Source organism: Grus americana, chromosome 2 (assembly GCF_028858705.1).
Source record: "Grus americana isolate bGruAme1 chromosome 2, bGruAme1.mat, whole genome shotgun sequence".
NCBI lineage: Eukaryota > Metazoa > Chordata > Aves > Gruiformes > Gruidae > Grus > Grus americana.
The window spans coordinates 31,250,080-31,394,258 of record NC_072853.1 but is presented as its reverse complement, the minus strand read 5'-3'; positions in this window follow the sequence as shown (position 1 = coordinate 31,394,258).

The following is a 144,179-nucleotide window of genomic DNA, read 5'->3' as shown; positions in this document are numbered from 1 at the left end:
AAAATTCTGATTTTTGGATGAAAAATTAATGCTCAAGTAGTAGGCTGTAAGGGTTTTTTTAAAAATTTTTGTTTCAGAGGTGATGTCCTTCTACTGTCAACTGGTCAAAATGCAGCATTTATTCCAAGTGCAAGAGAGCTCTTGAGCAAAGGCATAATCTTAGCTGGACTTGATATTTTGCTCTAACCACGATAGTCTATGGCCAGAGCCAGAATGTAGATGGAAATTTAGTTTATTACTAGGTCATATAGCTGGTAAGATTTAAAAAGCTTTGGGCACACAAACGATTCCTCAGATATTAAAAGGAAAGCAGAGGGAGGATGCATGAGTAAGGGAGGTTTATGGCATAAAAGAAGGTGTTGGCAACAATGAAGTTTGTGATGGACTATTTTGAAAGACAGAAGCAGGTAAAACTCAAACCTTGTCAAGGTGCTGATAAGTAGGCTCGTTGCCCCTCCTATGGCTGCTGTGCATGGGTAGCAGGAGAAGGCTTTTGTGCTCACTTTTTCTGCAAAGACCAGTGAAATTTTGAATTCTCAGCCTCTTTCTGTACTGCTAAATAAAAGAGAGATGGGGAGTTATCTCCAACACCGGTCTACTAATCATTCAGACTGTTTATGCCCCCTGCATGCCCCCCTAAATGTTTTGTTCTGTGCTGGCTGGCACCTCCTGAGATGTTTTTTGGGTACGGCTCAGACAGGAGACACGATGCCCAACCGCAGTGTCGGGTTTGGCTCCCACCACATACGCCTCCAGCGCCCTCTCAGAAGGCTTTGCCTTCCCAAACCACTCACATGTCTTCGCGGCGCGCTGCCAGGCATGCCGCATAGTTTCATGCAAAGCACCTCTTCGATGGGCTGTAACACAGGCTATATTTCAGACCCTACCCCCACATTTGGTGCATCTTAGGGCCACAAGAGTGCTACATAGAGCTGTGATCCTGTGTCACGGAGTAGCACATTGTGTGGCTTTAATGCCAACTCAGATGTGTCCACAGAGGAGCGGCAGGAGTAACAAACATGCTGTAGATTCAGTGAAACTATTTATATAGCAGCATTCACACTTGGGGCTACAAGTGACTCCTAAACTTTCCCAACATAATTTGTCTTTGGAAACAAATACATTTGCTTAAGTGAATAATTTTTAGTCTGTGAGCTGTTTAGGAATTGTTTGCTTAACTATTCTTTCTCAGTGTTTTGTGCTCCCTGCTGAAGTCATCTTTTAGTTGCCTTCTCCTTTCTTGAATGACAGGAAAATCTAAAATAGTTACTTCTACAATCAAGTTCTGAAGAACAGTCTTCTAGGAAGTAATGAATTCTTTTCTTGTGTGTGTTATTGTCTGCAAATATGACTACAGGTAACCTTATCTTGCAGATTTCAACTGTGAAAATATTTGGAAGTCAGGTCTTCACCATTTAACAAGCTTTAATGAGTGCTATTTAAGTCAGGTAGCCTTCACATCACATGTTAGATATGCAATGAAATACAAGCTTGTAAGTCTGAAAGATCACAATAAACGTCTGACTCTTATTAACAAAAATCAATTTACTTGGCTTTAGTTTAAACCTGGTCTAAAATGCAAACGGTATTTATCTCCTTCAAGGGCTGGAGAAACTAGCTTTTTCTAGGCAGATGCACAGCTTTGAAAGACATACAATACACGGCTAGTCTGTCAAAGGTACAGAGAATTTTAAGCAGTTTGGCATTATCATAACTGTATTAAGCTATGTTTGGTTTTATCATGTCGCGTTCTTTGACATTCTGCTTGGCGTGTGTGCGCTGCCCGTCAATCAGAGAGTCAGCATGTCATGAGGGAACTTCACTGCAGAAATGGTGCTACTTGGAGAATTCAGATGAGCTTAAGGAAAAGGAGCAAGAAATGCTTGACAGCTGCAAGGAGAATTTTTGAGGTGAATCGCAGTCTCATTAGGTGTATGTTTAAAATCATGAATAGAGATAGGATGGCAGAGGGAAAGGCTCTGACATACTTCCAAGACTCCTTGTACTGGAAATGCTTTTTAAAAAATTCTCTACAGTTTTTCACTGGTGAGAAGCTTAGTGAAATGAGTGAGCAGCAAAGCATAACAATTTCTTTTTAAAGTTAAAAAGGTAATTCCTGAATTATTTAAAGGATGCGTGTATATCTATGTAACGTACACTGAACATGGGGAAAAAATAAAACAGGATGAATTCAGCTAAACTTCCTTTTGTGGACAACTGATGAAAAATTTGTCCTATGCCATGACTTGGCTGTGGGCCACAACAGCCTAATGGTTCCAGAGCTTGCTTGCTATTGCATTTTGCTTAACATTTTATCCAAACGTGTGCCTGGCTGCCCGCTTCCCTGTTGTTTGAAGCTGTCCCTGCCTTGTTGGATGCTGCTATTGCTATACCCATACAAGAAAGTCAAGTGGTGGCAGGAAATGTTTCTGGGGCCTGGAACCTGACCAGCTACAGCGGTGACTTGTCACAGTGGTCCCTGGGGTGGTTTTGCCCTCGCCAGCCATCTCTCAGCCCGTGCGGGGACCTTGCTCAGGTGTTAGCAAAAGGGAGGGACCAGTCCTAACAGGAAACCTGGGTGCGGCCATCCTGTTTGGGAGGGCAAAGGAACTCAGTAGTACAGACATGGGCTGGTCCACGGCATTTAGTTTTGGTGTCATAGAATGGTATTGCCATGTTTAATTTTCTTTTCTGTAGATACCAAGTTTTTCTATACCCACTGGTAAGCTGCTGCTCTGACTCCTTCAATTTCTCCTCCACAGCTTTGGGGATCAAAGTGTGACTCTCGTTCACATTCAGAGGAAGGGAGAAGAGAAATGCAAGATATAGGCCCTATTTGAGAATTATATAGAGTGCAAGTGATGGTAGGTTCTGCTGCACAGTTACTCTCCAAATCTGGTAGATTAGGAGCAGCTAAAACGGACTGAGGATCGGAGCAGACCTTTGGCTCGGTGCTTCCTCTAACTTCACAGTTATCACGGCAGTATGGACACTGGTCTGCCCTGGTGTAAGTGGTTACTGTAAGTAAGCTACTTCTTCTCCAGGACTTTGAAAAGGAGAGAGCTGGAAATTGGAATGTGACTGTAAAAGCTGCACAGAAGTATTTGCAAGGTTAATGCTAGAGGCAAGTAAAAATCCCGATGTGCTTTATTCGGTCATAGAAAAATTACAGTTTAGTTCCACCATGATGCTAAAGCTGGGTGGTAAATACTTTGATTGAACCTTCTTTGTGGAAAAACAAAGCTCTGGAAAATTAAAAAGGTCTGTGGAACACACTAAAATACTCACCAGATTTTTGGTTCTGAAGAATTTGAACAAACTAAAATATTCATGTAGTGTTGTAACATTCACTACTCACTGTTTTCGGAATTAATGTTTTGATTTTTTTTCATTATTGTTATTGCAACTTCTTTCTATGTTATATTATTACGTACTTAAATAGAGTATTTAAAAAAAGTCAGTTTGAAACCTCTAAATCCCCCAAATCACAAAACTTCTATCTTCAGCGGGGCTTTATTAAATTCCAGACAAATAAAGACTGAAAGAAAGATTTGTCTCCTAGATGTGGCCAGTTCTTTCATTTCCCTCTTCTTACAGAGACCAAGAGTAGTGAAGCTTTGGAGGTGAAAAACCCCATTCTTTCTTTTCTGTTAGGACTGTAGACGTACTGCAAAGACTATTCCAGTTCCAGTTCACTTCCAGATGGAAACAGACAGGATTGAACTCCCAGCTTGGAGCAGGCTCAGCTCTTTTCTTGTAAAGACAAGTTGGGTGATATACCTGGGAGCTTTCAGAAAAAGGAAGGGATTTTATTGGTAGTGAGAGATAACTGGCTCCAGCAGAGTTACTTCAGAAAAGTGAACTGAGCTCAAGAACTATTCATTTTAATCAGACTAGTGTTGCTTTAACAAAGCCTACTGAGTCTTTGCTGGTTTTGTGATATTTAATTAAATTTGGAAGGTTAGATAGAAAAGGTATGTTTTCCAATTAACCTTTACCTCATTAAAATTTCATTCTAAGTTGTAAGCAGTTCTTTAGAGTACATGCTGTTAAGCACTATCTGGCCATATTATTTCCTGTTATACCTGCTACTTATCTGAACCTAAACCAGGATATCTATATTTTAAATTCTTACCCTGGGAACACTTATTGCTCTACATAGATCACCACTGATTTACGTCATATTTTATATTTAACACCTGCAGAATATAATCTGATTGAATGTGATTTTTGTATGATGTAAGGCAGGATTTTTCTTTGTATCTAAACAGAAGTTGCAACAGGGATTAATATGACTCATAAAGAGCTAGCATTTCAGAAAAGAAAGCTTTTGAAGAACACAGCCACAAAGCTAAAACACTGGCACTGCTTTTCTTCCACCTGGGAGAAATGTGGCCCAGAACACTGTATTTACTTCTGAATTCTCTGATATGGTCTGTATGGTGTTTTCTTGAACATCTACGATATGTTGAAGTTGCTAAAATTGAAGAGACAATAGGAACCTCTTCTAATGTAGTTTGAAACTTTTATGATTTGTGGAGATTTTGCCAATAAGAAGTTGATTTGAAAAAATCCCAAACTATTGGCAGAAGTAATTATGAGAAAGGCAAATGTAATTTAAACAGAATGAAAGAGGTAGGTGTCATCAGCATGACTATGAACTCTGAATAACTGTTGTTTTCACAACTGTGGTAAATCTGCCTAGATTTCTTTCTGTGTGACCTGATAACAGAGAGATAAGAACTCAGGCCAAGATACTGAAAATCTGTTAATGAAGAACAGAGGCTTATTGAATCTAGACCTGGAGGTGATGCAAAATGTGAAATGCAAAATACTGCTTCGGACCAATCTCAAAAGATCAGTGGGGTTGGTCTTCCCAAAATGATGGTATATTACCTTCTAAAATAGTTTTCTTCATTCGAATCTTGTTTTGTTTCAGACCAAAATCTTTTGCAGAATTGGAAGCTTACTACCTTCTTCTTATTTATACCCAAATCTGTACTGTACTGTACTATTCTATTCTGTACTACACTATACTATGCCATGCTATTCTGAGTATGATGCTGGAACAAGGAGTAGCCATACACAAGTATTTGACTTGGCAGTGAGCTAACACAGGAAAGGGAATCAATGAGTTTTGCACAAGGACAAGGTAGTCATCTTCATCCTAAGACATATTTTAGCAATCTTCATCCTTCATTTCGTAAAATCATCTTCCTGGATTGAGAAGGATAAAATTAACTTGTTTAAATTTACTCATACTGTAAGCAGGTATTAACTCCTATTAATGAGAAATGTACTGAACTTACTGGGGCTGAAGTTACTTTAATTCTCCAAAGCAGCTTATATTTCTTTTTCATGGCTGTGATCATTCCCTTCCTCTACCATAATTGTATTCCATGCTATACAGGTCTCAGCATTTTATGTTGGAGTTACCCTCCAGAATAATTTCTTCAAGGATTTCTGTGTTCACCTCAGAAAATTTCCATTGATTTGGCATATGAGAAAGAAAGAAAAAATAATTTTAATGAAAAAATTTAACAATTCTATTTTCTGTCCTCCCTGTTAGCGTTGTTTATCTGTGCTAAAAACTCAAAAAGTACAATTTAATATTCATAATTACTCTGTTGTGCTCTCAGTTGAACATCATACTTAATTTTAACATTTTTAGATTTTGGATAGCATTTCTCAGACAGAAGTTTAACAATAAAATGTTTTAAGCAAAACAGTACTAAAAACACAGGCAATTGCAAAAGATAAACCACACATTTATGTTCACTTGAGCCCAAGGTACTTAAAGTCAACCTACTACTGAGTTTCTTGTAATGCAATAAAAATTTTAGTATTACACATGCCTGATTTTTTCCTTACTGTTTTTACGTCTAAGAACCTTTACAATTTTAATGTGTTTAAACTTATCCAAAAGCCCATAACAACATTTCTTTATTTTATGGCCCTTGTGATACCTAGGCAATCTTTAGGCATTTTTTCAGGACCTGGGAATTTATGGAATATAATACTGTGTCCCAGCCCTTGTGAGAGACATATCGCTCCAGTTGCAGAGGGCCGGTTGTGGTCCTTGGCACCAGGTGACCTGCTGGCACCAGCTCATACTGTGAATTCCACGGTGAGAAAAGAAGAAAATGTTAGTTTTCCTTTAGGTTACAGCTTGAAGAGCAGATTCACATTTAGGTGGAATATCTGGTCTTGATTTTATTTCCTTGTGTAACTGCACTGCAGACTCGGTGCCTGCGCACAGCTGCCTGCTCCTCTGAAAGCCTTTGGACTTAAAAAATGTCTTCACCACATCAGTTCAAAGTATCCCAGAAACCTGGAAGCACCCATTAGCTCGAAAACCCCTGCTTGTGAGTCTCTCTTCTCTAGAACTGTAAAGGGAGAGAGAATACAGCATGGTTTTGGAATGGGAGCTTGTCACAGGAGCTGCCTGGGAGGTTCTCAGCTCCCAATAGCTGCACTGGCAGCAAAGTGGTGCAGCCTCCTCTAGTACCCCAACTGCTCTCTGGATAGAAAACATCACAGGAAAAATTATTTCATGCCAGGGAGGGTGGGTGTTTAGCCAGCTTGCTTTTCTTCCTTGCAGTTCAGTCTGCCACATTGGTAATCTCCATGACTACTACCGCACTTTAAAGTATCTGGCATTTTTACCTGGAAATGCACCTCAGGGTATTCTGTGGTATGGAAGAAATCAAGCTTCTACTAAAGAACCCCAGAAAACAGAAAAAAAAGACATCAAAACTTCCTATACGTTTGGCCTTTTGAGCTAGGCACACACGTAAAGATACCAATTCCATAGGTTAAAAATCCAGTGGGTAAATAAACTGAGGCTCAATATGCAATTTTAAGACTCAGTCATTTTTAAGCCAAGCCATGAATTTTTTAGAGCTGACTTGTCACCTCTGAAAGATCACTGTTGGCAGGTAGTCAAATGACAGGACCATGATAACAGTATGCAAACTAAGGGCTTACTAAAGCGTGTTCAGGTCACTGTGGGTATTTTCTTGATGACCCCCTGCGCCTGACCCAACATGCTGGGTGCTGCTGAAGGATCCAGCAGGATGTGAGAAGTCTATAGACAGCCTTGGTTCCTAATAAGCTTTTGTTAAATAAAACCAGGTAAAGTCTGAGTAACAAAGCAATGACACAGGCCCATACCTAGATTCTTAGGACCAACCGCAGCGCTCTGGACAAACTGTGTAATGTGCGTCCCTGCAGCAGACATCAGCATGTGTGGTACCAGGCTGATGGTGGCGTGCCTGCCCAACGCATCCCAAGTGAAAATGCAGCTCACCTGTCAGCAGGACACGTGCATTGCCAATAGGCAAGGTATTTTATAGCTAGGGGTGGACGATACCTTCTCTGTTTCAGAGAAGGTTGCTCCTCTCAAGACATGGTTACTGGACTATCCACAAGTATTGTTGCTACTTTCACTAGCTGGTCATCAGATCAACAAGAAAAGCTGTCTGGAGATTTCTACCTCATAAATCCTCTTTGCTTGTTTGTTTCCTTTCTACATAAATCCAGCAAGGACCTTTTTGGTTTTGCTTTTCTTTAACTGCTGATACATTGTGGTGGGCTGACCCTGGCTGGGGGTCAGGTGCCCACCAGAGCCGCTCTATCACTCCCCTCATTCACTAAACAGGGGAGAAAAAGTACAACGAAAAGCTTGTGGGTCGAGATAAGGACAGGGAGAGATCACTCACTAATTATTGTCACGAGCAAAACAGATTGAACTTAGAGAGGAAATTAATCTCATTTATTACCAAGCAAAACAGAGTACAGGAATGAGAAATAAAATCAACTCTTAAAACACCTCCCCCCACCCCTCCCATCTTCCCAGGCTCAACTTCACTCCCAGCTTCAACCTCCTCCCCCCTCAGCAGCACAGGGGGATGGGGAACGGGGGTTACGGTCAGTTCATCACACGTTGTTTCTGCCACTTCTTCATCCTCAGGGGGAGGACTCCTCTCATCGTTCCCCTGCTCCAGCATGGAGTCCCTCTCATGGGAGACAGTCCTTCACGAACTGCTCCAACGTGAGTCTCTCCCACAGGGTGCAGACCTTCAGGAGCAAACTGCTCCAGCGTGGGATCCCCCACGGGGTCACAAGTCCTGCCAGCAAACCTGCCCTGGCGTGGGCTCCTCTCTCCATGGGGCCACAGGTCGTGCCAGGAGCTTGCTCCAGTGTGGGCTTCCCACGGGCCGCAGCCTCCTTCAGGTGCCTCCACCTGCTCCGGCATGGGGTCCTCCACGGGCTGCAGGTGGAATCGCTACACCCCCTCATCCTTCCCCCATGAGCTGCAGGGGGACAGCCTGCTTCACCATGGTCTTCACCACGGGCTGCAGGGGGATCTCTGCTCCGGCACCTGGAGCGCCTCCTCCCCCTCCTTCTGCACTGACCTTGGTGTCTGCAGAGTTTCTTACATCTTCTCACTCCTCTCTCCGGCTGCAAAAGCTCTCTGTTTTTTTTTCTTCTTCTTAAATATGTTATCACAGAGGTGCTGATTGGCTTGGCCTTGGCCAGGCGCGGGTCCATCTTGGAGCCAGCTGGCATTGGCTCTATCAGACACAGGGGAAGCTTCTAGCAGCTTCTCACAGAAGCCACCCCTGTAGCCCCCCCCGCTACCAAAACCTTGCCATGCAAACCCAACACATACATTTACATCATATGGGGCTCTGATCCTGCCTCAAGTCACTGGAAGCTGCAATAATGTAAATGTGGGTGTTTTTAGCAGTATTTCTATTCACTAGAGACTAAAACATATCTGCAAATCCACATAATGTATTGTTTTAAATCAGAATTATGCTAGAGGACTCTGATGTTTATTCTAAAGCTTCTAGAAAGCAGAGAATTCTCTATTTTATTATATTTAGTAGTCTAATGGGATTCCTTGAGTGTTTGAAGTTAAATGGGTCTGGGATGATTTCTTAAGTAAACACAGACTGGGATTGAAATGAGTTTTTTGGAAACTATAATATTAGGACTATGGTATTGACACTGACAATTAAGCAACATCCTTTGCACAGAAATTTAATGAAAAGAATTGCTATGATGTATTTCAAAATTACAGTATGATCACTTCTTTTCATTCTTTATAACCATTACATGGCATATTTTTCCAGAGGTGCTACCTAATTATGTTGTAATTAAATGTGATTCATCAAATAGAACTGAAGACAAAACCGGTAATCAGCGAGTCTTTTCCATTCACAGAATCTGTAAAAAAGGTGTATCTTGTAATTAGTTTACAGATGTTTACTTTAGAACAAGTAAATCAAAATTATAATAATTTTTCTTCTCATCATCTGGTAGAATATTTTAGCATATATTTGCAGTGCATAACAAAGGCTTTGATGGGTGGAACAACAGGCCACTACCAGAAATTATCAGCGTAGCCAAAATAATAATTACTATTCAGAGGGTGAAAAAACATAGCCTCTTACTAAAGGTGATGAATAAGACCAGATTTTAAGTTGAGAGGCAGTATCAGAAGCTTATTTCTGTTTGTACACACTATGTATAACTGAAACATCAACTATTTATTGATTGCGTTGATTGAGTTTACTTTCCTGTGTAAAGTTGAGTACATACTACTGAAAAACCAAATACTGCTGTAGACAGCATATTGATAAAAAATGCACCTTCTTGAGAATAGTCACAGGCTTCAATTGTCTTTCTGCTAGAAGGGTTTGACCATACTTCTAATTTCACTGGCCATAATCACTTGACTTTTGGGTAACTGAGACAAATGGGTTCGTTTCTCCCCTGAGGTGCTCAGTTGCAAAAATCTGAATAGACGTAACTTCTGCGTGCTGTGTACACCGAGCTGTGGTTTCATCCCATTGCTCTGCTCATGTAGCACAGAAGAAAGGGGGGCTGTCTGGCACTGCTGTTTTGGGGATGCCCCCGGCACATGAGAGCCCTCATGCACACACATGCACACACATGTACACAGAGCTGGTGGGCTATGGGTCTGCCTGCTCCTCCTGCTGGGACCAGTAAAAGGCGCACACTGGGATATCTGATCACATACCACGGCTGTAGCATGGAGCCTTCTGGCACATCCTGGTGGCAGAATAACCCTGGGGATTAGAGCACCTGTGGAAATAACCGCCACGTTTCTCCCCCCTACACCCTGGACCAAAGACAGACTGAACATCAGGGAGTGGTAACTGCCCCCCCCTGCCCCCCGTCCTCGTGCCTGACACCAATGAGTGCAGCACAGCCATTCAAAGGAAAACTTAACCGAGATCTCTTTTTTGTTTTGACTGCTGGAAGTATATTTAGCCTAATCATGCTTAAAGCAGGTAATGATGAGCCATCCTATTTATTTATGGAAATTGCTTTCTGCTAGAAAATAAATCTGTTTTCCTTCTGAGTACAGACCCAAGCCCATCCTATTTCCATCACTCACTGTGCTCCCCTATATTTATCCACCCACACAATCTATTTGAAGCTACAACCATTCGTAGGACTCTTCTTATCTTCCCAGACTTTGCAAAGTCTGTCTGGAGAAACAAAACAGCTTAAGTAAGTTTTCTTCAGGGTCTCCTTTTTACCTATTCATTAGTTTAAAGAACATTTGGCTGAAAGCTAACTTTTGCTCTTTTACAGCTGTTTCTGCTCTTTCAGTAGCAACAAATCTTTCATTTTGTGACAAGCTATTTCCAGGACAACCTGTTATGATATGACAGAAAATTACAGCTTAAGAGAGGAGGAAAGAGAAGTAGCAGATGATATCTCATAACCTCGCAAACAAATCCTATTGTCATGAAAAGTGTGCCTGTTAATAGCTAAAATGATGAAGGAAAACAGGTATGATTTACAGTTTTAAAAGGATGGTTGCTAAGCTGAAGATTTTCCTAAGGACTTTGAGCTGCTTTTTGTTAGTGATAAGCCACTATCAGTTCTGAAAAATGCCTGGCAATAGGCACTGAAGAAAGAGATACAGCATAGGCAGACTGGGAACGCTCTTGAAGCTTAATCACACGCAAATTGGATATTAATAGATTACAATTGACTTCGGTGCATGTGAGGAATTTGGTGTAAAGCCGTCACGTATCTTCAATTTTAATTCCACATTAATCTCTTGGTGTAAATAATTCTTATAAAGAAGACCTCATAATTGGGAAGATAGACCAAAGAATCCTCAACTTCTCTGCTAATGAAATCAATAGAACCATTTACAAAGTTAGGGGCTTTGTTACATACACCTCTTTCCTTTAGAAGAGGTTAAAAAGTCTTCCCAAAGACTACTTGCCCAGGAGGGTCTAGAAGAGATTGTGGGATTTGGGAGGCCATGACTGCAGTGGCACGTACTGTGCATCCAGCTGCCCAGGCCATGGTGGTCTGAAACTCTGGCGCACTTGCTCTGTCTGCGGCTGGGTGGTCATATCAAGCACCACAACTTCTGAGTGACGAGCTGTGCATCCCTGTCCAGATATCTATTTAGGGACAGAAGTCAAAGTAACATATTGTATTTGCAAGGCATCAGCTTCCTTTATTTTATTAGTAAGATATATGGAAGACAGTTGCAGATTGTTAGACAAAGTGTGGGCTGCAGGTGTGTGCCAGCACCACAAGAACCCATATTATCTCTGCCATGGATTCACAGGAGTACAGACCTTAAGCCAAAAAGGACCATGCCGATAAATGATCTGTTGTACAATTTTGAAAAAAACCCTTCACTTCTTTGTGCCCCCTCTGCCATCTGTGACATGATGGTAATCAGAGGATAAGTTCAATTTATCCTTATTTTTCAAGGAAACATTTTTCATATCCCCAAATATGGTGGGACAGATTTCTTTCTCTTTTAGTTGTGCATACTGGATAATTAGTAGGTACTTACTCGCAGTACTAAGATGTTAGTCCTTGGTGCCTAATCCAAGTTCAACCTACTTCGAAAATTTGAATACAGTGACTTTGGCAGGGGCCAAGTTGTTGTAGAGACAGGCAAACTGTGCAGACATCTTTGACCTGGATACATACTTTTTGTGAAACCTTGGCCATACTACTTTAACATCCTTTTTCCCTCCATTATTTTAGTTTATAAAATGAGTACAAATATTGCTTCTTCCTTGTATCAGGATGAAAACCATTTTTATGTCATAGTAGAGCATAGGGACTAGATCCACAGCTCAGGAAAATAAGGGATGTGCCACTGCTGATTTATCCTAGCTGAACATCTCTTTCCTGAAACAGAAAATATTTATCCATAGAACACTTTCTCCATCACTGGTAAAGGTATTCATGGACTTTTCTGCTCCAGTTTTGTCTTAGTCTTCAACCATGATATATAATTAACACTCTTAAGTCCATTTTTAGAAGTTTTTAAAAATAATTTTTGCTAGTTCTAGAAATTCAGATTTTCTGAATTCAGAAACAGATATATTGTCATAAATAATAAGAAAGGATGAATATAGGCCAAGTGATCATCATTCAGTGGTCAAAAAGAAAGATCCTTATTTATACAATAGCATTTCACACATGATTATCAGTAAATTGTTTTTATATTATATGACTAGAACTATGTCAGTTGTGTGATCACAAATAAAAGAATTGTTATTGTTCTGTCTTTTATACAAAAATGAATGCAATATAGAGATCATGTACATATTCTTTCATAGCAAGAATAGCTAATAAATTACCAACTGCAGGAGTCTGTCAGCTGGATACAGGATGCAGCTTTCATTTTCATAAATAGTTCACCAATATGTCAGCTGCTAGTCTGATGTGGAGAGAATTGAACAGTATTTTCCTCAGAAAACTTTATTCCCTTGAATGAAATCCTGTGCAAAATGTTCTGTGGGAGCTGTGTCGGCAGGGAAGGAAGATAACCCCTCAAATGGACTACTCACAGGCATTGTTTACAACCAGAAGCTACTGTAGGAGAAAATTTCTATTGAAAGCTAAAATGGTACTGTGGTTATTACAATAGCCATTTCCTTCAAAGATAGCTTAAAAGGCATCTTTTAAAATACTCTTCCTTGACAAAGAAATGAGTGTGTAGAGTTAAACAGACCTGCATTTTCCTCCATGTTGTAGACAGAAATGGTAAATATATGCAATTATCTTTGTACTGCAAGCACAGGTTCAGCATATGTGAGGAGCTACAGAGTTGAAAAATGATATAGCACTTACATCTGTTCAGGAATGACAGGAACGTTAAGAGGGAGACTGATAGGACCCAGTCCTCAGCTGATGTAACCTGACAGAGCTCCATTGAAATAAATGGAGCTATTATGACTCACACCAGCAGAGGATTTGGTCAATAAGTGTATTGCTTTGAGACTGGAGCTTTTCTAAAATTACGGTAATTGTTAAGTGCTGTGGATATTTTACTTTTTCTTCAGGACTACATATATATTTATATCTTCTGTTCCCCACTTGGCATCTTATAATATATATTAAAAAAAAAAAAAAAAAGAAAAAAGCCTTAAAACTTTCTAATCTGTCAGTCCTTGAGTCCTTTTTCAGGCAAAGCTCTCAGCACTCAGGCTTTGGTGAGCTTTCAGCCTCATTACAAACTCAGACTCCATGTGGAAACAAGCAATTTGCTGTGCATGCAAATGTGTGCTGAAGCTGGTCGCTCCTTCTAGTGGGCTGCCCTGGATTCACAATTTCACTTTCATGACCCAAAAGTGAAATAGCACACTGAAGTCCGCCTAACAGCCTATCGCACGCTGACCTGGTAGGTGTGCTTTTAGCAACCTGCTCTACGTTAACAGCACTGGTTCTCCAAGAAGGTGTCTAACTGTATGTAATTTTTAAGTATTGTGCCTTATTTGGAAGTATCTGAAATTCTTTTGATCTCGCCTCTTCTTTTTTCAACAAAAAGACTGTGAAAATGTTCCCGGGGGCCAAAAGGTTTCACGCAGAGACTTATCAATGACAGGTCATAATGGCCCTGTATGCCAGTACCCCAGTATTGTCTCAGTCAACCATATTCCAACAAATGTTGACCAATGTAAGGCTGTGTGGGGACAGATTTAAAATAAAAAGTTTACATATGTTCCTTACATACTACGCATGCTTTTAAAATTCATAGAGTTGCAAAGAATCAAAGTTATTGAAATGCTGAGTAGCTCAAATTTTGACCACATCATCATGGATAATGAATACTCCTGATTAGGCTTTTGTGCCTCTGGATGTCACTGTTGTTTTGCAATAATATAAACAATGTTATATGACAAAGCAACAAATGAAAATGGTATAGTCGTCACCATCTTATGTTTGTTAAAAAGTACAAGGCAATCTAAGAGATACCATTGTTTCGGTGTAAGGGATGAACAGCTGAATATGTAAAATAATGCTTCAGTTTAATATTAGGTAAAAAGGAAAAAAAAAAAAACAAACTTATGCAGTTCTTCCTAGATGAAAATCAACTTCTCTGGTGTCCCAAAATGTGTTCCTTTGCAAGGACTTAAAATGGAATATGAGCCCTCATCGCCCTGATGTGGCCATGCCAGATTGTGCCAAGGATAAATATCAGTTTAGTTGGTGAAATGTGTGACAAGGAGGTGGGTAAGTGTCGAGAACCATGCACTACCATTGCTGCTCATGGCTTCTTTTCCCAAGTAAATCTATTATGCATTTGTTAAAAAATTAGGAGCAAAAAGAAGGAAGGGAAAATTCATACCTTTCTTCTTTTACAGACTCTTGCACAGAAAACAGTTCTACCTTATGGGAATATATATAAAATTAATGGAGATTTAGTGATTAGGGAGGGTATTTTCAGAATCATAAATTGCTGTAATTGCCCCAGTTATTAACAATGAAATGGGATGTCTCTCTGCACTTAGTGCAGAGACTCTTCCTTGGAACAAGGAAGATTTGTTAGAAACTTGTGGTGCTAGTGGGGTGTGACAGAGAAATAAATAAGAGAGTGTACAATTTTCTAAATGTCTCTGAACTTTAATTCAGTTTAATTCAATGGATTAGAGTGGCTAATCTTTGTTGGAAGTATCAAATGATAAAGAAAGATGGAAATAGACCATTTCCATGAAAAAAACAGAACATATTTTATTTTTTAGACTCCTTGAATTTCATTTGATTTCAGTCTGAATAGGAAATTTTGCCCGAAGAAGGTCTAGGACTTAGTGATCAGGAATCACACTGGCATCCTGTGTTTTTGAAGTCAGTAGCCATTGACTTCAGTTTGGATAGGATTTCTTCTTTAAAAATGGATCTCATAGGATCCCTACACTCAGTCAGAGTCCCACTGGCTTCCATGAGAAATGAGTTAAGATAGTCAAACTACTTCAGAAGTACATTAATGTCTTTGGGTATGTCCAAAGTACTTTTTATTATTATTCCTCAGCTAGACCAGAGCAAATATATTAAATCATTCATATACTGTAAAGAAGATGCTGCTCTTAGATTGTATCTTCCTTTTCACAATAGCAGGATGCTAATGTCACATCATGCTGTGTGGGTGGGTTTTCATTCTTTTCTCTATTTTAAGCCTGCAGACAAATATCTTACGCATTTATGGTTTCAGACTGCTACCATTACAAGCCTGATTAATAAGGCTTTATGAGCTAATTAATATGCCTTTATCTATATGAGCTTTTATCTTTATGTGCCTGATTGCTACAGTAATTCTATAACATTACAGGAAGCTATTCATTTTCAAATTAGCGATGTCATCACGACCTTTTACCACATGGATAAGTCAAGTCAAGGTTCTGGCCTGCCAGGTACACAGAGGGTAGCTTAAACTGTTCAGTGCTGGTTGTAAATCACAGGCTGATGAGAGGGCGTGATGGTCTCTGTTCCTTGATGTGTATGCAGCAGTTCGTTCTCCCAAACATAACTGATGATGGAAATCTCAAAACAGTGGAAAGACGAATGAAACAGGCAGTTTTTAAAGTAGTAATAGCAGTAGGAGCATCAATGGATGCGCTTACTGGGGAGTGAGTGTCTGTGTGTCTGGGCCAGTCCCTGATGGTGCCTGTGGCTGGACCTCCTGGCCACCAAGGGACATCTTTAGTACTGCCAGTTACTCTGCCTCAGATCCTCTGTAGGGCGTGTTTTGAGAGGTCACATCACCAGGCTGGTGTAGATCTCCATTTTGGATCTGTGGTTCCCCCAAGCCTGGTAACTGCACCGTCTCACTGGGCAAGCCACTGAAAACTCCAAGCGCAAAGGAACGAGACACAGATATTTATGTTACTGTAGTGTATGAGGACTCAGTAGAATATGGGTTAAGCTTGGCTCTTGGTAGTGAACTAACCTATAATGGGAACCTCTCCCTTCAAAAAGCTTAAAATCTCAGCAGTAACAAAAAGAGAGGGGTTAGAGTAGAGCCACTGAAGAACAATAGTTCTGTTTTGTCATGACCGTGACTTCGGCATTTGTTCGCATTCAAATGTATTCGAAGACACTTACAGGGGGAATTATTTAGAAGTGTTTATTTTCTGATATTGAAACCATCTGGCTTCTCAGGTCTGTCTTTCCTTTGAAATGACTGGACCTCATCAATAGCAAGATGCCACTGCAAATATTTAGACGTTAAGAAAGTGCATTATTTTGATGAAAAAATAATCTTTAGGAAAGAAACTTAAAGGACGTGCAGTGATTTTTGAAGGCTATTGGAAAAACTGGGAAAATGGAACTACGATCTCCTGTTTCAGTCCGAAGTCTTATTTTCTGACAAAGATGCTTTCCATTAAAACATTTTTCTTCCCCTCTCAGTTCAATAGTTCAGCCTTGCATGGCTGATTTTTTTCATGAGTTTTTGCTTCTTCCACACAAATTTGAAAGACTCTGTTGCTTTCCAGGCTGCAGTTCAGATAGTAATTCTCTGGAAAATTTTTAGCTTGTATCGGTAACTCAGATAATTTGAAACACAACAATAATATTAATTGTAAATAATAAATATTACAATTATACTACTCATAAGAAAAACTTTTTTTGCTCTACTGTAGTTTCAAAGTTATGGATAAATAACAAGAAAAAATCATTAGATTTGTTTGACACACAGTTTTGATTTGGATTCTTCAAAAGTACATAGAGTCTGTTTTTTTTAGAGTTAGAACCGATCAGACTTCCATTAATGTTAAAATATCAAGTTCTGGACTATTACACATAGGGATTTAAAACTGTAGTGTGTCTAGGGGAAAACATTCACAAAAGGATGGAAATGAATTTATGTGGTATTTGTGTGACTATCATACATGCTTTCAAAGGATTTCTATTGTAATTCAAGATTAGTTGAGCATAAGTTAATGGACTCTTAAAGTATTACCCAAAGCTTATTATGATAGACTATAGGAGCCTCTTTTTAAAATGTTTTTTAATAATATCAGCTACAAGGTCCCTGAAGACATGATATTTCTAGGCTTAGTATTTCTTCATCAAATATTAAAATAGGTCAAGCAATTTTGAGTTCCTTTTCTGCTCATTCTACTGCTGTAGCATGCATACCAAGTACAGCGTATTATATAGATTTACCAACTGTTGAGTTCCCTGCTTTGTTTCATTATGTTTATTTTGTAATCTATACTGAGAATGGAAGAACTACAATTATCTGCTGAGGAAACCTGATATTTACTAATTCCATAAAGTTAAGGTCATCTTCCATAGCAACGGGAGAAGAAATGATCAGAATTCCATCTTGCAGACGCAGGTAAGCTGTAATGAAAACACTGACATGAGAACAGATGACTCAACAAGGTTCATAGTTGCATGATTAAACCACTAATAACTTATAGTATGAATAACAGTATAACTCTGTGGATCAAATTGAGTGTTTCCCAGGGAATATTTGCACTTGTCAATCAGAATTTGGTTCAATTAAGGGCCTCAAAATTTTGTTCTTAGGGCCTAGTAGTCAAAGACAACCCTAAAATGCAAGTCTTCCTGCCTTACTTTTCAGATGAACAATTTTCCACACCCCTTGTTTTGTTTCTGAGCAGGAGCAGGTACGTAAGCATGTTTAAAGCTTAGTCCCATCGACCTGGTATTAAGTTCTGTACAAAGTTGCACAAACGCTAGGCAGGAATCAGACAGAACACAGCCCTGTAAGCACAGTGAACTGTCAATTATAAACTGAGTTTTGGCGAAGTATAAAGGAATGTGGCCCTTCAGACCTCTTTTATTTAAAAACTGAAAGTACAAAGTAGTGCACAAAACCGATACATTTAAAGTGGACATTTAGAATAGGATTAAAATCTTTTGATGTTTCAAAAATGAAGATGCACTCGTTTTTTACATAATAGCTGGCATGGAAAACAGATTCTTAGAGCATAAATTGCAGTGAAGACATGAAAGTGAATGACTTTATAAGCTTATAGTTCATCAATAACATTGTTAAATGAGTTTCCATACCTTTTGTTATACAGTAGCAAAACACTACTGTCACTGATTTCATCAAAAGCAAGATCTGGCAGCAGAGTGGTTGGTGGACAATACATAAGGTTAAACAAGCATTTGGCATGTTCGGTTTTGATATTAAGCAATCTAGTATTCAGCACCTCAACAACTTAGAAGGCTGACTTTTTTGGCTTGAAAAATACTGCGGGGCTTGTATAGAGCAATGTCCTTGATCCAGGAGCAGGATCCATGAAAAAAGCATGTCAAGTACAGTTTGGAGTCTGCAGACTAAAATTACCCATGAGTCTTTAGTTTGATTTTGATGCCAGAGACAACCTTTGCTCTGATATCCATGCCAAACACTGTCAAGTCCTTGTCAAGTAAAAGTAAAATTGTGTATTTCAGCATGCCCCTTTTGACAATACTGGTGTATCATTACCCTGGTTTACCTTTCTTCTGTGTATGTGATTCTGTTTCTAGCAATTTAAAATACTTATCATTATGGTTTCAAAGATGTCTTATTGTTAATGATATATTTCAAGATGAGCTTCTAGCTATCCTGATTGAATTTCTCAGGGTATCACTTTGAACAAACTTAGGTTTATTGTTTTTAGTCGCTTGCTGAGGAATAAACTTCATGATTATTCTCTTGTCATTCAAATCAGTCTCGGATTTATTTCCACTCCAGGCACTGCAATATATGAGACAAAATAAGACTCGTTTTTTGAATGGTGACTGTGAGTAGCAAAATAAAGCAGTCATTTCTTAGAAAAGGACTTGATCCAACATCCCTGTAAGTTACTACAATGCATCTTTTGACTTGCAGAATTTTGGATCATGGTGTAAGCGTGCAGACTCCAGGAGCTAACAATTTCTAGAACACCCTGTCTTTTTACTACCTGCCTTGTTACCTCTTGGTTGCAAATTGTGGCCAAGGTTACATATCAAGAGCTTTTGTGAAAGGATTATAGTTTCTCATATATGTGAAGTATTTTGCAAATTTCTGGTGGCTCTAAAATAATTAATGATCGTAAGATAGAAAAGTGAATAACCTGAATGCTAATAACTGCAACTTCATTTTTAATCAAATTTTAAATATCAGAAATTTGCAAAACTACTTATGCAAATGAAATTGCCCCATCTCACTGGCTATAATAATCCTGCTCAATTATGGTACTGCTAAGACATACACATTTATCAAGTTTAAATAAATGTGCTTAATTCTTCAAAGGCTTTGTGTAATTGCTTCTAGATTTGCCATCAGCTGTACTTGTCTTTGTGATTGTATCTGTGCTTGGTACAGTTTCATGTTGTAATTGTATGGTAATTGTTTGTGATTGTATCTATGAGTTTTTTATGCAGTAATTTTGAATGGCAATTGTCTGATTGTACCTTTGCTGGAAATTTTAGTACTACTTTTTCCCAGAATGTGCTTGCTAACAAGCAATTCACTTAGGACAAAATGTACTGGACTGAAAATTATATAAATAAAATAAGAGGGTATTTCCACAAAGATAGCACATTGTGAATTATAAAAGTGAGTACTTTAGGTTTTTATGTAATGGTCAGTATAATCTGCCCATAAAAAGTACTTCAACATGAGGTTTACATTGTGATTAAACTCAAAGAAAGGATACTGTGAATATGATAGCATTTTATATCACATTTATTCTCCATTAATTAATTCTGTTTCACTATGTCATGTTTCACTGTATTAATAGCCTCATAACTGGCATATGCAAGGCTGAGCCCTCTTGCCAAGACGCAGCATAGGCAGGTGGCCTAGGAGAGGGAAGACCTGCAAGACTTTTCAGAGTGTTATCTTTTCCTTTGCCTTATTAGACAGGTTCTACAAATGCATATGATGCAGCCTCACTGCTGAATAAAAAAGTGGAGTACCTACATAGTGAAGTACCCAAGTCACATCTTCTTATCATCCTGAGCTCCTTCTGGTACCATCGGTTTCCCTATATCTGTAAAGCCAGACATTGATTTTTCTCTGTAAGAAAGAAAAAAATTGTTGTAGATTCTGCCTTTGTTAGCAAAAATGATACAGCCTAAGCATAACCTTTAGGTATTGCTGGTGAGGATTAGGTACATCTCCCAGAAAATGGAGGTGATCAATTTGGGAGTAAAGGACTGAAAACTTCTGGTCCACAGAGTTTGTCTCTAAACTATGAGGTTTATCCTGGAAAGCTGTCCTGCTGTCCCTCTTTGGGAGAGATTGGGAATGTCTTCTATGTTTGGATACATTGCTCAGGGAAAATATGTTGCATAGATTTTGGTGTTAATACACTGATTTTGACTTTTTGGTTTCAGACTATCTAGCTGCAGTGATCCCCAAGAATCTGGGTAAGGATCAACAGCAACGGGCTGTGCAGGAAGGAAGGGTCGATCCCAGCACTGCCACAGACGTAAATGACTCCTGTATCCTCCAAAACTGTCAAGGCAAGCTGCCTGTCCTCCCTGTCCATGTTCCAGTACAGATAATTGCTTACATTGCCTGGACATAACATCTGTGCAGGCTATAGTAAATAAAAAGTTTTCATTTGGGGGCTGATAAAAAAAAAAAAAGACTGTTGGCAATACTGAGAAAATGGATTTTCAATGGATTTTTATTTTTGGAACTCAAACTAGAAAATTATCCCCTTAAAAAAAATAATTGTTTTTGTAAAGCCAAATATAACTTTTTGGAAACATGAAAAAACCTTTAAAAATCCTATAACAGTCCTACAATTATTTTACATTAAAGTCACGCTTTGCTTGAAATGACTTTATCATACTCAGTTGTTTTATTTTCAGATTTTTAACCCTTTTACATGAACATTTTTCTTTAGCTTGAGTAAATTATGTAATAATTAATTCTAGTTCCAAATAAAGAATTGAAAACTGTTGACACCATAAAGTACTGCTAGGTATATTTCTGAAAAAAGCTGTTTTCTTTCAGAGATGATGGAATGGTAATGTTTTGATGCTTTTGATCTCTCTCCCACTTTTTAAATTCCCAAACATCGTCTATACTCGTTTTACCGTAAAAATAGTTTTGGTCTTCCTGAAACTCTGTTTCATGGAACACAGACCGTGAATTAAAAAAAAAAAAGAAAAAAAGCTGAGTTCTATCCAAGATCTTTTCATTCACTGGATATCTCTAATTTATTGTATTCAATCAACATCATAATTTTTCTTGTAAGGTATTAAGACCATGTAGAGCACAGTGATAAGAGCCATAAATCACAGAGACAGTTCCCAAATGAAGAGTGCTTACCTTAATCATCCAGTACTGACCAGAGTAAATGTCACTAGCTGATAGGAGAAAAGGTTCATCTTATTTGCTCAGTCATTAGCATGTATAAGAGCAATGAAGATTTCTCATTGTGAAATTGCTGAACAATTTTCTGGAATTTTTGGCTAACTTTTCTTTGTTATGCATTTGTAAAATAAATCATGGCTAAACTTTAGCTTTTGTAAGTTCACAGATGCTAAGCTCAGAAAATATCTCTGCAATAACCCAGATTGCGCTGCCACATAACACTCTATTCTCTGCTCTATGACTTCAGCATGTCTTTGAGAATAATTCTCAGTCTTTATTTAATGACTTCAAGTGACAAGGAATCCACCACAGGTAACTTTTATTTCACTGGTAAATGATAGATGTTTACACCTACTTACCACTTGTTTTGGATAGGAGTATTTTTAATGGAAGGAAGCTAGCAACCTTCATATTTACAGAGAACATTCTTCTTTAAATAATATATTTGAGGATTGCTTTCCACTTCTATTAAATCTTATGAACCCAGTGACATAGAAAAGACTTAGGTGCTGTATCTGTTCTTCACCTGAAGACTTAATGTAAGTATTGAATGTTGGAGACAATTAGTTTGATTTGACTGTACTCAAGTAGGCATCACCTGATTAAGAAATTCATGTTCATGAAATAAGATTCAGATAATCACTAGTACCTTGTTTGCAGTCATTATGTGATGTATCAATACGATGTGATAAAGAGCTTTAATGATTTGTAACTTTTCACTTCAATTTTTTCTGCCAAAGAAATACTGTTTGAGAAAGACTGGTAAATCTATTATGCCTCAGTAGCTTTGGGGGTTTTCACATTCTTTCTGCTCATTCCTGTGTGCAATTTCTCATGAGCACTCTAACTAATGACATAATCTTTTACAAGGTAATCAGATTCCATTGACATTTGTTTCCAAGGCAGAAACACAGCTGAAAAGCAGAGCCAGGACCAGACGCAGTGGGTAGTTGGCTTTTTCCTGGGTACCATCCAGCAGCAGGGACTTTGGCGTGGGGTGGACATCAGCCACCCCTCTGCTCCTGTTAACTGTTCCCAGGAGAGCCTTGCTATAAACCTGTTCCACCTAGGCAATTTCAGCAGTGAGCATTCTGAATGATTTGTGTTGCCAGAGCGTCTAGGAGCTTTCAATACAGCCCTGGAGCCCCTAGGAGTTTTCAAGACCATATGTAAGTATGGCTTGGCTGCACAGAATGACATAAATGCTAGGCTCATTCCATAAATTCTGGTGTATGAAATATAATTTCACCCAAGCACTCACATATGGGTGACAAAAACTAATTTATTGTCACCAGTGCTAATTTTAGAATTAGCTTTTTTTGTTTGCATATTTAGGAACTGGTTTGCCTCATTTTCATGACTGGTAGAAGTAGAAAAACAAGTATATTTTGACAAACTCTCTGAAACCAACACTCCAAAATAAGTTTCGAGCTTATGGATTTTTAAATTTTTTTTCCTCTCAATGTTTCATTTATTTTTTATTTTATTAACTTTGAGACATTATGGACTGTCTTTTCTGTTTTATCATTCAAGGTCAGTGGTAGGGAATTCTCATGTTCATTTTTTGGATAGATTACAATATTTAGATAGTTGATTTTTGATGCTTTCTTACATGTCTTGATTTCAGATATGTGATGTTGAATAAACTTACTACGGTCAGCACATTTTCTTAATTGGTTGATGCAACTTCATTCATATAATGTGATGAAAAATTCTCCTTCCCCTTGGAGACTATTTGGTCAGTTCTGACATTGCTTGTATTTCTTGAAAAAAATTATTTGCTATAATTTTTTACAGCTAGTGGTTTTTTTCTTCCTCCACTTTTTTTTTTTTTTCCCTTAAGCTGTCTAACAATAAATGACCAAGGCAGAGGCAGGAAAATATTAAAAGAAGTCACCAGCCCAAGTTAGATCTACTCATTCAGTGGCCAGAATTCAGCGATAAACCAGCAAAAAGAGATTTCACTGCAGGCCGTTTATGTTAGCAAACGCTGTACGAGTGAACCATGAATAGGCGAACAGGCAGGACCAGATGTGCTATTTAAATGGATTAGGTGGGCCAGTTAACTATTATTAGGAGTCATTGCAATTCATTTAATTGAATCTGTTCTTTTGGCAGTGATCCCAATAAGCAGACACTTAATTGCCCAGAATGCCTGTTGTAGATAAACGATTTCAGACTAAATATAATCTACTTCTAATCTATTCTGTGGTTCCCTTAAGCATAAACCATCCTTACTCTTTCTGTAAAGATATGATTAACTTGAAAGCGCTGGTTTTACTGCTCTTGTCCAACCCGTGGAGTGCTCTGGGGTTGCCTCAAGAGAGAATGTGAAGAGTAAGACAGCATGTAAGGAAAGGTGTGCCACCGTGCCAGAGAAGACCAGTACTTAGTTAAAATAATAAGGCAGACTCTTCTACAGTAAGTATTGCCTGAATATAAATGTTTCAAAAGACTTAATCAAAGATGTCAGGATTTATAGTTTCTCCACAGTCTAGAATTTCCTCAAACCACTGGATCTTATGAAAGTTTACCGTCATGATGAATTGGAAAGATATGTCCTTCCTACATTTCTGTGTATGTCTACAGTCCAGTAAAAAGGAAAGAATTAAACATCCGTGGCAGAGACTTGAAATAGAGAAAGCAATGCACAGTTTAAAACTGTGCTTTCTGAATTGTTAATACATTTAACACTGAAGAAGTTAAAAACCACCAACAGCTCAAAACACCTCAAGCCTGGAACTGTTTCTGGAGTTTCCTGCAGACTTCATGAGATCATTAACCAGTGTCTGTGTTGGGGCTGTGTCCTTTCCTCGATGCTTGTAGCGATGTCATTGGGCTGTGGGAGCTATAAGGGGTCAAATGGGACTCAGAAGAATAAGCACAAGGAGGGACACATCAGCGGAGCATGCAGGTTCATGTGCTGTTGTGCTGCTTTCTAGGAAAAGAGGATTCTGAGTTTCAGTGTCTATTTTCAGGAACATACCTGTGTTTTACATTCAGCTAGCATTACCTGCAAACCAAAAAGCCTTCTATAGAAGCAAACTGCATCTGTCCTCTCTGAGCAAGATGGACTAATTACTTGTTACTCCTACATGCTAATTGCAGGGGTTATCTAGCCTGTTGTCTAGCACAGTATTCTCCATTACAGGTTTTCAATCTTATGTGGATGACAAAGGAACAAAATCAGTGTCTCCATTCATGTAAGGCATCTCTAATCACCTGACTGCTATGCAAAAGAGACATGAGGCTTTTAAAAAAAATTATTAAAAATATTATTTTTGCTTCCTTTCAGATCACTAAATCTTTAAGTAATTTTTTGCTTGAATGAGCAAAAAAGGGGGTAAGTATTTTCCATCTGAACTGTTTCTGAAGATTTTAGCCCTTCTCGACCTAATTGAAAGAGTCCTGAAAATGAACTGACATACCACTTACAGTGTTCCTGTCACAAAAGTAGCTCAGGTCCACTGGTTTGAAGGCCTGGGACTCCACAGAAATTGGTACCATGTGAAGTAAAATTCGCTCTTTTTCAGGAGATCAGCAAAAGGACTTCTCAAGCTTTGTGGTGTACAGATGTGCAAGCCTCCTGCTGTGTTCAGTATTCACAGATCTCAATGCGCTCCTTGGAAAGTGGGCAATTTCCAACCTGAGTGAAACAGCTTCTCCTTTAAACTTCACAGCTGGCTGTGCTAAGAAGCCCATGTTCAAAGCAAAAATAAGCATCTGCTTGAAGAGTCTATATGTGGCTGGTAACAGAAAAAAAGGAAAGAAAGATGTAGGTTGAGAGCTAAGCTAAGTTGAGACTCAACGTGGACATTGGCGTCCTAAATATTGGATTGTTTGCCGGCAATTGTTTGTACACATTTACTGAGAATATAAAAGAATTTGGCCACTTTGAGTGGCATCAGTAAGTTATATATGTTCACTGACACTTGATTACTTTATACTAATTGGTTTAGGAAGTACCAATTATATCCCTAAATGGTTTTCTGAATGTTAATGTATCAGCTACATTCCTCATTTTCCTATGTATTTTGTAGATAGAAAATGAAGCAGTAAGATTTCTCTTTCATACCTATTAGTTGCCATTACATTCTCTAGTAAATTGATATTTCAGATATAATGATATTTGGAAACATATTTAGATAGAAGCTCTCAACATTCATACTACATGTTAACCTATTATATTACTCTAGGTAGAAGCATGTGGGGAAAAACCATGAAGGAGAAAAACCATCAGATGAAGTTATGAACAGAATGGGTTTTATACATTATTCTAGCATCCATATATAACATTGGCTGACTAATTAACAGAAGTATAAAAGCTTTATAATGACCTAAGCTATTGATAGAGCCTAATTCAACTCTGGAGCCGTTTACTAATGCACCACATTAGTGGTTCCTCAGAATAGAAGTGGTCCCATTGCTATTACTATAGGTGTTCGAGTTTGTGTGCTGAGAAACAATATTTTGTTGAAACTAAAAGTCTTGCAGGAATATGTCAAATCCAATGAAAATACAGATTGTTTCAACAAGAAATGTAAAAACAAATAGTTTGGTTTTGAACTGACATTCGGAAATGAAATGACAATCTTCATTTAATTTCACATGGATCTTTGCTTCATTTTAGATAAAAATGAAACAAAACAAAAGCAATATTTTATGTCAGAATGTTGATATGAAATGACAATGATCAAGTCTAGACTTCTTATGCCCATCTTCTGTTTAACTTTGAGTACTAAAATACCCAATGTCCCCTTTGACTGCTTTGGAAAACACTATACATGTTTAACATCTACAAACAGCTGAAAAGGAACAGTATTTTTCTTGTGCAAGTAAGTAATAAAAACATATATATCTGGAAACAATATGTACCTATTCTGCATATGATGAGGCAGATGAGGCTAGCTGCAAGTGAACTTGTTTGCACTCCCACAGGAGTCTTGCTGCACTAGAACATTGAACACCACGTGAATTAATTTACCCTGCTTTCAGGCTGCGTGGCTGCTTTTGGCACTCACACTCGTGTATTTATGGCTGGCCTGAGGATGTACATGCAGCATGACAGTATGCAGCACAGGCATATATCCTTATTCAGTGTTTAAGCACGGGAGCAGTTGTTACTCTGAGATGTCAGCTGGTTATCTCTTAGAGAAGATGTCATAGGGATTGCATGCTGTGGAATTTACTTTACTATCTTAAAATACTGTATGATTTCTTTAGATTAAAGGACACTGTCGGGTTAAATCAACATCACATTTTGAATTTTATGTCTTCCCTCTATTCTTAATATGTTTTGAATCGAAAAATTTGAATTTGTTTTCCATTTGAGCTACTCTCTCTGCTACCACACTATGATTTTATGCTAAGCTCTGGTCCCTTGCCTGTAAACATGTGACTTCTCTTTGCTTTTAAATCACTGCGTTTTAAATTTCTGAATAAACAGTTAACATAAAACCATACACTGAGTATTTGACAGGAAGAATGCCATTTCACTTCAAAAACCTCACTTCAGACAGTCCCATTGCATTTTCTTTTTTTGAAGAAAACCTGACATTACAGCTCACTATAACTGTAGAGTCTTGTGGTCTATTGTTGTTATTTTTTTGCACGGTGAGAGCACCCGAGTTACCAATCAAACTGACACCCCCATCACACTAGATGTAAGGACTCCAACAGACTTATTTGCAGCCCATAAAGAATGCATGAAATAAGTTACGTACTAACCACCAGATACATATTAAAGAGCATGATTATTCAGATGGACTGGGTATGCCTGTAAGCGATATAAAGCTGTGAAGAGAGGAAACAGTAACCTTCCTTATGTACGTGCACACACTCAGGAGATTATATGATGCTAAAAGCAAATTTAAATTTTGAGGTTCTATTGCCTGAGCCAGGGAACTCATAGAGTATGTATATATAAAACACAGTGCCGTGAAAAGGTACCTGAGAGAGTGTTTAATGTGCCATAATATCTCCTTGCACCACGTAACTTGGTTCTAGAGGTGATATAGCCACATTAGTACTGCACCATGGCCAGCCTAATTTGCTGTCCAAACTCTTGGAATTAGCTTGGATAGACCTACATGGAGCTGCACTGCAGAGTAGACCTAACCTAGGCTGCTGTTGTATTTAGTAAAAATTTAAGAAAAGATTAATGGGGAAAAATTCCATTCTGTACTTGCAGAAGAATGGAAAGAGCCTTTAAACTGCTTTATGTCCCTTCTGTGTTGAATAACTCCAAGATTTGGAGCTGTAACTAAGTTGAAATACAACGACAATTAAGAACAAATACCCTCTGCCTTTCCCTTTTAAAAAATCAGTGGTGTTTCTTGGGTGTGTGATAACTTAAAAATCATTGTTTGTCATAATACTTCCTGCACTACTTAGAAGTCCTCCCCTGATTTTTCTTTGGTTTTGGTCTTTGAAGCTTCTAAAGCATGTATCAGTGGAGGGATAATCTCTCTTCCATTGTTTCCAAAAAGATGGTGTAACTGAAAATTACTGGAACTAAAGGGGAGAAAAATTAATATCCTCAAAAACCCCCAGAACAACAAAGTCTAAGATTAAAATGTACTGAAGCAGATTTGACATAGCACATAGCAAACTTGAGCTAAATGGACTGTTGCCAAAGCTGCATATTACCTTAGAACAAGGAGAATCTACTTTGATTGAATCTATGATCAAGCTGGCAAAAGCAGAACTCATCATAATGTTAAAAATAATAACAGGCTTAGTACAAGACAGCAGTGCGGCAACTGGTGATGCCTACTAACGTGTTCTGACCAGAGAGATGGTCTGTTTGGTAAACTGGGCATTGAATAAGTACTTGCAAAACCTAAGGTCTGTGCCGAACCCTGCTATTCATTTTATTGGTGATCTTGAGCGAATTACTCCTTGGCTGCTCTTTCTACTGGTTTTTATGTCTAAGTTATATAGGTAGTAAACTCTTCGGAACAGTGTCTATCTCTTATTTTCCAGCAAGCTAAGTGAGACCCTTGGTTTGTTCTCTGTCTCTGTCAATCCGAATTTCAAAATTGCAGCCTGATTTGCCCCTCTGCAACCCTTTTCACGCCTTCCCAACTCTTTGGGATCCTGCCTGTTCCTCCCATCCGCTCTCCTCTGCTTCAAGAGATGCAGTGATCGTAGAGCCAGCAATGTCAGGACCATGGTTCTGATCTCCTGGGAAGCTACGGTGCTGCACTAGTCTGGATTGTGCCATTGTCAATGTACTTTGGTGTTTCATCACGCATTTTGATGACTCTCTTGAGCACATATTTGTTTCCAGAACTGAATAAGTCAGAGCCTTTCTCAGTCACATAAATCAACAAGAAATCAATAAAAAGAAAGTCTGTAAAGAGAACACTCAGGTCTGGCCAGGCTGCTCCTAGTTTTCCCAAAGTGAATGTTTTATGCTTAAACTGTAAAGCTGAACAGATTTATGACAGCTCTGAAAGACAGACAACCAATTTCAAAGGAATTTTGTAATTAAGCGATGTTTAATGAAGTGTGGAGTTTTCAAATATTTTTAAAATCAGTAAGATTCTAACATTTCTATAGCATCGCACTGTTACAGAAAGGCTAACCAGTTCTGCTACATTCTGTAGGATTTTTCCATGAAGGGAAGAGTACATTTCCCTTTCTGACTAAATACCATTTGAAAAAAAGATGATTTGTAAGAAATTCTTGGTTTTCTAATTGAGAAAAATAAATCAATCTAATAATAAACTTCTATCAAAGGACTTTATTAGCTAAGCTTTTGTTTTCCAATTAGTGTCAATAAAATATTCTTTAAAAAAACCCACAGAGATTAGCTCTGTCTTTGAAAAATACTTTTTTAGAAAGAATTTGAGGATTTTAATGAGGCCTGTCAAATCCCTACCATATCCATATCTCCCCCAAAATTCTGTTTAAGCAGAATATAAACTAGGGGGTTTTGTTTGTTTATTTGTTTGGGGGAAAAAATGTAATTTTCTGCTGGGATTAATGGTAGATTAATGGTAAGAGTCAGAGAAGGGAAAAAGAAATGATTTACATAAGACCTCTTTATAAATGCTGGTACTAGAGACCTTATTCTAAAGGATTTATATTAATGGGAAGTCATATGCAGTAGGGAATAAAACATATACTTAATGTAGGTAAAAACACTGAAATGAAATAGGAGGAGGATTAGATCAAGCTTGCAATTATTTTTTTTTCTGATAATAGCTAAGTTTGCAAAGTACTTGAGGAAAACAAGATTGGATTATAAGGATTTAGACTAGCTACAGTTAAATGCTTGCAAATGAACCTTTTCAGTTTCAGTAATTTTTAAAAGATTAATTTATATTTAATTGACATATGTATACATATGCATAAATGTACAGATGCATGCATGATTAAAACCTGAAAATATAGCAAAGAGAAAATGACAGGCCAGTTTAGTTAAATTTTATAAACTAAATTCCTTTGAAAAAGGACCCAAAATCTTATTTTTTGCTTTTAAAAAATTCTCCTAAAATAACTGGGTTAAATGGATTTATTTTCCCCAAGAAAATGTAGCCAAGTATTTCTCAGCAAAGCTAACTGAGAGGCAAAAAAAGCTTTAGCGAATAATGTCACCCACTGCAGAGAGATCTTGAATTCTAGATGTGGTTTTAAAACTAAGGTCCGGAAGCTGATTAAGGACCAGAATCCCTGACTGAGTTTATGATTAACATTTCGAACATGGAGTGGAATATTCAGTCTCTTCATAATCACAAAATATAGGCATTGGAGAAGAAACATGCCTTTAAGTGATCTATTCTATCTCTTGATGAGAACAAGATTTTTTTTTTTTAAGCTGACAATTACAAGAATGGTTCCAAATCTAATTCTGAGTGTTCCCATAGGTAGGACACAAAGTACTTCTCTTCGAAAAGTATTCCATGGCCTAAAAGATCTTTCTTGAAAATTTTGGTGAGTCATTGACATCCACAAATATCTCTCTCTTTCTCTCTTATGTTCACTCTTTTTATACTTATGTTTACCTTTACATTAATATTCAAATTTTAAGGTAAGAGTGAAAAAAAGAAAAGAGCTACAAACCATACAGTTTGCAAAACATTCCTGGAACTCAACATTCCAATTTTAGCAGTTCAGTGAATTTAATTTGACAAAGAGAATGGTAAGAAGCAGCTTATTGAAAGTTTATAACACAGAAAGGAAAGTTTTGGATTATTAGTGAGATCTGTAAATGAGCAAGAACATAATTAAATCAAAAGCTAGATGTATAGGTTTAACACAATAAAACATTTTGTCATCAGATGTTTATCCAATGATACAGCTAAATGTGAGGTGAATGATGTGTTTATCATGATTTAGAGTCCTTAAATTTCTCTGAAAGATTTGCTCAAAATTAGTTAAAATCTACTGGTCTTGTTGTGCTAATTTATGTCACAGAATAATTTCTTCCGCTGCAATCACCTTTGTTGACTTACAGGCTTTTGTGCAGGTAGTTTGATAAGATGATTGCAGTCATCCATCTAACCGTAAAATGTGTAATCATGTTAATTTTTTTCTAGCAACACATTTTTGTACCACTTGCAATAATCCTTATCCATTCTTGCTCAATGGGAACATTCATATAAATATATATGATCCCATTCAGGAATATATATCATACAACAAGTTTTACATGTTTAAATGATATTTTGTAAAACAAAAAAATGTACAAACTGAAATGGAGCCCATCCTGTACTGCAAGATATTTGTGATGCTTCTGCCTGTAAAGTGCTACCTCTGTTGTATTCATACTGGCTGCTGTGTCACCCTAAAACCACACCACACGTTGCAGAGCTTTTCCGGCTATACTGGATTCTAAGCCATATTTGGCCAAGCTGCTTTTCTGTATTCTCTCTTCTTACTAGAAATCTGTTTAATATCATTGGGATTTTTGGAGATAGATTCTCTGGGGTTTTTTGTTCTTTGCTTTTTGGATTTAGATTTCCTTTATTAAATTTGTTTTTGTTTTTAATCACAACATCCAGTAGTGTTTTTTCTCTTCTCCCCCCCCCCCCCCAAGTGTTCTAATTCCTACCATTCTGTATTTATTTACCCTGTTACTCTATATTCATAATTTTCAGGATCAGAGCACAGTATAACGTCATGGTAACAAAGCATTCAGTGATTATAGAAATGACAAACCAAGCTGGAATGAAAGCCAATTTATAATTCGCTGTTGATATTGTATGTTGATTCATATGCTTTATTTACAGTTCTTCAGCTATTTCTCAGTCCATCAGATATATCTAGCATAGCTGGAACCAAAATGAAGACCTTCTAAAATGACTTAATATAAAAATGAATGTTTTCAGAAGAAAGAGCTGAGAGAACCTTTCACTCCTTAACACAAACTAAAACAAGATTTTAAAAGCCCAAACTTGTATACAAATAAAGACAAATATATTCAAATGTTTTGGGTTTTTTTTGAACATTTGACTCATAGAAGGGGACACCATTTTACTTTAGAAGTATAACAATGTCATATCTTTAGTCAAAGACTTTATTTATTTATTTATTTACTTACTTATTTATTTATTTATTTATTTAAAAAAGCAAAGTTCCTAGTTTGGCATAGGGTCAAAACTATGCATTCAAATCTGTGGTCAAATTTAAATTATCACATATCTAAACTCTTTTGAAAATTGTGTTCAACTGTGAAATTTTCATCTGGTCTAAAATCTCTTCTTACTATTCTGCTAGTCAATTCCATGATGCTATTCCTGAATTTTAATGTGTCAAGGAACTACTTCTAACACAGTAAGTACATTGTATTTTTAAAAGATGCAATTTTACTCTTTTGTTTGTGTAAAGAAAAATGTGAATTCTGGCTTGAGTAATTACATTTGGCCTGTCTTTATTTCCCTTGGAATTTACTAGGTACATTATTCTTTCCTGATTCCCTTAATTTAAGATATGAGGCCACACAGTGTAAAAATAATGCAAACATACATCCACAGAAGCAGCATATTTTTTAATACATATAGACAATATGTTGCATTTTATTTTTGGGTTTTGTAACATTACACCCATGATCATATTGGATTTTATATCAGGTATAATAATAACTATATATACTATCTGTGCATTCTTTTCTATTTTTATTCTGGTCTGTCATAAAGGTTTCAGGGATATTCAGAACACAGACCTTTTTTTAACATGTGCCATCATTACTGGTTTTTTTCTTTGATGCTTTCCACTTTTCCAGTTGTTTTCTCTGTCCTCATTAAGTTTGGTTTGCTTGGAAATTCAATACAAAGTACACTATGAAAACTTCATACCATACTATGTTTGCAATTTGATGTCAAAGAGCATTAGATCTGCTCTTTGTGTCACAGAGCAAGTGTTACAAATCTTGTTACGGGGCTCCTGATATGTGGATTCCCAACTATGTCCTCAGACACACAGTTTTGCTGCTTATTTTTGGGCTGCCAACTTCAAGATTTTCTTCTCAAAAATCTTCTTGAAAAATAATCTGAAAGTGTAAGTGTGAGCTGTTTTCACTGTGTTCTTTTGGCAGGGAGGTTTCTTAAAGTCTCTGACATTTACCCATATTTTGTTTTTCATTCTCTGTACGCTGTTGTGTAAATGTGTTGAGAAAGACCAGGTAAAAGTGAGATCCTTTCAGTGCACCTTGAAGGTGCAAGTTGCTATCCAGTATTTCTGCTTCTGTTCAATAGTGCCAGTGTTCTCTGAGAACATGATGTAAACCCCAGCCCAAAATACAAATGAACAGGTGCATTTAATGTATACTTATGCAAAATTTCATTTGAATTTTTTAGTGTTTAGGAAAGCTGACATATAATAAATATGCAAACTTTTTAATGCTTCTTGGAAAGCATTGATTGATTATATTTTGTAGGACAATGAGTGTGTTAATTAGACAGGGGACTGCTGACAGCAGTTTAAAACTGACTGCCATGCAGACGTGTTCCACATGCAGTATACTCAGAGGTGTCAATACCAATGTAGTATTCCTCCTGGCGAAAGTGAGCTTAAACGTTATATGTTTTATGTAGACACAGAAGTTCCTGTTTCCTTTGGCTGTACCTGGAAGTCATGCAGATGTTAACTGACAGAAGGGAATTCTGCAACATTAAACAAGAGAAACTCTTTCAAGAGAAAATAGACAAATACCAATAAGTTCTGTTTCAGCTCCAAAAATCTGTGCAGTCACTTGAAGGCAGCATCTGCTCTCCATATCAGTGACTAAAATGACACTTCCATTTTCTAATAATTAATGTCATTTCTGTATGCTCCAGTATAAACTCATCATAAGAATAGCTCCATTCAAAGCAGGCAGTTGTCATCCATATTAACTGGGGAATTTTCAATGATATGAGATTTTCTAATGCTGAAATGAGCGATGTCAAAACCTACAATCCAAGAGAAACAAATGCATATCATCACAGTATAGGTTGCTAAGCTAATCACTCTAGAGAAAACTTATATCAACTCCAGATGCTTATCTGCTTCTTGCTTGTACAGGAAAGAGTGATGCTATTTTGCCAGCAAGAGCAATTTTGTCTAGATTATGGAGGGTATTTTCGAATTATAGTCTTTATTTTCCTAATAGTAATGACAGTAGGGTTTCCTTATTTTGCTCATTGGTGAATAAATGCATGTAACAATCCAAGTGATACTCAAACTCTTATCTTTCTTTGCTCCTCTCAGAATAATCTGTTATGGAAATGAAATATAGGACCTGCTGAACTAATATAGCTAATAGGCATTTTCCTAATAGATTATTTAATTTCTTGAAGCACTCACTTAGATTTCATCCGGGAAAAAAATATACATTGCAAAATGTTATAGGCAAAATGTTTCCTATTCTAGTTTCAGCACTAAGGAATAAGTAGGCTTATTCTGCTATGACCAAATCTACTTTTTAAACAACAATGAAAAGTCATTTTCACAAGTAGTGTCATTATTAGTATTAGCTAGAACCTAGATGTATTAAACTCCAGCTTTGCTGTGAGTACTTATTATTTGTTACAGAATTCAGCAGATTGGACAGAAGAATTTGTCTGAAAACAGGGGTTGAAATAGTTCATTTTTATAGACTAAACAGCTGCCTTTTTCAGTAGGAATGTTTTGCGTTGCTGTTTGTTTTGATTGGGTATGACAATGTGCAAAATAGTAAGGGGATCAAAATTGCTACCTGCCTTTCTAATATCTAAACACATATAAATATTTTGACACAAGGAGCCAAGATTTTAAAATGCTAAGCACTACAGCAAAATGGATTAGCCTTTACTAAGGGGAGCTTCAAATTGCCAGTGCCAGGGGGTTAATGGAAAACAGTGTGTCATATTTCCTGATTTACCCTTTCACTATCTTGTCCAAAACACCTGGGTAATGTGTTACTCATAAATTATAATTCAATAAGCATACTTTAAGTTTCAACCCTTATTCTTTTCAAGAGTTTCAAATAAACTCTATGGAAATGCTGGCTATGTGGAAAAGTACTCTGCTTTTGTTAGTGTTATAGAGATACCCTATGGGCAGAATGAACATAAGGTAGAATATATCAGCCTTTTTGATAACTTCAGAGTACTTAAGATCTAGAGATAGTGTAACATATTCACAGTGGGCTCATTGGAACAGATGTATTAATTTTAAATGAGTTCTTTATATCTGTTATAGTTTGCTGAAAACACAGAAACATTTTGTGTGAGATTGTAGGTTTGAAAAATATAGTAAGGTTTATTATTTCCATCAACACTTATGTTTACAAAAACATATGTGACATAATGCCTAGGTGATGTATGTCTAATTTAGATTGCACCCTCTATTTCCTAGGTGATGTATGTCTAATTTAGATTGCACCCTCTCTTCCTGACTCTCTGACTGAAGTCTTCAGTACTGAGAGCAGATGAGCCATGGAAGATCACCAGCTTGCAATGGATTTACCTTACCCCTTGTCAGCTTTGCACCTAGCTGTGAATGCTATGCTGCTGTGGCTGAGCCACTTTAGTTATTCAGGTCATCCCAAAGCAGCTGGAGTAGGTAGTGTGAATGCACCTCTGCTGTGGTTTAACCCCAGCCAGCAGCTATAGCACCATGCACTCGCTTGCTCACTTCTCCCCAGCAGGATGGGGGAGAGAATCGGAAGAGTAAAAGTGACAAAACTCATGGACTGAAATAAAGACAGTTTAACAGGTAAAGCAAAAGCCATGCACACAAGCAAAGCAAAACAAGGAATTCATTCACCACTTCCCATGGGCAGGCAGGTGTTCAGCCATCTCCAGGAAAGCAGGGCTCCATCACACGTAATGGTGACTTGGGAAGACAAATGCAATCACTCCAAACGTCCCCCCCCTTCCTTCTTCTTCCCCCAGCTTTATATGCTGAGCATGGCGTCATATGGTATGGAATATCCCTTTGGTCAGTTGGGGTCAGCTGTCCTGGCTGTGTCTCCTCCCAGCTCCTTGTGGACCCCCAGCCTACTCGCTGGTGGGGTGATGTGAGGAGCAGAAAAGGCCTTGGCTCTGTGTAAACACTGCTCAGCAGTAACGAAAACATCCCTGTGTTATCAACACTGTTTTCAGCACAAATCCAAACCACAGCCCCATACTAGCTATTATGAAGAAAATTATCCTAGCCAAAACCAGCACAACCTCTAACCATGCTGCTTCAAAATAGCTATCACTTCTGAATACCTGTTACATGGTTGTGTAATGTACTTTAGTGTGATCTACTATTAAGAAATTTATTAGCCTGAATTTGTGGTATAAGTGTTTCTCTTAATGGACGGATTCCTTCTCTTGCAAATAGTACAGAGCCGTTGTCCGTAGCCTTGCAAAACTGGAAAATGATGAGCTGGAATGAAAGTATTAAAATGTCTACATCTTAAGAAATGTTTACTAGCTACTCCTGGCCCCTGGGTAATGGTACACCCATTTGAGAGACAAGCAGTATTGTATAATGACCATGATAGATTGCCCTTGACTCAGCAAGGCTTTGTCAGGGAGAGGGTTGTGTCTCCCTCTTTCTATATCTGACCCTGACATAAAGCAGTGTGCCAAATGCTAAGGATTCCTAAGGGCCTCATAATTAGTAAGAGATAGTCAGATTCTGCTTTGTGTCAGCTGATGATCCTACTCTCCCCCTCCTGTTCCCCAGGGGACTTTCTGCCTCTCTCCTCTCATCCCGCTTCCCTCACACTTTGCCAATGCCCCACTTTGCTGCTCAATAGACGGTATATTCTTTCCAGATGTAACACCAAAGGAGGACTAAGGAAATGGAGCAAGAGAGTGTTTTGATCCATATAAGTCATCAAGACAAGAATCCCAGGAACACACTTGCCAGAGAGACAGATGGTGTTGCTACCACCAAGTGGAGTGTCTTGTAAGTCATTGAACAATTACCATGGGTGAAATCACTTGCCATTTCCCTCTTGGTACACTACGTTACTCAGATCCTTTAATATAAGGTTTTTAGTTGGCTATTTGGTATTAATATATAGTACACAGAACTTATATATAATATTTCTTACTGCTCTTTCTTTCTTGTCTTTTGATAGATTTCTAAAAGTCAATCAATGTCACTGTTTTACTTTCTGATTTCCTTTCCAAAATGAATGTCAGGATATTTTTCTTCCAGGTTGGACTTTCTACCCTTTCTCAATTTCCTCTGCAGCTCTTCCAAGAAAAAAATCAAACTATTTTCTTGATGATGAATTCACTAAATCTGCTCTGCCTCTTCAAAGAGCTTTGCAGTATTGAATGTACCTCTCAAAAGACTTACCAAACAAAGATGCTTTTGAGAAGTGAATTCAATGGTAGACACAAAGAATGCTGGCAGTCTCAATCCCAATGAAATTAATGGGATTTTGGTCATTAATTTTCTATAAGGACACTATTTTGCCCTGGAAAGCAAAAAGATATGATTCAATACCCATCAATGGAAGAAGCTGCATTGATTGTGTCCAAAATGTAACAGCAGTTCAAGGTTTCAGATTCTGCTCACAAAAATATCTAAATCCAAAGGTTAGTTTTACTGTGGAATTTTTGTTTCAAAATGTTCTTTATTTTTTTATTTTATTTTCATACAAAGGTTACGTTGATGTTGTTAGCGTGGCAAGGTTTTTGTAGTGGGGGCTACAGGGACGGCTTCTGTGAGAAGCTGCCAGAAGGTTTCCCTTGTCTGACAGAGCCAATGCCAGCTGGCTCCAAGATGGACTTACTCCTGGCCAAGGCCGAGACCATCAGCGACGGTGGTAGTGCCTCTGGGATAACATAGATAAGAAGGGGGAAAAATAGACCAGGAGCAATTGCAGTGAAAGAGAAGAGTGAGAAGATGTGAGACGAACAACTCTGCAGACACCCAGGTCAGTGAAGAAGGAGGGGGAGGAGGTGCTCCAGGCACCAGAGCAGAGATTCCCCTGCAGCCCCTGGAGAAGACCATGGTGAGGAAGGCTGTCACCCTGCAGCCCATGGAGATCCGTGGTGGAGCAGATATCCCCCTGCAGCCCATGGAGGACCCCATGCCAGAGCAGGTGGAGGCACCTGAAGGAGGCTGTGACCCCGTGGGAAGCCCACGCTGGAGCAGGCTCCTGGCAGGACCTGTGGACCCATGGAGAGAGGAGCCCACGCTGGAGCAGGTTTGCTGGCAGGACTTGTGACCCTGTGGGGGACCCACACTGGAGTAGTCTGCTCCTGAAGGTCTGCACCCCGTGGAAGGGACCCATGCTGGAGCAGCTTATGAAGAACCGCACGTGGGAAGGACTCATGTTGGAGAAGTTGGTGGAGGACTGTCTCCCATGGGAGGGACCCCATGCTGGAGCAGGGGAAAAGTGTGAGGAGTCCTCCCCCTGAGGAGGAAGGAGCAGCAGAGACAACGTGTGATGAACTGACCACAACCCCCGTTCCCCGTCCCCCTGTGCTGCTGAGGGGGGAGGAGGTAGAGAAATCGGGAGTGAAGTTGAGCCGAGGAAGAAGGGAGGAGTGGGAGGAGGTGTTTTTTTAAGATTTGGTTTTATTTCTCATTGCTCTACTCTGATTTGATTGGTAATAAATTAAAATTAATTTTCCTGAGTCGAGTCTGTTTTGCCCGTGACAATAATTGGTGAGTGATCTCTCCCTGTCCTTATCTCAACCGACGAGCTTTTTCTTACATTTTCTCTTCCTTGTCCAGCTGAGGAGGGCAGTGATAGAGCGGCTTTGGTGGGCACCTGGCATCCAGCCAGAGTCAACCCACCACAGTTGATTATTTTTTTCTGTTTTGGAGTTTTAATTTGTTATTAGTGTATCATATGATATATCAGGCATCATCATGTTATTAATGCATTCCAACAGCATTCATGTCACAGTATTAGTTCTTGAACAGCCCTATTTTACCTTCTGATTACTCTCCTGCTGTAATGCTTCCTCTTGTACATATCAGTTTGAGAGCTCTGCAGCTCACTTATGCATGAAGATTGCTGAGCTAATAGAAAAGGGTAAAACCTGGGAACATAGCAGCACATGGGTTTGAAAGGAAAGCTATAATGTCCTCAGTATCTGTGCCTCTGAACCTCCCCCAGCCTGTAATGTTTAGTAATTGTGTCTTATCATGACTGGACATTAATTTTTTCTCAGTATCCTGCAGCAAACCCTTCCCTTTGCATATATATTGCATACAAATTTTGTGGCTATATGCTGTAAATTTCCACCATTAGATACAGAATAAGAAACCCCTCATCAAAAAGCCTTCCCATACCAATTTTGCTGATTGATTTTAGAGATAAATCCTTTATGGTGATGCAGAAAGTGAGAACACATCGCCTCACTGACAAGGACAACTCTGTGTATTTGGTGAAGATATTTAACTGCACTAGGGACTCAATCTCTATGATGGTGCAGATACCAGTATGTGCTCTAGATACCTAAAGATATTAAACACAACTAGACTGGATTTTGCATTTTTTCTACTTTTAGTAGTGCCCTTCTGTCCTGGTTTCAGCTGACACAGAAGTAATTTTCTTTCTAGTAGCCGGTATAGTGCTGTGTTTTGGATTTAGGATGAGGATAATGTTGATAACACACTGATGTTTTAGTCGTTGCTGGGCAGTTGTAGTGTCTACGCTAAGTCAAGGACTTTCAGCTTCTCACACCCTGCCAGGTGCACAAGAAGCTGGGAGAGCACAGCCAGGACAGCTGACCCAGACTGGCCAAAGGGATATTCCCTGCCATAGAACATCATGCTCCCTGGATATAACTGGGGAAGCTAGCTAGGAGGCAGGATCACTGCTCGGAAACCGACTAGGCATCGGGTTGTTTTTTTCCTTTCTGCACATGGTGAGCAATTGTATTTGTGCTTTATATACAACAACAACAACAATTATTATTATTATTCTCTTCCTTCATTATCCTATTACACTGTTTTTATCTCAACCCATGAGGTGGTTTTTTTCTATTGTCCTCCCCATCCCCTTGGTGGGGGAGGCGTGAGCGAGCAGCTGCCTGGTGCTTAGTTACTGGCCGGGGTTAGACCATGACACCTACTTTCTATACCATTTAGCTTATAGGAGATCATAGCTCATATTCTGTCTTAGCTTTTACTCTTTGTATCATATTTACAATAATGACACTGAAATCTTTATCAAACACTCTGTAAAATCTTGTTGTAGTGTTTTGTATTTATTAAAACAGAGCAGTTGTTTTTCTCAGATATCTTAGGATTTTTGTAGAGCTGTTTTGTATTCTTTTTAACTTCACCTTCTTTTATTTTTTCCTTTTCTTTCATCTTTTTCTGCTTCTGGAACATTTCATTACACAAAATTTAAAATGTGCACTATGTTTACTGTTCAGTACATATCAGCTTTTATTTGGCTTCTTATACCTTACTGTATTTTCTTTCATGCTACATAGGAAATCCTTGTTTATTTTTTTAAAGCACTTCTAAAGATTTTTCTGCCTCATGCTTTGTGGGATTTTTAAGAACATTTTTAATAAAAACAACACATCTCATATTTCACTTCCGCCCCCCCACCCCCATCCTGGCCAGCCTGAGGATATTTTTTAAAGAATGGTGAATAGATTGAGGCTATGCTTGAGAAGTCTTCATCCTTACCCTGTGGAGACACACAAAACTACACCAGATCACTCTGATCTTTTTCTGAAGTATTGGAGAAAAGTAAATTTTTTTGTAAGACAATTTCTAACCCTACAGATACATACATAATTCAGTACACAGAGGAAAGATTTGGTGACCACAGCTTTTTTTTAGAGATCTCAGTAATAAGATGTATACCAAGATAACTTTTTGAACTTCAGTTGTAAAAACGAAAGCATGTTTTGCATATTATCCTTAAAATTTTTTTTGTTCCTTTTCTTTTTTGACAAACTGTGCTTCCACATTCCTAATGAATAGGAGTAGGTCACTGACTAGATGAAAACCCTCCAGTTTCTTAAGCCTCAGTGTACTTGTGGAGAAGCACCACAGCTACCATCCCTGCAGATGGGACAGGGCTCTGCTCTGTCCTCCTCATCTTCCTTATGTACTTTGTAGTGTTCAGGGAGAAAGTTAATATTGAAGGAAGCCATGATTTACAGGCTGGAGGCCAACATTTCATGTAGACATTTCTTAAAGCCTAGGACTAGAGTGTATTGTGTCTCATCCAGCTTGATTAAGGCCTGTCAGAACCCCTGTCAAGGTGTAAAGTAAAGCATAGCCCATATTGTGAATAAAGTAAAACAGAAATAGAAATGGAATTATGGAATGCTTTTCATTGTGTTCAACACAGAGAAAATGATAATTTGTGTAATACACAGAAAATGTTATTGTAATTATCTGTCATGATGATGCAAACGGTCTGTGGTCGTGGTTCAGCCCCAGCCGGCAGCTCAGCACCACGCGGCTGCTTGCTCACCCCTTCCGCCTCCTGGTGGGATGGGGAGAAGAATGGGAAGACGAAGGCAAAACTCGTGGGTTGGGATAAGGACAGTTTACTGGGACAGCAAAAGGAGAGGGAAATAACATCAATAGTACTGATAACAGTATATACAAAGTGAATAATACACAATGCAATTTCTCACCAGATGACCAAGCGGACACTCAGCCCATGCTCAACCTGTCCTGGAGTTGCTTCTCCTCCCTGGCCAGCCCCCTTTATATACTGAGCATGATGTCATATGGTATGGAACACCCCTTTGGCTAGTTTGGGTCACCTGTCTCAGCTGTGTCCCCTCCCAGCTTCTTGTGAAAATTAACTCTATCCCAGCCAAAAAACAGGACTTCTGTGCTGACCACAGTATTCAGACTTACATCAAGTTATCCTGTTTCTCACATCCATGTTCCAACACGATGAAAATCTACAGTGTAGGCAGAAATTCAGAAAATGAGATGTACATTATAACACCATGGTGATTAAATTTATCCTGAAAAGTAATCACAAACCAGAACTTTATTTATAGATAGTCTGCATGTGACCCTAATAAAAGAAAATTACACTATAGGCAGAACAAAATTTGCTTTCAATTAAAGCTTAAAGATCAGCATGATGTCCCAGTTTTAAAATGGAGGGGATGGGAAACTGTTATCATAGTAATTTTGAGGGTTTGAATTAAAGACAAATGAAACCAGCACCTCAGGTTTTTTACTGAGACTATTAAATTGCACTCACCAGTGACAAAGATTATCCAGGACTTGGTGTCTTTGACTTCAGCACCAGTAGCACTGGGACTGCAGCTATAGTAATGAAGGAAAAATGAAAATTAAGTTCAAAAATAGGATTTTTCATAGTAGTTAAGGTGTTTAGCATCTGTTGAGAGGAGCCACAGCAGTAAGATTTTGTAAGTATTTGTATTCCATGTGTCACCAAATATTACCGCGATTAAGTGGAGGAGTGCATCTTTACATACATTTAGGAGCTGATGACTAGCAACATCAGTGTGGCTGTTAAACATTTTTTCTTATAAACACAGGAGAGATCTGCTCCAGTCATTGTTATGTTAAATACAAGGTACCTCATGTAGGAAAGCATGTAACTACATGTTTACTTTTCAAAATTCAAGGCTTTATAATATGGAATCAAGGCCTCAGTGCACATTTATTCAAAACTCCTCTGAAATTATGCTGCACCGACACCTTGATTTGGTAAAAATGTATACATGTCAAAGCTCCAGAGCTTCAAGACATGAGTGTACGGTTTTAAGGTTAAGTTTGCATCACTCCCACAGTTCACGTGAAAAACCATTCTACCGCCATTGGCAAGTGCAAGTTATCAATCATTCTACTTCATGTCGGGGCGTAGGAGTAGACATGTGTGTGTAAAGCTCAAACAATAATAACTCTGCTTTTGACAGCCCTAGTACAAGTATAGCTGGAGTACTGTGTCCAGTTTTAGCACATTTTTCTGTGAGGCATGGGCCATTTAGGCAAGACACAAAATAACACTCAGAGTTCTCAAAAAATTGTGAGTGAGGAAACACTAGAAGAGATGGGATTGTTTATTTCACAGAACATGTCAGGAAGGAATAGTAACGAATTTCCAAATGTAGCTGCAGAATAAATGAAAGTGAAAAAAAGTGGTTTCCATATGCAGGACATTGGACATATAATAGTCAATCTGAAGAAAATAAAACATAAGTTATAAACTAAGAAATCGTAAAGGTAGTTAAATACTAAAATAAATTGACTGGGAAGGTTGTGGAATCTTCTGCCATTTAAGGTTTTAAAAGACAAGCTGGATAGATGTCCCTCAGGAATGTGTTGGGTATATATCTGGGGGAAGAGGTATGAAATGGCAAGTTGCTCCCCAAAATGACCGAGAAGTATGAAGTAGAGCTCCAAGTGAAAAGCTGTGTGATTTTGTGCCAGGCCAAATTTCAGTAGATTCAGCTTTGGCTGGCTGGGCTGTTATTTAAGTGGTGCTGTGGTAAAGCTTGGGGCAGGAGAGGGAGCACAGAGACCGTGGTGAACCTAAAGGACAGGTAGAGACTGGCAGTGTGGTACAGTAGTTGAGATAGGCTTAGACTAAGAAAAGAAAGCAGCAGCAGTGATTTCTGGCTACAAAAAGTGAGGGGCTATTGGACTAGGTTGTATCCTGAGGTAACATCTAATTCTGTGATGCCTGAATAGTTTCCACTAAAAAAAGAAAAACTTTGGGAAATTCAAATGCAATTGTACCAGCAAAACATTAAAATTGTGTTTCCTTTAATTTGAAATTGTCAAGAAATGCAACTTGCATGAAGAACAATGCTATTTATGACATGTTTCTTTTCAATGAAATATTTAAAAATGAAAAACAGGCTGTTAAGCTTAAAAAATTACATATGGAATTTATTAGGTTTTCCAGGGTTTTTCATTCCATTTGAAAAATAAATTCAACCAAGAAGTAGGCTTGCATAAATAAGGACTTTTGGCAAAAATTTATGTTGGCTTCATTTTTAAATCTAAACTGTTGATCCCCACAGATACATCCACAAGTACTAACAGCAAGGGCAAGACACATTAAGTAGGTTGTTGGAAGAGTTTCCCAAAGTAATTTTGCTTTAGTCTGGCTCAAAGCCAAACAGAGATTTATCAAATAGATTAAATGGTAAAGCTAATGGTAGCATTTCAGACCTCAGTCCTAAATGGGAAATAAAGGTTCCACAGAAAATTGAAAAGTTCATCTGTAAATGGTGACTACTTAAACATGCAGTATTCCTGCAGGCACCCTTTAATATAGCTATAATTAAGATATGTGGAAGAAAATGTATATTCACTCTTTCAGCAATAATTGGATTCATATTCAGTTGACATTTTCAATAAGTAGTATTGGTCAGTGTCAAGGAATAAGCAGCAGACAGACCTCTTTAAAACTAGGATGATCTGCCAAAAGGTTGTGAGATTCGATAAGCTCCTCAGATTTTGACTTTTTTTCCCCACATTTTTGCTCACTTCTCATTTCTTGCCATTTCTTTTCTCAAGCATACCAGACATTTCTTTTTCTTCTGTCCTGTTCTGATCTCCGTCATTCTAAGGTGAAGCTATTTGTTAAAACTAATTGTTCACTTTGCACCCACTTCTTTGCCCATTAAAAGTTGCCACCAGACAGTCCTGCTCCCTGTGGTTGTGGGTGTCTTTTGGGAATGATGCACTTTATGAGTTATTCCCAGGAGTGTCCCTGGGGGTAACGCTTCCTCCTCTCAAGACCTAGACTTGGCTTTGGAAGTCCATACTTCCCAAACAGAGGACTCCAGTCCTTGTTGGTCTCATAGCATCTCCCCCACTGTATTTTCCCTTTCCCAGAACTGGGTGCTACTTTTTTGGCAGTGCTGAAAATCCTGTCAGGTTTCACTCTTCTGCAGTCCGGAAAATTAAGCTTAATACTCTCTGCAGATTCAGGTTCCAAATCTCATCCTGCCATCTATCATTCTTCATCTTTTTTGGATTTCTTTTGTTCTTTATTTCTTTTCACCTTCTGTCTTTCTGATTCTGTATTTATTGGAGCTGGTTTTTTCTGTCATCTGTTTTCCTTTCCTTGCATCCTACTAATATTCTGATTTTCCCAGTGAGTCTGGAGCAGTGAGGATCTTCATACTGCATCTGATCTTAACAAAGCAGGGAGAAAACAGAAGTGATGAAGGCAAATCTGTCAGATCGAAGAGATCTTAGTACTAGGATATTAGGAAATACAAAGAACCAGTGAAAAATATTGAGGTGGTATACTAAAAATATGACTGAGTCATGATGATGTTTGTCAGAAATTCCTCTTGGAGCCAAGTCAGCTAGTCCTGACATTGATTCTGCTCCAGTGGAAACTGGAATAGACCACTTTCAAGCCTACCACAGAAAATTCATTGTAGATTTGGTGGAAAACCGCATCTATTACAATTCTTTCAGCAGTGCTGATAATGGATTTAGTCCCATCTCCATTAGCAATTAAGCCATTTTCAGGTCGAGCTGAGGAGGATAAGCAGATCCCACAGCTGATGCAACAATGAGCAATTTTCAGGTACGTCCATGCTGTTGTGGGACAATCCTCAGCCAAAACCTCAAAATTATTATCAAACAAGTTCTAGATATTTCCATCTATGTTAAAGCTGATGCTATTGTAATCTATTACTGACAATAGTGTACCTTTTTCTATAACCAAATACAAAAAGTATAATATTCTTTATGAATAATTCCAACAACCATTTGTTAAAGAAAGTTTTACACTTCAGTGTTTAGGTTTCAGCTATATTTTAAACAGACATTCCCATTCCCATTCCTGTGTAAAATGCATTCTAATTTAGGCTGTTGAAAACCATAAATTAAAACTTCCTTAGAATTAAATGAGGTATTTAACAACATGTTATGTTCTGCTACTTCCTTGTTCTATGTTATTCTGGTTGGTTTTGGCTGTTTGGATGTTTTTTGGTAGTGTGGTTTTTTTTTTTTTTTAGTCCTTTGCAGTTATTTAGCAGTCACAGCAAAGGAATTTGTCTTAACCAATGTCACTGTTATTATTATAGTTATTGCCAATGCTTGCATTTGGAAAAGCTTTATCTTGTGTCTCATTTACATATGTGTAATGACGTATCATGAAGTGTCTGTGATATATGGATATACACCTGTATTGTCTGCTAACAAATGACCCGCACTTCAGATATTTCTTCTTTATCATAAAGAGGCTGATTTCAAAACCTACAAAAAGCCCATAAACATTCTCACAGAAGTATCTCTGAGAGGCTGCTTTATTTTTATGTTCTGCCTCATACGAGGCAGAAGCTTAGTTTTCCTTTGCTCTCTTCTTTTTGTATTGTGATCTGTCATTGGTACTGTGTTATGATTTAAGATGTCTGCTCTGTAACACCAGTCAGAATGCTGTATGTTAATAAAAGAAGTAAAATGCAAATTTGCAGTTCAGGGAGCAGTTTCTCTGAATTAGAGACTTGCTGTTAATTCACAAAGGTGGTGAATTCTGAAGGTAAATTTTGTGCCAAAGTATATGGAGAAAATGCAGGTAATCTGGACATGTTACAAATGCAGACAAATTGCTGCATGGATAGTACATAAATAAATAAAGAGGATCACTAATTATTTAAATGATGGAAGAGACTTTGATCCATACAAAAAAGAAAAATGCAAAGAGTCAAACCTTCAGCTGCTGTGAAATGCCTTGTCTTTACTCATGTTGTTTGGAAAGGTTTCCTTTGTACAATGTGAAGAGAGAAACTAGTTCAGAGAGGTTTTAGTTTCATTCTTAAGACTTCATTTTGCTTTTGCATATGTGCTGCTGGATCAATACTGGAATTATAAGCATTCGGGGACTGAATATCATAAATGATGTGTAACATAAGAGGTCCTGCACCACAGGCAAATGGGGTCAGTCACCATTTGAATGCTATAAACGTCATGGCAGTCCTGGTCTTCCTATTTTGCAGGATGAAGTGTGAGGTTTTATTCAGACATATTGCTGTGTCTGGTAAGGGAGTTGTGAGGAATAATTGCAAGTGAGGCACTCGGGAATGTCTCATCTCAGCTGATGTTTGAACAACGTATCTCCACAATGTTTTGCCACAGGTTTAGAATAGAAGGTGCAACAATTGTTGGCCAGTGAAAAAGGTAATCTTGCTTATCTGGCAATTAATCTGGCCTAGATAATATCAGAGGTGTAATTTAGATGGTGCTCAGTGCAGATGAAGATGAAGAGAGGTTCAGAAAAGTTTAAGTATTTTGTTCTGGGACAAAGAGACTTGTCACTTAAAGGGTGTTTTCATGGCTTTGTGTAATAAATTGTGTACCTACAGTATTTTTTGGCAAGTATTATTAGGCAGGTGAGGAGTTTCTGGGGATATCTATATGTGAACGTAATTTGAATAGGGAATTAAATACATGCAGAGATGGACCAGCAATAGCTTTTGGATCCAATGACAGTTTTTGATTCCCTAAATATACCATTGCTGTTGCAGAAATACAGAGGAATTGGCAAGGTTAATTGGTTCAGAGATTGAACAAAAAGTTTCTGCTTGAAATGTGAGTCTTTGGATCAGCTGTCTCGATGGCCAGACTGTGAAGTCATAAATTTTAATTACTCTTGCTCCTGTGGAGTTTGTAGAAGACCTAATCCCAATTTCTTTATGCACCAAAATGTCTAATGAATTCTGTACAAGTGAGTGTGCAGAGAATGCACAATCAGACCCAAAATGATTATGAACTGTTGAATCTTGCTACTGTTTCAGAAAATGCTATAAACTGAATGTTGATTTAATTTAACCTGGAAAAATCATGCAACTGAATTGATTAGCTCTGCATTTTTCTGGACGCGTATATTGCATTGTGTTCTCTCTATTTCTATAAGCTCGAATACTACAATGCAGCTCTGTCAAGGTTTCTTTGGGATGCCATTTCTCAAAGATCAAGTTAGTAAGTCATGCTAGAAAAAAGCGGGGAAAAGAAGAGTAACCATTTGAGTAACCATAAAATTCTGTCCTAAATTCTGGTCTTTTAACCATTGTTTACATGAATATTTTAAGCTTTTCCTGCACCATCAAAATATTCTAAAAGGAAGTCTTTCCTGCATTTCGATATATGAGTTCTTGTTTATGTGACTGCTTTCATACACGTGCTATCACTGTTCTCCCTGAATCACTTTTTCTGGGCACTTTTTGTCACGTATGGAGAAATTCTGTACAGTTTATAAGAATAAAGCAGATATTGCAGATAACTCACATAACAGAGAGCTGGAGTTAGTTAAGCTAAGCATCACCACTGTGTGTTAAGGGATGTGACGTATTTTTGTTGGCCAGGTCATCAACCAGGTGCAGAGGAGTCCATGCCTACTGCTCTCTGAAATAACTTTGTTGAGTCACCATCTACAATTCCCTGATTTTTTCTTTAAGATTTTTTTGTCTTTTCACATAACTTTTTTACCTCTTGAGCCCTCGGGCTTGTCACGGTGCTGTGGGGGCCAGTGGCTTCCACTGCTCCAGCCAAGAGGACAGTCTGGGCAGCCCCTGCCCCGTGCATCGGGCACCTCCAAAGCTCTCCCTCACAACTCAGTAGTCTCCTCAGAGGTCAGAGCCAAGGCTGCACAGCAGGGTCACACCAAAACAGGCCTTGGACAGCAGGGAGCTGAACACCTAGGAAAGGGAGAGCTCGCTGTGCAAACCTCTAGGTCATTGGCAGGTGACGACTCTGATCATCCTCCTCACCACCTGCCCTGGAAACTTGCTTGTGATATATCTAGTATTGAAACTGGGGCCAGTTTAGGGAGCAACAGCTAGAAAAATGAAGCATGATGATTTAGCCATCCTGGTATATCCATCATCTAGACTGGAGGGAATGCCATGGTGAACCCCTTTCAGCCTCCCTCCCTCTGGAAGCAGGGATCTGTGGGGAGGACATCACTGTATGTGGGTCTTGTCCTGACCCAGAGGCAGGATACATCTGGAGCTGGATATTGGGGGGCACGCCTGACACCCACGATCTGCAGGCCCCGGCCACCTGAGTTCAAATACACTCATTGCTCCAGTGTGCAGGCTTGCAAATAACCACAGGTGAGTTTTTTTGCTTTTGCACAACTGATATTGTAAAAGTGACTTTGCGTATTAATGTACAGCAGCTGCTGTCTTCAATCTCTCTTCCCCTCTGCATTTGTTTGCCAACATCTTTAGAATTTCTTAGTTATCCTTTACGTTTTTTTTTCTTTCTCTGTCAGGACTATTCATATTTTAGGCAAAACTAAGTAGCATTGTCTATTACTGAGGTTGCCAAGCATTCTCCATGATACATACCTTTTTTCCGTTACTTATAACTCAGCCAGACTCTAGACATTCGTGATGAATTTTTCCTTGCCACTTTCTGCCTCCAGCTGAATCTTTGCATCGTAATGTTTCAAGCTTTTCTGAGAATGGTGCTAGGGGAAAATAGGTTGTTTTGTCCATATGATTCAGAAACTTTTCTTTGAAATACACAAATATCTTTTATTTGGAGGAACAGAAAGAGATGAGGAAGAAGCAGAAAGACTGCAAAATATGAGATATGTGTCCTTTGCTTCCCATAAAAATCTGCTGGACCAAGGGTTGAGGACAGAGACCCAGATTTTGGAAGATGGAGTCCTGGGAAGGTATATTGGGCTGTCAAGAAAATGGCAAAGGAGTGTATGTATGAAGCAGGACGAGGAAAAAAGAAGGGACAAGACTTGACAGGTCAGGGAGAGATCTGGAACAAATAGAACTGGATTTCCCAAGTGAGTATTTGAAGACAGGCAGCTAGGAGAAGCAGGGTGTTTCGACAAGGATCCTGAGATAAGAACAGCCTGAGGAGTCCTGGGAAACTCATTGTGGGGCTGGGATCATGGTAGCTGGGGTTCAGCACAAATACTGTCTCACGGGGTTTCACTGCATGATCACCCACTACTTTTCCATAGCATGCCAGCGTCATTCATTGCACGGAAGGCATCTCTCCATGATTTTCTGCAGTTCTATTTGGTAAAGGAGAGTCTTGTTTGCAGGATGCTAATCTCCCCATTTAATTTATGGATTTATTTTGCATAAGGTGGAAATAGTCACAAATGCCACACAAATTGTGCAGAATCTTGCAATCCAAATTTTCTGCAGTACAAACAAGTTAATGTAACCATCAATGAAAACAAACTATGTCTCCTAATGTCATCCAGAGCCTGAGGTAACATTAGAACTGGTGTTCAAAATGAAGGTGGAGCTAGAAATCAATCTAAAGCAATTGTAAGATTCTAATTAAACTTATGAACAGCAAGAACAAAAAAAGGAATTATTTTTTTCTTTTCACAATCCTCTCATGCTTCCTTTGCTTCTCAGGTTTGTTTTTCTCTATCCTATTTTAGTCTTTGGCCTCCTGTTTAAATACAGAGACTGATTTAACTTGCTAAGTTTTCATCTTTTGTAACAGTACTGTGACCCGTGACCAGAAGGGCAGCTAACAGCACTGATGTAAGGAACCTGACTCTGGCATCGGCCAGGTCTTGAAGGGGCTGATTGAAAAGGCTGTGCGATGTGTTTGTCTTTCTCTAGCAGTGAGTTTGCAAGTAGGACTCTGCAGCTCCAACTATAAACATCTTTTTTTCTCTTTTCTTTCCTCTTCTGTGTGTTTTTTTCTTGTCCTTCTTTCTAGAAATAACAGGTTGGTTTTTTTTTTCCCCCCAAAAAAGAATAATATTTCTGTAAATTGATCAAACAAGAAATTTTCTTTCCAAAAGCTCTTTACGGTAAAAATAAGGGAATAAGAGATATTATTAAAAAGAAAACCCTTAGTATACAAGTACTCTAAAGCCTCTATTCATTACGTTAGCATTATTCAACAATCGAATGCTGTACTGTCATATGGTCATTTTACACCTTTGACCTTTTAGGTCCATGTAATCCTTCAAAATTAGAAAACACACTGCAAGAAGAGAAGCAATAGCAGTTAAATCAATTGAATGGTGCTCTGAAAATTTGTTTTTTTGTTCCCAGCTTTGTCAACTGACACTTTCAATTAATCATGAGATTAAAATCCCTTTTCATTTACTGCATAGTCTTTGATTTCTGCATGTTTGACTCTATACCCCAAGGGCTGATCTGTGCAAGTGCTGAGTGTCTCCAGTGCAATCGAAAGTAATGTGAACTGCAGTTTGGACATTTAAACATCCTATATAATATTAAATTGTTTTGAAAAATCATGATCTAGTTCACAGTTTGGATTGTTCTTCTGTTCTACATTTTCTCATTTGTTGGAATTAAGTTAATATTATTTCCTCTATCTTAATTCACTCATATTGATAACGACTAATAACAATGAAGTGATTTTTCAGACCTAATAGTAATTTTGTGCTGCAGATGAGATGCATCAGTGGACTCTGTCTTTTTTGCAGAGGATGTGTCCAAATTTCAATAGCAGTCACCATTATCACCTTTCCTGATCATCCAGGCAAGCGACACACTAAATTGGCCTAGAGCAGGTCTTTTTTTTTCTGGATTTGCAGATCCTCAAATATTTTCCAGCAGAAGCACAGGTATGTGGACTGAATAGAAGCCTCCTGACAAGAGAAACTTTCTCTTCTTTGCTTACTCTTCATGTACTCATTAAAAATTGCTCATAGTCTGGTAGAGGTCTCTGAGCCACAGGTTAAAAACAACTTTATAGGCACTAAACTTTCTGTCTCAGCTCTCTGCAGACATGAAGTTTTCACTGCTGTTATCTGCATTGTACGGGTTCTGGAGATAAAAAGGAGATTTCTATGTACAGCTCTTCCTCCTGGACATTAAATCTGCTTAAATATCTCCATCTTTAAACTGCATTTTCAGTAAGATGGATGGCTTTTATGTTCATTTAGTGCATCTGGTGGTCCCATTAGAAAGAGAAGCGTGTAAAATGAGTGGTGGGAATTCTACACAGGATACAACATCAACGTGCCTAAATATAGCTTGATATATATAGTGGAACAGCATTCATTCAAATATGGTCCCCAATGACCATCCTGCTGACTACACATATCAAAAGACGGACTGCTAGGAAGAGATACTAATACTGTATTAGCTGGAATGGCAGTCCCATCTGGCCATCAACTGCAAACCGACCTGAAAACCACAAATGTGCTTTAAATAATGCTAGAAGGGAAATAAAGAGAACTGAAAAAGCTATTGGTGCTACTAATATAAGAAAGGATTAAAAGGCTAGTTAAACAGCTCTATTTTGCAGTCTCATTTTAAATTATTCATTGTGCTGGACATGCAGAAAGGATGACAAAGCACAGGGGATATGGTTTAATTAGCCTAAAACTTTATTAACTTCATTCATCTGGGAGCTATCTGGCAGTAAATTGTGCAGTATAGGTTATCATGCCCTTTTCACTCTTTACAACCTATTCAAAAGAGGTTGTCTTCAGCTTTTTCCCCATTCACACCCACTGGTACTGGCTCATTGCAATTGCAAGCAAATTTCTTGACCTCTTAGTCCACACAAGTTTTACTTTTGTCAATCATCTCCCTCACCACGCTGTCTACTGCAACCTTCAAAATTCACTTACAGGATCTTTATTCTGCTGTGGGAAAAGGTATGGGACTTTTACTCTAAAATGTGACAATATCTCCTCAGTGTTATGCTAACCTCTTACAAAGTCTCAGCCTCACACGGTACACAAAATGCAGTGCATCGGACTCTCCCCAGGTGCCACATTGCAGAAATGGATCCCTGCCTCAGCTAGGGTCATTCACAAGAATTTCTTACCCGTATCCAGTACTTTAGTCACACTTCCACACGTACCCTTACAATAATCCCCAGGCCTCTGAAAAGGGTGCAGGTAATAATATTAGTTATTCACTCTGCTCAGTTCTCATTCCTAACGGTGCGCAGAGTGAACAGGTTCATGGAGGCCATGCTGTATGCAGTGCAGCTTTGCCTCAGTCCTAAGCCAAACTGCACAAACAGTACTGTAAGACTGTCCAGAACTAGAATTAATAAAGGAATGAGATGCCCATTTTCAGCCTTTTTCATCTAAGTATAATTCCTGAATGCCTCAGCTAGCATAAAACCTTTAATGGAAACCTCTTGTAGTATTCTGTTTACCTTCCCTGCTTTGTATTTGATATCTCAAGGTCAAAAGACCACTCCGTTCCTGTGCTTTAAGTCTCTAAACCTCCACATGTCCAATCCTTGCCAAGACGGTTACCTTTTCTCTGCCATAAACAAATGCCACCTGGACTGTGGTCAAGTGCAGTGAAAATGCATTGTTTTTCTGGCATATCTAAACTAGCCAGGGACAACAGATGTTCTTTAAAGAATACCAGCAAAATTCTTTTGACTTCACCAATTAACTGGCAATTTAAAATGCCTCTGTTTTCCGTTTCCATTGTAACTGTGCTCATACTCACTTCTGATTGAGCCTTTGCTTCACTTGATATTTTCTTCCTGAGAGAGTAACTTGAAGGATCTGCTTTGCCTAACATCATGTTACAAGCTTTCCCCTGAAGTTCTGACACAGAATTGTGAAGATTTTCTATAGCATACAACAAAGCTCCTCTAAATAGTTAGTGCTGACCTGAGGGAGGGGTAAGAAAATTCATATTCACTGGGGAGATGGAAATTACTCAAAGTGCAGGCAGCCTAAAAGCATCAGGCAGCCTAGAAATCTTTTGAGTTTTATTCCTTTTGGGTAATAGGTCTCAGATTTCTCTCTAACTCATTGAACTGAAACTCACAGACAAACCTGTTAAATATGAGGCAATATAAACATTCATCTTGCCTCTCTGCCAGCTGTCAGGAAACTAACCATAAGTTGTTTGGATTTCCTCATTACTATTCACATGTTGCCAGATATTTGCTATGTACGTGTTATTCTGAGCATAGAATGGAACACTTGAAGTACTTGATACTTTATGTTTGAACTCCATGCTTTTTGCTTGACTGTGATGGATTTACCATGAATATTAAGGATGTTGTTCTTAGAGTGCTAGCAAGAAAAATAAAAGGTAAACTGAAAAAATGGCTTCTTATGTCATATTTTATGAATTGATAGATTTTCACTAGGTAGAATAGAACAGAACAGAACAGAAGAATATTTCAGTTGGAAGGGACCTACAACAATCATCTAGTCCAACTGCCTGACCAATTCAGGGCTGACCAAAAGTTAAAGCATGCTGTTAAGGATGTTGTCCAAATGTCTCTTAAACACTGACAGGCTTGGGGCATCCACCACCTCTCTAGGAAGCCTGTTCCACTGTTTGACCACCCTCTCAGTAAAAAAATGCTTCCTAATGTCCAGTTTAAACCTCCCCTGGTGCAGCTTTGAACCATTTCCATGCATCCCATCACCGGATCCCAGGGAGCTCAGCACCTCCCTCTCTGATTCCCTCCTCAGAAATCTGTAGAGAGCAATGAGGTCACCCCTCAGCCTCCTTCTCTCCAAACTAGACAAACCCAAAGTCCTCAGCTGCTCCTCATAGGACATGCCTTCCAGCCCTTTCACCAGCTTTGTGGCCCTCCTGTGGATGCATTCAAGGATCTTCACATCCTTCCTAAATGGTGGGGCCTTGAACTGCACACAGTACTCAAGGGGAGGCCACACCAATGCTGAACACAGTGGGATAATCACCTCTCTTGACTGGCTGGTTACGCTGTGTTTGATGTACCCCAGGATGCGGGTTGCCCTCTTGGCTGCCAGGGCACACTGCTGACTCATATTGAGCTGCTGTCGACCAGCACCCCCAGATCCCTTTATGCAGGGCAGGTCTCCAGCCACTCCTCCCAATTTATACTTGTGCCCATCATTACACCATCCTAGGTGCAAGATCTGGCATTTGGACTTGCTAAATTTCATTCCATTATTCATTACCCAATGATCCAATCTAACTACATCTCTCTGCAAGGCCTCTTGTCCCTCAAGAGAGTCAGCAGCAGATCCCAGTTTAGTATCATCAGGTACATGAAAGCAAAACTCTAACGACAAAGAAGTATCTGGCAAGTAAAATTTGAAGAAAAAAACCCCTTAATTGTGTCTATGATAGGACATGAAAAAGTATGTGTAGGTGTCTTTTGGTAGTTTCTTCCAAACCAGGAGAATATTAACAATACAAAGTATTTGAACTTGCTAGAATAATTACAGGTAACATCTTAATAGCGGGGATTCCTTTGAACATCTTTATTCTAATCATATCAAAAAGCCACATGTTTCAAATACAATATTACTGCTCAGTAGACTCTCTCAAAGGACTCTCAATGTCAAAAAGCAAAAGAAGGCATTGTCTCTTTATGATGCTTTATATGAACTAGCTTCTACCAAATGAGTGCTTTAATGAGATGTGAAGAGAAGCTGGGTGATTTTAGACATATTCTTTCTATGGAATAAACAGAATCAGCCATCAATGATGCATAGCTGAATGTTGCACCTTTTCTGGGCAATGGAGTCCCTCAAGGGCTTGCCTGGATCTGTCCTCAAACATGTGTACTATTCCATGAAATCTAAATTAGTGACTGACTACCTCGTTCTGAAACACTGAACACATCTGAGGTGAGGAAACTGCAAAGCTGGTGAATACAACATGGGAGCAACATTTTACCAACTAGTGAGCCTTAAGCATTTGCCTTTAGGCATTTCAGTAGAGCAAAACTGTGTTTGTGTAGCCTTTCTGAATACCAGGTTTGACTTACAGCTCACGTGGACAACAAATCTATCAAATCTGATTTCAAAATGCATTTGTTCTGAGTTTTGAAAGGGCTATGTGATGTTGTTGAAAATCCCAAAACATCACTTGGCTATATAATACAGATGAGGATATCTGACGTCCTTGGCAGTCTCTTTGTCTAGAGTAGCAATGCCTGCTGAAAGTCCTGTTTATGAAATCTGCAGTGTACAGCAACAAGAAAAACACCAGATACTTGAATATATCAGGCAGAATTATTTTGATATATAAAGATTGACAAACAGACACACCCAAGAAGATATCTTACTTCAAGCATTTGAAAGAAAGAAAAGGTAAAATAAAAAAGAAGATTTGACACTTAGTATTCATGAGTAGACTTGTGCAAATAATAGATCTTTTGGTTCAGTGGCCTTTCAGAAATGTATATACATAAAATTTCTTGGGGTCTACTGAACATACTCAATCCTTATTTTCTTTTTAAAATGCACTTATATATTTCAGTTTGTCAAAACTGAAATGAGATATTTTGGTTTTTTTCCACTTCTAATCCCTCTATTTTCTGCCTGAGACTATTAATCAAATAATATCAACAACAGTTTTATTGCTCCAAAACTCTGTTTTCAGCTTTTTTTTCTTCAGAGTACAGATTGAACATCTCTGCTTATGAATATTTTGTGCATAGGGAAAGAATGAATATTTAAAATGGTGCTTTTATAAGGAAATGAAAAAAAAGAATACCAAAACCTACAGATTTTGAAAGGGTAAAACCATATTCATTCAAACTATATTCATGCTAAAGCATGGCCCAGATTTAATGCATTCTCCACCATGTGTCAAAGTCCATAAGGTAGGACAGAATCGAACTAATTTATGGTGCTTGGCCTTGGAAAGATGCAGACATAGACTAACTAGGAATTACAGGGAAGTAAAATATTTCTTAATAGTTCTTGGTGTATAGGCTGTAGGGAAACAGATATCACACAAAAAAGTAGATTTTGTAAGTCATTGCTGCAAAATTAGTCTTTTAGCATGGAATACCTTAGATCTTTAGTAGTGATAAAGGATGTTGTTTATATGGGCTAGTATGAATGTGTAAATTTGTATCATCAGCAGAATTTTAACATATCTCTGCCTTAGTTCAATAAAAAGTCAACACTACCTGTCACATCTGTCAAGATATTATTACACAGAGGCCTACTTGGACACAAATGTTGGGCTGTAGAAAGGCAGACTACTATAACTACCCATGTCATAGAGCATAGAGAGTCTGTTGTCTGCAGCAAGTATGTATTTGAAATTATTAACTGAAAAATTCATCAGTGGTGGAGGCCATTATGGCAAAAATATAGAGTACTTGAAGCAAAGATAATTCAGTCTAAAATTGTCTAAAACGTTTGAAAGCTGGAGAGAAAGGAAATGCTTGCATAAAGTCAACAAAGCCCTCTGAAAAGCTTTTTTGTGCAAAGTATGTTCATCCATACTGGTGGCTCACAAAATGATAGTGATGTAAAAAATACACAGGATCAAAAAAATTAAGTTTGGAAGGGACCTTTGGTGGGTAGATGTCCTCTAGTCCAACCACCTTCTCAAAGCAGGGCCAATTTTAATGGGGGATGAGGTTGCTCAGGGCCTTTTTCACCATCTTCTGGATGGTAAGCACACAACCTCTTGGCATCTTGTTGCAGATAGGACATGAATCTCCCAAGGATGAGAAAAAGAATCTATGCAGAATGAAATGAGACAAATTAGAGCAGCAGAATAGCCTTCTTTGAGCATGACGCAGCTAACAGAAATTATTTGGTTTCCTTTTTGAGAAGCAAAGTATATCAGTGAATGCTCCAGGCTGGCATGTAGGCAAATAAGTACTGATAGTTCCAGTGGGTGGGGTGCTTCAGAGTATTGGGATCTTTTAGGGTGTCGTGGTTTAACCCAGCTGGCAGCTAAACCAACCACACAGCTCACTCCACCTCCCCTCAGTGAGATGGGGGAGAGAATCAAAAAGAAAAAAAAAGTAAAACTCGTGGGTTGAGACAAAGACTGTTTAATAGGACAGAAAAGGAAGATGATAACAACAACAATAATAATAATAAAAAATATATAAAACAAGTGATGCACAGCACAATTGCTTACCACCCGAAACCAAGGCTCAGCTAGTTCCCCAGCAGTGATGCCTCCTCAATTCCTCATTTACATACAGAGCATGACATCATATGGTATGGAATATCCCTTTGGTCAGTTGGGGTCAGCTGTCCCAGCTGTGTCCCCTCCCAACTCCTTGTGCACCCCCACCCTACTTGCTGGTGGGGTGGTGTGAGGAGCAGAAAAGGCCTTGGCTCTGTGTAAGCACTGCTCAGCAGTAACGAAAACATCCCTGTGTTATCAACACTGTTTTCAGCACAAATTCAAAGCATAGCCCCATCCTGGCTACTATGAAGAAAATCAACTCTGTCCCAGCCAAAACCAGCACATTCGGTTAATAACACTGCTTGCAGAGCACTAAGAGGAACTCCCTCCAGGTATTTCATGGAACAGGAAACACTTCCTGTTAACAGTATTGTAGCTCGTGAAAAGTGCATCAGATATGTTGGATTTACTAATCTGTAATTCCATGTCACCACAGTAACAGATCTTTGCACAAAATAGATCATCACTGAAGTTCTAGCTGTTAATTGGACATTCAGATTCCTTTCTGGCTAATTTAATTTTATTTGTGACAGGGTTTTTGTATAAATAACATTTAGAAAAAGTGCATGTAGTGGTTATATTTTATTTCATGTATCTATACAAGATTTAGTACTTTGGTAGGTGTACTGATGGGCTATAGCTCTTATTCTTTCCCAATTTCCTAAGCATTCTTTTTGGCTTTACTGGTACCAATCCCCTAGGCTCACTTTGTGGCTTATTTGTGTCTCCTACCCTTCACACTCATGGTAAGAAGAATTAAAAAATTTGGAAGAGGAACAGGAATATACAAAGCTCTCAGTGGTTAAAAGTCTAACATTGCAATGGGATATTCACGTGGCACCGAAACTTATGTACAACTACGAGGAAAAAGGTAGAATCCTAAAATCCCTAAAAAATGGTGGGTGGAAGTAGATGCATTATGGAAGGTGACTCAGATCTCATAAGTGAGCTATTAGAGGTTACAGAGAATCAAAGTGTCTTTCAAAAGGAGGTAGTAGGGACACTTTTCCTGAGATGAATGATACAATATCAGTTCCTCTATTAGTACACACTGACAGTTCCTTTGTTATTGTTAATTTGTTCCTACACTTTTAACTGTACTAATATTTACGCAGGTCTTTTATCTTCTCACTTCTCTTTACTGGATTCTGTACTCAGTATCATTACCAGTGATATCAGTGTTGCCCAAGGAGTAGGTGTGCTCCTGGTTTTAATCTTTATTTATTATTTTTGTATGTGATTGCTTTTTATTTATTGGCAAACTGAATCCTGTGCATATCCCCTTTCTGATTAGTACAGAATAAATGGGAAGGATAAGTGACAGCATTTGACTTTCCTTATTGAAACAGTGACACAGGGTAGGACATGGGAATGGATAAACAGCTGTTTGAAATTAGACACTGTGCATGTGAAAATGAAGATGTGTCAGCCAGGGAATAGAGCAGGGTCAGGTCTCAGACCTCTGCTACCTTTAATGGGACCAACGTGCTTGTGAGACGAAACTGGAAGAATATTAAGTGGAACATGGAACAAATAAAAGCTTTTGGAGAACTGCTTTGAAAAACGAGTGCTCTCTGGCTAATGAAAGTATGCCTCAGTTGCATAATACTGCTATGTCCAGCAGCTCAAAGCAACACAAGTACAGCAGGAGTGGTATTGTACCAGGGACAGAAGGTAAATGAAGTATTGATTTCAGAACGAGCAGAATGCCACAAAAGGGACATACAATATTTCCATGGGGCCAGATCCTCACTTGCTGTAATTTGGTATTGCTCCATTGAAGTCAGGCTGATTTATGCCAGCTGTAGCTCTGGCAAGGTATATTTGTAACAGGGAAGCACAAATAAAAGTCAAGCTCAGAATGCTTGGTAGGAGTTGGTTTCCAAAACAGGCATTACAATTTATCTGTTCTTTCAATTTATTGCAGTGCTCATCTTCAGATATTTTCTGATCTGTCTTTAGTCTTTCTGAATATCTTGCTTCCTGGAGTCCTGTCTCAGCCTGATTTTCCTGCAGAGGTATAAAGACAATTGCCAACCTGTCCACTGCAAGCTCTCCTGCATCATGCCATTCTTTTCCTTTAGCCCCACAAAAATATTCATTGCAATGGGCTTTTCTTTTTGGGGTTCCTTTATACCTGCCAGAATGTGCTACCAAAAGGAGAGTGGCCAGTGTTGAAACATCAGGTATGTATCTTGCATGGATCAATGACTGCCAGCATTATAGGATGGATCAGCATACTCAGAAAGAAGTTGACAAATCACTTCATTCTAGTGGTTTCAAGAAGGCCCTGCTATGAGTGCAGGCAGTGTGCTAACTGATCTTCCCACAATGCATCGACGCACCACCAGGAGAGAGCACCATGGGATACTCCTCAGAAACCTGCATGTTTGTACCTGCAAAAAAGTCATGCTGTGCGTGCATAGATTTTTTTTTTTTTTGGATGAAATAAGGAGCACCTAATAATTCTTGGTGGAATAGCCAAACAAAAGCTATGTGGCAAATCATTCCCTATACTCTATCCTCAGACTTTTTATTGTTGCAGTGCTATTCTTTACATTTTGAAGGCCAGCAAGAGTGCTGCTGATGTTCCTACTGGTCTGCAGTTTAGACAACTTTCATATGCGCTTCCCAAAGGTCTGCACGCAGTGTTTCATGTTTGCAGTATATGGATTAGCTGAGACAACCTAGACTGCCTGAGAGTTGCTTTAGTCACTTTTGGCATTGATTGACCTAAACAAGAACAGAGACAACATTATAATTTTTAATTTTTTTCTTCTTTTAGTGCACAAGAGGTATCAAGCTCTTTTAGTATAAGTCCAAACTTGTCTAAATATAGGGGCACGTAAAAATCAAGAGGAATACATATCTTTCAAATATTTCTATTAAACTTTCTCCAAGAGAATCTTGGAAAATCTCTCTGAGGTTTCTTTTTTTGTCGGCTTCTAAGTGATCTTGACACATAATATATGCTTGCATGTAACTTCATTCTGACTACACTTGATTTTTCTCTTGATTTACATCATTGCAAGTGAGGTGAAAATTAAATATCAGGTTACTGAGAATAAAGTACATTTGTGGCACTGTTCAAAATATTTAAACATGCTGCAGAGAATATATTTTTTGAAAAATTGAGAATTCTCCCATAGACATATATGTGTAATAATCTTAGGTAATTGGTGAATGAAATTAAAAAAATGTTACCAGTAGATAAGGTTGCTTTACAAAGAGTTACTAAAAGGCCAGGATTTTTGGTTTCTTATAATAATTTAGGTTTAACTACATACCGACAGGAATAACACATGCTTCTTGAATATTATGTAATGTTATTCAATCTATTTATTGAATATTATTCATAAAAATCTTCAGAGTAGATCAAAAGAAACAAAACTTTGCTGACTTTTTCCCAATTTTTCATGAGCCTTTTTGTGTCCATATTTGAAAAAAAACCCAGTCCTGTTAGTAGACTTTAGTGTACAATATGCAGTACCAACAGAGGAATCTACCTAACCCAAACATTAAAGATTCTATCACTGTATAAAACAGAATCATAAATCTGAAAGCCTGTATTGATTGGTTAGCAAATATTACCCCATAAAAACCTCCAATCTTTTGATTTGTTTATAATCAATGTACATGTGTGTTAGGTATAAGGCCCACTAGGGCATACTAAGAAGAAAAGAGAAAAAAGCTCAGTCTGCTATTTTAAGGGACGAAAAGTCTCTCAATTCTATAACTGAATTCAGAACAATATTTTATGATGAACAAACACTTACTTGCTGTGAGGGGGGGATAGAAAACAAACTCTTGGACAAAATCTTTTTTTTTTTTCTTTCCATTTCCCCCGTTTTGCACATCCAATGGAAATTTGGCCAGCTAGGTTTCTGATTTTTCTCTGCTTAATCAGATAACTGTTGTAGGAGTTTCCATTGTTTTCTGAGTGCAAAAACCTTACATCCTTATAGATAATTTTTGTTCTGCTTAGGATAAATCCTTAAAAAACTTGTGTGGTGCAAGAAAACTGAACATATAAAAGGCAATATTTTCCAGTGTTTCTCTAATTCATTGAAATAGAGAAGAGGAATCCACATGCTTTTGGACACTTTATGCTTTCCTGGGGAAAATGGAAAAGTGGATAAGTATACAGAGAATGGGATCATGCAAGTGAAATCTCACCTTTAAGGACAGGGCAGGAAAAATAACCTTGTAATAGCCATTTACTCCAAATGGTTCTGATTCATTTAATGAAGGAGAAGTTCTTCTTTCAGGATGAACTGGTTTAACAGTAAAGGTTTTGAAGTTCCACAGCACAGACTTTATCATGAAGAAGCAATAAATTGGCTCAGCTGCTTCCTGCCAAAATCTATATCTGGCACTTGGCCATAGTCTATCACTGATCAAAGAGAAAAACTGCTAAAATTAATCCTGAACTTTGTTGAAAAGTCAGTTGCAATAGATGCCCCTTAAACAATGGAAATATAAAAAATGGTGGAAACTTTTTCACATAAATAAAAAATGGAAATCCTATCTATTGATGTCCTTTAAAAAGCCAGAGTGTTCTGAAGGGCCACTTCCAACAGAACTCTTCACAAATGGAGAATAATCATTAAATACATAAAGCAAGCCAAACAGTTTCTTCCTTCAGTGAAGGAAAAGTTACTTTTCCACCTATTTTTTCACAAAGACATGCATGTGTAACTGGGATCAAGAAAAGAATTTTGTGGGTTTTTTTTTTTCCTTTAGAAAAAATAGGTCAGTTTTTCAGAAACACATCTCAGAACAATGAAAGCCAGAAAATTTCAGTTTACTGCTTTTAATCATGTTGATAACTTTCTCAACTGAAAATTATTCCAGGTAATATTTGTTTATTGATTTCCTATACAATCAGGATTAAGCATTGTGGAATGGATGTACTCATAATATGACTGAAAGAAGCACTTACAGTGATAAAAAATGAAACAGTTTGATATTTTATTATTATTTAGAATGTATAGGGTATCAAAAGTGTCCATAAAGTTTTGCAAACATGTGGAAGGATCTGTAGGAGCTAATAAATGAATTTAAACAGATACAACACTATAAATGATCAAGTATACAGGCAGAGCTGAAGAGGGAAGATGCTTTAGTACTGGTTGATGGATGTGACACAAATCCTCAAATTCAAAAACCTTCATGGCCTATCTACATCCAATCTATCATCTCCTAGGCAGTACTGGGAGGTTGGACCCTACCTTTCACTGACCTAGGATATCAGCTACTGTCATTGACTAGTTACATTTCTAGACAAGCATTTTTCTGCTCTCTCCTATTTTACTTGTCATTAGAAAGAGCTCCTTATAAATATAGGTAAAGAAGTTCTCCTTAAATGTCTCTTTAAATGTTGCCTGTCAGTGATGCCCTGGAAAACACGGTAAAACAATGGTATCTATTGGCTTTTGTCTTTAAAACTTGCAGAAGATGATAAGCTTCTGAAGACAGTCACTCTAATTTTGTTATCTGTTTGGCCAGCAATGTTTTGTTCCATGGCTAGAATTTGGTGCAAATTCAATTCAAAAAAATAAATAGACCTTATAATTTCCAGTGAGTTTTAAGGATGGAGTAGAAGAAAAAAAAAGAGGAGGAGGAAAAAAAAAAAAAGACAGAAAAACCACTCAGTAGTAGTCCTGTGACATAGTTTAAAAAAGTCTAACTCTGTTAGATTAGTTTTCTTCCAAAATTTACCCTTGTCACTCTTTCATTGCGGGCAATCTCCCTGCAACCTTCTCCATATCCTCTCCCTGTCTGGTTACTCTTTTCCCACGGAGGATGAGCACATACATCCAGTATAGATGCTGACCTGAAAAGCAAGGTGTGATATTGTTCACATAACCTGGGAAAGTCTGGGACTTCCTTTGCCACAGCAAGAAACTGGACATAGGCTTTTTGTATCCATTATGTTATACTAGTGAAACTCCATTTTCTCTCAAGGCCTGTAATTTACAGTTGCATGTGAAAGAGGTAAGTCTCAACCTCTGCAATTCATGCAGGGCTCTAACAGCACTTGCAGTAAGAAGAAAGAGATAGGAGCAGAGCCATACAGCTCTGAGGAGAAGTGGTCTGGAGTTTACACATGAAAAACACGACACAGGTAGACAGGAGAAATGAAATCCTCTGGTGCTTGGATCTTGGCTGGCTTCTTGAGAAGTAAAGAGGCTGGAAAGAGGAACCATGATGAACAACAATCTGGACAAGGAGTAAGATGATTGTGTATGAGAACGGAACTCAGCAGAAGGAGAGATGGCTTTTAAGATATTTTATATGAAAGATGCAGCAGAGCTAAATTTTTGGGCTATTTGGGGTCAAGTTATCCAGAAGAGGAGAAAGAGGATGTGGAGGTGGTAAAAGAAGGTAGTCATGGTAAGAGAAAAAGGAAAGACAAAGTTGTGATCCAAAAGATTGTGTGCTTAAATTGCACTGACAAAGGTATATTTTGGCACCACAGAATCGCTAGGTTCTGACTTAGCCCTGAGACGTTTGTATTACATATGCCCCTTGTTTTGGTTTAACCCTAGACTGTAACTAAGCACCACACAGCTGCTCGCTCACCCCTCCATCCCAAGGGAATGAGGAGGAGAGTGGAAAAAAAAAAGGCCTCATGGGTTGAGATAAAGACAGTTTAATAGGATAACAAAGGAAGAGAATAATAATGTAATAGTAATAACAACACCAACAACAGCAACAGTAACAATAACAAAAAATAACAATAACAAAACAAGTGATGCACAAATACAATTGCGCACCACATGGGGAAGGAAAAGAAAACAATCCAATGCCCAGTCTGTTTCTGAGCAGTGATCTCACCTTCTGGCTAGCTTTCCCAGTTACATACAGAGAGCACGATGTTCTATGGTAGGGAATATCCCTTTGGCCAGTCTGGGTCAGCTGTCCTGGCTGTGCTCTCCCAGCTTCTTGTGCACCTGGCAGGGCATGAGAAGCTGAAAAGTCCTTGACTTGGTGTGGACACTACAACTACCAACAATTGAAAACATCAGCATGCTATGAACATTATTCTCGTACTAAATCCAAAACACAGCACTATACCAACTACTAGAAAGAGAATTAACTGTATCTCAGCCAACACCACGACCATTCCTAAGAAGCAATCCATAGATAATCAACCCTAGTGAGTGGGTTCCCTTCCAAGGTGGCTGTGAATCCAGCAAATTCCTCTGCTCGTGTTCCTGGGCCCTTGTCAGTGATGTGGGGATCACAGGGCGATGTGAATTGCAGGGGGAGAGGGAGTGGGCAGTGGCAGAGCTCAGATACTGAGGTAGTCAGCAAATGAAAAATGTGAAGTAAACTGTTACTTGCCTATATCTGCAGATAATGCATACTGCTGAATAATAAAGGTGTTTTCTTCTGTATTAATAGAAAATCTACAAATATCCTTATGAAAAAAACTTACTGCTGGGTTACTGAGAGTCTGACTAGCTATTATGTAATTGTAAAATAGCTTGAGAAATCAAGATAGATATTGGAGAGTCACCAGAACAGAAACTATGGCTACAGGAGAAGGACTGAAAGAAGACAAATGGTAATATGTTAATTCTTGAATGTGGTCCTAACCTACACATTGTGTGCAACAAATCCTGCCTGCCTGCAGCTTGCATTTGACATGCCTGAGGCGGTGCTCCCTGAGAGGGACTGCAGAACTGGCTGCACGAGTTCTGCTTCTGTCAGAAATGCGTCTTCCTTAGTGACAATTACATGAAAAGCTCATTTATTCTGCTCTGTGATCTCTGTGCTGTTGTAGGCTTTGGGAAAGGTTTTGGTACAGTGTGACCCCTGGCCAATACTTAGTGTTGGGGTTAGACTAGGCTAGGCTAGGATGGCAGCAGTTCCAGATCTTTGTATCCACTCAGTTGTGTCAGTAGTCTGTCGCTGACTCTGTCAAAGGGTCCAGAAGCACGAGAAGATAGAAACTGCTTCAATTTTTTTGTAATTTACTCTAGGAAAACAGATCTTTTCATGTGTCTATTCAAAATTCTGAAAGCATATGTATTTTTCTCTATAAGCACAGCTTGGAGTAATATGGAAATTTTTTTCATTTAACTTGCATATTTCTCTCTAATTATTTCTTGTTGATCTGCCAGTACTCTGGGGTTTCTATTGCTCTGGAGTCTACAGCCTTCTGTCATCCTATATACACACAACTTCAGTGCCTCATAAGAAAGCATCTCATTGAGGTTTAAGAGTCTGGCAATCATTTACATGTATCTTTGCAGCTTTACTCTCCACTGCTCCTTCTTTTTTGTCATATTGAGTTTGTATTTGCAGCACCCGTTGGCCTTGAGTAGGATGAATGATTATATATTGTTTACATTGCAGTAATGCCTCATGGCGATGACAATTCAGTCAGAGAGCTGGACCATGTACAAATGTCCAGCTGGATGGATAAACTCTGAGAGAAGAGTCTGCCAGAAAAACAATTGTCAGAAAAGGTAAATAGGATGAACTATCCTACACAAACAAATGGCAGGATAAAGCCTCATTGGTTTTATTATAATAAAGGCAAAGTTAATGCTGACATAGTGAAGTGGTGAGAGTTTAAGAAGATAATGATTTTAATTAACTTTCTAAGGGTAAATAATCTGGATTGTAACATTGCGTCATTAAAGAAGCACAGAACTACAAGGGATTGGCTGTGCCAGAGTCCTGTCCCTGGCCATGTCTCCTCGCTGCCCCAGTCAAGACAGCCTTGGCACTGTAACCTCCTTGGCTATGTGAGATGCCTATCTTCTAGTAAGTAAACATGAAATCACTGGAGAGGACTAAATATTTTTCTTTCTCTGCAGGAAGAGAAATATCCCCATGAAAGTCCTGCATGTGTGCTTTGGGGCCTTCTAGGTCGGATGATTGCCGTGTGCCATGACTTTGAAGATTACTCCAGAACCGAGTGTGCGGCTCAGAGCTGCCTGTGCCACAGTCGAGATTTGGAGCACAAGAAACATGTTGTACGAGCTTCTCTGTTTCTTCTTTGCTTTCCTTTTTACTTCAGGGTTGTCTGTAAAGGGAAGAGGTCTGTCTGGTTTAGATCTTTGTTATGTGAGCAGTCACCTTTTCTTCCCTGTGCGATACCGCAGCCATCGAGATTAGCCTGCCGAGGGAGCAATGTCTGGATTGAACCGTCTCGAGGCTAGCGTCTGACCTTCACCCATGGAACTCGCTTCCTCTGCTGATCATACGGATTCCACGGCACATCAGTGTGCCTGAAAGTGAAGGGCTTTACTCAGTGCCTGATGCCACAAATGGTGTTGCTGTGTGGGTATGATTATGCGTGTGCTTGCCAGTATTAGAAATGCATGTATATATGTATTATAATGTCATGCCCCACTTCAGTTGACATTCAGGGCACAGCCAAAGGACACGCTTGCAATCTCAGCTGAGCAGGATGAACAAACTGAACGATTTTATTGCTGCCCTCTACAGCTCCCAGTGAACATGAATAGTAGCTAATGGAGGGACCAGGCCACACAATTCCCCCCACCCACTGCACGCTCAGACTTCAGGCAGCAGAAAGAAGCTGTGCCACACAAAACCTGGCCCGGCTTGTGTGAGGGTCTTTGTCCTTTGCAGTTACTGGCAGCCTGCATTTGGAAGGTTGCTTGGAGTCTTTCCCAATGACCAGGACTGCCAGAAGGAAATTTCCTTGTAGTGGATCAACCACGTTTTGCAGGCCGCTTTGTGGAAGGAAAGCATGGCCCTAAAATGTGCTCTGACACTGAACAGAGAAAGGCAATCTGTAGTGCTTAATTTTTAAAATGTTTTTTGCTTTCTTTATGTGTCACTAATCTTTATCAAGCTGCCCTCCCGTTTGTGGGTGAACCATCTGAGATGTGATTACAAGGCAGAGACCTCAGTGAACGTTACGCTGCGTTTTACCATTGGTTTTGTTGGATTCCAAACTTAAAGTCTGCCACTTGGGGGAATCTAATTTTGCCATTTACATCAGATTTGTCCTTCATAGCTAGTTTAGTTGATAAAGCATTCAAGCTTGCCCTGGAGAACATAACTAACAGGAAAACAACAGCATGGAGGCTGCTAGTGGTAGCAAACCGACTGCTGTTTGTCCGTCAGCTGCTAGTAACATAATATTGACACATGTCTACATTTGGAGGTTAGGGGCTAATAAGTGAACTTCTGACTCTGTAAACACAATTACATACATAGTTGACACTGTTATTTTCTAGTCTAGCTGGGCAAATTTTCTCTCTTAAAGTTTCAGATGTTCTTACTCATTAAATAATAGTGATTTTTGCCAATGTGAAGATTTCTGAACTTCTTTCTGGAATTTACTTGAACACTACATCTTAGTGTGGAAAATCAGTCATCATGTTGAGATCACTTTTCTGCAACTGTCATTCCAAGGACATGTTCATTTCCCCAGCTAGTTAAAAAAAAAAAAATCTAGTTATTGAAAAATAATGGATGTAGAAAAACATGTACACAGTTTCTGTATGTTCTGAAACCTAAATTGCCTAGAGCTGCCCTGATTTCAAGCTCATGAGTCATCTAAGCTCAAGCTGTAGAAATTCCAGAGGGCATGTTGTTAAATAATGCATGAGTGATGTAATTTTACTGTGTATCTCATTAGCAAAATGCTGCAGGAAAGAATTAGGGAAAAGAACCTAAACCAATCCTGGTCCTATCTCTCTACTCCTTTTTTTTTTTTTTCTTTTTTGAACTGACACATCCAAAGAATTAGTTTATAAGTGATAGGATAACAAAACTGTGTTAAATTACAGCATGAAAATCTCTCTCTCAGGTGATGAGAAAAATTCCGAGAATCCTTTCTGCTTCTAGTCCTACACCTGAGTATGTCTTGCACTTTCTCCTTTCCCAGAGTGTGAGTGTGTATGTACGAATCTGTGTATCCAGTTAATGTAAAATTATATACGTATAGAGAGACTGGGAGAGATCTCTCTTGCAAGAAAAAAAGAGCAGAAAGAAAAAAAATACCTCTTGGTCTCAAAGTTATTAAAGCATTTTTATTAGCTCTAGCACTCTATAATATTTGAGTAAGCAATCAGGTAATGCAAATAATAATCTTCTTTTATCTAGAGGTATGCATCTGTAATTAAGAATGTCAGTCACCTTATCTTGTAAACAGTCTGTTCTTAGTACACAAATACTGGAGCTGGTGCAGATGTGTCTGTGTATGCCAGAGAGCCAATATATCATTTTTGCTGCATCTAAAGCCTGCAATTTCATGCTTAGCACTTGGCATTGTAACCATGGTTATCTCCAGTTAGATGCAGAATACAGAGGCTTCAGCAGATGGGTTTTTTACTTAGACCTTTGGCAATAAAAACACAGAAAAAGACCAGAATTCTAAATATATATGCACAGAATATGATAGATATAACAGTATTATTTACTACTTGATACATGAGGTTTATACTTTGTTGAGGGTGCTTTTTCTGAAATGTCTTTAGAAGCCAAGAGAACTGCTAAGTCACGTGTGAAAGAAATGGACGTCTTTTTCTGTGAATGTTTTCCCTATGCAAAGAGCAAAAGCCAGAAGGCTGGTACTTCTGTAAGTGCAAGATTAAAGTGACACATTATCTGTAAACATGCATACTTTCAAAAGATTGGTTATTTTTAATTTTATCTTTAAAAAATCTAGCATGCTCTATCTAAATTTTTAGAAAGTGCTAGAGGTTCACAGCTTTGATATTATTTTTTTGGGCTCCATATGGTGATGTTTGTTGAGCAGAAAGAATTTACGGCAGGATAAATTAAGCAGATGACCAATGCATCTTTACAGTTGAAATAAATTATGCAGTTTCTGAAGAGTGTGCATAACTGTGACTTTTTCTTTTTGAACACTGGGTGGTTATATGCGTGGTCTTAAAGTTTTGACTTCTCAAGAGCATAGAATTTGCTGTAAACTCAATGTTTTCTATGAAAAAGTGTAATATTATCAATCCTTATCCTAGAAGAATTTTCTCTTTAATTTGCAGAAAGTTTGTGTAGGCTTGAGTGGGCTGGCTGTTTTCATTAGGAGTTACTGGGTACCATGCTATAGACGTTATATATTTGCTGTGCAGCAGCTGGAGAATATTGGCTGTCAGAAAGAGAATGGAGTCAAACTCAGTTGAACTCTCCAAGCCTCCCAGGCAGCTCTGCCCAAGAATATTCTTTGTTCAGAGCATCCTTCCAAAGTAAAATTAGATTATGCTCTTAAATGACGATATCTACAGTAAGGAAGAAAGCTGGGTTGAGCATTAGCTCAACCTTTCAAACAAAAACATTTACTTCATATCTGTTATTTTTATGCATTTGTTGGGGCACTGACCTGGTAAATGGAGGTTACTCTGAAAATTGCACTTAACTGCTGCTCTTATTCACCATACCCTATGCTGAATGAGTACCCTACTGTGACAACGTACTCAGACTTACTGAGACCGAGACTATGCTCTTAGAAACATGTCCTCAGAGCCAGGAGTGAATTCCAGAAACATTTGAGACCCCTGGCATCAGTCTGCCACTGAAGTTGTGCAGAGAGATGGAGAGCGTCTGCTGCCTCCAAACAAATGAAGGCTCTTGTCAGCATTCAAAACAGCTGGCATTGTAGCATGCATTTAATCTCCACAGGTCTGAGGAGGCGGCTTACAGCATGGGGAAGAGCAAAGTAAGAGCTGTGGCACTGGAGGAGACATAGAAAGGCATTAGTCTAGCTGGAGCTGACCCACTTGCAAGCATGCATGAAAAAAAAAATCAATAAGTACTTCACCTGAGGCCAAAGACAAAGAGTAGCTCTGGTATCTGGAAGGGAAATGTGGCACTCAGTTAAAAGCCCTGCTTAAAGAAACCACGCAGAGTACTTTTGCTGCTTCAGGATTTTTCTTAGGGCTGAATATTGAGGGATAGAATTTGAATTTAATGCAGTGCTAAGAACAAGTGGAAATGCCAGCTACAGAGGACAGAGAGATGTGTTCTGTCATGTCTTGGGTAAGTGCAAAAACCTATAGGGAAATGGGGAATTCTTTTCAGGTTTGAATAGTTTCCTTTTAAATGTGGTGCATCCTGCAGGTCCAGCACCACTATCTCTTTCTGGAGCTGAGTCTGTTATTTGTGCTACAGTACGAAAGCTAAAGGCTGCCTTCATACTGAACCCCTTATGCTAAACAGCACAGTGATAAACCAGCAAAAAGCTGGTGTCTTCTTCAGAGAGCTTACAGACTTAAGACATAATATAACAGTATATCTCACAAAAAGAGGAGAGTACATTAAGGAGAAGGAGAAAGAAAAAGAGAAAGTTTCCATATAGAACGTGAAGGGAATCTCTAGGATTCCACAGGATGACATTTTCATCATTCATTTATTAAGCCATGTGGATCTCCTTCATCAGTGTGCTGCTAAGTATCTGCTTACCCTTAAAAGGTGCAAACTGTGATCTCTGTTTTATCTCATTTGAAAATTTAAGCCATATAGGATTTTCATTATAAAACTCAGTAGGTTTTAACGTAAGCAATAAAATCACACATTCTATCTCCAGTCCAATGGTCAATATGTCCTGGAGCCAAACCCTCAAATTTTGGGTTAGGTTAAGGTAACTCTTGGTGAAAGTTTATAGTGAACCAGGTCTGGACTGTGCTTTTGTGTTCAAATACTGAAATCAGTTGCAACTACCTCTTTCATGCAGCCTGTCTGCAATGGCAAGAGGGTGTTGGCACTTTCAGATGAATTTTCCTTTGAATTTTTGGATTTATCTGAACATAAAATTCAAAGCATAACTCAGAGTATGTGAGATCAAATAAATCAAAAGCCAAAAGACTGTATGAATCCCTGTGACATGAAATAACTGAGTTTTGTGCAGATCTACTTACTATCTAAAAATAGTTTAGTCTCATTTCTATTCAGAATCTCCTGTGATAGCATAAGGAGTGATAAAAACCCAAGAGACACCTGAGAAGATAAGTCAGCAGCTTGAAAGGGAGGCAAGGAAAAAGAGGCACTGTAACTGGGATGTGAACTTTGTCCCTCCTTCAAATGGCATTTAAGTGCGGTGACTGTGGTATTTTCTGTAAATGGATTATCATGCATACTCCTAAAGCTGTGTACATGCCCCCGCGAGTGATTGAGTTTGTATGTGCTATTCAGCAGCAGACTAGACTTCTTTAAAAAAAAAGAGAACAACAAACTTTATGGAAATAAGGTAGAATAAAAAAAAAAAAAGTGGAGAAACATTTACTAATTTTAATAATAATAACTCTCTTCCATAGACAGTTCAGTGCTGAAGCTGTTGCTATTTGAAATAGCTTAATTTCCCTGTGAATCTGAGGCAGTCACCATCAAATTATTCATCTTTTTCTCTGCTGGGTAATCCTTCAGCTGTTGTTATTTACATAGCAGGCTAAATTACATTTGCTGCCTTGCAAGCGAGAAGATGGTTCACCCGCCTGAAGGGGCTGCAGCCTGAATCCACCGTGCACCGAGGAGACAAGGTAGGGGACAAGACAGAAAAAAAAGAGATGTCTTCAATAGCCAAGTCTCGATGTCCAAATGCAAGAAATGCTTCCCCTCTTCAAGTGGATTTCTTCCGTCCCTTTTATTAGTTCTTTGAATATATTTTAGTTGTCTAAGCAATCCCTCATTCCTTTGTTTTTTGCCCTTTTGCTCCAAATTTGGCCAATACTTAGGCACTCAAACTTTCAGTCAGCTGACTATTGTCATGCTTAAAGTTGAGCCATGTGTAAATATTTGCAGGGTCAGGACCTTTTTCAGACATTCATCTTTTTTATTCTTCTATTACAGCCAGTTGAACTGATTTCTCAATAATTGTTATGAAAAGTTTCTAATATTTTCTGTTTTGCACTATTGACTAATTCCCACTTCTGTTTTGACTGACTAATAATGTATCCTAGTCTCTTTAGTTTACAAAGAACAATCTCTTCATTTATCATTAATGTGCTGTGTATATAACCTACCTACTAAAGATTTTAATAAGTATTAATAAAAGTTGTTTATTGTTTGTTCCTCTGGACAGACTTTCTGATGTTTGTTTGTTTGTTTTCTTTTTTAAATTATGAATAAAGTGTCCCAAATCATACTCCAAATGAGGTATAAGCCAGATTTTTATTTTATTTAATTTTGCCATGTGTTGCGTTTTCAATCTCTCCCACTTCTGTAGCACCAGGGAATTTTTTAGTGTTTTGCTACGCTTTCAAGTAATCAATGGCTTTATTAACTAGTCTGCAGTGACAGGGAAATCTCTGCCAGTCAACAAACAGACAATATTTTTAGCTCTTGCCCACAAAATTCTGTGTGCTACAACTGGACCTTAGATACCTAATTAGTGGTAACTGTAGAATAAGCAATTCCACATTCATTATCAGTCTGTACATTCAGATGTAAAACATCTCAGGAATTAGGTCTTGCAGCACAATTAATAAGATGCCTGATATTTTTGAAGATTCTAAATAGCCATTCAAATGTGGAAAAAAAATTACGGAAAACCGTATGCAGCTGTACAATCCATTGGGAAACACGCAAAACAGATTTTCATCCTTAGCTACATAGTCATCTCAAATTCATATATGAAGTGAAGCAGTTTAATGCTTTCTTTATGTTACAAACCACTAGAAGTTAAAGCCACAAAGCAATGTGATCATATGGACGAAGACTTCAGACAATTTTTTATTTTACTGTTTATATTGAAAATTAGCCAAAGACATTTCCTGTGGAAAAGCAGCAATCATAACTTAGGATTTATGGTTTTATAACCAGCTGGAAAACTTGATTAATGTAGCCAGACTGCTAATTGCCCAGCAAATATCTTAGACCTTGATCCTTATTACTATGATAATCCTTTCACTATAACATTAAATCAATTAATTTTTTTCACTCAATTATATTTCTATTAGATCACTATGGGTTTTCAAAGTACTGTTCAGATAACTGCATTTTTGTGTATATCTAAAGAATTTCTGAATTCCTGACAGGCGTTAAATACAAAAGGCAACACCAATGAAACATTAAGGGTACATCATGAAACACTGTTCACTGTGTTTCTAGCAAGCCGGAGAGCCCCAGCTCAAGCAAGGGGCAGGGCTGTGTTTAGCCAGGCAGCTTGTGGTTCTGTGCCACAGCACTGGAGCCTGCAGGTCTTGGGATGGTGTAGGGGATGACATTACTGCACTGAGCAATACATCACTGCAGTTCAGTGGTGCTAAACGTAATACTCCCATGCTAATAGTAGCCAGCAGCTCTCGGTCCCAGAAAACTTTTTTTTTTTTTTTTCTTTTCTGAAATGAAAGGCTGCAGAATTTCAATCCCATGATAGTGGTCAAATTTTTTTTGGTCTTCTTTGAAGTGAAAGTTATCTGTAAAATGAAAGTTTATTGCAAAATGGATTATTTTTTTTCCCCCACCAGTTCTGCTTTGCATTGTTCACATTCTACTGAGATGTCACCTGTTTTCAGTTATCTTCTTAAAACCATGCATCTTGGAAGGAGCTATACCAGTATCGTTGCATTGTTACTTTCTTTGGAAATCATAGAATCATAGAATCATAGAATGGTTAGGATTGGAAGGGACCTCAAAGATCATCTAGTTCCAACCCCCCTGCTGCGGGCAGGGACACCCTCCACTAGACCACGTTGCCCAAAGCCTCATCCAAGCTGGTCTTAAACACTGCCAGGGATGGGGCCTCCACAACCTCTCTGGGCAACCTGTTCCAGTGCCTCACCACTCTAACAGCAAAGGATTTCTTTCTAACATCTAATCTAAATTGACCGTCCTTCAGCTTAAACCCATTCCCCCTTGTCCTGTCACTACACTCCCTCATAAACAGTCCCTCACCAGCTTTCCTGTAGGCGCCTTCAGGTACTGGAAGGCCGCAATTAGATCTCCCCGGAGCCGCCTTTTCTCCAGGCTGAACAATCCCAACTCTCTCAGCCTGGCCTCACAGGAGAGGTGCTCCAGCCCTCTGATCATCTTCGTGGCCCTCCTCTGGACTCGCTCCAACAGCTCCATGTCTCTCCTGTACTGGGCCCCCCAGAGCTGGATGCAGTACTCCAGGTGAGGTCTCACAAGAGCAGAGTAGAGGGGCAGGATCACCTCCCTCGACAAAAAAAATAAGTAGTCCAGGGTAGTGAGCTTGCTGAGTGCCCTCCTCGCTGCCCTGAGGATCCTGAATTCCACCATTTTGTGGTCACTGCAGCCAAGGCTACCCTTGAGCTTCACGTCCCCTACCAGGCTCTCCTTATTGGTGAGAATAAATCCTCACATGTCAAAGTCTGTACTTCTACCTTTAAACTTAAGCAGGTTGAGGACAAGTGAGTGGTCAACCTTGCGCAATCAGATAAAAGCGTAAGAGTAGGTATACTCTTATTTCTGTAAGAAAACAGCAAAGCCCTGACTTGGCCACTCAGCAAGGGAATGTAATTGGCTGGAGGATGAAAGCTGAGCTAATAGTTAGAGTTGAGCAGATTCATCTTGTTTCCCTAACTTAGAATAGTTCAAACATTTTAATTTTGATTTTTTTTGCTTCATTTCTGGAAGCAGCAAAAAGGCAAATGGATTCTGGATTAGACGAGAACTGAGTAGATCTCTGGCTTTTGTACACAAAATCCAAAATCTTGAAATCCCTTTGTAGGTGGGCACAGTATATATCTAATCTTTTATCAAATGCATTAACTAAAATTACTAGTTAATGATTACCTTATGCTGAAACTATGTGAAAATAAAAATTTGAAGCAATGTGATGTATAGACAAACCTTCAGACAATTTTCACTACTATTAGCTTGGATTAACTCTTATCCCAGGGGATTAACCTCTGAACCAGTAAATAGGGCCTAATGAAGGCAAGCAAATTTTAGGAGAAAAAGGTATTTTTGTCTTATTTTCTAGGTGGGGGGCTAAAACAGTGGAAAATAACCATCACATCCTCCAGACAGAAGAGGTAAATCCCATTTCAGGCCTTGAGGACTGAATTTCTCCTTGGTGACCAGCCTAACCTGTGATTTATCCCAGATGTCAAGGGGTTGGAATTGATGGTCCTCATAGGTCCCTCCCCCAACTCAGGATATTCTGATTCTATGTGCACAGTAGATGTTTGAACCACGTAACTGATAGGGAAATAGTACCAAGGTTTGACCACCAACCTACAAGAGTGATCTGATGTTTTTCTCAATGTCATGCAAAATGGATGTAGCAAGCCCAGGAACTGATCTCCAATGTCTTTAACCTCAGCATGGCAAGCATAAGACCATTTTTTTTTCCCTTTCTGAAACTTTTCTGTTGAATGGAAAAGTTGATAGTTATTTGTTCTCTTTCTGTGTCTCTACCAAATTGCACTGCTAATTATTAGTCAAGGGTACCTATGCACTTGAATTAGTTAGTCTTTTCAAAATAAGTGCATATATTAAAATGAAACATGGGGCAGCAGTGCTAACACACCTTGAACAAAACAAATAGTGCAAACTAAGATGCTGAGAAACGTATTTGCCTATTGCTGACAGCAGCAAGGGAAAACCCAGAAATACCTGTTAGTAAATGAACCACTTTGTTAGCTTAGGGAAACAAATTAACTCAAAGATTAATATGTACTTATTTTTTTTTTGCTATACTGGACATTGAAAGTGAATGTTATATGCAAATCCTATTTATTCAAGTCCTCAGAGCCCTTTTTAAATGGTATAATCAATGCCATTAGGTACCATGCTGTCACTAATTCTGATGCTAAACTCTTATACGTCAGAGTGACATACTATTAGATTATTTTCTAGTTGAAATATATTTGTGCCTACGAAACTTTGTTGAATAATAGCAACACGTTTCCAGTTCTGCAGTAGTTAATAAGTTCAGATATTGATGTACAATTCATCACAGAAAAATTGCACTGCTTAATTACATTCTTGTGGGGATGTAGATACAAAAGGATAAAGGTCCTATCTTAGTGTATCTATTTCCCCACAGGGAAGGAGACTATACTGTTCTCCAGTACATGCACATACACAGATGTACTACAGCTGTGCTCACACTGAGGAAGGTAATAGCATAAATATTTCAGTAGAAAATCACATTCCTAACAGAAATAGTACTGGCACAACTACTGCATGTGTGCCAGACTCCACTGACAACAGCTTTTTCGTCATTCCCATGATAACAACATTAATAATTGTGAACTTCTTTGGAACTAATGTGGCGTATGAGTGTAATTCTGAAGGACAACCACCTCACTGCCCGAAGATAATCTGCAACAAGGTGATCAGGGCAAATGGCTGCGTTAACAGCAAGGCAAGTAAATGCTGTGGATAGAAAAGGATATATCTTCCCTGCTCCTGATTATTATGTCACTCAGACATATACTAACTTACAGTATCAATGGGCTATTTCAAAGGTTATGAAAACTTCATTGTGAATGTAAGTGTTCTGCTGGATCCATAATCTTTTTTAGGAGGCATATTTGTGATGGCTTTGATGTTTTTAGTCATGCCCTATTTCTCGTTCTGAAAATCCAGATAAATGGTCTACGGTATATTTACCCTATTTTAGCGATGGGGAAAAGAATTAGGGGGCAAGAGACCTTCCAACATGCTTTTACTATTTTAGGTATTTATATTCATTACTTCTTATGTACTTATATTATAAAATATATATTATTTATATTCATTACTTCCTTTCCAAGGAAAAATACCAGTATCTTCAACCCTCCTTCAGAGAAGTTGCTTACATGTTCTTTGTGCCCTTAACCATTACTATCATTCCACTTTTATTCCACAATATTCCATCTTTTTGGACAGTACAAAGCAAGGTATTTCAGATCACACTGCAACTCTGAAACACCTACTGGTACTGTGACTTTGCCTGCAATGTTTTCTGTTCTACTCCATTCCTCTGAGAACTCACCTTTTTGAAATGTGATTTCCTATTAAATGGACATCTCTAGTGGGCTAGGAACCGAGTCCACCATTTCCTAAACTGCTTCTGTTAATATAAAACAGTAAGTGCAAACGTAATTGAACTTTCCTTTCCAATTGTGGAGAGTGTCTGTATCTCTGGAAATCACTATTCTGAGAAAACTCCTTGAACTTGAAAGGGTAGCAGATAGGCTGGTTATGGCAATTGCATATCATCTTCTAAGATATGGTAGCCATAGACTGTACTTACACTTACAGCAATGAAGAAAGTACAAGTGGTCTAAGACTCATTTCAGCTAATTACAGCTGCTCTAGGTAAAATGCTCCGCTGTGGTCAAACAAGACCCTGCTGGCACACGCTGATCTGCTGACGAAGGTGTTTGGGATTGACATGAGATCCAATGACTGTAACTTCTGTGTCTTCTGAAGGATCCTCTGAATTTACACTGAGAGATAGGAAATGCCTCACATATTCTGTTGCTTGACTCTTTTATATGTTGTTCCACAAATTACATCCTCAGAGAGTAAATACCTGCAGAAATCTAACTCCAAATTCTCATTATTGTTTGAATGATGGTTATTGGATAATAATGTTTAGAAACGCCATGGGAAACTTACAATTATTCTGTTCAAGGCTCAGAAATTTTCCCACAAGTTTTCTTTGTTTTGCTAAAAAGCGTGACATAGGTTAAATGCTGCAATCTGGACTAATTCAAAATTAAGCAAAATGAATCCTTGTCCCTGGATTATAGGAGAGAGATGGAAAACTTTAAAAATTGAGCCGAACTTGAGTTTGGTGACCATATTAGTGAACTGCTACCTATACACACTAGGTTTTTTTTGTTGGCTATAGAATAAGCCTAATCAATGATTACATTAGTCGCTTAGCTTTAAGGTAGATACTTTAAACAGAGATGGAAATCCATGGAAGCCAATCTAAAAGTTTCAAAGTATGTCACTGGAATTAGGTTACACCTTGAAAGACAGACAAATACGCAATGAGAAAAGGAAAGGATGGTCCTTCACTAACTTCTTCATTTGAAATTCATGGAGTCATGTCATGGAGTTATTCTCCATATGACATACAATGAAAACATGCCAAGTTCCTCAAAAAAAATCACCTCTTTCATACTTGCTATGACAGAGCTGGAACAGTGGTTCTGTTTTACTAAGGGAGGTCATGCTTATTGCATATAAGAAGGGATGCGGACACATCCTAAAGGACCTTTTCCCATCCCAGTGGTATTACCTACCTACAAGGACAGGATTAAGATTCAGAGAAATAATTCTGTGCCAAAACTAAGTGTCCTTGCTGAACATTGCCAGATTTTCAAGTATCAGAGAATAAAGACGGGTGAGATGAGACAATTTGACATTACCCCAATTGTAGCTCAGAGAGAGCAGCACACACATTGCAGCTGATGAGATGCAAAATATCTTACCTGGCCTCACCTGAGAACAGGGATGACTCCACTTAGGCTTTTATTCTGCAGTGTATGTATCATATTGAAAGGCAGGGTGGCATTTTTCATAAATGAACAAATTAAAGGAGAACAAAGTTGAAAGTGTTTGGCGGTTGGAGGTTAGAAACAGATTTCAGTGGAGTTAGGAAATATCAAGATCTGGGGATGTGGGCATTAGTGGTGGTAGGAAGACAGCTAAGGTAATTGTTGATCCCCTTCCAATGACAGCTGTTGAGTACAGATACTCTTTGGCAGTTTGATTGCTGGGAATGAGAAGAGGGAGTGAGCTCCTGAAGAAGCTGGGTATGAGACTGGGAGTCCTAAATCTAGTGCTGTAAAGCAACAACCTGACTTCCCTAGGCTCTAAAGGCGGTGGAAAAATGGCATCATAGCAAAAGCATGGAGGGGGGCAGCAGATTAAGGACAGCCCTTCAGGTGGAAGCAATTAAGGAAGGACTTGTGATAAGTTTTTGAAAATAATCTACGATCCGAGTGACCCAGGTTAGCAAAATCTGATTAAACTGTAAATCTGTCACTGATATTTCTCCCCATGTATCCAGGACATTTCTTACTTTTTTCCTTGCTGTCTCCTGTGCGCTTACAACTGCAGACACAGTTAAGGAAAATTGGAGAATATTAATTCTTTTATATGTTTAGACCTGTAAAAACATTTGCTGATGGCCATTAGCTTTTCAGTTTGTCTCCCTTTGTATATTTTTCCTCCCTCCCTTTATTATCATTTCTCCCAGAAGGGTTGCCTGGTTGTGTGGTCTTTTCAGATTTTTACTGCTTTATTGTGATCTTATAAATCTTATTGTTCTTTTTTTTTTTTTCTTCCTTTTTTTTCCTGTGTTGCTGTTCTGGCAATAACATATTTTTTCCTTACGTGAGGTGTGCACCAATGTTTCATATTTTTTTCCCTAGCATTACTCCTTCTTTGGTAAATGGGTTGTAAAAAACCTATCATTTTCATTTCAGATGCCGGGAGTGAGTTGACAAAGACGACTTTCTGCATACCCTGCTGCTCTGCCTGGAAGGTAAAGAGGAGTAATCTTTTAGTACACCACATGAAGCAGGTGATAGCCTTTGCAACCAGAAGGATCTGAAAACTTTGTGAAAATGGTGCTGCTTAATACTTTCCCGTGGCAAAGGTTAGCTCCTACATGTGCGTGCTGGTTGAATAATACATTTTCTTATTAAAGCGATATGCTTCAGAATGATTTTGTAGCTGATGATAATGTAGAAAATGTACAGTTTGCCACTGAATTTTAGTGACACATGCCACAGTCTTAGCTGGGTGCTGCATATCACAAAATACAGAGATGCACACATAGTCTGTTTGAAGGCTGTTTATTTCTAAGATGCAGACATTTAAAAGAGCAGTAAAGGGCATATTATTATGCAGACTTTCAGGCATATTAAGTCTATTTGGAGAAATATGATACAGAAATATTGCTGGCAAAGAACAAAGACATGCTCTGTGCTAGACAATGTGGATTTTACAATACGAAAATAAAAATTGATTCCATGAATGCTTAGTAGTAATATATGCAGTCTAGCAGGAAGGCTTGCTAAGTTGAATTAAAAAAATACAGAATTTATTGCAACCATTTTGGACTTTGGGAGGCAACATGACCTTGTCATTACTATACCTTCCTGATATCTATCTGATAGGAAAATGGAATTTCTCTTTTAGTTCAGGAGCAGTTACTTATGACTATATTTCCTTCCTGACAAATAAACGTGAAATGGAAGAAGAAACCTTTTACCTATGGGCATCTTGTTCTTATTAATTCCTGCTGGTTTTTGCCAGCATCAGAAAATATATTGTCAAAAATGTCACCAAAAATAAATTCACGTCGAAGGTATTTAATTTCCCCCTGCCATACTGCTGACTTCATGTGTGCTCTTTATCAATCAGAAGAGGAATCTAAATTCTTTACAAAGCAGAAGGAAACTCACTTGCTTTCTGAGGTTAAAAATATGTATTTTTTTAAAGCACGTTCATTGTGAGGCCTATATTCAAAATGAGAGATATGGATAAATTAAATAAATTCTCAACAAATATCATGTGAAAACTATTGTCAAAGCTGAGTTGTTTCACATTTAAAAAAAATTGTATACTGATTAGGCACTTATGTTTTATTTTCTCATTGACTTGGCCATTTTTAGTGAAGTAAAACCCAGAGTAGGAGCGTAATACCTACCATGTACTTCCCTGAAACAAATTAATATGTGAAGTGAATGAAAGTAAGAGTTGCTCTTATATCACAAAAAAGAAATGAGATTGAGAGCTAGGCATGTAAAGGAGACACAGAAAGGAGAGCAAGAACTAAATGAGCCAGGAAATCAAAAGGCAGCATGGGCATCACGAGAGGACTTCAGATTGCCATCCAGAGGGATCTTGACAGGCTTGAGAGGTGGGCATGGGCGAAACTCATGAAATTCAACAATGCCAAGTGCGAGGTCCTGCATGTGGGTTGGCACAATCCCAAGCACAGCTACAGGCTGGGTGGGGAATGGATTCAAAGCAGCCCTGAGGAGAAGGAATTGGGGGTATTGGTTGAAGAAAAGCTCAACATGAGGCAGCAATGTAAGCTTGTAGCCCAGAAAGCCAGCTGTATCCTGGGCTGCATCAGAAATAGTGTGACCAGCAGGTCGAGGGAGGTGATTCTCCCCTTCTGCTCCACTCTTGTGAGATCCCTCCTGCGGTACTGTGTTCAGCTCTGGGGTCCCCAAGATAAGAAGGACATGGAGCTGTTGGAGCGAGTCCAGAGGAGGGCCACGAAGCTGATCAGAGGGCTGGAGCACCTCTGCTATGAGGACAGGCTGAGAGAGTTGGGGTTGTTCAGCCTGGAGAAGAGAAGGTTGCAGGGAGACCTTATAGCAGCCTTCCAGTACCTGAAGGAGGCCCAGAAGAAAGCTGCAGAGGGGCTGTTTACAAGGGCATGGAGTGAGAGGACAAGGGGTAGTGGCTTTAAGCTGAAAGAGGGTAGATTTAGATGAGCTATTAAGAAAAAATTCTTTACTATGACGGTGTTGAGGCACTGGCACAGGTTGCCCAGAGACGTTGTGGATGCCCCCTCCCTGGAAGTGTTCAAGGCCAGGTTGGATGGGGCTTTGGGCAACCTGGTCTAGTGGAGGGTGTCCCTGCCAATGGCAGGGGGGCTGGAACTAGATGATCTTTAAGGTCCCTTCCAGCCCAAATAATTCTATGATTCTATGATTTCACAATGACTCAGAAGCTGAAAGCCTTATAACCTATAAGCAGAGGTGTGTGACAAGAAGAAGATTCCCCTCCCTCCTTTATTCTGCTATACAGACTTCCTGGATTACATAATTTAAAACCCCAACACCTAAACAAAAGCCAATTGAACAAAAAAATCTGCCTGAAGAAAACAAATACTACTTACTTAGCAACAAATGGAATAAAAGCAAAAGAAATCTTGAACTGAGTTTGAGAGTCACTGCCTCAGCACTGCTTCTTGAGATGTGTTTTGGATTATGCCTGGTTCCTGGAACAGGACCCATCGTGGGCCTGGCTTTGAAGTGCCAGCCCAGCTCTGGAACAATTTCTGACACTTTGAAATAGCTATCACAGCATATCATAAGCAAGGGTTTATTGCTGTCAGAATCCACACTGGAAAAATAGATGCTTTATAGCTTCTGCTGCTCCATAAAGAGAAGCATCTGAGTAGGGACGTAATTAAACATTCGGCATCTCAAGCACTATGTGCACCGTAAATCTAAGCAGGTAAATCAGCTCAGCATGGATAACAGTGTAGAGGGCATGCAGTACAAGAATATACACAAAAAATAAAACCAAGAAAGCACATCCTTTTGCAGGCACTGAATAATAATCATCAAAATGGACTCTACAAGGACAAGTTACTGACGCAAAAGGAAAGCAACCGTAAAGCACATACACACCCTAGACACCCAACAGAATGCAGATTGGAGAGGTAGCTCCTGCTTTCCTATTCTCAAACTTCCTAGGTATTAGTACATCATAAAATGGTTCTTCAGCTCTTTCCACATGATTAAATTTTGGTTATCTCAGTGCAGCAGGATAACTGTATGCAGATCTGCAAGTATTTCACATTGTTATCTCCTTTTAAATCTTTAAAAAACATAACCCTTTGTTTTCCTTTAAAAACAACAAAAATATAATTGTTAAGTTTGCTGTTCAGATTTCAATTGTGTTATTGCTTGCTTTGGCAAGTGAAATTAAAAGTTTTACTGGAAAAATTGACGGGTAACCAAAATGGAGCCCCATGGGTTTTAAAAACTTCCAGAGACCTGAAAATTCAACTACAACTTTATGATACCTTTTGTTTATACAATATATATGACAATACCAAAGACTTGGAACTAGCCTTTCCTGAGATAAGGTTTAAGCTTACAGAAATGGTTATTTAATATATTTCTTCATAAACCTGTCTGATCTGTTGAGTAGGTTTGTGTTTTATGCAAGGGAGGAATAGGAAGTCAGGACATGAGTTCCACACTTCAAGGTATCTGTCCAAGAACTTGGACTTCTATGTAGTCCCAATGAAACTAAAGCTGGGCTTCAGGTATTCGCCTCATATATTCCTTCTGGAGGAGGTAACAGATAAATCACACCTTGTACCTGCAATTTTGAGAGATGCCACATCTTATTAATTTCGTCTATTCAAGAAAACACAGATGAGACACCAATTCCTTTGGCATCATGCATTTAAGAACCTAAGGTCTTTACTCAATTAACACAGAAAGGTAGGTGTCGTCTTCTCCACTCACCTACAAATATGATCCAGATAGCACATACTTTAGAAACTCAGAGTTAGATGGAGCATAAATCTTCTCACAGAAGTTGAGATGCTGAGCTGAGCCTATGGATATACTCCATCTTGTAGAGAGAAGTCAAGCTACAATGACACTCACAGTTACCTGCAGGATCTATTGATTAAGTAAAATTCCCTATTGTCACAGCTGAGGAAGCCTTGAGGCAATGTTTCCCTCCAGTTTGATATTGGGTGCAAAACCAAGAGAAAGGCACTTAAGCACATCTTAGAAGTTCTCCTTCCTAAGTTCTGTACAAGTGGCTGCTTACCAGAAATGACCCTTGGCAGGTGGTGTTCTGGGTCCATTCAGCTTTTCAACATTTTGATCTGCTCCTTCTTCCAAGGCAGAAAAAGTTGTAATAACTTTATTCGTTTTTAAATTTTTAAAAAATGGATTTTTGACGTTACGATGTTTTCACAAGTTTTGTATTTTTAAGCAAACATTCTATATTTTTAAGCAAAATTTACTGGGAAAACTGCTTTACTATCTTTTAAGCTACATTTGTCTTCTTGCTTTTTGTGCATCGCTACTGTGCAAGACGCTACTTCTCTGTATGTCAAGTCACAAATAGTTCAGTGGTCTCTTGATGAAAAAGTGTTTGGAAGACTGCAAGAGGTTTAAAAAGTGAAATGTTAACATTTTAGGAAAAGAGTTTTCTGATTTATCAACCTGACGATGAAGATTGCTGCTTGAATCATAAAGCTCTGCAAAAACACGAAAAATAAACCCCCTAACATTTACAGATAGTGAAACACACACATGCAGAGCAAGCACTGATCTAAAATTCAGAATTACCGTATTTTTTGTTTTAAATTATTTTGACTAATATAAAGTTCTCTCAATGGAGGTTGAAGGTTACTGCAATAGCGAGTCCATGTTTTGCTAGAAAATCCACTACTGTAAGTGTATCCATCAAGTAAACTTTTATACCTGTCACTTGCTTTCAACCTCACAAATTCTTTTGAATTACATGCATACAATAATTATCTCTCAGTCCTCAGCCATAGTTTCCATCCTCAAAAGGTCTTCTGATGGTATATTTGTACTGCAGCTACAGAGTTATCTTTAGCTGTTTTGGGATTTTATATGATCACACATCATTATTGTTGCTAAGCACTTTTTCCAAAACATGGTAGATGATGGTCTGTGGTTAAAAAGGATTATTTTGACAGTATTAATTGATGGGGTTGCAAATATTTTATGGTCTAAACCATTACCCTGATATGAGTTTTTCTGGAGCAGTATGGTCCTACATGTCAGGAATCTCTTTTATATAAGATGGAAATACATCATATTAGAAAATATATCAGCTACTTGTGTTTAGCACAAGAAGCACTGACATGTTTTCTATTATGATGCATTTTCCCACTATAGGGAAGTGATATATCATAGTATTTAAAGACCATATTAAGGACAAGAATATGGACTGCCAGAATACGAGTCCGTTGTAGATGCTGTATGAAGATAATATCTCGATCTGTGCTGAGGTGCTCTGCCAAGCGAAGCCAACTCCATCACATGAGGCACAGAACTGCCTCCTGCCAGTTTTTAGCTTCTATACATTCATTTTGCCTCACAGCTGAAAATTAGATACTGCAGGTCTCAGATGATGTAAAGGCCACTTACTGGAAGTATTCAGTGAATAATAATGCTGACAATTCTAGTCAGAGAATAAACCAATTTTGGAATATACCTATTGTTTTTCAGATAGGATTCAGTAAGTTAGAATGGCACAAATTATCAATAATTATTTATAGTCTGCAATCATGACTATTCAAATTAAATGGCTTATGGTCTGTGCATAATCTAGCAAGCAACTAATCTTCACATTATTGCAAGCAGTATGTACACATCTTGCAATATGGCATTCTTGTACTGCACAGTAACCAGAGGGAGATATTTTTTCTTTCCTGTATATTCCTGGAAATGAGAAAAGGAGGACAGTAAAGTAAATAATTTTCTGGCTGGTTTCACTCAAAAGCTCCTGTGGAATCTGCTGATAGCTTGAAAAGAACTTAATAAAAATTTGGAAAAGGAGAGATTGAATAGGATAAGTAATAAGAACCAAGGTGAAAAGAAACCCTGAAAGATAAATCTAGTGAAGTATACTGAGCTTCAGCAGAATCCCTTGAATTAGACGGTGCTCAAACCACTTCAGCTGTATGTGGGCCCTGGAGTGCAATTTGCAGTGATACCAAATTGATAGAAATTGTTTTTCTATAAAGCACCTTGGAGTGTTAGCTTTGATTAATCAGAGGCAATTATCACAACTAACAAAGCATAGCTACAAACACAGAGAAACCGCAGTCATGGCAAAGTTCACAGCCTTCTTGCGCTTAGACATATGAAGTTCCACAGGAGTGTGGTCCATATGCAGGCTAATTTGTTGTATAATATTGCACATGTATCTTTTCTTCTAAGCACCACAATTACCAGATGTTTGCTTCAAAACTAGATGAGCTCAGTCACAAAAACTTCTGCACCTGAAAATTTTTATATGACTTGACTAGTTTTCTGTAAACCTCCAAGCAATCAGATGTATAGGTTTCACAGTAAACGTGGACTATTGCTGGGGTCCTAAGGCAAATTATAGATTTGGGATAAATCAGTGCCAAACTGAATTAAAAATGAAATCTTCTCTTAGATGGAACAGTTGCTGCTATTCCAGGGACCAGACTTCCAGTGAACTATCATAGAATCATAGAATCATAGAATGGTTTGGGTTGGAAGGGACCTCAAAGATCATCTCGTTCCAACCCCCTTGCTGCGGGCAGGGACACCCTCCACTGGACCATGTTGCCCAAAGCCTCATACAACCTGGCCTTGAACACTTCCAGGGATGGGGCCTCCACAACCTCTCTGGGCAACCTGTTCCAGTACCTCACCACTCTAACAGTAAAGAATTTCTTTCTAACATCTAACCTAAATCAACCCTCCTTCAGCTTAAACCCATTCCCCCTTGTCCTGTCACTACACTCCCTCATAAACAGTCCCTCACCAGCTTTCCTGTAGGCCCCTTCAGGTACTGGAAGGCCGCAATTAGATCTCCCCGGAGCCGCCTTTTCTCCAGGCTGAACAATCCCAACTCTCTCAGCCTGTCCTCATAGGAGAGGTGCTCCAGCCCTCTGATCATCTTCATGGCCCTTCTCTGGACTCTCTCCAACAGCTCCATGTCTCTGCTGTACTGGGGCCCCCAGAGCTGGATGCAGTACTCCAGGTGAGGTCTCACAAGAGCGGAGTAGAGGGACAGGATCACTTCCCTCGACCTGCTGGTCACACCTCTTTTGATGCAGCCCAGGACACGGTTGGCTTTCTGGGCTGCAGGCACACACTGCCGGCTCATGTTGAGCTTCTCATCAATCAATACCCCCAAGTCCTTCTCCTCGGGGCTGCTTTCAATCCATTCCTCGCCCAGCCTATAGTCGTGCTTGGGATTGCGCTGACCCACATGCAGGACCTTGCACTTGGCCTTGTTGAACTTCATGTGGTTCGCACGGGCCCACCTCTCCAGCCTGTCAAGGTCCCTCTGGATGGCATCCCTTCCCTCCATCATGTCGACCACACCACACAGCTTGGTGTCGTTGGCAAACTTGCTGAGGGTGCACTCGATCCCACTGTCCATGTCGCTGACAAAGATGTTGAACAGTGCCGGTCCCAGTACCGACCCCTGAGGGAGGCCACTTGTCACTGTCCTCTACTTGGACATTGAGCCGTTGACCACAACTCTTTGAGTCCGACCATCCAGCCAATTCCTTATCCACCGAGTAGTCCATCCATTGAATCCATGTCTCTCCAGTTTAGAGACAAGGATGTCTCTAAATGTCGAACTATTTAATCCTTTTGCTCATTTTGCTGCTTTAAAATATTTCAGTCTAAATATCACCTAGTAAGGAGAAGTATGGTATGAAGGTTGGATTCATAGTCTCTATTGAGTTTACTTGCAGTGGACCAGTTTTTGCTGTCCCCATCTGGGGGGGAAGTAACCCCTTCAATCACATCTGCTAACTCCATCAGGGAACTGTGAATCAAGGTCCTGCCCCCCTGTGCTAAACTTAGAGATGCTTGCAAATAAACTGAACTCATTGATGGTCTCTATAAACACAGCAAGTTAAGGGTTGTGGCAAGTCAGGTTTGAACAGGAGGCTTTTTCAGCCAGCTCTGGCAATGGCAGCTGTGAAATCCAACAAAACGATTGGTGGTGTCCTGGTTTTGGCTGGGATAGAATTAATTTTCTTCCTAGTAGCTGGTTTAGTGCTGTGTTTTGGATTTAGTATGAAAATACTGTTGATAACATACTCAAGTTTAGTTGTTGCTAAGCAGTGTTTACAATTAGTTCAAGGCCCTGCCAGTGAGGAGGCGTGAGCCTTCCGCAGGAGGTGCACGAGAAGCTGGGAGGGGACACAGCCAGGACAGCTGACCCAAACTGTCCAAAGGGATATTCCATATCATATGATATCATACTCAGTACATAAACTGGGGGGAGTTGGCTGGGGGAGTGTGATTGTTGCTTGGGAATGGACAGGGCATCAGTCAGTGGGTTGTGAGCAATTGCGTTGTGCATCACTTGTTTTGTATATTCTTTTATCATTATTATTATCATTATTTTCTCTTCCTTCACCATCTTATTAAACTATTTTTATCTCAACCCACAAATTTTACTTTTTTTCTGATCGTCTTCCCCATCCCACTGTGGGCAGGGGTTGCGGGGGGAGGGGAGAGAATGCGTGAGTGGCTGCGTGGTGTTTAGCTGCCTGCTGGGTTAAGCCACAACAGGTGGTCAGATGGAGGCAGCAAATTCTTATAGCTCCTTGGTCTGGACTGTGAGCCAGACTCTACATTAGCTGTTACAGGGCCAGAAGGGTGACCTGAATACTTATTTCCTGTGTTCAGGAGAACAATTACATCACTTGAAATGCAGGCTGACAAAGTTCCCCTGAGCTGTGCTTGTGACCGCTCTCTGCATGTTCAAAACCAGCTGCTGAAATGCAGGACGTAATATAATCACTGTTTTTTGAAGTATTATTTGCTGTATTTCATCTTTTCCCAGGTAACGTCATAAACATTTATTTTTATGGGTAGTAGGGGTGGAGATTTTTTATAGAATTTTACCATAAATCACAGCTAGACCCTCCAAAACAAATAAAAGAGTAATTGTTTCCTTATGAAAGCTATCACAGCAGCTCACCTTGAAGACCTGTTTCTTTCTTTTCTTATGTGCTCTTGGAAATAATCCAAATATACTGGAAGTTGTGCTTTCTATTTTGCAGTGAGGAAATGGAGGCATGGGGACATTAAGAATATAGCTCAGAAAACACTTTCAGAGCTACAGAACTGATCCCTGGTGTACATGGCTGTCACGGTGCAATCCAGCAGCCTAGGCAAGGAGCCTGCATGCCCTGTGCTTGTCATGGGGTGGCCTCAGCTCCTCTGAATGGTGACAAAATTACAGCAGCTACTTAGGAGAAATACTTATCTTGGAGAGTGAACCTCAAACTCGAACTCTGAGCAACAAGGAGAAGTTGCCATCCCCTGCAGTGAAGAAGCCCTGCTTGATGCTGAAAACCTGACTAAGAGCAACCAGTGTGTCATGGTGACACCACCACTTGTCTATTCATAGCAGAAATAGGGAAAGCGAGAGGGAGGAGAGGGGGCATATAGCTTCAGCCCCTCTGTGCCTGAGGATGCCCTTTGCCTCCTCTGAGAGGCCCCCTCCCCCCCAACAAGATACAGAGAAAAGTGGCAAGGGAGGACTTATCCCTCCCTCTCCTCTGCTGCAGCTGTGCTACTGGAAACACAGGGACAGATGAAAGATCACGGCACCAAAGCCAAAGAGCGCAGGAAGAGACCATAATTGCATCCTACACAGGCAATGGCAGGGGTGAGAACGCAATAGTCCCCAGTGCTGTCCTCTGGCAAAGGCAGCCTTCACCATCCCCGCCGCCTTTTCTTTCTCCTTACGTCTTACTGCTATGAGGCAAGGGAGTGTCCTAAGACCTAGTTCTGCCTCAGAGAGCTTACAACACAACTTCACTGTCACATTTCATAATCCTGGACCTTCTCCTTTTTACCAGGTTTTGGTGTGGTTGGTGGGGGGAAAGTATTGGTTTAGGGGGATTTTTGTGTAGTGGGTTTTTTTTTTCCCTGCACCATGCTTCACTTCTAAAATTAGGAGCTGGACTTAGATTTGGGAGTGCAGCCTTCTCACCTGTGATGCTTTCCTTCCTTCCATCCAGCAGCAAGCCATCAGCCATTCTGCACTGTCCTCTGTGGAGAAGGTTTCAAGAAAAGGAAAGCCTCATGCTTTCCAGCTCTGCTGGGGCAAACAGGATGGCAGGGCTTTTAAGGCGAAATGAGTAGGATGTTTTTGTTTTGATTGATTTTTTCTGTGCGGTGGTAATGCTCTGAAGCTAATCTCTGTTATATTATGAATTGTACGTACCTCTAGCAGTGATGGCCAAGGAAATGTTGGCTGTCGCAGTCAACTCTGTGCAAAATGAAATAGCATGAAGCAAGTGCAGAGCAAAAAGATGTAGAGGTTTCATTTCTTATTGAAAGGTATTGCCATCCCTGCAGAAAATTGATTCCTTCAACAGTTGAATCTACAAAAATGCATTAGGAATTCAGAAAAAAATATCCTCCTTTAAAAGCAAAAGCAGCAAAATGTAGTTATTTTGTCAGGTTTGCAAGTCTCATTTTGCTCAAAAATGCAGTTGTAAATGAGTATATTTTTAAAATTGCAGAGAAGGCAAAACCAAGAAAAGGTTGGGATCCAAAAAAAAAACCGACAAAAAATTGGGGTCTCTAGCTCAGTCTGCCCCATTACTTGTGGCTTAGCAATGCGCATTATGCAAATACAGCAATGTGCCTTTTAAAACCCGATTAAAGACCTGACCTACAGATTAAGTAGGTCCATCTTAATATTGCACATGAAAGGAATGTCCTGTGTTGCAGGTTAAGTTGGAGAGGAATAGGAGAAACTACCCTGGGTTTAGTTTTCCAATGCTTATTCCAAAAATAAATAGATTTGTGGGAACAAATAAAGAAAAATGAAATGCAGAACTGATGACCTGTAAAGTCTTTGCTTTAAGTACAATTGTCCCTTATCTGCAGTTCTCTAAGGAGCAGATTAAGATATTATGCAAAATGTTAATGACACATGACAGACTTAAAATTTTTTACTGTCTTCCTTCTTTATATCAAAATTATAGCTATAAGGAAGCTTTAGTATTTCTTTCTAGATAGGGAGACAAAGCATTTTCTATTTTTTTTAAATATTACCTTTCATTCCACTTATTTTCTATAAGAGAAGGAGTGAAGTACATTTATAATATGACGAGATAAGAAAATGCAGACAATATGAAAGGATATGTGCTCAATATTATAAGAACATTTTTATAGGTAGCTTTTTCCACTTTAGAAAAACTACTTACTGCTGTTGTATTGCTCCATTTGTGAAGTAGGATGAGAATTGGCTGGGATGGGATGCTGCCTGCAGCTCAGGCAGTTGGGGTAGATGCCCTCATTTAATTTGATTGTATAAGCTTTCAGAGCTGAAATTGTCGGCTGCTGTAAACAGTTGATCAAATTAAAATGCCTTCTTGAACAATAAGGAAACAAGGAAAATAGCTTTATCTGCTTATTATTTTCTAAAACATCCTTTTGCTAAGGGAAAAAAAAAACAACAGGAAAAATACAAGAAAGATAGGAGAGGTGGAGGCACTTTTGAGAAGGGAATTTTCTTATAATAAAAATGTTGTCAGCTAATAGATGAATAGGTCAGTTGAACCAGCTCTTTAAAAATCCATGTGACACTGGTTACAGAGTGAAAGTGGATAAGAAATTTACAGAATATAATTTACTCTTTGAACATTAGTTTTACATTGAGGCAATATGCATGATCAGACTACAAATACTTTGGTTAGAATTACTGCATTTGGGAATAGATCTTTTAGGAGCTGATCACAAATAATCCTGCAGGTATATGTGTCTCCTAATTTTGAAATAGGATCTTCAGTGTTTGGTTCACATCATAGTTTTTGAGTATCCTGGCTAAGTTTAACCCAGAAAAAAAAGGGCTGGAAGCCAAAAGGGTATTAATTCTCTGGGTTAAATCTGTTTAGGAATGGTACCACACATAAAGGATTAAAAATTTCTCCCAAGTTTATATCCCTTTTCCTTTTCTGAGCCCCTTTAACTTTGTCCTCTGTGATACCATTAGCCAAACTGTAACCTTGAAAAGATTTGGGTTTGATTTGCTTCTAGAGTTTTAGACAAGGATCTCTAGCGGTTACTGTACTCACACCACATGCAATTCACACAATCCAAGTGTGTTGGGTTTGCATGGCAAAGTTTTGGTAGTGGGGGGGGCTACAGGGGTGGCTTCTGTGAGAAGCTGATAGAAGCTTTCCCTGTGTCTGATAGAGCCAATGCCAGCCGGCTCCAAGATGGATCCGCCGCTGGCCAAGGCCAAGCCAATCAGCGCCTCTGTGATAACATATTTAAGAAGGACAAAAAAAACCAGTTAGAGGGAGCTTTTGCAGCTGGAGAGAGGAGTGAGAAGATGTAAGAAACTCTGCAGACACCAAGGTCAGTGCAGATGGAGGGGGAGGAGGTGCTCCAGGCGCCGGAGCAGAGATCCCCCTGCAGCCCGTGGTGAAGGCCACGGTGAAGCAGGCTGTCCCCCTGCAGCCCATGGAGGAAGGATGAGGGGGTGTAGAGATTCCACCTGCAGCCCGTGGAGGACCCCATGCCGGAGCAGGTGGAGGCACCTGAAGGAGGCTGCGGCCCGTGGGAAGCCCACGCTGGAGCAAGTTCCTGGCCGGACCGGTGGAACCGTGCAGAGGGGAGCCCACGCCAGGGCAGGTTTGCTGGCAGGACTTGTGACCCCGTGGGGGACCCCATGCTGGAGCAGTCTGCTCCTGAAGGTCTGCACCCTGTGGAAGAGACCATGCTGGAGCAGTTCATGAAGGACTGTAGCCTGTAGCAGAGACTCATGTTGGAGAAGTTTGTGAAGGACTGTCTCCCGTGAGAGGGACTCCAGGGTGGTGCAGGGGAACGATGAGAGGAGTCCTCCCCCTGAGGATGAAGAAGTGGCAGAAACAATGTGTGATGAACTGACCACAACCCCCATTCCCCGTCCCCCTGTGCTGCTGAGGGGGGAGGAGGTTGAAGCCGGGAGTGAAGTTGAGCCTGGGAAGATGGGAGGGGTGGGGGGAGTTGTTTTAAGAGTTGATTTTATTTCTCATTCCTCTACTCTGTTTTGCTTGGTAATAAATTAGATGAATTTCCTCTCTAAGTTCAGTCTGTTTTGCTCGTGACGATAATTAGTGAGTGATCTCTCCCTGCCCTTATCTTGACCCACAAAGCCTTTTGTTATACCTTTTCTCCCCTGTCTAGTGAATGAGGAGAGTGATAGAGCAGCTCTGGTGGGCACCTGGCCCCCAGCCAGGGTCAACCCACCACAGTCTTTTTTGGTGCCCAAAGTCCAGGTCTGCTGGGGCTCCAGCCACTGGCTGTCTGGGGATGGCAGGGGCCAAATCTTATATCACACACTCAGTTCTTCTGGTACTTATTTGACTGTAGTGATACAGTCTATATTTGTTATGTTTGGCCCTGCTTATTGGAGTCCTTGCTGTTAGGTTATTCTATATTCTGTTATGTTTAGAAAAAGAAAATAAGAAAAAAAGAAATACTGTGAGAAGCATTTACACTACCTAATGTTAGACATCTAACTTTTGTGCTCTGCATCTCCCTCTGAAGGCCCTTTTTTTCTTTCTAGTGCTTGCATATGACTTTAAGGCTGTAGGTACAGAAGCTCTGAAATATGCTGTTAGACAATTAAAGGAGTTTAATGTGGATAATGTGAATTTTCCCTTACGCTTATGACAGATGTCACCAGAATTTGTCTTCACTGTTGAACTAACATCTCCTTTAACATTGGTGCTCATGTATGATTCAGCTCTTTACCTAAATAAATCTCATATTTAGCCATTTAATTTTGTCATAGAATCATGGAATCATGGAATGGTTTGGGTTGGAAGGAACATTTAAAAGTCATCTAGTCCACCCCCTTGCAATGAGCAGGGTCATCTTCAACTAGATCAGGTTGCTCAGAGCCCCATCCAGCCTGACCTTGAGTGTTTCCAGGGATGAGGCATCTACCACCTCTCTGGAAAACCTGTTCCAGTATTTCACCATCCTTGTTGTAAAAAATGTCTTCCTTATATCTAGTCTGAATCTACCTTCTTTTAGTTTAAAACCTTTACCCCTTGTCCAATAACTACAGGGCCTATTAAAAAGTCTGTCCCTGTCTTTCTTATAAGCCCCCTTTAACTTTTGAAAAGCTGCAATAAGATCTCCCTGGAGCCTTCTCTTCTCCAAGCTGAACAACCCCAAGTCTCTCAGTCTGTCTTCACAGGAGAGGCATTCCATCCCTCTGATCATTTTTGCGGCCCTCCTCTGGACCCGCTCCAACTGAGGACTCCAGAGCTGGATGCAGTACCCCAGATGGGGTCTCACAAGAGCGGAGTAGAGGGGCAGAATCATTTCCCTTGACCTGCTGACCACGCTTTTTTTGATGCAGCCCTGGATACAGTTGGCTTTCTGGGATGTGAGGGCACATTGCCGGCTCATGTCCAGTTTTTCATCTCCCAGTACCCCCAAGTCCTTCTCCTCAGGGCTGCTCTCAATCCCTTCATCCCACAGCCTGTATTGATACTGAGATTTGCTCTGACCCATCTGCAGGACCTTGCACTTGACCTTGTTGAACCTCATGAGGTTCATGTGAGCCCACTTCTTGAGCTTGCCCGTGTCCCTCTGAATGGCATTCTGTCTCTCACCTGTGTCAACCTCACCACTCAGCTTGGTTTCATCTGCAAACTTGCTGAGGGTGCACTTGATCCCACTGTCCATGTTGTTGATGAAGATATTAAACAATACTGGTCCCAACACAGACTTCTCAGGGACATCGCTCGTTACTGATGTCCATCTGGACATTGAGCCATTGACCACTACCCTCTGGATGCAACCGTCCAACCAATTCCTCACCCACCAAGCAGTGCATCCATGAAATCCATATGTCTCCAATTTAGAAAGAAGGCCTTACAGAATTCCAGACAGATGATATCAGTAGCTCTTCCCTTGTCCACTTACGTAGTCACTCCATCATAGAAGAGCACTAGGTTGGTCAGGCGAGACTTGCCCTTGAAGTCATGGTGGCTGTCTTCAATCACCTCCCTGTCCTCCATGTGCCTTAGCATAGCTTCTAGAAGGATGTGTTCCATGATCTTCCCAGGCATCGAGGTCAGGCTGACAGGTCGATAGTTCCCAGAGTCCTCCTTTCTACCCTTTTTAGAAATGGATGCAATGTTTCCCTTTTTCCAGTCACTGGGGACTTCACCTGACTGCTGTGACTTTTCAAATATCATGGAGGGTGGCTTGGCCACTACATCAGGCAGTTCCCTCATAACTCTGGGATGTATCTCATCGGTCCCATAGACTTATGTATGTTTAGGTTCCTCAAGTGGTCTTGAACATGATCTTCTCTTACAGTGGCAGGGACCTTGCTCCCTCAGTCAGACAAACAAATTCCATTTGCTTGCAAAATGATTTGAACAATTGAGGTTCATACTAGAAACAAAGGGAAAAGCATCTGGAAGTGATTTGGACTTTAACCCACCTATGCAATTTAATAGAGATTAAACTTTTTGTTGCAAAGAAACAAACTTCTGTAGGAGTGACTGTACTTATGGATTCAGTTGACTATGCTGTGTTAAATCTACTGTTAATTTTCTGAAGTGTTCCATGGAATTCAAAATGGCAGAGACATAATTAAAATTGGTTCCAAAATCTGGAAGTTGGACTACATAGACAAAATTTTTCCATGCTGGAAGTTTCAGCATTGTTTTTTCTGTCACTTACAGGTTTATGTCACTGTGTATCCCATAAACGAGGTTATGACAGTCAAAATATCTCAACAGCTTCAGCTTTAGAATTCAGCATTTCAGTCTGTTAAATGAACTCAACCAAAATTCTTTCTCTGCTCTTCATTCTGTGTCCGTCCTTCTGCAGGTTTCTGTGCTATGTTTTAAAGGCTTGGAAGGTTACAAAAAATTTACAAAATGAGTTTCCAATAGTGGGAGATTGGAAAGTAACTAAGTCAAATTTGAGTAATGGTAATAAAATAACCCACTGATTATCCACTGTCAGGCACTGACAGCTGATGCATGTTCAATATGTGGTGAGTACTGCCAGTTTCATCAGACTGTCTCCATAACGTCATTGCTCATAACTCTATATGCTGTTGTTTTGGTCTGAGACATGAACAATGGCTTTGTCCTATGAAAAGCAAATATTCCCTGTGCTTTGTGTCTTCAGAATAACAGAAGACACTGGTCAAAATAAGGATGGTCTAAGTGAAGGCTGAAATAAATTGTGTAGCATTTTATTTTGCTAAGCCTGAAGATAAATAATGATTTGCCAGTCCGTGTGTGGTCACCCTCTTGTTCTTGCTGCTAATAATCATACTTGTGGCACTAAACAATTTATACAGCCAGTAATATATCAGCCCTGCAAACAAATATGAATCAGTGAACCTCTGAAAATTCTGTCTGAAATGCCCTTCCTCCACAAAGTCAGCAGAGCATAACACATCAAAATAAAGGTCAGCACAACCTCAATTTAAACATTGAAAACTATCTTTGATTGGCTTTGACTCTGAGTCCCATTTATCAGTGTTAGCCACTTAAATGTTCTCTGCATTTCCAAACTGTTTCTAATTTGTTCCACTGCAGTCCTTAGAAAGGAAGACAATAATTTCTCCCTCTTCCCTTTGTTCCCCATCTTCTGCTTTCTCCAAATACAGTGTCCAAATGTACTCTCTGGAATTCCAGAAGCAGACAGAAATCTATATTAGCATTACTACTACTATGACTGCTACTACTACTTATTAGTATTAGTACTACTATAGTTGCTGTTACTGTTATTATTATTTCTGAATGTTTAAGCTACGTTCAGATACACAATACAGAAGACCTCTGCTCCCAAATATTGGACTTTTCTTAACCAGAACCATCAGGAAAGGCTAAAATTGGGAGCTTTATAATTTTTTTTGCCTTTTTACTGGTAGGCAGCTAAGGAAAATGGGGCTGAACATCTGTATTATGTGCTTTTAGCTTAAGGGCTGGTAAAACTGATTAAAAGGGTAAGAGTAGGAAATGCAATGAGCTGAAGAGAAAGAAAGAAAGATACAATAAAGATAAATAGATTTGGTTGGAAGCCAGCCTCCTTTTGCTAGTTCACGAAAATGGAAGCTGCCTTTAGCTGAAGATCTTTCCTGAGTGGATCAAAAAGCACAAAGTTGTTCACTGTTGTCCAATTTGTTTGATTAAATATTCATAGCACAGCTAAGGGCAAGATTTTCCTCCAGTTTAATCAATGGGAACATTGCCATTGTCTGCAATAGGAGCGCTTATGGCCTGGCTTGCCTAAATGAACACGATGTATATCCTTTATGCAACATGAATATTCACAGGGTTCAAGTCCATTTACAGCTCTGTTTTCCATCCATTTGATGATTCAATTGCCTACACATTGTTATCTAGTGACATTTAAAATGCTGTATGGTATCTGAGGCATCCAAACAGGGCTGGTACATGTGTCACAAGACTTAGTGGGATCTGTGCCTCCTGGACTGGCAACAGCTGGCCGGGTTGATTGCCCTAGGGCATCTCAGATGACACTAGATGACTATATTTAGGCAAATGTGTCACCTCAGATTTGCTGACCATAGGCTTCCAGTCTTCTTCCTCTGCTAAGGTGGCTTGCCACTTGATTTAAGTCACAAAAATTAGTGAGGAGTTAATTTTCCTCACAAAGAAATGTGCAAGACAGACTACTGCTCTAAGTGCTTTATGGTGATGGATCCATCTCCTTTTGCTGCCATTATTAGCTCTTCCAAAGTGAACAGATTCTAAAGTTCATCAATCTATCTCTTCTAGTGTTAATTGACAAGGCGTTTGAACCACCTTACAGTGAAAAAGCAGAAAGGAAGCACTTACTCTCTTGACATTCGTTCTCTAACCCAAATTACCTTTCTTGCAGGGCCCACATACTGCTCATTCAGTTATCCATGCATTTTGGCAATAGCGTGAGAGCTCTTCCTTTGATGTCTGTCAAGGGTCTGTGTCAGTAGCAATAAAGACACATCCATTGCTGGTCTAACTTGATGTATGCCCAATGAAATCACCCAGTACAGTAGCTCACCACTTTTATAGAAAAAGAAAGAATCTTTGGTTTTAGTGGGTTCCAGCAGATAACACCCTTGCAAAGGAAGCATAAACTTCTGGTTTTGTGCTTCTTGGAATTCTGTATTTACCTTAGCAGCTCAGCTTAAAGGAGAGAGCAGGTTGGTAAGCATCACTTGCATAGTTTGGTAAGGTCAACAGCAAGACTGACTATCTCTTGAAGTGTACAATTCAGACATGAAATCATTGATTACCACAAACTTAGTGCGAATCTTTCTTCCCACCTGAATTATAACATGGTTTGACAGTTAAAGACAGATTTGTTGTTAAGTCTGAAATTCATGGTTGAATAAAGGTTGAATATAAAGATGGAACATGTTTTTAAGCATGTATAAAAGCAAACCTCTGAATCCCTACTCTGTGATCTCAGATGCCTAGTAAAGTTCGGGAGCTGGAAAGAATATAGAGGGGTAGAGAGATTGACTTATAGGGAGTTGTTCCAGGAGCTGAATGTTGATAGCTTGGCCAGATAACTTAGCAGGATAAGGTAACAGTCTCCAAGTACTTCAGCAATATAACCATGAAAAAATGCAAGGTATTATTAAGGCTAACAAAAAGGATATGAAAATCACCATACCAGACAGTAATTAATAGCACTATTTCCAGAGCATTTTGTACACAAACACCTTTATAATGAATTAAACCTTATGACATCAACATGAGAAAGCGGAAAAGAAAGATAGCCCTCTTTATAGCTGAGGATGACTTAAACAGTTACAGGCAATTCCAGAGTTATTCAAGGTCACTCAACATGTTTTTAGACAATCCAGATAGAACCTAGGTTCTTTTTTTTTCTTCTAAATAATAATAATAATAATAATAATAATAATAATAATAATAATAATAATAAAAGTCAATCAGGCCTGAAGCAATGGAAAGAAAGCAACCTAAAGAATTCCAGAAAATATTTTCCAGATGTAAGGTCTATTTTTCTGAGCAATAATCTTTACAGGGAAACAGAAAGAGACCCAGCATTGGAGTCCAAACTCTGGAGGATATATTGCAGAAAGCAATCTTGTGCTGACATTGGCATTGACTGCATGATTTAATGTTGGGATTTTCTTCCCCTCTATCTCAAATATCTATTATTTTAAATTAAACAAGAACCATCTCACAGGATTCATGCAATTTACCTCGTAAAAAGAGAAACTTTGAGCAAGACTATAAATATACCTCTGAGTTTTTATGACATCAAGCTGCCTTGATTTACTGCAGTGTCTCTGCAACCCTATGCAGCACTGCTTATAATTCAAGGCTGCTTATTGTAATACATAACAAACATTTTACTTTTCTTTCTTCAGTGTGCGTGAAATGGTTAATTAATATGAATCCAAGGTGAATCCTGGCTTGCCTTTTTTTTTTTTTTTTTTTTTTTTAGTGTATATGCTAGTTATTTTTATTAAGCTTGGCTTAACTACTATAGGGTCCAGTCTCAGGGCTATTTAGAGAATTTTCCCCAAGATGTCAGTACTGCTTTGTCTGCCTGAATAGTAATGCTTAATGTTCTTGCTTTTCCTGTTTAAGTGTTGTTGCCTGGACTAGTCAAATAATTTGACAATTTTTAAGAAACAAATATTTTGCAGTTTCCTTTGCTGATGAAACTGTAAGTGACAGTTGTATTGTGGTTTGTGTAATCTGCTGTAATATAAACACACACTTTAGATTGCATAACATTTGGCCACAGATGATTTCCTTCTTGATTTGAAAATATGACCAATTAGCATAGAGTATTATTGATCACACTGTTAGTTATTTCAATCTATTAGGGCATTTCAAAATGAAAATCACAGCTAATGCTGCTGTCCAATATATCTCTGATGATCTCAGCATGGTGATCTCAGTAGGGTGATGCATATTTTGATTTACATCATTCCATAATTCTCATCTGAGTTACATCTGTACAAATACATTACTTCAGGGGAACTGTGCTGGAATAACTGAAGAAAAAAGATGTGACTAATATTTCTCATAAAAAGGAATAAATGGCCAATGGTGCATGAAAGTGTCAAGTGGACATTTGAATACTCTCTGCCTCATTGTTTAGCATTTATATGAAGATTCTGTTCCTAGTTGACATTAGTTTTTGCTTTGTTAATAATACAGCTCATTTCAATATATCAGTTTCAGGCATGAAACTAATCTTTACTTATTTGGAGAAACCATTTCATGATGTACTTTTAGGTCTGCCATTTGCATGTTATAATAGTTTTAACTTCTAAACTGAGAAACTGCATGGCTTATTTACATATCTTATTTACATAGCGATAATGAAATCTCCTTTGACTGAGACATAAGTCAATCCATACTTTAAGACTGCAAAGTTTAGTCTAATAAGAGACTAAGATTTCTTATATCAATATCTGTGACTAGTATTTTACATAATCTTTTGTTAGCTGGGAAACTCCATCCCACCCAGCTGCAGAGATGCTTATTCATACAATCATAGGATAATGGAAAGGTTTAGGTTGGAAGGGACCTTTAAAGATCATCTAGTCCAACCCCTTTGCTGTGGACAGGGACATCTTTCACTAGATCATGTTGCTCATCCAACCTGACCTTGAACACTTCCAGTGATGGGGCATCCACAACTTCTCTGGACAGCCTGTTCCTGTGGCTCACCATCCCCATCATAAAAAATTTCTTCCTTATATCCTGTCTAAACCTACCCTCTTTCAGTTTAAGATTTTTACCCCTTGTCCTATTGCTACAGATGATGGTAAAAAGGTCTCTTCATCTTTCTTATAAGCCCCTCTATTGGGTTTACATAGCAAGGTTTTGGTGGTGGGCGGGCTGCAAGAGTGGCTTCTGTGAGAAGATGCAAGAAGCTGTCCCCGTGTTGGAAGGAGCCGGTTCCACCAGTCTCTAAGATGGATCTGCCACTGTCCAAGGCTGAGTCACTCAGCAATGGTGGTAGCACCTCTGTGGTAACATATTTAAGAAGGGGAAAAAACCTGCCGTGCAACAGCAGCTGGAAGAGAGAAGTTAGACTATGTGAGAGGAACAACTCTGCAGACACTAAGGTCAGTGAGGAAGGAAGGGGAGGAGGTGCTCTAGGCACCAGAGCAGAGATTCCCCTGCAGCCCATGATGAAGATCATGGTGAAGCAGGTTGTTCCCCTGCAACCCATGAAGGTCCACAGTGGAGCTGATATCCACCTGCATCCATGGGAGGACCCCATGTTGGAGCAGGTGGATGTGCCCTGGAAGCTATTAGGAAGCTGTAACACCATGGAGTGCCTGTGCTGCAGCAGGCTTCTGGCAGGAACTGTGGCCCATGGAGAGGAGCCCACGCTGGAGTAGGTTTTTTCCAGCAGGACCTGCGGCCCAAAAGGGGACCCATGCTGGAGCAGTCTGTTCCTGAAGGATTGCACCCTGTGGAAAGGATCCATGCTGGAGCAGTTTGTGAAAAACTGCAGACTGTGGGAAGGATCCACATTGGAGAAGTTCATGGAGGACTGCGTTCTGTGTGTGGGACCCCACAGTGGAAGCAGGGGAAGGCATGAGGAGGAAGGAGGAACAGAGGCAACCTGTGACCACAGCCTCCATTACTGAAAGTATTGAAAGGCCTCAGTAAGCTCTCCCTAGAGCCTCCTCTTCTCCAACTCTGTCAGCCTTTCTGAGCAGAGGGTGTTCCAGCCATCTGCTCATTTTCATGGCCCTCCCTTGGACCCACTTGGACAGATCTATGTCTGTCTTGTGCTGGGGGCCCCAGAGCTGGACACGGTACTCCAGATGGGGTCCCACAAGAGTGAAGTGGAGGGGGAGACTCACCTCCCTTGACCTGCTGGCTGCGCTTCTTTTGATGCAGCCCAGGATATGGTTGGCTTTCTGGGCTGCAAGCACACATTGCTGGTTCATATCCAATATTTCATTCCCCAGTATCCCCAAGTCCTTCTCTGCGGGGCAGCTCTCAATCAATTCATCCCGCAGTCTGTATTGATATTGGGGACTGCTCAACCCAGGTGCAGGACCTTGCACTTGATCTTTCTGAACTTCATGAGGTTTGCATGGGTCCACTTCTCAAGCCTATCAAGGTCTCTCTGGATGGCATCCCTTCCCTAAAGTGTGTCAGCTGCACCACGCAGCTTGGTGTCAGCCACAAACTTGCTGAGGGTGCACTCAGTCCCACTGTGTCATTGTTAAAGATATTGAACAGTATTGGTCCCAGTATGAACCCTTGAGGTACACCCCCTGTAAAAATCTGGATGATATTCAAATATTAGAACAATGGAGTCAAGGTAAATTCCAACCATAAAGATCAATTGCCAAATATTCTGATGATTGTTATTGATATTATGACAGCCTGCAACATTTAATATTTTTTGTACTTGTTAGGTTTTTGAAGTATTTTTTAGCTAACTAGGAGTTTTAGCTATGTCTCAGAAAACTATTCAGAGCATAGTAGAGAAACACACTAAATATTTACAAAAATGTCTTTTCTCATAGCATGCCTTGCATTTATAAATGTTTTCTCTTTCTTACAAAGTACAAGGTTCTGCAAGCTAAAAGCATGCAACACAAAGAGCCAAAGGACCTGCAAGATACTATTAATTGAGGTGTATAACCTCGCTGTTCCCTTGTCCATTTATTTCCTTAAATAACAGGCTTGCCTTACAGGGAAACGAAAAAAGGTGCTATGTCCAACCCTGACAACACATCTTGTTCTGTAGCTGAATTACTCAACATCAATCATTTAACATCCTACTGTGGAATTCAGTCTAGGTATAATTGTGGTTTCTCACTTGCTTTCAGTTAAAAAGGATTTCATTGTTCAGTTAATGCACTAGAGAAAAACATTGTGCACACTCTAAATAAAAATAAACCCTCCACTATTCAAATCTGTTATGAAACAACATAATCTCTGGACATAAAATGACCATCCATAATGATTTACCCTTAGAGATGCATTACTCAGTACATACCCTAATGCTTTTAAAATGCAGTTTACCTGAGAATTGTACAGAAGTACTTAATGTCAAATCATCTTTTTCAAGTGATCCTTTTGCTCTTGTTCATTTTTGCTCAGAGAAGGGGCTGAATGCTATTAGTTTCAAACATGTTTTGTTCTCATGCAAAACATTCAAACGATTCTAGGATATATTATTAGTTGCAAATATTTTTTGAATTTTCAGTTTAATTGTGAATGTTGATATCAAATTTACACTTTTAGGTGGTAAAAATATTCTCTTTCCTATTGTCAAAGGCAATTTGTAGTCAAACATCTTGTATCACTTTTTCAGCAGTGGACCTCTAAAGATGCATTGCTGAAAAAAAAAGAGAAAAATATTTCTTTTTTTGTAGCTCACAGCTTTTAATTCTCTGTGTTTAGACTGCTGGCAAGAAGGACAGTGTTATAAGCCCTGGAGGATATATTTGCAGCCCATGTGTGCATTTGTTCTTTAAAGATGAATCTGAGGTTAGCAGCTCAGTTCTTATGAGCCTCCAAATAGCATATAATGAGGTGAACTTAACTTGAACGAGTAAGCCAGTTGAGAAACCACTTCAAGGAGAGCCCCATTATATATAGTCTGAATTGTAAAGTGTCCATCCCATCCTGGCAAATACATATGATGAATACAATGGGAATGCTAGAATTCCACTGTGTAGAGATACCTGTTATCCCCAAAGTGACCATCATCTGTAGTTAGCTTTAATCACAAAGAGGAGAGGTTTTTACCTGCCTCTGGTACAAAAGAACCAGCTAGCTGTGGAAATGGGGCACATCCTATTTCCTGTGTGCCCTCCTCATTTTATTGGACACACTTTTCTTAAAATACCAGTTCATCAGCTCAAGTGGCATCAGATCCCAAATAAGAAATTTCTTATCTCTTAAATGGACACAGTCTTTCCAGAGGGCATCTTTAGGTACTACTTGTGGAGACTCATTTATGTCTTTCTCTTTCTGTGGTATAGAGGAGGGAATAGAAGAAATCGGGAATAGGTAAATCTATAATCCTGCAGCTTGGTATCAGCTCACATTAGTTACAAGGCTGCATTTATAAGCTGTTCTATTAAGACATTTTATCACTTTGAAGCCAAATGAAACATTCCACACATTTTTTTGAACCAGCTAAGATAAAAGCAATATATTCTAAGTCTGTCACTATCCAGCTCAGGACACTTCCATCTCAGCTAAACTTTGAATGTTATCACTGAAAAGCTTATTCTTCTTTGGGTTACATCTTTTTAATTGATTTTACTGTATTTCACATCTATGTATTTTTTAGTTCTTTTCAAGTTTCCTCATTTTCTATTCCTATTATCCCTTCATTCATCAGGTCTCTTTGTATTCCCACATATAGTTCAGAGTTTTAAAGACACTTTTTTCCAGATCTTTGCACTTTCATTAGTGTACAGTCAAATGGTACTGAGAGATCTTATTACTATTTCATACTGCTCATTGCCATGAGACTAATTTCTTCTCTCATGGAACTTCAAACAATCCATCAACAATCCTGTCTCTTTATATTTAGATCAAATGTTGACAGTTTGTTATAAACAAGAATTAATATCTCAAAGCATTCATTACAGAGGTGGTTTCATGAAAATTGTACTTGGACGTTAATATAGTATCTAACCTCAAACGACACAACAGGCCACATTCAAAGCTGATGTTATTGGGTACAATTCTGCTGGGCAAAATTAAGCTGAACCTGTTTATACAGGAACTCAATCTAATCTGAAGCTGAAATATGAACATGAAAATGCATCAGATAAAAAAGCACTGGTGTCCTGTTAATGAAGCTTGATTGCAACAGTTCATTTAATGTTCTAGATACACACCACAGACATTGCCAAAAGCAAATCTAATTAGATATGGGAAGAATTCCTATAGATCTCTTCTCACTTACTGAAATGTAATAAATGAGTGTAGATCTATGTCAATTTGCTATATTAGCTTTTAAGCTGGCTTCAGAATGCTGCATTCTGAAGTAAAAAAATCTAACAACTGCGGACGCCTGTAGAATAATAAATGCCTCATTTTCTGTACTAGGTCATTACTGAGATCTTTATTAACATTGCTGTCTATCTGAATTGAACCTTCTTCTGTATTGTATGCATATTTAAGTCTGAAAATTTAAAAAAAGGAGATATATATATATATATAAGCGCTTTGCAGACACCACACAGTCATTTGGCCATATCTGATTACCCTCTGCAATTAATTAAAACTAAGTGCTGGCTCATATTCATCACTTATCAGAAGTTCATTTGTATAACAAAGGGGATAAAATACAAAACTGCATCATGAAACAGAATGGGCATTCAGTCTTGAAAATACAAGTATTCATTAGGGCCATATTAGGTCATGGCTGCATGAAGGGTATTTAAAATGCAGAAGAATTTGAATGAATAATGAAGTATTTTTGGAAGCTAATGTTACAAATCAAGATAATTGTTCTCCTAAATAAACAAACCCACAAGTTCCACAGACCTTAGTGTATAACTCAAGCTTCAGCCAATTTGAATTTATTTCTGGAGATAACATTTTTTAATGAACGATCACTTTCCAAATAGTTTTTAAGAAGCGGACACACAACAAACAGTGGCAGACCTCCAACAAGGCATGAAATGTGTGTGTGTGTCTGTGTACTTAAAGAATGAATGGGCTCACAGCACTGCTTGAAGTATATTGTGGGCAGATTCAGCTCTTGAGGAGGTCAAAAACTGAAGCGTTCTGGCAAAAAAAAATATCAATCCATTCTGTAGAAATGGCTAGGGACTAACTGTACATTGCAAAGATGTTCACAAAAAGAGAAAAACAAAACTTATGCCTTTGATGGAGATATTGGTTTGTGATGGACCTGTATGTAATTTTATCCTCTGCCTGCCTGAAAAATGATGCTTTTCTGGTAAATGCTAGGAATTGTGTGGAAGCAGGGAAGTGACAACTTCATCTGCAAATACTGCACTGTTTGAGTTATAGCACAACTTTGTGAATGTAGCCCCACCCCCCACGCCCACCCCCAAATACTAGATTTTCTATTTCCATTGTTAGTTATTTGATTGACAAATGATAAATACAGATCAGGAGTATTGGGATAGCTATAATGAAAAGAGGTACAAATATAGAGTCTAAGGCAAAATCAGCAAATTTTGGCATCTTTCTGTCTGTCTGTGTATGTATGTATGTATGTATGTATGTATCTATCTATCTATCTATCTATCTATCTTATCTCATTTCATTATATGTATTTTGGCAAGAGTTATCCCTAGTTGTTTCCTTGTCCAAACTAAACCAGAAGATTGGGTATTTATCTTCCCTTGTGTAGTTTTTAGAAGCAGGAAACCATCTATTCCTGCAGATAGTTGTCTCCACAGTGGTCCAGGGTTGAAGTTACCCCTTTATATTTGGCTGGTATAACTCTTTAGCTCAAATGGGATCTTTTATCCTCTAAAATGGTCTTAGCTGCCTCCTCCTCTCTGTCTAGTAGAAGGACACCTCAACTGGAATCACTAAACTTTTGACTTATCTGGTGTACAGAGATGCCTCTTGTTTACAAGGCTCAGTTACTCTGCAAAAATGTAGGAGTGTAAGTATTTACTGGTCCTTTTCTTTAAAGATTCTTAAATAACATTACTGGTTTTATTAAGATATTTCTTGCCTTTAACTGCCTTGTACTGCAAGTCTACTGCTTCCCTGGTACCTTTGCTTTACCTCAGTAGGATGTTTCATATCTCAGAACTACATGTTTGTGAACGTGAATTTTCTCAGCATTTCTAACTAATTTTCTGGAAGGAATAGTGAAGTATTTTAAATTGTATGCATTTAAAAATAGAGATTTATAATCACCTTATTAGACATACAGCATTCATCCCTCTTTGAATGCTCAAACACCACAACAGTGAAATTGTGAAAGGAGGCTTTTGTAACACGACTCTGCCTTCTGCTAGAGATCAAAAAGTAGTTTTCATATGAGACATAGCAGACTGTTGCAATTACTTGATTTATTAGCTGCTTTGTCTTAAACTTTTCTTCCATGGTAACAAAAGTAAATGAGTTTATGTTTACTTAAATGTATTAATCTGCTTTAATTACTTGAAATAAAATAATAATGGTAATTTGCACTGAATAATACTGCGAGCATTAGTTGCCAGTTTGATTTTGGTTAATAAATTACTGTTGTGTATGAGTTCTGGGAGAAACAGTATTTGAGAATTTTTTCTCAATCCACTTGTTTCATGAACACACACAATCCCCTTAGACATCAATAATTTTAAATTAAATGTTTTCCTTATTGGTACCCTGCTGACTTTTAGTTTCTACTACCCCAAAACAAAATATCAAAATGTAGTTAAGTCTCTGTAGTTCAACCTAGTGCCAAATAATCAAAGTTTGAAAATTATATTCTAAAAATGTGTTATTATTAAAATATGTGCATTCAAAGATATTTAACAAAGTACTGAAAAGACTTTCATATGCTGCCATGGACATTATAATTACCTAGGGTTTCTGTATAAAATGTCAGTAGATAACCCTTTTTGTTACTCAGAAAAACTCTCACTTGTAAATTAATATAATATTGTTGGTCTGGAATGTTCTAATATTACTTTTTTCTTGAAGTTATAAATCACATATTATGAGGAATTAACCGAAATAATATATTGAAGTAGGTGAGTATATTTTATAGAGGAAATTAAGAGCACATAGTATTATTTTTGGGAGATGTACTATTTTTCCAATGCATTCTAGTCTTGTTAAATGCTGAAAGATCTTAATCATGAGCAAAAGACAATGAAAGCACTAAATAAACCTGGTGAAGTTTCTCTGGTCTATGATGAACAAAAAAAGCTGGGGGAAAAAACCCTCATTAGGCACATTTTATGTTTCTAGAAAATTCTCAAGTCAAATGGTTTTTGAAATAAGAAATAACAGGCAAGCAATAATTGGGAAATAAGTTATACAGATTTTTAAATAGTTAAAAAAACTGAAGGAGGAGTTCTGTCTTTGATATGCTTTATATAGCCTCCTTATTTAATATCAAAGTGTGGGGTAGAAAATCTCCCACTGTTTTTTGAGAGAATACTTCTTTAAAAAGAAAACTCAGGGACCAGACTTTCACCAGGATGCTTAGGTTTCTGTAGACATTCTGCCTTCTGGAAAATGTCTGCATATTTGCTGTTTGGAAATCCTGCCCACATGGGGAAAAAAAAAAGAAGTAGAAAGAACTTGAGAGATTTGCCCATGATTTCTGGATGTCCCACAGAGAGACTGGAGCAGTTGCAGAAATGTCCAGAAATTCCAGATTTTTCACTGTTGAGAAAGTGCTAGTCTTATTTTGTGGAGAGAACCTGAGAATGGCACACCTAGTCTGATGCATTTAGGATACATCTAACTTTCAGAGGATGAGGACATTGGCGGTATTGGTCTAAGGCTTCCACAGTGCCTTGGTCTTATCTTTCTTTCTCAAAAAGGGTGCTTCTTTTCTTAGAACACTATTTTTGTGAATATGATTTTTTTCAACATCTTGAAACTTTGTACATAAGGAAGACCTTTCTTGATATTTGTTGACTATTTATTTACCATTTAGATTGAGGAGTAAAAAAAAAAGAAAAAGAATAATAAAATAGTAGCACAGACCAAAACACTTAGAAATATCCTGCAAAAGTACTTCTTGTGCCCACAGGGGTGTTGAGTGGTAGAAGGGAATCTCAATCCAAAATTTTCATGTCCTTTTCTGATCATTAAATTTAAAATAAAACTTATCCTGATGGGGATTATTTTTAAATAAATTTCCAAGTAACCTTTAACACATAAACTAAGTTTGTACTAAAACCCCATGTATAATAGTGTTTAACTTAATAACCCAAAACCATTTACATTTGATGAACCTACCTCATACAGCTGTGAGGTATGTAAGCGTGGCTTAGCCAGTTCTAGTCTAGAAAACTAGAGCATCAAGCAGTTGTGTAAGATGACAATGGTTAGCTGCAAATCTGTGGGACCTTGGAAATGAAGCACGAAGCTACATCTATACTGGTAGGCAGGGCCAGACATGAGCCTGACTACTGACATCTTTTTGTTTGTCCCAACATTAGCGGGATTGCATACATAAGTTATTGGAGCCCTTGGTAGTTAAATCATTCAACTATTGCAGTACTATTTTTAGTTATTATTATTTTTTAATTATTATTATTATTAGTCTTTGACCTAAATTGTGCTTTCAGTAAAATCATATCTACCTAGTGCAATGACCTTTCAAAGTCCCTACCTGTAGCCAATTAAGCTATAAACAGGCTTAATATTCATTTCAAATTTTGATACCTGTAAGATGCAACACTCTCCTATCCTTCACAGAAAGTGGACATGAAGCTTAAAGTATCAAAATTGCAAAAAGTTGTATTCAGAAGGCAAAGATTAGCAAGTTGCTACATATTCATCATGGTTGGTGAATTGTTCTCCTGAGAACTGATGTGTTATTTCAAGTGCTGAGTTAACTAAAAATGTGATTATATATCACACATTTATTTTAGTGATTGTGCTGAGAAGTAGTGAGGCTAGTTAAAATTCTACTACACCTCACAGAGAAGAAATAGCTTTAGTATTACTCAGTCGTCCCACTTCCTCCAATAAATGCATTAAAAGCATAGAGAAGCTGTAAATTAGTCACACAGTCACTTGATATTGCTAAAGTATATTATTAATTTCAGAAAAACTATTTCAAAAGATGAAACATCACAATCTCTTGTTTATCCTGCTTTTGTATCAATATAAAGGAAGCTAGTAGATAATCTAGTGACATCCACTACGTAATTTAGAAAGAAGATTCAACGCTAATGCCAAACAGCTGTCCTTGTGCAAACAGATGTATATGATATGATATGGTTTTCTTTTCAGTAACAAACCTGATGTTACCTTTCTGAAAGTAGTATAAATATTCAACAGTTTGCAGTAACCTACTCTGCCTATTTTAAAGCTTGCTTCCTGCACCGTTCTGACAAACCTTAAAGTTAGCGGTCTTACCAGTTTGGATTTAGCACAGTAGAAGAATACCTTTTGTGATCATTATGTTCTGAACTACCTGAACTACGGGTAGTACAACACTCTTTTCCTGGCCCTTAGCAAATATCCTGACAACTGGTTACAGATTCAGCCTATTCGATTTTCTTCCAGACCCATAACTATTATTTTTTTGGCCACATTTTTTAGGCAGTATATGTTTAGTATTCCTGTTTAGGCTCCTCTATAGCCTCAGTGTTCTGTGTCTTATTTAAATGGTATTTAACAAAACCTGTTGGGCAGAAGATGGATTACAGTGATCCTATGATTTTGGAACGAAAATACCCGTGCCATCTCTTTGTGCTATAAAGAAGGAGCCTACAGCATGCTGAGAGGACACCTACCAGATATCACCTGGCCTTTGGGCAGAGTCTAGCCTTCTGTCATTTCTGCATATGAATTGCTACAGATTTTATTTAGGGATTACCTATACATCTCTCTGGAACATCACTCCTAGGCATCTTTCAGATTTAGGGAGATTTGGGGCCTCTACTTTTTGGTGGCAGCAGTCAGGGGGCAAGGGCTATAGGTGAGTAAGCTGCTGCTTATGCTTGGACATCAAAATTACACAGAATTCTCCTTTTGGGCATCAGAATAGACTTTGTGCATCTTACCCTAAGTGTCATTCCCAAGGCTGTGAAGAGGAATGTATGGTGAGGAAAAGCTCAGCCCAGCTCAGCTAATTCCTCCTCAGGCCAGGCCCTTTCTCCTTCATGTTTCCAATGTTAATGCAGCAGTAATCGCCTGAGGGCTGAAGTTTGCATTGGTGCAAATATCTTTAAGATGTTTTTCACCTTTGTTCTTTCATATCAGTCCCAAGGACTGAGAATGACTGAACCAGTTCAACCAATCTATGTTGAGAGGGAAGTACTAGTGTTTGCTAACTACTGGATGCGTGCCATTAGCAGGAGCTCCATCCTTTAATATCTCAGTATCAAATATATATAGCTTCAGCAAGCAATGCACTTGGTCTTGGTCGGTTTGCATTAACAAACCTTAAATGTCTTCTCTTTCCATCACTTTCCCTCTTCTCCCTCTTATTCCACGTTTTCTTGCCCTCCCCTCTGACACATACAGGTGCATTCCTCAGAACATCCCAGCATTTTGACTGAGACACTTGGACCTGAATAGTGTCAACAATTTCAAATAAGGCAAACAGGAGAGAAGGTACGCATCAAGAAACACACTCCTGAACTGCATAAGGTTTTAAATAGATGGGAAAATGGGCAGAAATCTGAAGCCTGAAATTAATAGTTATTAAGGGAAAGGAAATATTTTGGGTTTATTGTCAGTTCCTCATGATACTTAACAGAAGAAGAGGAAGAGGTCTAAAAATAAACTGCTGTATTAGGGCTACAGAAAATGTGTAAGAAAGAATGACTTGCATCAAGCTTGTTCTAGAAAAATAAATAAATAAATAAGGCCATTAAAGAAGATGGGTGCAGTCATCAGAAAACCTCTGACATTAACTTTTATGAAGCAGTTAAAATTCTCACTGCAGCTCCAGATTTGCATGTGAACTATGACCAATCATTCACTCTGAAAACAATATGAAATAAATTTACAATTTAGCTTGTGTTGTGTATGGCTCAAAACAAATGAATCAAACAATATGCAATAAATTTCATGGACTGTTAAGTTTTAGTTCTGGTGATGTAAATCACAGGTGGGATCGTATTACAGAGAGATACACTATTGGGTTGATGAAACAATAAAGTAGAAAGCCAGATCTTGCTCTGAGTAGCCGAGCTTCAGTAGAGTGAAAAACACAGTAGAGAGGTAAGAGTGGTGGAAAAACCAAAATCTTATTACCTTAAAGAAACCCCCACAAATAGCAGCCATGAAACCACCTTTTTAGCCCACCTATAAAGAGACGGCAGAACTTAATCAGTGAGCTCCGCTCAGTGACGAAAAATGCTAAGAGAATGTTCCTGGAGTAACAGTCCAGAAGTATAGCTATTATGATTTCTTTCAAGCTCATATAGTTCTGTCATATGAAAACAAATGTATTTTATTCTTTGGGCTTGAAACAGTTAGGGATTTTGATTTCATGGCAATATTTGTTCTGTATTTTGCTCACAATCAGAAGAGTATCAGGCATGTCATGAAACAAAATGGGCTTATATTTCCACTATTACGCAACCAAGCTCTTGTGATGATTATCCTATTTGCTTATATTTACATGAGATTCTGAAATAATACACACTCCACAGTAAATTTTGAGTTTCCGATCATCTACTGATTCTGTGGATATAATTTGTGTGAATTTCATTGTGAATTTTGTTCTTAGCGTAATTTTCTATACACATCTGCATGAAGTATCCACCTTAATTTCTTCTTTTGGATTTCCTCAGTTTTCTTGCCACTTTGTATTTGTCTTCTAGAAAGCATCTGTTTGGGGAAGAGTCTTTCCTTGACACCTATATCTTTTTAGATGCTAAAAATAAGGTAAACATGATTATCACAGACACCAATTAAAGAGCTTTTGCACAGACTAACTTCCAAATATCTACTTCAGATAAAGAATGTAAGGGATTTGGTAATTTTTGGGGGCTTGTTTTCTGTTCTAAGGTCACCAGACCTGTATAGATCAGTAACTGAACTAGAAAACTGAGGAAAACATTTCCTCAGGAGTTTTTTTAATAGTTTTGATTAGTGATAATATATATTTCAGTATTTCTGATTCCAGGCTGGAACAAAAAATAAAATTTTACATTTTGCATGAGTAATTTTGACCTGTAATGAAGAATATTTCTGTTCCAAGTTCTAGGTGTGGGGTATACTTTATTTATAATCTATTTATGCTGTACTATAAGATTGGTAGTACAGTACCGAAAGATTGCTGTTCTATAAGATTAAGCTTTTGTGAAAGAGAGGGCAAACGATTACTTTAAATCTAATTAGTGACATGAGACCTCTGTAGACCAAGCATGAAAGGCTGCTGGTAGGCTTCAAAAACAAGAAGTTCACAATCACCCAGGCCTTGAAAAAGAAAGGGGGCTCATAGAAGATGAAGGTTGTTGTGAAACACCTTGACCCAAAGGTTAAATTTTGGTCTTTTCCTGCTTATCTCTGAGGAAGGGAACTTCACTTCAGATGGAGGACTAATGTCTACTTAAGCACAGTAAAAACAAAGCCCAACATTGGAAAAAAAGTGACTCAAAATGATAACTGAGTTTCAAAAGGATATCAAGCTCAGTTCTGATTACACCACCGTAGCAGTTAAGAAGTAATTAAAACATTTCAGAAAGAGTGAATAAAATAAATAAGGGAAATGGCCATAAAAAGAAAGTAAAAAAAGAGGAAATGAAGCATGTACTTAAAGATTTATACCCAAAGTCCTACAAAATCCATTTCTTTTGTCACCCAGCAATAAATCCACTGACCACTCTCTTTCTAAAAAAAAAATAAAAATAAAAAAAAAATCAGCAGCTGTGTCTCTCTGCCTATCATTAGAGAGCTCTCTCTGATGTTCTCAGAAGCAACTCATTTAGCCCGCCTTGAGCAAATGTCTCATTAATAATCTTACTTCTTTGTTTTTGTTGGTTGGTTCATTAAGTTCATGCATGCATAAAGTTGCTGTTGCTGCAGATAATGTGCAAAGCCTTTATAAAACAAGGATTTTCAAACTGTTAAAACATTTATTAACTCAGGAAAATGCTACACATTTCTAAAATCTTACTTCAACCAAGGCAATTGATTAGTCTAACATGTTTATTGACTTTTCAACTTTTCTGTTTGAAATCAACTCTCTTCTGTGAAGACATCTTTTCCAGTAAGTGCTTCTCTCTGCTCTTTTCCCACCTATTTTTATTTGCACCATGAGCCCTTGGGGATGGGAGCTAAGATACCAGGGTGCTGGGCATGGCTATGCAAGTCCCTGCTTGCTTTGTTTGAACTGCACACAGAAAATAAAACAGCCATAAGTATTTAACCAAAATTTTAAAATGCTTTTTTATTTTCTGTATTGCAAAATTGAATCAAAATATTTTGTTTGCTTCAGAAATGTTCCGTCTGACACAAAATAAGCTGCCTCTGAAGATATTAGTGAGAAAAACAAAGAAGGGAGAGTGAGAAAATGACTCTCCTGAGAGAGTGCTCTAGCTTTCTAAGCTGTAGGGACATCCTGGGGAAGTGCTTTCAGTCCCTCCTACAGACTCTGTCACACTTTGGATAAATTGTTAGATATTTCATAGTGCATCAGCTGGAATCCATCAACGAGGCAAATGGCCCAACAACCAGGCTGGAATCATTTATGCAGTCTGGCATAATGACTATTGAAGTATTTTTATACAAAGAGGAAACTTAAAAGCAGGGACTGCGAAAGCTCTACCTCAGAATATCTAAATAGTTAGTGATTAAGACATTCATGCAAGAAGTAAAGTATATGAGTTCAAATTCTGGTCCTGTAGCAAGCAGAAACTTTGAACTTGGATTTGGTTGGGGGTTTTTTGTGTTTTTTTTTTTCTTTTTTTTTTCATGTGAATTTCTATTCAACAAACTATCCCATTTCTAGAACTGGACCACTTGCTATCCTTTTCATTTGCACTGTTGCAGTCTCTACAAAATTGAAATTGGGCTTGAACATGCTCACATAGAGGGTGAAATTTAGCCCAAGTCTCTCTAACCAGCTCACTACTGAGGTACTGAATACAAGCTGCTGACACCACCCTTTTCTATGGTTCTTCTCTAAATTTAGCCTTCAAAATATTTCTCTAGATAAAATTATTGAACAAATTCAAGCTGAGGTCAAAAAGTATTTTGCTTGCACAGGAAAGTAATTTTTGGTCGCTTTTAGTGTTCAGAAGCAAAAATGGAAATCTCAGATGTAGTGCCAAGAGGTGTTCAGACAAAAGCAAGAAGCCTGCTGTTATGACGCAAGATAGAAAAGATATGTGGAACAGAGGATCTGAGGGAGACCAAACTAAAAAAAACCCCTTCATAGTACAGCTACAGCTAGATCATGGCATTGTGAATTTAACCTGGTTGTGGAAGCAGGTGTTGGAATATAAGACAATTATTATGAACTCACACGCTTAGATAGATATACTCTGCTCTGTTAATGTTAGCTGAGCAAGAGATAGTTCATTTATTTCTGCCAAAAGAAACTGTTACTTCATTGTGTTTCTGGCAGATTGTGGCTGGGTTCCTCCTCAGCAACAGGTAAGGGGAGCACTAGCAAGAACCTATGCCCTCTCACACTGCCCACAGAAAGAGCATCGACACTGTGATAGCCCATTTTATTAAATATTTGGATTATGCAATTATTATTATATTATTTTATTAAATTCATAATATAGTATTCAATTATTATTATATGCTATTATTCCCTATGTTTGGAATGTGAGTCCAAAGGGACAGGATCTCACAGAACTCCCTATATTGGGCTGGAACTCACTAAATATACTATGTGGATAGCTTCAGCAGAGATTACTTTCAAACTTCATATTACTTTTCTGTCTTGGCAATTCGTCCTCGCCTCCCTTCCAAATAGGAATTTTACATAATATTTTCGAAAGTGCCTGAGCTATGTGAAGATTTAAGTCTCAGTGCTACTGATTTTAAATGCAATTTCAGCTCCTAAATCACTTAAGCGATTTTGATTAAAAAACTGCCTTTTTCTTCCATGTATTTGTGAGTTGTATTTTACTACCAAAAGAAAATTAATGAGGCTTGTAGTTTAAAATAAAAAAATACCCCCCTGCAATAACACCTGAGAATTTGTATGGCAGGGCTAGATCTCATTATTTCAGCCATTCTTGCTATTTTCGCTTTTCAATCCTCAAGTTCATTTAATGCAGTTAGAGTATGAGACAAAAAAGTTGCGTTCTGATTTTCTAATTTACCAGTTCACCAGTGCAGACTTCACAGACTCACTGCCTTCAAAGTAATGGAGTGGAATTCAATATATATTGTATCTTCTTTTAAAAGGAATATAAATAGCATGAAAACTGTATTTTACTTGTTTCCGATGCTCAGATTTCAAAATCCTGCACACTGGGATAGACAGCATCCATCCACACGAAGTAACGTAGCTCCTTATGCAGTGTTTCAGAACAAATATATAGTATGGCGAGACTCCTTCTGGATTTAAAACTAGGTAAAGTGCTTTTTAAAAAGGGTATGAAAGTATGTGAGAACATTGATAAATGTCTACAGAGAAGCACCTTGCAAGAATGCACTCTGAATGATTTGGTTCAGCACATTTACTGATTTTGCATGTGTTACGTGACGAACAGGTTCTACAGAAAACCATGGGCACAGGATCTCCCACCCCAAACGAGTTCAGTGCACAGTGCGTTTGTGAGTGAGGCAGCAGGTGAATGCTCCTGGTGCAGTTACATCTAACTGCAGGGTACTAATAAAAGTGTAGAATCCGATAGTACCCTTGGCATGAAGGTTAGCTAGTTCCTCCAGCATCTCTCATTGGTTTTATGAGCTAAAAGGATTAGCTGAACAGAAAGACAGATCAAGGGAGAGAAGAAACCAAGCAGAAGGGTAGAGAAACCTAGAAAGATGTAGAGTTGTAGCAGCAAAACTGAGGGAAGGGGAACAGTACAAAAAAGCCAGAAACCACCAGACAGCACAAGCATTTAAATGTGCAGGGATATCAAAACTAAAGAAAACTGACATCTTTATTTCTGCTGAGTGTGCTTCCGCACGGGATTTATTTCGGGAGTAAGATGCCAAAATGTAGACATCTACTTGCAGAGACCAGACTCACAAAATGAAAAAGAAAATTGCTGGTGGCGTTTTCGCAAGTGATTGCCCTCTTCTGGAAAAGTTTTTTGGTTTTTAAAGAGTAAGGTGTAGGTACTTGGAGTAAATTTGACTCCTAAAATATCCAGGCTCGAAAATATACTCTAGGGTATATCTAGGGTACAAACTTCTCATAAAAATATATACTGGTATCTTTCTGCCCAGAAATATAATGGGTTTATGCCACTCCAGTTAGAAATCATAACTTCACTCATTTCAGATTTTATCCTTCCCCGCTTCTCTTGCATCTCTACTCCCAGCCTAAAAACCAAACCAAACCAAACCTCTTTGATGTTGTTTTTCAGACTTAGATTTCAGACCTGGATTATCTAGGAAAATATAGAGAATACAGAGACACATATGTGGAAGCTCTGGTTAACCAAACTGAGGTGATCTGAAGCTTGTTTGTGCCCCATGATGGTACAAAACAATGATTTGGTTTTGCACAGTGATCAGAATACCCCAAAGAAAAACACAACTGAGTGCTGCGCTGTGAAGCTCTTCAGCAAGAAAGCTGTTAAATGTACCTTTGAGGTTCTTAATCATCTGCAGTGTGGAAGTCCCCTAAGACCTTAGCAATAATCGCAATTCATGATAAAATTTTACTTCAGTTGTAGTCTAGGGTAAAGCTTTAATTAAAAGACAGCTGCAAGAGCTAGACTGACTTCATTAGGATAAATATTTTCGGGTGGGAATAAGGGTATTTCCAAAAAGAGCAGTATCATATGAAACAAGTAGAAACTCATCATTAATAATGGAGAGGAGTGAGGTCTAACACATTGTGACATGATTTACTTAATGGAATCTCCATTGCTTGAGTGATTTCAAATCAGAATTACCAGGAGAAACAATATTATACTGTAGCACAAAATTAGCAAGTGGCAGACAATATTACGTGGATTTTTATATCTCCGTTGCCATTTCTAATAAGTAAGCAAATAAACAATGCCATTATTTTCAAAACACTGTAGCAAAAAAAGGAAAAAAAGTCCATATTCCACTTTTCTTACTCCCATGACAGTCATAGTGGCATCATCAGAAAAAATAAAGTAAGCAGAGCTTAATTTATCTGTTTAGAAACATGGTCTGACTTTGGGAACTTATTCCATGCATTCAAGTGCCTACTAATTACAGTGGCAGTGGCTTCTTTCAGCAGATCAGGATGATTTAGTACTGCATATTGAAATCTTCACTACAACCTCAGCTCCCACTCTCTTAAGCCTCAAAAATGTTTGTTTTAAAACTCTTCAGGTACAAGCTTTTTCTGCTCAATAACATCAGTTTCAATGATGGTTGCAGTAGCAGAGGGTTAATAATAATATCGTGGTACTCTGCAGTTCACTGGTTTGGCCTTCCATCTCCTGGTTTATCTACCCTAAGACCAAATTATTATCCTGTAATAAAATGAAAAGCTACTATTATTGCTTAATATAAGTACACTTAAAATTGTTATTAGTAGTGTGCTTGGTAAGGTTAAATCATGAGGTCTTTGATGCTAACTTCAAAAATTACATCTCTGATTTAACTAGAATAAATGAGATGGTTGCTTCTCTCTAATTAAAGGCAAAAATGTATCTATAGTACTTGGCAATTTTCTGTCACTTAACACTGTATTACAGCAGCATTTATTACATTCATTATATCATAATTACAATTACCTTACATTTACTGAGGGTCCAATCCTCAGAAACCTAAGCTGCCTGAAGAAAAGAATCATATTTGTTTGAAACCAAAAGGAAGCCTATGTACCAAACTGAAGGTGGAGTTCATGAACCTGTTAGATATTTCATTGGCAGAGCCCATCAGTCCTTTTCTCGATGTACAGATTTAGGGTGATATTGTCAGCAGCTACGAACATCCTCACTGATCCCACTCGAGAGCCCTGTTTGCAAGGTGCTTTCCAAAAAGTAAAGTGGTTCCCTTTGGTCGATCCCTGAATTTTAGGCTGTCAGTGTGGTGGAGAGACCGTATTGCCATTTGCTGTCTCTTTCTCAGGCAGCCAGCGGCAAGTAGTAACTGGTGACTGGCAAACAGAAAGGGAACTCGAGAAAGCAGCATGGCATGCACGGGGCGCCAGCTGAGCTGCAAGTTTAAGAGAAAGAAGGAGAAGGGTTACCTTGGAGTAAACAGCAAGTGCGAATCTGACTACGCAGAACATTTTCTAAAATAATCTCTTTTTTTTTTTTTTGGTGAGACAAGTGTCATTTCTTCTTCCTTTTCCTTTCCTGACTCATCTGTATTCACGTTCTTTCCAGTTTGGCACTAAACATTAGCACAATCATGCTTTGCTCGCACGAATACTCCCTGGAAAACAGATTTAAAACTTAAAAGCCTGAATAATTATTATAAGATTTTTTTATTTTTTTTAATGGGGCATTTGATTGCACAATGTAGAGTTCACGCTGTGTTAGTTAGTTTCTTAACTCAGTGGAGAGAAACAATTTAATGCAATCTAACTATCACTGTGCAAATTGTGAATATTCACAATCTACAAAACAAGAGCTTTGGTTTATTAGTTCTTCAAGAAACCTGTGAAAATTTCAAAGTCCTTCTTCCCCAACACATACAGAAAAAGGATAATTACTATGAATTATTCAGTTCTTGTTTGCAGTAGGAAGGAAATGCTTACAAAAGGTGAAGTGACTACTTCTGTTCGTAGATCAAATACAGACAGAAGCAGTGACTACAAACTGCTGAATGGGTGAGCAATATAATTATACTTAGAGCAAATAATTCAGAAAAGAATTGTTCTACTGTTTGAACGAAACAGTGGGTCAATTAATCTGTGTAAGGTCATTATGTTTTGTGAGTAATATACTTTCAAAACATTCAGAGCACAGCACAGAAGACATTTGTAGTCTCACAAATGTATGCCTACTTGTTATTGTTGTAATTTACCAGACAGATCCTGCTGTTTTGCTAAGATCTCTGCCTATGCCACTGAAATCAAAGGAGGCTTTGATTTTAACGGGAATGGGATCAAGGTTTAGCCACTCGACATGTCCTTGAGCCAAAACATAACTTCCAAGGAGGTTAATGTCGAGAGTGCTGTTTTGATTGCATAATGATGCCAACAGACAAGATAGGAAAAATCATTGGGCTGCACTGAAATTGCAAGTGTACATGTCTATTTTAAACTGCTAATACTTCATCTAACCTACTGTGCTGCACAGTCACAAAATGAACCTATGCGGTGGCTGAATTGCTGTCCATAAAGCAAAAGCAAGCGATAGAATGTTATTCCATTTCTATAATATAGTTATTTCTATGTTATTGCAGCAATAGTGAAAAATTTACAGTACCCCAACACTGAGATGCTGCATTTTGGGAATCATTTACAGATACATTATTCTAAAAGAGCATTTTCTGTGAAACAGTGAGATGCAATCTTTACAAAATGAAATTATTCAGCAAGGTGATCAAAAATTTAGTCCCTGGGTAGATTTATCCACCAGTACAGTTGCAAATAGTGAGAAAAGTCACAGCCTTTATAAAGATTAAAGTTCTGGGAGTTAACCTTTAAATTAAATTCCTCTATAAGCATATTTACTGTATCCTCAGCAGCTGTCTGTGGCTTGAGATGGCGCAGCATTCTTTAGGATCTGATTTTAGCAGGTGAATTCTCCTGATGGGATACCATCTGACACGTAGAAAAGCTACAGGAGCACGTCTTGTTAAACTCCAGGAAAAATACTAATATTCTGTCAAGAAGTTTTAAAACTATGTGGATCTCCTAAACAGTTTGAAGGTGTTCATGAAATACATTTTCTTTGTAAACTGTATTTTCTTAATTCTATTCTTGAGAAAGCATGGTTCCCATTTTAAAATCAATTGGGGCTAAACATTCCCAGTAATAGATACCAATTTTAGGACTGACCCTGGAGTATGTTGCTTTTGTTTTCTCCCACCTTATGCTATAACTGAGGATGAGGAGAGACTGTCCTTACATAACAGTGAATGTGATTCTCTGCACTGCCACATCGCTCAGAACTCAAGAAAAAATCTCAATCTGGTTTCAGATTCAGGACTGAATTTTGCAATTTAATTTATCACTACCATGAGTGAAACACTCCTATTCATTATGGTGAGTCAATCTATATATTTCCTGGTCAGTTGGAAGTTATACTAAATAAATGTATTCATTTACAAGCACGGTCGCAAGAGTATGTATATTTTTTCACGTCACTTGTGAAATTTTTCTTCATATGCTATATGGCAGCCTCACTGGAATAATTTTCTGATATTCTGTTAACTATTATTATTTATATATTTTAATTTTATTGTACAGTTTCAAAGTTGCTTCCATAATCTTGCTGAAATACTTAATCCATTAATAGTAATTTTTTCTTACTGAGAAAAATAATAAGAATAGATAGGAAGATATAAAAATTTAATAGTCTTTTCAAGACTTAATGATGCAAATCAGCCAATGCATCTGTGCATATTAATTCAAAGCAATCCTACAGTTATGAAAACAAAACCCTATTTTTCTAAAACAATGGCAAATGCAATTAACCGAATGTTTTAAGGGAAATTGTACTCTTAGTTATTTTATTAAACAATTCATAAAACAATGCAAAGGTATTCAATGGGTGTAAACATCTGGTGTTTATGCTTCTTCTGCAGTATCACAGATGACTAATTATTTTCCAGGTGTCATGGAGAAAAAAAAATTGGTTAATCACCCAGTCAATTTAGCCTAATGTTCTGCAACTGAGAGCTGCTGCTTCAAGTTTTGTGTGTGTATGTGCACGCACGTGAGCCTGCACGCGTGCACGTAACCATATTCTGGTCCTCATTCCAGTCCTTCTTACAAGATGGAGAGGTCCAGGCTTTAGCAATGAAGTTGCACTGATACAGATCCAGAACAAGACTTTGTGGCACAAAGATGAACGTGAGGATATACGGGACCACAGGAGCAGATTAGAGCATATATTTAAGTTCTTCAGTGACACAGATCAGAGAGAAAAAAGACTGAACTGTCTTGAATCTCTTCTGTAATTCATAATTGTCTAAAACATGCTGAAATGAAGACCTAGGATGAAAATAAGGTTTCGGAGAACTGGCTGATCTGGCCTCATAGTCATTATTACAAACAAGACCATCGCTGCAAACTTCTGTCTTAATTAATGGGGTCCTCGCTGCTGTATGTGGGGAGGGCAGTTGTATCTCAAAAGCCATAATTGGCACCTCTCAGTGTCTTTTTCTCAATATTTGATTTTTTGCACAGTTCAGTTAGTCGTTTGAATCTCCTGCAGACACCTACCATTCTGCTGTTTAATTTTTCAGAATGGGTAGATTCACAGAGCTACCTCATGGAGGGCTTAGGAACTGAATTTTCTCAGGCTCACCTTTAAGGGATAGTTATTCTTCTGAAGCGATACCTTCTTTTCCTCACCTGATGTTGTGACCCAAAATTCATGACCCTGCATATCATTTACACAGATATATGTTACGCATACTTATTTTCAGAAGAATATCAGAACTCTTTTTGAGTCTGTCCAGTGTCCCTCCTCCCCTCCTCACCAAAAAAACCCCCCACAACCCAAAACCAAACCCAAACTACAAGGTAACATTCAAAACACTGTATAGAAATCGAGAGTTCCAGGTTAATAAAGGATATGGAAAATAGTATGAAAAAGGTGGTAACTAGCCGGAGAGCAGAAGGGAGTGGAACAGGGGGTAGCTGTGGTGCACTGAGCTTCATCCCCAAGAAATTAAAATCACCCTTCCTCCTCAGCTGCTCCCTAGTGCTTCTGCCTCTCTTGTCCCCTCATCTTTGCAGCCCCACACCGGAGCCCCTTTTGCTCAGATGTGCAGCAACACTGTGTTCATTTAACGGCCCTTCCCTTGAAATACCTGACTTCAGAGCGTGCTTACAATGTAATCGCATGGGTGAACACAGCAACTTCGGACACACAAACTGGGTTAAATTTATCTGTTCGGGATGACAAGGGCAACGACACTGCAGATTTTCTCCTGTTCAATCTCCTTAGTATCTTGAATCTGTGGCTTCCTGTGTTTCATACTGAAGTTAACTTGATTCAGGCTAGCTTAGCTCAGTGTGACCAGTGTAACAGTCATTCTTCCCAGTTACAGAACACATATACACACATATACAGACATACATATATATGTGTATATATATGAATATTATATATATATATAAAAATATACATGCATACATATGTATGAAAAATCTCCTAGAATATACCAAACCAACATGCAACAGCCAAAATTCTAAGAGCCACCTCCAGAAGAGTTTAAGGACTATTATATCCAAATTTAGCCCTCTGGACTTCAGTTGCCCATCAATTTTCCTCTTTTTTTTTTTTCCTCATGTAATCTCCACGTGTTATTACAACATGTTTTTTGTTCTCTTTATAGGATAAAACACATCTCGCCGCAGTTGTGTAGTTTTCACATTATGTGTGTTTGCTTTATTGTTTTTTTCACTGATTTTTTTTTTTCCTGTCTTCTAAATAATTCCGTGAGAAATACTTCTTGGCAGGTACCTTGCTTGCACAGGAAACACACAATCTTCTGGATTCCTTACAGATAAACGCAGCCTGGATTCTTTACAGATAATTAGTGGATCAAATTGTTGTGACAGGTGACCTCAGGAGAAGGAGGAGAGGTAGCACACCATCTAGGGACAGCTTGTCTCAGCTTGAGTGGAGCAGGAACTGGGAGCAGCTCATTACTGAGCATCCCCCATGGAAGACGTTTCTGTGGGCCCTCAAGAAGGTAATCTCCATAAACATGTCTTGATATTATCTTAACTGCAGTGCTCCAAATGCAGTTTTTTAGGCACAGTTGGTATGCTGATTATTTAAAACACTTATTCAGGGGAACTTTGGATCCAACCAAATTTTTAGGATCACAGTGGCTAAATCATAGTCCAATTGTATGAATTTAAGGAAACTGCTATACTTGCTCAAGCTGATGTATCTTATAGACAGAAATCAGTAGAAAACTTTGTAATGCAGTGTATTTCCACACAGCCCCAGACTGAAGCAGAAACACTGTGTTAATCCCAGGCCTGAACCTGTGGTCACAGCCAGGCTCTTCCCACGGCTGCAATCAGCACTAGCAGTGACCACTCTATTAATGCTCTGGAGAGCAAAGAAAGATGGACGAGGAAGGTGCGAGAGTAGCTGTGCTGATGAAACAAGGTGCCAATGGCAGGCAGTCTCAGCATAACCATTTGCAGATGTTGGGTTTTAGTGCTATTCTGCTCTCACCACCGCACTACGTGGACAACATCTGTCCTGTGCTTTCTAAGGCCCAGCTGGAGAGAAGAGTAGGCTTCATCCGTGCGTCATCTTCCTTCATCTGCATTGCCCAGTGCAGAGACCAGCCACAGGCTGCTTCCAAAGCTGATGCAGCCTGTGAAGGTTGGACCATTCTGGAAAGCATCCCACAGTTGATCTGTACACCTGACTTTGGTGCTGGGACAGCACTATGAGAGCCTATGGGATATGTGGGGCATCCAGCAGCCTACAACGTAAGGCAGGCAGATCTTGGTGTCCTGGAAAGTCAGAGGCAAGCAACCACAGTCCTCAAACTACATAGTCCTCCTGTGGCAAGCATTTAATTTAAGCACCATTACTACATCTCTTCAGTAATAAAATGAACACGTGGCATCTGGCTGCCCAGGATAGTAGAAATTCTGAATGCAGACCCCCGTTTAAACAGGACAAGGCAGAAATCAAGCTTGCAAAGCCTTTAAATGAAAATATAAAGTCTATTAGCAAACCTGGATCCAATGATCCTTTCTCATAGTCTGACATTAATAGTGTTAGCATGTTGAAATTCAAGACATATTATGATATTGCCCTTCTCCTTTTTCTCCCTCAAAAATGCTTTAATGGCCTTTAAAACCAGCATAATCAAGCCATCATTCTATTGTCAACAGTCTAGAATAAATCTTGCTCTCTGGCATTTAGTTATTAGGTAACACAGTCACGTTTCTTTCAACTGTGCTGTGAACACTGAGTAAATGGCTTGTGATGTTTAGCACTCTTGGTTAAAATCCCATTTTTACGGTTCAGGAAAAGTGCTATGACCCATGCACTGCAACTACTGATTTATCTGCACGGCAGCTTGGCTACCAAACCAGTTTTAAAATACTTCTGAAAACATCAAATGTGTTATGGCTTAAAAAAAAACAACAGTAAAATAACACTGTTGAGTTTCTGCCAAGTGCAAAAATTCAGAGAAATTCTTTAGTAAAAACTGAATGCAAACAAAACAATGTATGTCATCTTAAAGGCACCTTGCTTCAGTGAGAATGTGTAAACAGTACAAAACCCCTATTATATAGTAATGTCAAGGAGTAAGTTCAGACACTCAGAGATCTGAAAATGTCATAGATAATTAAATATTTAAATGATTTTTCCCCTAAAAAAATCTGAAAAGCTTCCCTAGTCAACTCGCACTATAGAAAGATCTAGGAACAGATTTACACTCTTGGCTAAATCACCATAACCAGTTGAACCCACATCAGGCCAACTGCAATGCTGGCATGTGATCCTACAATGTGGACTGATTCCCAGTTCCAGCCTGATTTTGGATGCTCATACAACTGTTGTTTTGATTATTTTTTCCAAATTACAGAGCATATGAAGCTAAACTGTCTCACCTGCAGAGCTTCCACTCTGAAAATATCTTACGTGTGATTCAAAGGAGGGCTACTCCTCATTCAGATTCTCTTGGACTCCTAAAATTTTCTGCTGTATAAACTTAGGTAGGTTTGAATATTTGTTCAGGAATAGAGATTAAAGCAGAGCAGCTATGAGCCCTCCCCAGCCAGTCCCAGCACAGGACTGTATCCTTCTACTGTATAACCAAATTCATAGACTTTCCTCTGCTCCATCACATTCTGTGTCCTCCTTTATGCAATGGGGAATGTATTGCTAAAGAAATATATTTCATAACAAAAACCTAGTTTGGGAAGTGAAAACAGTCTACTGTAGATATGTGGAAAAGCTAATTTAGAGCTGTCTTGAACAAGACAGAATTTTACAGAAACTGCAGCAAATCTTACCTAGATTATTTAACCCAGGTTTCTAGAGTCCAAATCCATGTATATGAGCTACAGGAAACTATCTCTAAAGCCCTGCTTTCCAGCAAAGACTAAATAACTACTTTCTATTGCTAGGATAGTAATTCCTTTCTCTTTTCCATACCTCCCTTGATGAGCTAGAGGGTTGACCTTCTCAACAGTGACTCACTCTTAAAGGAGGGAGATGTCGTGTTGGGAGAAGTTACAAAGCATCCCATCATCTGCTTTGCTTAAACCTGCGGCTAGCCCCTGACTGCACTATGAGAATGATGAGGCGCTGCTCTGTCTCTGCTCCTGTACCCGCGAGGCTTCAAAGGAGACAGGGCTTTGACCTTGCCCATATGCTGGCCAGCAGACCTGGCTGACTGAGCTGGCATTCCTCCAGGAACAGAGGGATTCTGCACTGCCCCAATTCAAGGTCACATACAGTAAGTTAAAACCATCCTCCAGTGATAGAGCTATACAACAAAAGCTCACCCACAATAGGTGTTCCAAAACTTTCCTTTAAAACAACATAGAGTTGCTGAATCAGAAGCATTTAATAATACTGTGTTGTTTTGGGGAGGAATTTGGATAGCCAAAATACTGCTGAAACAAAGCAAGAAACCTGAGCAATAATGTTGCAAGGCTTTAATTTACAGGTAGAAATTGCCTGTTTCAGCTTTCCCCCCCTCAGCTTTGTTAAAATATTAACAATAATCTATTACAAGAATTTATACAGCGTATTCTATAGAATCCCAGAGCCATCAGGGAGCTTCCAACAGCAATAATCTATTCCCTGAGACTCCTATTTTTAAGACTGAACAGACCCTGTTGTCTCTGCTTGTCCTTGTATGCCACAAGGTCCAGCCCCCTAACCGTCTTAATGCCCCTCTGCTAGACTTTCTCCAATCTATCCACGTCCTCTCTTGTACCTCAGAGCCCAAGAATGGACACAGTATTTGATGACATCTCATATGTGCTAAGTAGAGAGGAATAATCAGTTTCCTTGGCCTGATGGCTACACTCTTGCTAATACACAGTTGGGTTTCTTCGCTGCAGGAGCACATTGCCTACTCATGTTGAAAATATGAAATGAACCCATACTTCCAAACTGAGCTATCTAAATAATTCCAGACAGACATTAAAAATATTTCTATGGAATTTTCAGGGGTGTTTTCTTTTTTTTTTCTGCTTCAGAAAACAAGAATAACAAATGGGTTTTGAAATTTCTAGGGAATAAAAATGAGATTTCCCATAAAATTTATTAAATAGACTTTTCAAAGATTCCAGTCTGCCATAATTAAAGTGCTGTAATAAGCAAAATAGGGTAGATACCACTTCAGACACCTGTTTAAATTGTGATATATGTTTTTTCTTAACCTGAGTGTTTAAGGATATGTCATTGTTTGTAAACTGATGTGATGTCTTCCCAGAGCTTCTACTTGAAGTGCATCTATATTAATATTTTTAGGTTAAAAGGATTTTTATACAACAGAAATATGCATTCTGCCATGATATATTAATGGAAATATTTTCTTGATACTATACTTTTTACAGTTTTGTTAGCTCAATTAACCCTTCTAATCACTCAGAACGATGTGCAGCATATTTTATTAAATCAGATCCTGGAGCTACATTGTACAGGAAATAAGACTGTATAAACACGACATGAAGTGGACAAATAGTTTTAACAAATATAACTACACGTACAAGCCACACCACTGAGTAGTATAAAGATATTGAGCCAAAAAGACATATAGGAATAAGTCACAGAGATTCCCTTCTCTTTCTTGAGTATCTCTGCAAATGGGAAGCACAATGCTAAAGCAAGCGCTTTGGTGCTACAGTAGGTACTGTCAAAGCACTGTACACCTCCTGTGAGTCTAAATAAGCAGTTCTGGGGATTACACAAGATTGCCCCATTCTTCTGTACGTGTGTTGTTACTTGAAGTCTGAAGCTGAAGGAAAACTTCCTCCATTACTTGTAATAACTGATGTTTATTTGTTTGCTTTACATCACTATTGTCATCATAGTCTGAAATAAAGATAATATATTTCTGAGTCTCAGTTTCTTAGGACTATAAAACAATTATGCAAATAGCAGATGTAGGTCTTTTTAGACTATGCATTGTTGATACTGAAGCTCTAAATGAAAGTGACATTTGTTAAAGTGACATTGTTTTTCTGGTGACTCAGGGTGGGATTCATCTTGCTCACCTTTCCATCAAAGCATGAAATGTGCAATCTAAAATAATTGTGCAGTCTAAGAATAACCATCTCTATTGATCCTGGAAGGTACCTAGAGAACTTATCTAACTGTACATACCTAAGTTTTTCTGTCTAATGTTACCTGAAGTGCATCCTATCCACAGTTGTCTGCATGAGTTTGTCATCTGACACTGATCACTTATCAATAACTTTGCATAAATTAACAAATTCTGTGGTGTTTACTATCCTCATTTACGTTTTTCATGGCAGTCTCTGTCCATAAGAGTGAATATTAATGGTGCTGGACTGTTTTTAAATGTTTCTTAGAAAAGGTATTTCTCAGTGTATGCCACTGTGGGAATTGTGTCCAAAGAGCAAAAACTAGCAGGAGTAGGAAACGAAGCAAGCCTCCAGTGAAAACAGAGCTTTATTTGTCTACACAACAGTAATAATAAAGTCTGGAGATTTCTTTCTAAGTTTTTCTTTTGCTAACCAGCTATGACTTCCTTTCTGGTCAGCAATCCTGGTGAGGCAACTGGTTAATAGAACCTGTGATGTAAAGTGAATCAGATCCAAAGATGTATATATCTGATCCCCTTCTACATCTTTCTTACTCTTCAAGGAACCTGATGAATCATACCCTAGTTCTTTATCATTAAACAGTTTGCACATCCAAGTGGAGAATGGATTGATCACTGGCTGATCTTCAGGTCCCTTAGTGTGACATCTGAGCAATCTCTTCTCTGACAAAGAGGTTGAATTGGAATTATGAGATGGTGAACTCTTGACTGAGATTTCCGTGCTGCTGAGAAGTTTTGATGAAACTTCTCTGTGTTTCAGGAGCACTGTGGTTCTCAAAGCACTGAAAGCCATTTCTCCCAGGTGTAGCAGAGTCTTACCTTGGGTCAGAACCAGTTTTGTCAGCTCATTCATCTTCTGTTCCTTTCCTAATTACTTAAACTAAGCTTGACATATTTGGCAGATGTCTCAGGAGGAAGTCTACATGGGTCAGACCATCAGGCTCTTCTAACTGTGGCCTGAGGTAGGGTTGAGACACCTCCTTATATCACTCATTCTTGTTTCCCTTCAGAGCATAGAAAGGTTGCCTGTACATTAAGTTCTTGATGAATTAAAAATAAGGTAAGAAAAATCCCCACAGCAAACATTACCTTATGTTTCTTTCTCAGTGTAGCTGAGAAAAAAAAAAAAAAGCCTTTCATTGGATTTGTTTAGCTCATGGGAATAAAACTGATTTATTGAGAAGTGGTGGTGGAGTATTTGCAAATAAGCCTATAAAAGTAGACTTTTCTCCAGTCAGGCTCTAAATAATATTTTTATAATCACACATTTTCCTTCACTATCACAACTCAACAGGAGGAAGATAATTTTATATGAAGAAAACTTTAGAGACTCTCAGTTCATCTCAGATGCCATGAGATTACATATTTTATTAATTTGAATTTGTCAGAGCAACAAAGTTATCTTATTAACTGCACGTTGTGTCTGTACAGTACCCATATTCTGACTTGACAGCAGGATGTTACTGAAGGTTCCCAAAGATACTCAGATGATTTTCAGATATTTGCTTCTTTCCAGACAAAAAAAATCTTGCCAGCTGGTCTCACATTCTCTTTTTTTTTGGGGGGGGGGGGCTTAACTCCACAGAAGTCAAGCAAACCCTGAGAGAAAAAGTGACATTGCAGCCTTTAGTTGTCCAAGTGCCTCTTTAGTCAGGTAACGAACACTCACTTTGGATGTTGAATGTCACCATGTCTATAATCCTTTGCGAATCTTGTCACAAGTCTCGCTGGTGAAGATCTTCAAACTATCAAGGCAGTGTTCCTCTGATTTTAACAGGAATTCAGCTCCTTTCATCTCCGGTGATTTGAATCTCAGTCTATCTGTTAAATGTGGTGAAGGCATTGCTTTTTCACACTGAAGGTTTTATAAAGGAAGTAACAACAGAATTTTGAGATTCTTTTTTAGATTTTTACGGCATTCCTCTGGTTTTGCTTCTAGTTTTGGAAGCAAATTTCTTTACAGCATCTTTTTCTCAAAAACAAGATTACTTTCATATAATGGTTTACATATTCTTTTCCAGACAGGTACATAAATGCAAGTTGTACTCTCAGCACACTGACCTTGCTACTACAATTACCTTGTCTAAAATTAGTTCCATACCAAAATATTTTGGAATAATGCACCTCAGAAGAATTTCTTTCTCACTCATCTAGTAAAAGCTGCCAGACAGAGTCCAATCTGTCTTCGAATTTATCAGCAACCAGAGGGCATCCATTAGCTTTTGATATCCAGGCAGTTGCCAGGTGTTTGTTATTTTGCTGTCTGCTCTGCAGTGGTCCTTACCATGTAGCAAAACAGGCATTTATCTGCAAGGCATGTAGCATTTTGTTACTTATGTTTTTCTGCGGTCTAACAACAAAACAACTCTCACAACCTTTGTGTACCGTGCCAGTGCTATAGGATACTGTATGCATTTCCTTTACAGATGATCAATTTATGACAGAAATCAAGCAGGTATTAGAACTCCAAATATTGAATCTGTGGCAATTGCTTTCAAAAATACAGAGGGCAGAAAGCTTATAAACCTAAGCAGGCATTACTCAAGCAGAGGGACATTTACACTATGATACAGTTTGTGACCGAAATTCAGAAAACTAAAAGTATTTTGCTTATATCAGCATGTGAGATCATTCATAACAATAATCAGAGTATGGGAGAAATCAGCCTTAGAGCAATGTGATGATTGCTGTCGCCTTATATTTTAAACTGGGCATTGGCTTTCTCTTTTTCTTTGCATTTAAACTTCTACATAAGCTTTGATTCTTTTTGGTGGAAGGTCATACTTGCGTTTCTGCAGAGAACAGGTCATCTCATCTCATCTCATCACGAGGTAACCAAGGTTTGTACAGAAAGGCTTACTTCGCTGGCTCTGATCAGAGGAACAGCTCAAGGATCCAAACTGAAAAAGGGGAAATGCACACAGATTGATAAGGTCACAATTCTATTGTCAATAGGAATATTTCAGTCTGGTCACTGATTTAGACTTCATTATACTAATCATCGTGTGAACTTCTGTTCCATGGCTAATGACAGCAGCAAATCTTTATTCCCTCTCACTGAGACTAGTTATTAAATAAAAGTCATACTTTCTTATCAGAAAGGTAGAAAAAGGAAAAAAAAAACAACCAAGATCTTGTTTTTTTCACTTTGCATTAATTTCCTTTCTCTTTCCAAAACAAGAATGAAATTAGCATTGGTTCTTTAAATGAGAATTGACCTATGTTGGGATTTTTGTTCTTGTTGCTTAGCAGCAGCAATGCAAGCACATGGGTGTGTCTGCTTCTAGGGCACTTTTGCTGATATTTGATCACTTCAGGGTATTTTCCACATTAATGAGATAGTGTTGAATCCAATGTTCTTAAAAAAAGCACAACCCTGAAGCTCAGTCTCTGTTTATTAGTTTAACTGTAAAGTGGTTAAAGGGAAGGACAGACAAATAGCTATAAGGTAATGCCTGTCTTGCAGAAGAAATGCATATCCATTGGTGGCAATGCATTTTCAATTTATTAATTGCATATCACTTTCTTCTGTACCTTATTTTATACAAGCAAGACCAGTTCTATAAACTGAAATAATCTGAGCATCTGAGAGGATTAGGAATTAAATATGTAGCTCGCTCTTTCTGAATATCTACCATTAAGCGGTTGAAGTTATAAGTGATTAACAGTTCTATTTGTTATTAAAGTCTAACCCCTAAACCAGTGGGGAATTCAGACCTGGTATCTGCTTTTTACATGTCTACTATAAGGGTGTGCTTGCAAAGATGACATTAAATCAATATCCTTTCTCTATGATTTTCCAGACTTTGAGCCATATTGATATTCAGAGTCCAGCTACCGTAGATCACAGATTTGCTACGCCCCCTTGATCCTCACAGATCAGCTGCTCTAATGGATTTGGTAGAGGAAAAAACTTCTAACTTTGCTAGAGCAGTTGAACAGTGCTAAAAGATTACTTTGACTAGGGAATCTTCTGTATATTATAAGCAGAACTGAAGATTATTTTGTTCAGATCAAATGACAAAAATCAGCCTTAGTAAGCATAATATCTCCTCCTAAGTGTATAAGAGAACTAGGTCAGAGAAAAAAAAAATCACACACAGTTTTAGAGTTATGTGATTTTCAGAATGCAAAAAAGAAAAAAAGGAAAAAAAAGTCCTTGGGTCTTAGCACAAAAATAACATGCAATTGCATATGAGTCCATAAGAAAATGGGAATATGCAGGAAAAGACACTTGGGCAACCAACTAAATGAGTTTGTTGAAGAAGTGATGGTGATATGTAGTCTTGTGAACAACAGTATATTAATGTTGGATATAACATGACACTATTTTAGGTCCTACATGGACATAAATGTTTAACGATTTTAATGGACTATTGAGTTAAACAGACCATTTATGTCCATTTAAAATTTTAATTCATTAAAATTGTTAAAATTTTTATATTCTTCTAAACTTTAAAAAATCCCACTTATTAAAGATTAAAAATTAGTGGTTATGTCAGAGGCACAATTTCAATTGTGATCCTTCAGGCCAAGTCTTGCTACTTTTTGAAGATAGGAAGTAGTTAGCAGAATGGTCTACTCAGTTCTGCAATTTTTAAAATACTTATCTTTCACAATCCTTCTAAACTACTCCTGTTTTTTCCAAGATTTAAGATGATTTTAAATTCCATTGACTGAGCTAGTTTGCAGATTTTTATGGACAAAAGACCCCCTCATTACCATCCCTATGTATTCACCATTCTGCATTACTAACGATCTGACAAAATGGATTCATTTTGGTTGTATAAACATTTTAAGTTACTAGGAAAAATATTTCAGACTCTTGCAAATGAAAAAATAAGTAGTACACTAGAGAACAATATTATGCTGTGGTTATTACTTTGTCTGGAAAAAATCAATACAAATGGCATGAATCTGTAGGAAGTAGAATAAGAAATACATTTAAGGCTGGATTATGTTTATTTACCTGCCAGTGCTGTATATTCATATGGATTCTCTGGTATGCTAAGGATTTGATGGACTAGTTCAGGTCCACATTGATGGATGATTCATGGCAGGGGGAGCAAACAAATGTACTATATTTACCATTAGTGCCATTATAAATAATTTAGAAGGCTGAATACTTCTAGCTTCTTTTGGAGCAATTTTCCTAACTGTGTTTAAACCTTATTTTAACCCATGCAAAACTACTTCCTTACCTACTACTGGTAAATAGATACTGTTTTGGTGAGCAAAACATTTGTTAATTTGATCTTTTCTACCTAAAAGTTGAACCTGTTATCCAAACCTGGCTTTGCAAAAATGGTCTGCAAGTGAAAGTCAATTCTACACTAAGACTAAAAGCAGTGGCCCATGTCAGATTTTTCTGTCCATTAATGACTTTTTTCTTGATCGTTAGACCAATATGCTATGTATTGTTTCTGCATTTCTGTTTCTAAGGGGAATTAGAACCAGAGTTGCTGTAAGCTGTTTTCCAAAGCTATGAACTTTCCCAACTGGTAACTTTCTTAGCTGAGCTTGCTTGGAATAATGTATAAGTATTCAATTCTAATTGACCTTCTGCACAAAGCTACCTTCTTTTCCATATCAAAAGATGATGTGCTGATCACTGCAGTATTTGGCTAGATCAAGGAAAAGGCCTTGCATAGTCACTTTTAGTCAGAATGTATAATGAAGGCTTCCTTCAGCTCCAGTTCAAACAAACCTAATGCTTCCCAGGGTCAAGGCTCCTGCATTGCAAAAGTCAGTCCTGGATGGGAGCTAAGGAAGCTGAGAAACTCAAGAATCCGGCCAATTAGTCTGGCAGGAGTAATCACTTACATCAGTCATACAAGGTCTCTGCTTTCATGACTCAGACTTTTAAACCCTAAACTACCAGGTGCCATGCTGAGTCCTGCTATAACATCGTTACTTTTTTGAAAAGAGGAAATCAGGAAAAAAAGTAAGTGAAGTAAGGAGTTTGCATCAGAAAGAACACCTATTTGGAGCTGAAGTGAAATGCAATTTTCCTAGTTAGTTGCCTTTCCTATAAAGCATTACTTGACTAAAAACTACCTGTAAGTAAATCATTCTTCTGGGTGCTCAAAGAGGTATTTTATATAGGCCAATCCCTTTGTTAGATGGATATATGAAGACTGCAAGTTAGGTAATTTTGTTAAAGCACTATATTATTGAATTTCACTCTGCACCATAAACATTTTGTTTCTTACCAGTCTTTGGGGGAATTCCACCTTCAGAGAGAGAACCTCCCTCTCCACATATGTCCACAAAAAGAAAGTCAATGTGCAGAATTCACATATGGTTTTTACACTTTCCCAATAACGTGACTGCTTCCAAGTGGTTTGGGGTGGATTTTTTTTTGTTGTTTTATTCTTCTCTAATTCATGGCACTGGAGCTTCTCAACAGCCATGTTCAAAACAGATTCTTCTTCCAGTGGGGTGTTAGAAAGATGAAGGAAGATTCTTACTCTGTTATAATCAAAACATAGCTATTTCCAAACACAAAACAGTTATTGCAAAGCAAGGAGAAATAGTTTGCTAAATGATGCTGGGACAATTTCTTTAGGTATGGAAATGTATACTTTAGGTATTCTTGTGGTTTAACCCCAGCCAGGAACTAAGCACCATGCAGCCGCCCGCTCACTCCTTCCCCTGCAAGGGGATGGGGAGAAGAATGGGAAAAAACCCCAACTTGTCAGCTGAGATAAGGACAGTTTAATAAGATAACAAAGGAAGAGAATAATAATAACAATAACAACAACAACAATAAATCTGTAAAATAAGTGATGCACAAATGCAATTGCTCACCACACGCAAAAAGAACCTGATGCCCAGTCTGGTTCCGAGCCATGATCCTGCCTCCTGGCTAGTTTCCCCAGTTACATACAGGGAGCATGACGTTCTATGGCAGGGAATATCCCTTTGGCCAGTCTGGGTCAGCTGTCCTGGCTGTGCTCTCCCAGCTTCTTGTGCACCTGGCAGGGCGTGAGAAGCTGAAAACTCCTTGACACTACAACTGCCTAGCAAGAACTAAAAATATCAGTGTGTTATCAACATTATTCTCATACTAAATCCAAAACACAGCACTATACCAACTACTAGAAAGAGAATTAACATAATCTCAGCTGAAACCAGGACAGTATCCACCCCTTATTACATACCATCTACATCACGCTCAGGTGTTATACTTCCCAATACATTACAATTAATCACCATCACTTTTCCTGTCTTTTGATATGTACACACAGATATCATTCCCTCAGTCTATGGGTCATCCCTGTAAAATGTCCATTGAGTTCATTTAGTCCATGACTCTTGGGCTCCATCTGTCATAACAGTCTCTCGGGGCAGGAGAGATGGTGTGTGATGTTGAATTGTTGCATGCTGCATCTGGAGCTCATAGCTGATGTATCTGGCACAGTCCATGCTCACTGTCTGCAGGCTGAAGATGTCAATCTCGAGGAAGTTGCTGGGCACTTGTTCCTGCAGCCAGTTCCAGTCTCATAACATCTGCACCTTGCTCGATTTCATCAAAGCTCATTCTTCATTAATTTGGATGATTCTTACTGTAATACTATTGTTATGGCATATAACAGTCATAGTAGTGATGACATGCATTATTATGTAGCAATTTACATCATACATTTTAAATCATTGACTATTCCCAGCCAAAGTCAAATCTCCTTGAGGTACACATCGGACTTCCCCATCCTTCTGCATCACCCACCAAGTGCACCCAGGACCTTGAGCAAAAGTAATCCCACGGATGGGTTTGTTTTTGTCTGAAACAGGGCTAACCCAGACTGTCTTCCCCAACATATTCTTCATATGTACTGTGGGGACTCTATCCCTTTCTACAGTGCATGGAAGTTTTGATTGGGCAAGGCCAGCTCAATTGGTAGACCCCCTAGTGTTAACTAACCAGGTGGCCTTTGCTAAATGTGTATCCCAATGTTTGAAGGTCCCATCACCCGTTACTCTCAGTGTAGTCTTCAACAGTCCATGGTATGGTTCGATTTTCCCAGAGGCTGATGTATGATAGGGAAAGTGATACACCCACTCAATGCCATGGTCCTTGGCCCAAGTGTCTATCAGGTTGGTTCAAAAAATGAGTCCTGTTGTCTGAGTCAGTTCTTTCTGGAGTGCCATGTCACCAGAAGACTTGCTTTTCAAGGCCCAGGATAGTGTTCTGGGTGGTGGAATGGGGTACAGGATATGTTTCCAGCCATCCAGTGGTTGCTTCTACCATTGTAAGCACATGGCGCTTGCCCTGGAGGGTGGTGGGAGTATGATATAATCAATCTGCCAGGCATCTCCACATGTATATTTCAGCCATCATCCTCCATACCATGGAGGCTTTAAATGCTTGGCTTGCTTGATTGCAGCATATGTTTCACATTGATGGATAACCTGTGTGATAGTGTCCATGGTTAAGTCCATTCCTTGATCACGAGCCCATCTATATGTTGCATCTCTTCCTTGATGGCCTGAGGTGTCATGGGCCCACCAAGCTGTAAATAATTCACCCTTATGTTGCCAGTCCAGATCTACCTGAGCCACTTTATCTCAACCCATGAGTTTTACTTTTTTAGTTTTCGATTCTCTCCTCCATCCCACTGGGAAGGTGAGTGAACAGCTGTGTGGTTGTTTTAGCTGCTGGCTGAGTTAAACCATGACAGTGCCTCTGGGGTCGAGGTGGGCTTTCCATCCCACTTCCTTATGTCCTCTCGTGGCCAATCAGGTAAAACTACAGAGTGCCTTGTTGTGTGTACCCTCTATATCCTCTCTCTTGAGCAGAGGAACGCCTGCTCCTAACAGCTGAGATACTCGTCCATACAAGCAGGGAATTGGACATGTCCTCTTTCAGTTGCTGGTCTTCCTGGGACAGTTTCTTGAACAAGTTTTCAGGTGTTTTTGAACAGTCTTTCCACAGCTGAGACACAAGCCCATAGGGAGGAAGAGATATTTTCTTCATATTGCCAGAGTTGGCCAGCCAATTCATTCACCATTGGTGCCTCTTCGTCTTTCCAGGCCATTACTGCCATTAATTTGGCATATGCTGGTGGTGCACTCTGTACAAACCTCTGCCACGTGGGTTGGGTACATTGGGCTTCATCTGGATCTGTGAGCAACTGCACATTGTCCAGGTCATAATAAACAATCTCCTGCACTGAGCAAAAAGTAACCAGGAAAGTAACCCAGACAAGGAATGGAAAAGTATGGCTTCTAAGATAAGCTCTTGTGGTTGTTTTGTTTTGGTTTGTGAGGTTTTTTTTTTACATATCATAGCAGCATATTCACAGTGGTAAGAGTACTAGCAGTTCAATTCAGAAAAACTGAGTAATAACAACTCATTTTTATTTGGTGGCCACACATGAAGTCTCTGTTGGTTCAACAGCCACACTTACTGGCGTTGAATATTGCTGACTTACAGACAGATCCAAGTGTGGTTTAATTTTAACAGCATACTTAGTACTGTCCTACTGTCTATAATTGGGAAATTAGAGTTATGATTTCAATTTCAGACCCTATGTCTGCTGCATTTCTTCAAATAAAATATTTTGTCTCTGTAGGTTTCATAAAATGTGTTATAGCCCATAATAAGCTTTTATGGACAACAGTTGCTGAATCATACAATATCTTCAGTTACACAGTGTCTCATCTCCTTTGACAGCTCTTCATTGTAATAAAATGTATGGGAATAAACATTTACAATGAATGCCTATCCTAATTTGTCAGCCTTAAATGAATTCTATTCACTATCAGTTTCTTTGTAATTAAAGTGGGCACATTGTTATTGGAAATAATGGCTTTGTTAGTAATTTTTATTGATTACCAACATATATTAGAAAGAGATAAATGACCAATCTAATTGTTTGTGGATTATTGTTTCCTGTGCACTCATTACACTGGGTCACACTGAAATAAGGGAAACATTTCTCAAAGAGAACAAATATTGCTTTTTATTAGGTGAGACAAACAATTCTGAGTGCCAAAAGAAAAAAATGTGGTTGCAGGTCTTCATGTATACACAGAGAAAGACTCAAGAGCAGGACTGGAGTTGTAGTTCCAAGAATAATGAGACATATCAGGAGGACACATTCCTCAGTTAAAGGATGAGTAACAGGACCAAAGAATCATGTATGTTGGAAGGGACTTCTGAAATCATCTGGTCCAACCCCTGACTGAAAGCAGAGTGTTTGGTCAGGTTGCTTGGGTTGCTGCCTTTTCAACATCTCCAAGAATGGAGGTTCTGTGGTGTCTTTGAGCAACCTGCTATAATATTTGATTGTCCTCATCATGAATTTTAGTTCTTAATAATTAGTCAGAATTTCTTTTATGACTGTTGCCTCTCCAAATGGAGTTTGACTTTATCTTCTCCATAACTACCTAGTATGTAGTTGAAGACAGCAGTAAGATTATTAACCTTTTCTTGCAGCTAAACAAACCCAGCTCCCTTAGTCTCTCCGCATACATCCTGTGCTCCAGCACACTGACAAGCCTGGTGGCCCTTCACACAACAATCTCCTGTTTGTCTGCTCTGTATTGGAATAGCCCCAAAATGAACATAGTGCTCCGGATGCAGACTTGTAAATGCCAGACAGAACAGAATAACCATTTTGCTTTAACTACTGACTATGCTTTTGTTAATGATTTTTTTGTTAATGCTAATTTTTTTTTTCACTTTACATATTCTTATTATGCAAGTAATAAGGTTATTTTGCCTCATTTAGACATGGTAATGGTGAACCCAGACTCTCTGTCCATAGTAATTCAGCTTTTATCTCTATTTCCAAACTAAAATTAGTCTGTGTCACAGTGTTCTCAAATTCTTTTCCAATAAATACATCTGTACGCTCCTAGATACCAACAGTATTTTAGCCAATGGGTCACTCATTTATTAGAATGAAATTCATCTTGCAAAGTCTCTTCTGTTCTCTTTTCCTCAGCTTCTGCAAAGGGATTAGATTTTTAATCGAGATGTGCTGTGAGACATGATAAGAACTTTAGGATGTTCAAATCAAACCTCAAAATTTTCAGGTCAGATCCCATTTTAGCAGGAACCTAGTGATCTGAGAGATCACTGTGCTTTGAAAAAAATCTTTAGCATTCCTTGAGGGTTGCCTGTAATAGTGTCTTTAGGACACACAGTTTATGTGAAAGTAGTTATTTTCTATCTTGAAGAGGCTAAGAGTTGTGCCCAGGTACTGTGCGCATGCTAGAAGCAATGACCTGTGAATCCACCAATGATCAGCTGAGAAGGAAAAAGAAGTAATGCCAGCAACTAAGAAATGGACTTCATGTTGTGTTTTAAATATGAAATATCATTTACACCACAGGCTTTTTGTTTTCTACTTGAATACTTTACATTTTATTTTTAATTCCATTACCTCTGCTAACAGGAAAGGAATTTCTTTCACAAAAAGAAGATATTTAAAAAGTAAAAGAATAAAAAAAAAATTCATTTTTTCTCTCCCTGCTTAAATTTAGAACATACAACTTCTGAAAATTTATAGGAAAGAAGGAAGAAGGAGAGTGTCACCCCAGGAGAAAAAAAAAAAAAAAAAGTGGTTGAAATGCTCATCGGTGATGTGGTTAAGAGAAGGTTAAGAAAAAGAAGATTAAAGTCTCTCTTTTGCGAATTTGAAGAAAGGATTCACAGGGCATGTGAATGTCCCAGTCAGCAAGTTTGGCATGGGCTGGTTTATCTTTTTCTCATGTTGGACCTACCTCGATTTTCTGCAAATAAAAATACTGACTGCCAGAGGAGAGACAGAAGTGCGCTGACTGCATAGTGCACTGGTTTTGGCTGGGATAGTTAAGAAATGGAACATAAGGTCAGAGCTTTGTTTGATTTAAGTCTCCACCTTGGAACTATGCTGGGATGACACTTTATTATTTCTTTGAAATGTTCTGCTGTAAACCTGAGAGACATTGTTGATAAAAATTTCTTGAAAATAATTAGTGGTCGCCAACAATTTTAGTTCTGACAGGTCAATATTTTCTAACTGAAAAGTTGGTGGGTTTTTTTTTTTAGAAAAGCCACCCTCATTCAGTTTAAATACAGAATTTACTTCTGAAAGTGCCCTTCCTTTGATTCCTATGTTGCAGTGTTTCCAGGGGAGCAAAGTTACACACAGCTTAGACTTCAGCATGGAAGGAAAATCCGAGCAAGAGGTGCAGTGAATGGGTACATCAGTCGTTTATGGCTCAGAGAAACCTGTATGTCAGAGGAGCGAAGACATTCATACTCCTGAACTCTGCAGCTGAGAAGAGCAGGAGTTGTGGATTGTTGCAATGGTAAAACATTTTAGCATTTTTTTTTCCTGAGAATTTCTTGTTTTGAGGATACACATTTCTGAGGGAACCAAACATGCTACAGGTTTTGCTGTATCAGGAGTAACAGAGCTTTATTGCTTCATATGACCACAATTGAAGCAAGAGAAGAATCACTTCTACTCTTAGGCTTGCATGTACCCTCTAACGTAAGAACTGTAGGACTGCTTTATAATAATAATTTTCATTTAACATATGTATTATATATTTCACCTTCTATATGAATATATAAAATATTGTATATATTGTATATATATGCACAGTTAAGGTATATTTTAAGTTTTGATAGTTGTGTTAAATGAAAGTAATTTAAAATATTGAAATACACCCATGCCATTTTCACTGCTTTTCCCTGTAAATTCTTTTTATTCTTTGTCTGCAATGACATGACAATTAATTTTTTTCAAGTTTTATAATATTTAGGAATTGCTAATCTATTTCATCTCTTGCCCTTCAAGTTCCTTTAAAATAATTTTCTACATCTTTTTTTAACTGATACTAATGCAGAAGAATTTACTTTAATTGTGTTACTTATATGATTGCTAAAGCCATGATTTTTTACTAATAATAGTCAAAATTGATTTATTCACTCCAGTTTTTGCAAAACAGTAAGAAAAATCTTGCAATATATCTAATCAGTTCTGCTCTGGCTTTCTTTTATTAGTTTCATTATGCTTTCTATTTTTTCTCTTGTAGAGTGGAGAACTTAAGTAAAAAAACCCCTCTTACATTCAGACATTCTGAAATCAGAACCACTGGGGTTTTTTTGCCTACTTTACTATGGCAGGAATGTGCAATGTTTCAGTACATCTATGACCTAACTTTCCTGTCTTCTCTGTTATTCAGTTGTTCAGCTAAGAGAAGTGGGTTGGAAGGGTCACATAGCCCTGCCTTCTACTTGAAGTGGGACTGTTGCTCACCCTAGATCGCTTTAGTGGTGGTTTTGTCTAGCCAAATCCCAAACTCCAAACAATTTTCCTAATACCCATTTTGAAGCTCCCAAGCTGGAATTTGTGACTGCTGCTCTTGTTATACCTCCTGCCACTATGAGGAAGAGTTTGGCTCCATCATCTTTGTAACTCCTCTTCAAGTTAGTCATAAGCTGCTCTTTGCCAGACTAAACAAGGCCAGCTCTCTCAACCTCTCCTCATAGAGGATGCGGTGTAAGTGTCTGCCCGTCTTGGTAGCTATCCACTGGTTCTCTGTTTCCTAGTTCCCCTTTTGAACTGAGGACACCAAAAATGGACACGGCATTCCAGGTCCAGCCTCACCAATGCTAAGCAGAGTGGGCTAACAACTCCCTTCAGTCTTCTACCCACACTTTGGTCATACTATAAGCCAGGATCTGATATGTGTCTGACAATAAGAGGGCACTGCTGACTCATACTCAGCTTGGAATCAACTGTGATCCCCAGGTCCAATTCTGCAGAGCTGCTACTAACTCTTAAGTTTGTCAAAGTCCCCTGAACTGAAGCTCTATCAACTGACATGTCAACCATTCCCTATAATTTAGTATCATGCACAAATTTTCTGAGAGTGCACTCTGTCTCATTTCTAGATCATCAGTGGAGGTACAGGAAAAAAGTGCACATAGAGCATGGCCTGTGCTCGCAACAGGGCCATTACTTCTGCTCGCTTTCAACTAACTGTAATCATTAGCGTTGTCACTTATAAAGTCACAAATAGTTCTGTTTAATATCTTTGTCAATGATCTGGATGAATGGATTGAGCGCACCCTCAGATGACACCAAGTTGGGCAGGAGTGTTGATCTGCTGGAGGGTAGGAAGACTCTATAGAGGGATCTGGACAGGCTGGATGAATGGGCCAAGACCAACTGTGTGAGGTTCAATAAAGCTCAGTGCTGGGTCCTGCACTTGGGTCACAACAACCCCAAGAAATGCTGCAGACTTGGAGAAGAGTGGCTGGAGAACTACCCGGCAGAAAAGGGCCTGGAGGTGTCGGTCTACAGCCAGATGAATATGAGGCAGCAGTGTGCCCAGGTGGCCAAGAAGGCCAGCAGCATCCTGGCTTGTCTCAGAAACAGTGTGGCCAGCAGGACTAGGGAAGTGATAGTCCTCTTGAACGCAGCACTGGTGAGGCCGCACCTCGAGTGCTGTGTTCAGTTTTGGGCCCTTCGCTACCAGAAAGACATGGAGGTGATGGAGCGTGTCCAGAGAAGGGCAATGAAGCTGGTGAAGGGTCTAGAGAACAAGTGTTATGAGGAGCGGCTGAGGGAACTGGGGTTGTTTAGCCTGGAGAAAAGGAGTCCGAGGGGAGACCTTATTGCTCTCTACAACCTGAGAGAAAGTTTTAGTGAGGTGGGTGTTGGTCTCTTCTCCCAAGTAAGAAGTGATAGGACAAGAGGAAACTGCCTCAGGTTGCACCAGGTGAGGTTTAGATTGGATATTAGGAACAATTTCTTCACCGAAAGGGTTGTCAAGCATTGGAACGGGCTGCCCAGGGAAGTGGCTGAGTCACCATCCCTGGAGGTATTTAAAAGACACACATAGATATAGTGCCTAGGCATGTGGGACTTGGTAGTGCTAGGTTAACGGTTGGACTCGATGATCTTAAAGGTCTTTTTGCACCTAAAGAATTCTATGAGTCTGTGATTCTGTAACAGGTCAGCTCCAGAGTAATTAACAAGCTCACTTCTGGTCCCCCAAACACTGTCTTTTTTCATGTGTTTTGTATCTAACTTTCTTTGATGTCTAAAGTTTATGAATATCCTCTCAGTTTCTTGCATGCTCACTAGTTCTTGGTGGGTATAAGTGGGAATTCCACTGTCAAAAGGTCTCAGGGTATTTTGACACTGAACGGACAATCAAAAGGCCTTTTTTGAACTGAACAGCAGTGTGAAAAGCAGACAGGTTTCCCAGACCAATGCCACTGTTTTAGGCTTCCGCTGCTGATTTACAAAAGTGAGGCAGAGACTCTAGTTCATGACAAGACCTTTTGCTGCATTCAATTAATGCATCTACTAAACAGAAGAAATTTCTGAAAAAGTAACTTTATGCCTTGAATCTTGGGTAGGTGTAAGTGCAGCAAATCCTAAGTAAAAGGCAGAGTTTTATGGCAGTAAATTCTGGGAAGGATGTAAGAGTCTTTTCTTTTCCTTAGTTTATGTGCATATCTACCTCTATTAATTGCATAGATACCTTCTAAAGGACTGCATTGTTACACACAAGTTCTTTCCTGGATCCAAATTGTAGAAAAGTGCCACTGAAAACAGTGAAAGCATTTGCCTAGTGTTGTGGTTTAGCCCCAGCTGGCAGCTAAGCATCACGTGGCCACTTGCTCACCCCTTCCCACTGGTTGGATGGGGAGGAGAATCATAAGCAA